We start from the raw sequence: 144,179 nt of genomic DNA, 5'->3' as shown, positions 1-144,179 counted from the left end.
ACGTGCATTCGTCGGTGTGGAGATTTCTGCAGGGACTGTGCAGGGTCCTGAGCGTTTTCTCTGGGGCCCGGGAGCTGCACATTTCCACGCATTGCTCGGAGGGGAATCCCAGCTCCTCATCAGCAGTGGCTCCCGGGGCCTTCGTAAGTGTACAGGTGGCACTTGGGTCATAGTTCTGTCCCACTAGCCCCACCTCCAATCCCCAGCCTTCCAGATGGAGCCGGAGGATCAAGCTTGGGGAGGGGACGTGCCCAGGGCAGGGACACGTGTGCCCACTCCCTCCATCAGGTCCATCTCCCCCTCGTCTGTCCTGTCTAGGCGTCACCCGACCTGTCCTAGGCCTGCACACTCCAACCTCAAGCTGTGCCACACTCGTGCTCCCATCACCCCCGACACCAGCCACCGAGCTCCATGACAGGATCTGGCCATGCCTGGTGGAATCGGCGCAGCCACCAGCCCCACGGAGTTCAGGGGTGCTCCTGCTCTGGGCAACCCCTTTTCCTGGCACCCTCTCTGACAGTGCTCCTCTCCTGGAGCCCCTTTCCCCTCTCACCTTCCTGTCTTGTGCCGTCCCAGCTTTTCCTCCCTTAGAGCGCTCATCATCCTGCATCTCACTTGAAGGTTGCAGTGTTCTTTAGACATCGCCAGGCTCTGTCTGCTTCTCCAGGAAATTCCCATCTCTACGGTGGCAGGCCTTGGATGTGTAACTCTCACCGGAGCCTTTCTCCACTTCCTAAAGCTGTCTGTTGGTGGCGTCACTCATCGGGGGCTGCTAAATGTCACACCGCCACTCTCCCCTAGATGTGTTGTCCCTGTGGGTCTCGGGTGTTAGAGCTGGGTCTCCGTTGTGATGGTGCTGACAGCTGGCTTTGCTAGGCGGTCTGGCCATGGAGGCGCCTGGCGCGTGCCAGGCCCTGGCTGCCGGGTGGAGACCCAGCGGAGGTGGCACGCCGGGCCAGGCCCCTGGAGCAGAGACCCGGTAATGAAGGCTTGGAAGACGAGAGCTTGGGGATCCGGGGCAGGCAGCTTTGGACGCGGGTGAGGTTTGCGGAATGCAGACCATGCTGGCTTTGATCTTGGCGCTATCTGGAGTCTGAAACGAGCGGGGTGGTTGTGGACTGTTTTGTACAGATGGGAAGTCGTTTCTAAGTCTTGAAAGCTGACGAAATGAACGGACACCAGCAGAATATTTGGTCCCCAGGAAAGAGACAGGGCCACAAAGAGCCATGGCTCAGCACTTGTGTCACCCCACGCCGCCGGCCCGGCCTGCCTCTCCGCGGTGCTCTCCCAGGAGAGCGGAGGCCTGGGCCCTGCCGCCCCAGGCACTGGCAAAGGCGGCTCAGGCTGCAGGCGCAGTGGGGTGGCACCGTGTCTCCTGACCACGCGATGGCCCAGCCAGGCCATGGGCACCTGCTGACAGCGCTTATCTTACGTTTCCTAGACTTAAACATTCTGATCGGCCACACAACGCAACTCTCCGCTTCTCTGGAACAAAACCAAACAAAATTAGTGGTGGAGTACTTGCCTAGCATGCTCTGGGTTCAAGATCCAATACTGCGAAAGAGAAGCAAAACTCTCATACAGCTTCCAAATGTTATATAGAAAACTATGTTCTCTTATAATTATGGTTTAAATATTGAAAAGTGTTTTTCTTCAGTTATTATTCACAATGAGTTTTAAAGAACCTTCGAACTATTACATCTTGATATATACTATTTGATATATGTATGTATTTTAAACATTTATATTGCTTTGCCTTTTTTTACCTTTGACCATCCTGGGGTTGAACTGAGGGTCTGAGCACTGTTTCTGAGCCTCTGTTGTACTCAAGCTAGGGCTGTACCTCTTCTGGATTTTTTCTCAGTAGTTTATTGAGGATAAAGTCTCACAGATTTTTCTTCTTGGGCTGATTTCAAACTACAATCCTCAGATCTCAGCCTTCAGACTACTGAGGATTACAGGCGTGAACCACCAGCACCCGTCTTCAAAAATCCATTTTTAATGCAACAAACAATGCTGTTTTTATTTATTGCTTTGCTAAGCCAGGAAATAGCATAGATTTTTATGGTATTTTCCATTTGGACAATGAGAAAGGTTGGTTACACGTAGCTGAGCATGAATGGTGTTTCATAATAAAAATCTCATGTAACAGTGTTTTAATTTGATGTATTCAGAAAAATGAAAATATTATTGATTTAAATCTGACTGGACTAGCACAGTATTTTGGACAAAGTGGTTTTTATCACTGTGCACACAGGTTTTATAAGGACTTGCAACTCTGGTTTCGTTTTATTCAATTTGAGAAAACAGTGCTGCTTTAGTTAAACCAGCTCCCTTGTCATTGACCAGTCAGCCAAATTGGACTTCTTCCTGTCAGGAAAAGTTTAGCTTCGCTCCTCAATTCCACCCACATGTTAATACATTTTCTGTGACAATCATCTCGCTTCCTCATTTGAAGCCACTAACGAACAGATCCTTGACGAGTCTGGCACCTTCGATATTTCCTACAGTTAATAATTCCTTCAAACCCTGAGTCTCAACGTCAGCTGGACGTGATTTGATAACAGTGGAGGGAAAGAGGCGGACATTAAATGAAAATGTGTAATTGGCTCTACAGCTCTGCAGTGTGGCTGCCACGGGGACTCCACCCCCACGCTTTGAGAAAGACGGGAAAGAAAAATGCTGTGATCAAACATGGTCTCTTCATTTAGACCTCAGTGTGTGTGTGTGTGTGTGTGTGTGTGTGTGTGTGTGTGTGTGAATCCTGCTCTGAGTCACCCTCCTGCTACCTGCCCCAAGTTAGCCTGGAACCGGCTGGTATCTCCGGCTGCCCCTGAGCTTCTGCCCCCCCATTTCTGGGATTACAAGCGTGCACTGCCACACCCAGGAATCTCAGAGGTAGGCAGTATTACACCCTCATTGCTTTTGTGGTTGTTTGGCTTCTTCAAAGGTCTTGCACTCTACCCTTGATGATGGGGTAGAACCCAGAGGCTGGCAGTCACAGAATGCTCTAGGAGAGCAGGGAATGATGCAGAACCTGAGGCTGGCAGATGCAGAATGTTCTAGAAGGGCAGGACCCTATCCAGACCCACCTTCCAGCTGGCCTCCCGTGCTGCTCTCCTCAGTGCCGGTGAAGGGGATGCAAACAGCAGCTGGTAGACTGGCACCTGGGGGTTTTCATTTTCCCGGTAAGGAAGCCAGGTCCCTGCATGGGGGGGGGGAGAGAGAGAGACAGAGAGAGAGAGAGAGAGAGAGAGAGAGAGAGAGAGAGAGAGAGAGAGAGAGAGAGAGAGAGAGAGAGGGTGCACGCTTAGAGGTCAGGGAAATAGTACCCGTAAGAACCCACAGATTGGTGGTGGTGGGAGCAAGGCAACATTCCGGACAGAGTCGCTGGCTGGTGGAAGCCAGGGCGACACTCAGAGGTTTCCTTGGCTGTATGTAGGTTATAGTTTCCTGGGCTGTGTGGGTCGGGGAAGATGGCAGAGAGGGCTGGAGGGCTGGGCTGGGCGTCTGGCTCGCAGGCAAGGTGGAGTATTGTAGCGTAAGCGTTTCTAGTCAGCGACCCAAGTCAGGCCTTGTGGAGAAATAGAGACTGCATATGAAATAATGCGCACCAGAATATTGTATTTTCCTCTGCATTTGCCCAAGTGACTGTCTACCTACCCCGTGATCTCCTTCCACTTCTCCTAGCCAGGAAGCGTGCCAGCAGTGCCAGGATGCCGACAGCAGGCGTGCTGGCTCTGCTCCTGTGTCTTTTGTCTTCCTTGAGCCCCGGCTGTAGCACACGTGACGACTGCCGATCGTACCTGATGGAAGGAGGGCCTGGCTCTGGCTGAGACTCCGGGTGGCGTCTTACCCTACCCCGTGTTAGTTCTCTGCCCTCCTGCGTTGTTTACTATCTTCCCTCCATGGGTTGGGATTCCTTTTCAGAATGCTTTGTACAATGTATGTGCACCTTGGTGTCCATTTCACCTTTGCCAGAACGTCATATTAGATAAACACCATCGAGTCCATAGAGCTGTGCTTCTCAGTGGCCGACTTAGTCCTCTTGGTGGTGCACTTTTATTTAGAAAACATAGACGACGCATTTCTCCTATATCAGAAATGTCTTACGTTCAAGGTTTTCCTGAAGGACACATTTGTGGTGGAGGAAGGCCAAACAGTTTGCACAGCGAAGTGCGTCTCCGGCAGGCCCATCCCTCGGTGTGTGGTGTCAGCCTGCACCACTCTTACAGTGCTGTTTCTATGGGAAAATGCATCCCGCGTATTCACCAACCTCTAAGTGTATGCTTGGCTTTCAGTCTGTTCAAATTGAAAACAGTTCCTCAATGACCCCTTTTAACATCCACAAGAAGAGCTCTGAAAGCTTATAAATCTAGGTTAGAAATCAGAACGGCAAAAAAGGTAATTTAATCCTTGCTTTAAATCATTTTTGACATTTCTCTTTCTTCCCAAATGATAAAGGAATAACAAATGGAAGTCTAGAAATTAATTATAGGCGGTTGTACCAAACAACTCCATCATTTTCCTAAATTTCCTATCAGAAGGTAACAAGGACGCGGCGTGGTCTCTGTGGAGCAGAGTCATGGTTTTCCCTTGTTGATGGCTACTTAGAGGCGAGCATAGTTCTCAGACACCAGTCATCGGCCTGGGACTGGAAGCGCCCACTGACCACTCCCCAGAGAACTCCTCAGGGCAGGGTCCCCGTGTGAGTTCAGCAGAGAAAATAACTCTGCCCTTGTAAATGGAGTCATTTCTCAACCCTGACTACAGCTTTAGACGGATAATTGGCCACGCCACTCTTGCGTGCAGAACTAACCATGCATTTTATTTAGTCCCTTAAACAAGTCTTTGATATGTTTTTTTAAAAAAAACTTTTACCATATTAAGAGTTGTGAGTCCTGCAAGGCTGGGGATATTTATGTTTTACTTTCAGTCTGTCTACTTCCATCCTCAAGCCAGAAGATGTAGCTGTGATCATTCTATTCCTAGTAGCAGAATGATTCCTGCTGTGAGCCTCTCCCTTTCCAACCTGGTGGGCCTCTTCTTCCACAGGGGTGCACACATGTGTGCACGCACACACACACACACACACACACACACACAAACACACAGGCCTGTCTTCCAAACAGGGGTACACACATGGGTGCGCACACACACACACACACACACACACACACACACACACACACACACACACCACACTTCCAACAATCATTGCTTGCTTCAGAACAGGCTAGAAGCTGGAAGTTGGATTTAAAATTGTGTTTTTTTTGTGTGTGTGTGTTTTAAACAGATACTTCTTTTTTTGGTGCCAGTCCTGGGCTTGAGCTCAGGGACTGAGCACTGTCCTTGGACTTTCTCAAGGCTACAGCTCTACCACTTGAGCCTCAGCACCACTTCTGGCTTTTTTCTATGTATGTGGTACTGAGGATTCAAACCCGGGTCTTCGTGCATGCTAGGCAAGCACTCTACCACTAGGCTAAACTCCCAGCCCCAAGAACTTTTTTTTTTTTTTAAAATGTAGCTGTTGGGGCCAGGAGTTTGGCCTAGTGGTTAAAGTGCTTGCCTAGCATGCACAAAGACCTGGGTTCAATTCCTCAGTACCACATACATAGAAAAAAACCAGAAGTGGTGCTGAGGCTCCAGTGGTAGAGCTCTAGCCTTGAGAAAGCTCAAGGACAGTGCTCAGGCCCTGAGTTCAAGCCCTACGACTGGCAAAAATAAGTAAATAAATAAATAAGATCCTCTTTCCCTTGATAATTTGTAAACAGTGCTCTGGTGTTTCCTCACTCTGAAGGCTGAGGCAGCTCTCAGCTCCTCCCCTGCATAGATGGCATTTTAAACATACTTTGAGCAGTAGAAGAACTCTTTTTTTTGAAGTTGTATGACTTGACCCATCTCCTCTTTCCTTTTCCACCACCGTAGGGTAAACTATCCAAATAAAGCAGGTGCCAGCACATTTGTGTCTCTCTGCAGCCAGTGGCACTTCTCCATGGACACATGGCTTCCTTTGCTCCCTGTTTGTTTGCCTGGACTCTTGATGTAAGGAACACAAATTGTGTTTGCACTGCTTCTTTCTTATCATCTGTACATCATTACAGCTCCCTTGTTTTAATATTGCAGCTTCTCTGTGCATTCAGGCTGATTGCCTCGAGCTTTTTCTACAACATTAATTTTATTACATTTTAGTCATGTCTGTTCTGATTCCTGCTACTCAGTTTATTTATTGTATCAAGAATTGTATGTTTTGTCCTCCATTTGTTTTACTATCTTTGGCTTTTCCCCTTGCTTTGTGTTTGGTTGTTAAATCATCTCAGCATTGAGCAATCATAGTCTTTATTGTGAAAAACTTAACTTTCCTTATTAAGATCTATCCTAAGTGAGAACCACTGACATTAATTCTTCGAGTGGGTTCAGTGTTCTGCATCCCACTACGATGACTTTCCTATAGCATCACAGTTCTTCCCCAGCTCCTCATCACTCCCTGTCATCTCCTGAGGAGGAGTCTCTGCAGGCCCACTGAGGTTTTGTGGCTTGAGATAAAGTGAGACGGTGCTCTCTGCTCTGCCTTCTTCTGGCCAGTGCAGAAAAGGTGTCATCTTCGGGTGACAGAGGCCCCGTCCTCTCTTATCTTATTGTGTTTGGAGTTACCAGGTCACAGAGATTTGGGATGGCACACTCCACAACCACTGGGCTAAGAGGGCTGAATTCACAAACAAATCATCTGTACTCATTCCTGACTGTGGTCCTTAGGTCAGGATGTGATCCTCAGGTCGGGATGTGATCCTCAGGTGGGGATGTGATCCTCAGGTCGGGATGTGACTTCAGGTCGGGATGTGATCCTCAGGTCGGGATGTGATCCTCAGGTGGGGATGTGATCCTCGGGTCGGGATGTGACTTCAGGTCGGGATGTGATCCTCAGGTCGGGATGTGATCCTCAGGTGGGGATGTGATCCTCAGGTGAGGATGTGATCCTCAAGACAGGATGTGATCCTCAGGTCGGGATGTGATCCTCAGGTCGGGATGTGATCCTCAGGTCGGGATATGATCCTCAGGTGAGGATGTGATCCTCAAGACAGGATGTGATCCTCAGGTCGGGATGTGATCCTCAGGTGAGGATGTGATCCTCAGGTCAGGATGTGATCCTCAGGTGGGAATGTGATCCTCAGGTCGGGATGTGATCCTCGGGTGGGGATGTGATCCTCAGGTCGGGATGTGATCCTCAGATGGGGATGTGATCCTCAGGTCGGGATATGATGCTTAGGTCGGGATGGGATCCTCAGGTCGGGATGGGATCCTCAGGTCGGGTTGTGATTCTCAGGTGGGGATGTGATCCTCAGGTCAGGATGTGATCCTCAGGTGAGGATGTGATCCTCAGGTCGGGATGTGATCCTCAGGTGGGGATGTGATCCTCAGGTGGGGATGTGATCCTCAGGTGGGGATGGGATCCTCAGGTCGGGATGGGATCCTCAGGTCAGGATGTGATCCTCAGGTGGGGATGTGATCCTCAGGTCGGGATGTGATCCTCAGGTGAGGATGTGATCCTCAGGTCGGAATGTGATCCTCAGGTCAGGATGGGATCCTCAGGTGGGGATGTGATCCTCAGGTTGGGATGTGATCCTCAGATGGGGATGTGATCCTCAGGTCGGGATATGATGCTTAGGTCGGGATGGGATCCTCAGGTCGGGGTGGGATCCTCAGGTCGGGATGTGATCCTCAGGTCGGGATGTGATCCTCAGGTGAGGATGTCATCCTCAGGTCGGGATGTGATCCTCAGGTGGGGATGTAATCCTCAGGTCAGGATGTGATCCTCAGGTCGGGATGGGATCCTCAGGTGAGGATGTGATCCTCAGGTGGAGATGTGATCCTCAGGTCAGGATGTGATCCTCAGGTGAGGATGTAATCCGCAGGTCAGGATGTGATCCTCAGATGAGGATGTGATCCTCAGGTCGGGATATGATGCTTAGGTCGGGGTGTGATCCTCAGGTCGGGATGTGATCCTCAGGTCGGGATGTGATCCTCATGTGGGGATGTGATCCTCAGGTCAGGATGTGATCCTCAGGTGAGGATGGGATCCTCAGGTCGGGATGTGATCCTCAGGTCGGGATGGGATCCTCAGATGGGGATGTGATCCTCAGGTCGGGATGTGATCCTCAGGTGGGGATGTGATCCTCAGGCCGGGATGTGATCCTCAGGTGAGGATGGGATCCTCAGGTGGGGATGTGATCCTCAGGTCGGGATGGGATTCTCAGGTGGGGATGTGATCCTCTGGTCGGGATGTAATCCTCAGGTCAGGATGTGATCCTCAGGTTGGGATGTGATCCTCACGTCAGGATGTGATCCTCAGGTCGGGATATGATTCTTAGGTCGGGATGGAATCCTCAGGTCGGGATGGGATCCTCAGGTCAGGATGTGATCCTCAGTTCAGAATGTGATCCTCAGGTGAGAATGTGATCCTTAGGTCGGGATGGGATCCTCAGGTCGGGATGTGATCCTCAGGTGGGGATGTGATCCTCAGGTGGGGATGTGATCCTCAGGTCGGGATGTGATCCTCAGGTGAGGATGTGATCCTCAGGTCGGGATGTGATCCTCAGGGCGGGATGGGATCCTCAGGTGGGGATGTGATCCTCAGGTCGGGATGTGATCCTCAGGTTGGGATGTGATCCTCAGGTTGGGATGTGATCCTCAGGTCAGGATGTGATCCTCAGGTCAGGATATGATGCTCAGGTCGGGATGGGATCCTCAGGTGGGGATGGGATCCTCAGGTGGGGATGGGATCCTCAGGTCGGGATGTGATCCTCAGGTTGGGATGTGATCCTCAGGTTGGGATGTGATCCTCATGTGGGGATGTGATCCTCAGGTGGGGATGTGATCCTCAGGTCGGGATGTGATCCTCATGTGGGGATGTGATCCTCAGGTCGGGATGTGATCCTCATGTGGGGATGTGATCCTCAGGTCGGGATGTGATCCTCAGGTGGGGATGTGATCCTCAGGTCGGGATGTGATCCTCAGGTGAGGATGTGATCCTCAGGTCAGGATGTGATCCTCAGGTCGGGATGTGATCCTCATGTGGGGATGTGATCCTCAGGTCGGGATGTGAGCCTCAGGTCGGGATGGGATCCTCAGATCGGGATGTGAGCCTCAGGTCAGGATGGGATCCTCAGGTCGGGATGTGATCCTCAGGTCGGGATGGGATCCTCAGGTCAGGATGGGATCCTCAGGTCGGGATGTGATCGTCAGGTCAGGATGGGATCCTCAGGTCAGTATGTGGAATTGGTGTGCCATAGATTAGGTTGTATATTTTACAAAGATAATATTTGTTCTAGAAACTGGTCTTGTTTGCAGAGTCCATCTTTAATGAGGAGTGTGGGAGGAAGAGAAATTAAGACAACGCGTATCAGTGCCACTAAGTCCCCTTGCAGTAGTCCATAGAGCTTACACCAGAAAAAAAAAAAACCCTGAAATTTCCCCAGCAAAACACTGACTGTGCCCAGAGTAACACATTCTGTGCTCAGGCAGGGCAGAGAGAAAGTTCCCCCAAGGATTGGGGTCATTCTTATGTAAATCAGCCTCAATTACAGTTTGCCTAAGTAACAAAAATAACACATTGGATAGTGAGAAATGATTACGCTATCTGTCCTTAAGTCAGGAAACAACAGGGTGATTTACCCTTGAGAGTTTACTAAGTCAAATGGCAAGGCAGGCCTCACTTAGCTATTTAAATGAAAAATCCTCCTCTGCTCTGTGCTGTCTCTGATGTTACAGTCCCTCAATTTGCAAAAGAACAGGTGGCCAGTTTGTTTTGATTACGAGCCACTTGCTAAGTATTGGCCGATACCAAGTAGCATAAGCTGCTGCTTGTGCCAGGCTGGCCCCACCCCAGGGAACGTGGACTCCTCTAGGTCAGGTTGAAAGTTCTACAAGAACCGTTTTGCAGCTCTTGAAAAATTCCCCAATCATGTCTCAATCTGTGGTGAAGATGTGGGAAATGCATTTAATTCCAGGTCTTTCTAGAGAAAATATTTGACCCAACTTCCAAAGATAACTTGCGAGTGGAAATGAACCCTGCTTACCAGCCACCCTGTCCCTTCTTTGCAGAAAGTGCAAAGGTGTGCCCACGGGACCAGGCAGCTTTCACCACCCCCTCAAAAACATAACCCAACAAAATACAATCCAGAGCATCTGAAAAGCTGGGGCCCTGGAACTTGTGGGCAGTGGCCAGTAGTGGCTTGCCTTGCTCAATTGCTCACATTCTTCAGACAGATGTTTTTCTGGCTGCATAAAAGGCACGGAGTACCTGTGATCCCGTGGTGCATTTTGGCAATAGATCAAAAAAGAAAACCACAACCACAACCACAACAACAGTAACTCAGTAGATGTCTTCCACAGCCCGATGAGCTACGCGGGCGCCATAGAGGTGATTCTGAGCGGTGGGGGAGTGTGGTCAAGTGCAACGCCCCTTCCAATTCTTTGCTGCCGTTTCAGTGCGAGCAGAACATATTTTAAGTCTCTTCCCTGACAGCACATATTGGCTGGCGTGGCGTGGGCTGCTGTGTTTGCCGGAGACAGATGGTGAGTACCCATTTTGGCGCCATTACCTTTTAGCTTTAAGTATCACAGTTACTGCTGAACTGGACTCTGCTCTCGTTTTTAATGTTTTTTTTTTCTGCTGTGAGTACTTCCATCTTCTAAAATCCTTCTACTAAGAAACATTAAGACACCACCTACATAATAATAACATTGAATGTAGTAAGCACAGACTTTTAAAGTAGGTTGAAAAACCTGACGGGTTCATTTCCTTGGGGTCGCATTTCTCTCCTGTCTCGGATTACGTTAGAAGGGCGTCCACCATTCGTGTAAATCGAGGCATCTCCTCAGTAGGTAGAACTGCTCTTGTGACTCTCACGTGAAATACATGCTCACTAAAACAGGCCAGACACCTGTGACTCACACCTGTTATCCAGGAGGCTGAGATCTGAGGATCATGGTTCAAAACCAGCCTGGGTAAGAAAGTCTGTGAAGCTTTTGTCTCCAAGTAACCACCAGAAAGCCAGAAGCAGAGCTGTGGCTCAAAGGGGTAGAGCTCTAGCCTCGAAGGAAAAGCTCCGGGACAGCGTCCAGGCCCTGGGTTTTCGTCCTATAACAGACCAAACAGAACCTCAACTTGTAAATTTAAAGTCAGAGCACTCTTCTGCAAAGTGAAACTATTACAAGTACAAGCCTACTAAACCCTCTAATACCTCACTGTTTCACTACTGGCGAAAATAGGAATTAAATTGTAGAAGTGAAATTTATCTTTTTGGGGAGTTATAGACCTTGACATGTGGCAAACCTATAAAAGTATCTAGAGTGAGGGGCCGGGAGTGTGGCCTAGTGGTAGAGTGCTTGCCTAGCATGCAGGAAGCCCTCGGCTTGATTCTTTGATACCATATTCGAAGAAGAGGCCGGAAGTGGTGCTGTGGCTCAAGTGGGTAGAGCTCAAGCCTTGAGAAATCTCAGGGACAGTGCTTGGGCCCTGAGTTCAAGCCCCAGTACTAGCAAAAAAAAATCACTTAGAGTGAGTAAAAGAGAAGTCATTTATTTTTTGAATATACTTAAAGAAAAACACATTTCCACTCTTTGTTGATTCCAGAAGGTTTTTAACATTTTAATAGTTGCGGATTCTGACGCCATCTGATGTTATTCTCCCTCTTCTGTTTGTAAAGAGAGGGAGGGAAGGGGGAAGGAGGTAAGCGAGCCTGGAGGCCATGAACATGGGCATCTGACAAGAGCCACTCACAACAGTCTGCCAGCCTTACCACACCTCTCACCTCCACACGCTTCTCCAAAGGCGTGGGCCCCGTGGCTCTGAGTCTCAGATTAACACCGCTTTGGTTATTAACCTTAGCAGCTGAGGACTGTGGCCTGGAGGCAGCCTGTGGAGTCACGTTAACAGCTCCTGCCTTCCTTCCCCGACGGCTCGCCTGCCTCCTTATGGAGCACACATTTCCCGCCGTCGCACGCTGTCCCGCTCCAAAGCTCTTCCTTAGAGAATGTGTCTTGCACGTGGTGGTTATTTATCTACTCTCAGAAGACACCCTGCCTTATAATTCGGGTGGCAAGCATTGCTGGGATCTAAGTCTGTGGGTATTAAGTGGAAATTTAAAAACTTCCTCGATATTTATGGGCGGGAGTAACAATTTATCAGCAAGCTATATTAATTTACCACCTCTTAGAAAGCCATACTGAATCGCTATTTGCTAGAGAAACAACAAACTCTCTGAAGAAAAAACTTCTGTTCCCTCCTGATTATCATGAAGAGACATCTAAACACACACTTGAAAAGAGGCGCCCCTTCCCCTTGCCTGTTGTCACGCCTTGGGGGTGGAGTACATGTGTGAAAATGCCCCCATTCCCGTCTAACTGGCAGAGCCAGGGAGCGGCGATGGCTGCGTGATGGCTCTTAGCTTTGTCACCACACCCGTGGTTCCCACACTGCCCTCCACACAGCTTCAGGGGTTCCCCCTTCACGTCCTGGAGATGCTGCAGACGGGATGGGGGATGATGGCGGCTCTGGGGGGGGCTTTCAGGCATGAACTAATAAAGACGGCGGAGGAGTGGAGCACGGGGTGTTGTCCTGTGATTGATGGGTCGGGGAGCAGACAGCGGAAAGTGCATATTCCAGCGGGCTCCGTGGGGGAGGCAGGACGGGTGTCAAATGCCTGCTTCTTGTCTGTCCTGGTGGAGTGTGGAAGCATATGGAGCACCCACAAATCCTCACAGGATCTTACCTGCGAATACTCTGTCAAATGAAGGCTACTACGCGTAACCCCGAGTTACAGTTCGTCAAAGCGGGATGAAGAAACTCAGGCGGGCAGGTGTCTGTCGTTTCTCTGCGCCTGGGGCAGTGTCGTGGGACAGGGGCAGAGGTGCGAGGCAGGACAGCCGGGCTGGGGAGAGGCAGGGCGCCAAGCCGAGCAGAGGGTTCCCACCACTTCTGCCTCTGTGAGGGGCAGGCAGGGGATGCCGGATCCCCGCCTCGGCCGCCCTCGGGCAGTGGTTGGTCAGCGGGTCGCCAGCGTCTGAAGCTTCCCGTCCTCTAGCCTGGGTAGCCTCACGCCTGGCGGATGCCCTGGAAGACATCCTGCCCCCTGTCCTTGTTCCAGTGGAAAATGCCCAGGAAGAACGGAGTCAAAGAACAGACAACCGAGACCACAGAAATCAGACCAGTCTATCGAAGGGCTGCTTACTCCTTTATGAAATGAATGGACAAAAGGCAAAGTGGGAAATACATCTTAATAAAAATCTAAGCTTAGATACAAACATCATCTCATGTTTTTCTGATGGATGCCGTATTTCCTTTGTGAAGCTTAAATCACACTCTAAGTAATGGTATGGGTAGACTATTTAAAAAGTAATGTTTTTTCTTTTTAGGACTTAATATAAGTGTTCAATCTGTTAGGTAATTGGATTTTAGTTTCCACCTCTGGGCATAGGGAAGAGGTTTTCCTGTTTTTTTTATTCAATTTCATTTTTTTTTCCTATAGTGCAGGTTCAGCTCCATGAAAAGTGATAGCAAAAATAATAATTCAGCGCTGGCCGAGAAGGAGCACTTTCTTTTTCAGAAATCGATGGGGAAGGAGAGTGATCCTACTTCTCACCCGAGGCGAATCTTCCATGAGGGGAGAGTAGAGAGCTGGTCTCGGGGGCAGTGGGCACAGTCCTCCAGCCTTGCCGCTCCAGGCAGGGAGCTGGGGAGGCTAATTAAATTAATTCTGAGGGAGAGTGACCAGACTGCCTCTGAGGCCACGGCTCCAGGCTGTCCCCCCTTCCTCCTCAGCCCTGCACGGCTCTTCTCTCAGGCAGCTCTGAGCGTGGTGGTCAGTCTGGTCCTGGGGTCTGCTGCCCTTCGCTGGAAGGCTGGCCTTGCGTTGTGATGGACGGGGCTGCAGGGACCAGGGGTAATCGCATTGACGATGAGGCAGGAAACAGCCATCCCCTTTGGAAGCTCAGCTTCTCATAGAGACACAAACAGGCCACGCAGGTGCAGACGGAAGACGGGTGGTGCATATCCAAGAGGGCATCTTTCTCTTTTATGTCCTGGTTTTCCTGCCATAAACGAGCATCTGTTGTTTGGTGCTTTCCACAGCAAAGGTTTTGCATGTAGTGATTAGATCACACCACGTTTTGTGTCACACTCAGACGTTCTTCTGGAAGGTCACCAGCCTGTGTGTGGCCCCGGGCAGTGCTGTGACAGGCAAAAAGGATTAGAAGCAGCGAAGGCCCAGGGAGCTGAGAGGAGGCCTGTCCTCTTGGACAGTACCCCGTCCTGTGGTGAAACCTGCCAGTAGCAGGTTTGAACTCAGCGCCTTGTGCGAGCTTCACTTGCTTGGTCGGCAATCTAGCACTTGAACCATGCCTCCAGACCAAGTTTGTAATTGTGAAGTCAGGTTTAGAGTTACGTAGACTTTTCTGGCCTGGGATGGCTTTGAGCCACTATCCTTTAGAGTTCAGCTTCCTGAGTGGCCAGGATTATAAGCGCAATCATTAGCACCTGGCTCTATTTGTTATTTCTTATGTTCAAATGTCTCTAGTTCAAAAGGCAGGGGCCGGGAGTTTGGCCTGGTGGTAGAGTGCTGGCCTAGCATGCATGAAGGCCCGGGTTCGATTCCTTGGTACCACATACATAGAAAAAAAGCTGAAAGTGGTGCTGAGGCTCAAGTGGTAGAGCTCTAACCTTGAGAAAGTCCAAGGACAGTGCTCAGGCCCTGAGCTCAAACCCAGGACTGGTAAAGAAAAAAAAAAAGGCAATACGCTGAACTGAGCCGTACGTCGGCCGGGCAGCCTGCTGGGTCTGAGGGTGTTTCAGCTCCTGTCCTGACATAAACAGGAATTTCTGAGGACTGTGTCTACTGAGTTGAAGGCCGCTCTCAGGAAGTTCTTCTAATGTCAAACCTTTTGTCTTGGTTGAAGAAGCACGTTGAAGGTCACCACCGAGAGGCTCACTGTGAGAACCACCTGGAGCCGCACGGCTGCTATGACGGACAGTGCACTATCTTGTGAGTTCTGACACTCGTAGCATTTTTGGGTGGTGTGTTTATGAGACACCACTGTGCCATGATATAGAATGAGAACTGATAGAGCTGCGTTTTCTTCCAGGTGTGTGCCCTCCCCCAGGGGTGGCAGACTCCTCCTACGTCACAAGCCATGTGTGTTGGGGAGAAGCCGACTTCCCAGACATTTTGAACAGCCTGTGACGGCGTGAATTCTCATGCAACATGTGATTGCCAATCTCCTAGGTGCTCATGTAAACACAGATTCCAGGGTCCCAGGTTCCCGAGCTTGGCTCTGTTAAAGCAAACCGAGCCCAAATCTCTTCCAGGAGTGTTGCTCGAGTGAATTGATGCTTGCCCGCTTTCTACAACAATATTTTTTCTGAAGTTTAAAAGATTGTAGAAGGGGGTAGGAATCGAATGTGGCCATCTAACTGTCCAATATTCCTGTCCACCCTTCCTCCATCCCAAAGGAGAAAGATAAAATGCTTCTGCTTTGCTGGAGGGAAAAATAGCAGACAGGAGGACAGGAAGCTCAGCGCACCATTTGCCATGGTCCCCGATTCCACTCTCCAGTGCTCCTGGTGCGTTTCTCGTGAAGGCAGAGCTCGGGAGTGGCGGCAGTGAGGGGAGGACAGCGCTGCGGAAGGCCCTGGCTTCTGGTTTCTTCTGCGTGGCAGGAGTTGTACTGGGCAATGTGAAAACAAGGCTGACTTGAGTTAGTGGGTTCTCACCACGGAAGGAAGCCTGTGAGGATGAACGCAGGCGAGGGCTGTGCTGGCCGGGCGGGGAGGGGGCTCGGGGTCCCACTCCTCACCCAGCATGCCGGCCTGGCGCTTCACAAAGACCAGACAGACAGACGGACGGTGCTGGCCCATTTTACTCAGTTTTATTTTAAGGCAAACGGGAGACAGTCAGCCCCCCGCCTCTCGTGGGGGACGCTTCCATCCCGGTTGAAGTTATTGCTCTAGTGTCTCACTGGCCGGATGCTTGTGTCTCAATTTGTTTTGCCTAAACACGTCTGGATTAATTGACTCCTTACAGGTAAAGTTGGTAATCAATAGCAGTAGGAAATATTTGTCTTTTCGAGTGCTACTGTTGCCTTCAACCGTTTTGAATTATTAAACTCAGTAATGAGCTCAGCGACATGGAGGGACAGTTTCGGAGACCATGTTCTCCTCACCGTGTGCCACGCGGTGCAGGGACCCAGGACGGGGATCCAGCTTTGCAGCTTCGGCAGCTTTAAAATTATTGTTCATTAACATTTTTGCTCCAAGTCCTATAAACCCCACTGCCGTGGATGAGTGGCTGGGTTGATGCCAATAAATCTTGAAGCTGTGTCATCAGCATAGTTCTTTAACCTAAATTGGATTCTCCATCAATCTAGGCAAATCACACTTTTAATGCCATAATATTGTGAATGTTAATCACAGCGATTTATATGTTTATATTGGCTTATGACTTAGCGTCAGTTGTGTTCATTTGAACCTTTCCACAGCGTACCCAAACAGGAGTCCCGTTGATGGGAACACGTACGGAGGGCGTGCTTCAGACGTGTCTATTTACCAGAGCTGGTGTGGGGCAGAGACGGAGCCGTGTGCGCTTGTAGGACTTGTGGGGTCAGAGCGGCGGGTCAGAGCCCGGCCTGGGCTGGGCTCCCCGGGCCGCCCCGTCCCTGCCTGTGCCAGGCAACCTGGAAGCCGCAGGAGCTAAGGGACCACAAAGGCCTGACATGGTGGAAAAGCTTTTACATCTGCAGGGTCTCTTTTTACCCTGCATTATTTTTATCTTTCTTTTGAATTTGAAATTGTTCAACGATATTTTATGCAGCTACGATGACTCCATATTGCTCCCAAGTTAATTAGGAGTTGTTTATAAATGTTTAGAAATATTTACAAATGATTTCATCTGTCTGGTTCTATCTTTACAACTAAGATGTGGAGAGTGATCTTTTAGATAAAAAGGTGTAAAGGGAAGATTCCAGATTAGATACGATGTTTTCTGGGGTAGACTCTACCAGAATCTAGGCAGTGATTATTGCACAGTGTATTCAACAAGCAGATAAATCTTTGGTGAAAGAATATGGTCATAAAATATGTATTATATCAAGATAAAGAATGATAATAAAATTCTACGAAATCTTTGTTGGCTATTTTCTGAAGAAAGGAAAGGATGAGGTAGAAAGGTGGATGCTTTTTATTTCTTGGTAGCTCTTTCCTGTGTTGGGAATGACTACATGACTGACCGTGGGTCAGGTGTGACCATTCCCGGTGTCCATGAAAGTTCTATGTCCACAGGCAGGGGCTAGTGCCACAGGAATAGAAGGAACATGTGTATTGGTGTTTACTGTGTGTATTTAAACGTATCTATGTGTATAGACTGGGTTTGTATATGTAGATGGATCTGTCTGTCTACCTTCCTGTCTGCCCATCCGTCCATCCATCCATCCATCCATCCATCCATTCATCCATCCTCTAAACCTCAGCACTGGGGATCAAGCACAGGGCCTCTCCACATCACTGAGCTCCTCCCTTGTCTGAGTTTCCCCACACTGCTTCCTGGCTGGAATCAGAGAAGTGTGCACTTATGTGACATGTGTTTTAGTGTACAAATAAAACAAAATGATTGCATATTTTATGTGCTTTTTTTATAGGCTGACATTTTCCACTGCTCAGAAATATTTTTAACCATTTTTTGTGCATTATGCTAAATAGCCTTCTCCACCATGATAGAATGGTGGAGCCATAGACTCTGCTAGCATGAATAAACCATAATTTTCTCAGACATTTGCGAGTTTTGAACACTGAGGCTGCAGCTAATTTTTGACATCATAAATAGATGAATTCATTTGATGCGTAATTATTGCCTGCAGATACATTTTTAGCAAAAGAATTTTAGGACCAGAGACTTGGAGTGGGATTTCTGGGAAGTGACTCGACGTGGGTGAAGACAGAATGGTGGTGAGCCTGGCCCCTCCTGATCTTGTCCGTAAGCAGGCGACGTGCTGGGCAGTCACATTCCGTGACAAAGATGTTTACTTGGTTTTCCAGGTCTGATTTAGGTCCCAATTAGTTGGCATTAATGAAACAAACCCAGAGATTCCTTAGAGCAGATCCGAGTCCAGTGAACCCTCTTAGAGGACCCGGCAGAGGCTGGGCTTACATGGCAGAAGGCTGGCTGGAAGGCACAGATGGTCTATTGCTTTCCAGTGAGGGTCAAGGAAGCAGAATGGTTTATCCACAGTTCTACAACTTGTAATGGCCAACTGAGTTTCTGTCCATGTCAGTCTGATTGAAGAGCCAGGGTCTTCACCTCCGAGGGTTCACAGGACAGGCAGTGAGTAAGAGAGGGGCTCAGCCTAGAGCGGGAGTCCTCAGAAAGGATCCGAGTTCCTGGGACAGAGCCCCAAGAAACATGTGTTCAGTGCGTTAAGAACCCGAAGTTTAATTGGCAGTCTGAAGAGACTCGTCTTCAGGTCAGGGGGGCACAGATCTTCCTGCACGGAAACAGGGGCCTGCGGATTTTACTTAAGTAGCTAAAAGGTATCTAAAGGCAGTGGTTGCAGGAAAGAATGGTCACAGCCCCGTCTGTGCTGTGTTGTCCTCAGGCAGGGCGTCTGGCCAGAAGGGTCTGGCTTTGTGGTCTCTGAAACAGGCTAACAGTCTGAATTTCCCAAAGAAAATTTCGAAATAAAGGGTGGTTGTTTTCAAGTACAAAGGATAAATATCCAGCTAGGAAAATTTCCCTGCACTTCAGGTCATTTCTGACAGGGAAATTGCTATAGTATAATGTTTCTGTCATCTTTGAGACTATTGTACATTAAGTATGTGCTGAGGCTGAGTGTGTTTAAATCTGATGAAATACCGTAACTTGTTTACATATTAACTAGAGCCATAAATATTTTCGAAGAAAATGCTCTTGCATATGCCAGCAGCCTGCTGAATCACCTCTTCTGAGTTTTTCTGAACACGAATTAGGTAACTTACAGGATAAGGGATGGAGCAAATTTTTCCACATTGTCTTAACTCAATTAACTGCTGTCATTACCATACGAAGGCATCCTAATTTGTCTCTGATATTAGTCCCAAGTGTGTGTTATTTATGAATACATTAAGAATCTTTATTCTTTTTTATCACACATTGGGAGAAAAGTGCTTAATCAATTAGTATCATAATTCTTACTCAAATAATTATCAGTGTATTATGAAAATGCATTGTTAGAGCAAGCTCTTATTCTACTTTCAAGGAGATAACTATTAGCTTAAATTGTAAACAGTACTAGAGTTGTAAGTATATTTCTAAATGATAGCTTTGATATAGAGATATATTTTGAGCTTTTATTTTTTAGAGAAAATGTTTTCTTTCACAGTGCTACTCACAGAAAACAGGCCACTGATGCTTCTTTCTGCCCTTTCCCTGGGTGTTGACTTTGCCAAAAATTAAAAATATCCATGCCTCTGCTTTGGGGATGGGTCAATGTGGACTTCATTTAGAAGCTGGTCCAACCAGAATAAAAAAATAGCCATTTAATCTAAACTCGTTAAATACAAGTACCATAAACTCAGTCTGGATATATATTATTAGATATTTATTGATTTTTTCAGTAATAATCAGGACAAGGTTATTTGTCTCTGCCTTTGCTGGGCGAGAATAGAGTCTCATTACTGTGAGTAGAACCTAGAGATTTGTTAGATTTTGATTCCTATTGGCGGTATTATCCGATAAAGTTTTATTTACTGATAGCCTGCCTATGTTCTTAGATGAACACAACCACTCAATTCCAGATATTAAAGCTCTTTGTGCTCTTTACCAGTCTGCTACCAAAATATGGCACTTTGGCTCCTAAGAGATCTGGATTGTTTTCACTCTCCCTTAGTAATCAAATGCTTACCATTTACTTTGGGTTTTCTGTGATGAACTTGAATTCTAATGTTTCTTGATTTTTGTCTGTTTCCTATTATTCTAGGATTTAGAATCACTTTTTTGTCAAGTAGATATGTAAACTCTTGTGAGTAGGAACATTTTGCAGTTTAGAACTGAAGAAATCTAAAGTTAAGTATTCCTTCATTACCTGATTCAGACTAAATTTTGTGAAGTTCCTATATCCTTATCAAATTCATTTAATTAACATACCACTGACTGGCAAAGGGGACTTAAAATACCAGATTCATTATTCCATAAATTATACAGCTGCCTTGTGAAAGATTGTTCTTTTGAATGTAATTGTAGAGAATTTGAAATGAAAGTTTATTTAGGATGGATTCCAGCCAAATACTCATAAAATGCTTTTTATTCTTGCATTCAAAATAGATCCCAACTGCTTACAATTCCTTAATGAAAATTCATAGCTATACAAAAATTTGTTTTATTCCTAGGCATTTTGGTAAATATATTGTGAATTGTTTAAAAACACACAGACTCTCAAAACAATGATAAGAATAGCAGCGAGGAGAAAAGTTGAACTGTGGCTGCATTTTCTCCTTGGGACTCGGCAGTGCTAGGTCTGCCCTGGGGTAGGTGGGTTTCACTCTTGCCTGGCCAGCCAGGGCTGTGGGCCTAAGTAGCCAATGCCCATACAACTGGATGCGATTGGGCAGCATTACTGTGCCTCGTAAAGCTGTCAAGTTAATCTGAGGCATAGATGCTTGACAGGCAAATAAAAATGAAAATTACTCTTCCAGAAATTGAGGATTATAGATTCGCCACAGAACTATCTGTGCACAATCTCATCGTGATAATCTTTCTATTTAGATGAGCTGTGTGATGGGCCTGGATGATATTTTTTTAATATCAAGGTCAGGATTTTATCTTCCACATCAAACTACAAAATACTTTGAAAATCACATTGTGGGCGGAACCCTGTACACACTGTAAAAGAAAAGGTAATAATCTAATATTTTTTCTTAGCGATATAAAAGCAGAATTAGAAGCCATGCATTTCTAGGCTAAAAATAAATCTCTTGAAGCTTATTTTCAACATTCTCTAATAGATTCAAACCACTCTGGCTCTCCTAGGGAATTCATCACTATGGTTATGGAGCGTCTCCACCTGGCCTCTCAAATCTCTGGGAAATGAAGGGACCATTTACAATGCTAAGGATATTTACCGAGGCATCTCAGGAAGTCCTGACCTGTCCTGCAGGCCTTGTGGTGCCTCCACTGTATCAAGAACAAGGAAATAAGAAGAAAAGCCAGGCACAGTTTAATCAAGGATGCTGCACCAGGATTTTAATCAGATGCTGATAATCTCTTTCATTTTTATATTTTGATGATAAAATTAAATAGCATTATACAAAATATAATTTGAATGATCCGGTATGGGTTCTTATTCCAGCAGGAATTGGAGATAGTTGAGCTTTTTGATTAAACATTTTAAATAATCTCTTTTTAGCTATCACACTCTGAAATTAAAGAAGGAATAATACAGTCTCTAAAAAAACATGGTTTTAATTAATCACTTTGTGATTTGCAAGTATAAATGTCACTGATAATAGTTTTTAAACTCAGTCCAGCTCAGTATAAAATTTATAATTTGTAGGACATGCAAATGAAAGATTGGGTCACTGTAGACATGTAAACAAAAGACTGGATCTTCAAATGTTGGTTCCTGTTTTTTTTTATATAATGTAGCTACAAATTTCCCACCAAAAATGTAAAACTAAATGTACAGCGTGCATACAGTTCAGAGAGAATGAAAAGATTGCCAAATGTGCTTTCCTGAAACTACTTCTTATAAATAATATATAGGTAATTCTCTTTACTATACCCTTCTTAGGACGTTGAAATCTGCCGATAAGGGTTCAGTCTCGCCTTAATCATTTTCTGGGATACACAGGTGTCCTCTGTTTTACCCGGGAGATCTGGCTCAGAGGTGGAGAGGAGGTAGAGCTGGATGTGATGCAGCTAGTGGTTGGTGAGAGTAAGATGCGATGCCTAGAAAAGCTCCTGGCCTGGCAGAGGCGTGGCGGCCTGGTGGACCTGGCTGTGGTGTCTGTGAAGGGGAGGAAGTTCAGGAATGTGCAGAAACTCACAGGGAGGAGGCCGGATGGCCCTCCCGAGTGGACGGGCTCCACGGGGGCTGGGGTGGTCCAGCGGAGGGCCCTGTGTCCAGCCAGCCAGGCTGGCACGCATGTGGCCAGCGGTCCAGCTCAGGGAACGGCAGCACCCCTGTCCACTCGTGTCTGCTCTCCCGGGTTCCTTTGGGCAGCTGCTGGCTTTCTGCACTTGTCGGTCCACCCTTTCCAGACCCCTGCCGTCTCCTGGCCCAGCCAAGCCACTGCAGAGGCTTCTGGCTGGTGGCGTTCTCTGAGCCAGCCTGCCCTGTGCCTGCTGGCCGCCTCTTGACATCAGCTGCACTCATTGAAGTGACCGCGGCCTCTGGAAGTGCTTTGGGGGAAGGGAGGAAGGTTTGGGGCGGTGGTGTTGCTAGGCCCGGCAGCAGCAGGCTCCTGCAGAAGCATCCCTGGGCTGCCTTGCTTCCTTCTCAGTGACCCTTCTGCAAAGGGCTCCACAGAGGAGGCGGCTGCACTGGGGGCTTGGATGGCGGCACGCCAGCTCGTTAGAAAAGCCCCCGCGCTCGGGCTGGGAGCGTGGACTAGTGGTAGACCCAGGTTCGATTCTTTGGTACCACATACACCAAGAAATGTGCCTGTGGTCATCTGTGACTGACGTGGACCAGACTGGGCTCTAACAAAATGATGTAAATGAAAACTACAGACCCAATAACTCCTCAGGGGAAGAATCAGAAACAAGAACTGACTTTTCATCTGAAGCGGTGAGGAGTCCGACTTTAGGAACTGTGGTTTCTATGTATGCTAGCCATTATTATGCCATTTATAGAGTTCTTTTGGAGAGGGGGAATTACCTTTTAAAAACTCTCCTCCATTTTCTATTAGTTTCTTATTGAGATATTTTCAAACCATTTGTGTATTCATCGACTGAAATATTCTCTTTAAAATGAATTCACGAATGATGTGTCTTTTCTTAGTACCTATTGGAAAACATTGATCTGATGTAGGGCTCTGGATATGATTTTGTTCTCAGCAGCACCATTCAGAATTCTGGTTCATTTGAACAGAGTGGTGTGGTTGCAGTGCTGTTTTGTAACTGTGCCACGGTGTGAGGAGACACAGCATTGCACCCCAGAAGTAGAAGGCCCCCGGGTTCACACACGCTGGCTTTGCAAAGAGCCACTGGGAGACGACTCACCTGAGACTCACAGCTCTTTTCTTTATTGACTTCTGATCTCATGCGGCCCTGGCTGGCATGCTTCATGCAGGGGTGCAGCTGTCTGTCTGTCTGTCTGCCATGCTGCCCTGCAGGCTACGAGCACCATGCATTAAGAGGAAGCTCTGTGTGATGGCAAGGTGGGTGCCTTCAGTCACGGTCGGCTGGACATGGGTGTAGAGAATGAGATGCTGGGGCTGGCAGCGCTCCATGGCCGAGGTCACAGCGCTGGCCTGAGGGTGAGAGGCAGGTAACTGTGCAGCCTGTGGCTGTCCTCTCCTCGTTGCTGTCCTGGGGTGAGCGGCCTGGGGTGGCCTGGGCTCTGAGCTGGCCACGCAGTCCAGGAGATTTCCTGCCTGCCAGGCTGACCCCCGACTACTGCTGGCACCACACGCGTCTTCATACAAGCAAGCTGCTTCACGACTTGACTTCTCAGATGGTTCATGATGTAGACCCTTCTTACATCCGTGGCACCTCGAGAAGCCTTCTGTTGAGAGATGGGTCTGCGGTCCGTTTCTCACCAGGGCGGCTTCCATGTGTGTTTTCCTGACTGGAATTTTGGAGTTATCTACATCTCAGCTACCACTCTCATATAATTGGTAAGCACCTTCTGTTCTCTATGCTGTGTCTTCATTAGGCAGAAACCTTTTGAATGTTGTGCACTTCAATGCGTATTTGTTTTGCTGTTGATTCCTGACTTTGGGAGTCTTGTCCAAACCATCTTTGCTCATTCCGATGTCCGAACATGTTTCCACCTCTGTTTCCTTGTATTAAGGTTACAACTGCAGGCCTTACATTTAGTGAGTCATCGGATGCGTTGCGAGGTTATTTTTGTAACTCTTGAGGGGTGGTGATTCATTCTGCAGATGGGTGCCCACGTCTCCTGGCACTGGTTTTGGGAAGACGATTGTTGTTTCAGAGCAGGTGTTATTTTATAGCAGGTGTTTCTAGCACCGTGATCAAGAATCCGCCGACTGTGGACGGCTTAATAGAGGAATGGCAGCGCTGTGGCATGTTTTGAAGTCAAGCACTGAGTTGCTTTCTGCTTTTTTCCTTTTCTTCAGCTTGTGGGTGGGGTGGGCCTTTACAGGTGTGGGACTGGCTTTCCCATTCTGTGAGGACCATCTCGGGTATGTGATAGAAATTGCCCTGACTCTACAGATGACCTTGGGTGTGGTGGAGTAGTCTAGTCTAGACAGAGGAAGGGTGTGGTGGGGTAGTCTAGACAGAGGAAGGGTGTGGTGGGGTAGTCTAGTCTAGACAGAGGAAGGATGTGGTGGGGTAGTCTAGATAGAGGAAGGATGTGGTGTGGTAGTCTAGTCTAGACAGAGGAAGGGTGTGGTGGGGTAGTCTAGTCTAGACAGAGGAAGGGTGTGGTGGGGTAGTCTAGTCTAGACAGAGGAAGGGTGTGGTGGGGTAGTTTAGTCTAGACAGAGGGAAGGTGAGGTGGGGTAGTCTAGTCTAGACAGAGGGAAGGTGTGGTGGGGTAGTCCAGTCTAGACAGAGGGAAGGTGTGGTGGGGTAGTCTAGTCTGGACAGAGGGAAGGTGTGGTGGGGTAGTCCAGTCTAGACAGAGGAAGGGTGTGGTGGGGGTAGACTAGACAGAGGAAGGGTGTGGTGGGGTAGTCTAGACAGAGGAAGGATGTGGTGGGGTAGTCTAGTCTAGACAGAGGAAGGGTGTGGTGGGGTAGTCTAGTCTAGACAGAGGAAGGGTGTGGTGGGGTAGTCTAGTCTAGACAAAGGGAAGGTGTGGTGGGGTAGTCTAGTCTAGACAGAGGAAGGGTGTGGTGGGGTAGTCTAGTCTAGACAGAGGGAAGGTGTGGTGAGGTAGTCTAGTCTAGACAGAGGAAGGGTGTGGTGGGGTAGTCTAGTCTAGACAGAGGGAAGGTGTGGTGGGGTAGTCTAGTCTAGACAGAGGGAAGGTGTGGTGGGGTAGTCTAGTCTAGACAGAGGAAGGGTGTGGTGGGTTAGTCTAGTCTAGACAGAGGAAGGGTGTGGTGGGGTAGTCTAGTCCAGACAGAGGAAGGGTGTGGTGGGGTAGTCTAGTCCAGACAGAGGAAGGGTGTGGTGGGGTAGTCTAGTCTAGACAGAGGAAGGGTGTGGTGGGGTAGTCTAGTCTAGACAGAGGAAGGGTGTGGTAGGGTAGTCTAGTCTAGACAGAGGAAGGGTGTGGTGGGGTAGTCTAGTCTAGACAGAGGAAGGGTGTGGTGGGGTAGTCTAGTCTAGACAGAGGGAAGGTGTGATGGGGTAGTCTAGTCTAGACAGAGGAAGGGTGTGGTGGGGTAGTCTAGTCTAGACAGAGGAAGGGTGTGGTGGGTTAGTCTAGTCTAGACAGAGGAAGGGTGTGGTGGGGTAGTCTAGTCCAGACAGAGGAAGGGTGTGGTGGGGTAGTCTAGTCCAGACAGAGGAAGGGTGTGGTGGGGTAGTCTAGTCTAGACAGAGGAAGGGTGTGGTGGGGTAGTCTAGTCTAGACAGAGGAAGGGTGTGGTAGGGTAGTCTAGTCTAGACAGAGGAAGGGTGTGGTGGGGTAGTCTAGTCTAGACAGAGGAAGGGTGTGGTGGGGTAGTCTAGTCTAGACAGAGGGAAGGTGTGATGGGGTAGTCTAGTCTAGACAGAGGAAGGGTGTGGTGGCGTAGTCTAGTCTAGACAGAGGAAGGGTGTGGTGGGGTAGTCTAGTCTAGACAGAGGAAGGATGTGGGGTCGTCTAGACAGAGGAAGGATGTGGGGTCGTCTAGACAGAGGAAGGGTGTGGTGGGGTAGTCTAGTCTAGACAGAGGAAGGATGTGGTGGGGTAGTCTAGTCTAGACAGAGGAAGGGTGTGGTGGTGTAGTCTAGTCTAGACAGAGGAAGGGTGTGGTGGGGTAGTCTAGACAGAGGAAGGGTGTGGTGGGGTAGTCTAGTCTAGACAGAGGGAGGGTGTGGTGGGGTAGTCTAGTCTAGACAGAGGAAGGGTGTGGTGGGTTAGTCTAGTCTAGACAGAGGAAGGGTGTGGTGGGGTAGTCTAGTCTAGACAGAGGAAGGGTGTGGTGGGGTAGTCTAGTCCAGACAGAGGAAGGGTGTGGTGGGGTAGTCTAGTCCAGACAGAGGAAGGGTGTGGTGGGGTAGTCTAGTCTAGACAGAGGAAGGGTGTGGTGGGGTAGTCTAGACAGAGGAAGGGTGTGGTGGGGTAGTCTAGACAGAGGAAGGGTGTTGTGGGGTAGTCTAGTCTAGACAGAGGGAGGGTGTGGTGGGGTAGTCTAGTCTAGACAGAGGAAGGGTGTGGTGGGGTAGTCTAGTCTAGACAGAGGAAGGGTGTGGTGGGGTAGTCTAGTCTAGACAGAGGAAGGGTGTGGTGGGGTAGTCTAGTCTACACAGAGGGAAGGTGTGGTGGGGTAGTCTAGTCTACACAGAGGAAGGATGTGTGGTAGTCTAGACACAGGAAGGGTGTGGTGGGGTAGTCTAGTCTAGACAGAGGAAGGGTGTGGTGGGGTAGTCTAGTCTAGACAGAGGGAGGGTGTGGTGGGGTAGTCTAGTCTAGACAGAGGAAGGGTGTGGTGGGGTAGTCTAGTCTAGACAGAGGGAAGGTGTGGTGGGGTAGTCTAGTCTAGACAGAGGAAGGGTGTGGTGGGGTAGTCTAGTCTACACAGAGGGAGGGTGTGGTGGGATAGACTAGTCTAGACAGAGGGAAGGTGTGGTGGGGTAGTCTAGTCTAGACAGAGGAAGGATGTGGTGGGGTAGTCTAGACAGAGGAAGGGTGTGGTGGGGTAGTCTAGTCTAGACAGAGGAAGGGTGTGGTGGGGTAGTCTAGACAGAGGAAGGGTGTGGTGGGGTCGTCTAGATAGAGGAAGGATGTGGTGGGGTCGTCTAGACAAAGGAAGGGTGTGGTGGGGTAGTCTAGTCTAGACAGAGTAAGGATGTGGTGGGGTAGTCTAGACAGAGGAAGGGTGTGGTGGGGTAGTCTAGTCTAGACAGAGGGAAGGTGTGGTGGGGTAGTCTAGTCTAGACAGAGGAAGGGTGTGGTGGGGTAGTCTAGTCTACACAGAGGGAGGGTGTGGTGGGATAGACTAGTCTAGACAGAGGAAGGGTGTGGTGGGATAGACTAGTCTAGACAGAGGAAGGGTGTGGTGGGGTAGTCTAGTCTAGACAGAGGAAGGGTGTGGTGGGGTTGTCTAGACAGAGGAAGGGTGTGGTGGGGTTGTCTAGACAGAGGAAGGGTGTGGTGGGGTAGTCTAGTCTAGACAGAGGAAGGGTGTGGTGGGGTTGTCTAGACAGAGGAAGGGTGTGGTGGGGTAGTCTAGTCTAGACAGAGGAAGGGTGTGGTGGGGAAGTCTAGACAGAGGAAGCGTGTGGTGGGGTAGTCTAGTCTAGACAGAGGAAGGGTGTGGTAGGGTAGTCTAGATAGAGGAAGGATGTGGTGGGGTAGTCTAGTCTAGACAGAGGAAGGGAGTGGTGGGGTAGTCTAGTCTAGACAGAGGAAGGATGTGGTGGGGTAGTCTAGTCTAGACAGTGGAAGGGTGTGGTAGGGTAGTCTAGACAGAGGAAGGGTGTGGTGGGGTCGTCTAGACAGAGGAAGGATGTGGTGGGGTAGTCTAGACAGAGGAAGGATGTGGTTGGGTAGTCTAGTCTAGACAGAGGAAGGATGTGGTGGGGTTGTCTAGTCTAGACAGAGGAAGGATGTGGTGGGGTTGTCTAGTCTAGACAGAGGAAGGGTGTGGTGGGGCAGTCTAGACAGAGACCCTCTGAGAACCAGATCATCTCAGTCCATTGACCCCACCCCTCCTGTGCCCTGGGCAGTCAGGCTCTTGTCCCTCCGTCCCCCTTGCCCTGTCACACTGAGATTCTTCTAGAAAGTGGGGTGGAGCTGGCTCCCTTTGCTTGTTCTGCTGTTTCTAGGATGCATTGTTCTACCTTTTAGTAAGATGCTTTGTGATGTCCTTGGTTCCTTATATGCTTCCAAAAACATAGTTTCCACTCCTGTTCCGTAGAAATGAGTGCTCTCATTATTCAAAAAAGCCAAAAAAGAAAAATAAAAACAAACAAGTTCAAGCTACTGAACTTCTGACATCGTTTTAAAGCTGGTTGTTTTTTTGTCCTATTTGAAAAGCTGACACTGACGTTTTAGCTACAGAAAAACATGTTGACAAATCTGTTACACTTGTCACCTTAGCAAAACCAAGGAAGGTTGGAAACAGAGCAGCTGGTAGATATTTCCAGTCTACACTGTCAGCGGGAGGAAGGAGGAGCAGGGGCCCAGTGATGTGGATGCCTTAGATGCGCCCTGGCCCCGACACCACTGACAGAGGAGGAAGGAGAAGCTTCTGCCCAAGGAGAAGCTTATTCCCTAAAGGACTGTGGTCCTTCCATCAGTACTGGAATTAACAGGAGAGAAACCATTCTCATCACATTTCCTATGCCAGAAAAATATTTGCCGTGATAGACTGCAAGATGGCGGAGGAGCAGAGGACCTCGCTGTGCGATGCTTGGCCCTGCTGCTGAGATGGGATTTCACAGAGCCTGACAAGCGTCACTTTGACCAGCTCCACGGGTGCTTTTAAAACAGAAGCACACAATCTTTACTTTTCGCATTAGTAGGCATTATGGGAAACAGTGAAAGTTTAATTTAATATTTATTCCTACAGATCAGAAGCATGAAAAAAATAGTTTCTCAGAGCTACAGGGTTGAAATTCTCCTCTATTTTATTTCTTCAGCATAGTTCACGTTGCAATCAAATGATATATGTTTTCTTTCCAGAATATTCCATTTTTTTATATTCACACTTAAATGCACCCTTAAAAATCTGTTCAAGCCCTGTAAAAAAGTCATTAACTCAATTAGTTGATTTATGTTGCTTTTGTTATTTGGGTTTTGTTTGTTTGTGCATAAAAGCACATGAACACGAGAAGCAATTTCACAGGTTAGCTACTTCCAAGTATTTTAGGGTATGATTTCCCCCATCATAAATTGCTTAATGTAATGCTGCTGCAGAGAGTATACAAAGCAATTTGAAAAATATGCAAATATGGTGAGGATTATTTTAACATTATAGGAATTCAGTGAATTCACCTGCATGGTGCATTATCTCTGAAGGAAAACACATCACAGATCATTGCAAAAACAGATAAGTCACAGTGCCACCAAAAATGCCCAGCGGAAAACTGGAAGGAAAAAACTATTTCCAGTCACTGGAGACTCTGATAACACAAGAGCGTCATCAACACAGCTCACAGCCTTTTTTTGGTCTTATTAAAATACATAAATGACCATGAGAAGTGATAAAGCATAGTAAATCCTATGCCAGCCTCTGGTGGTTCTGGCCTCCAGACATGAGAGTAGATCAAGTCTTATTGCCTAAGGGAGATTGCCAGTGAAGACGTGATTTTTTATCTTTTCTAGCCAGGGAATTTTTTGGGGGGCTTGGAAAGTTTACTTTGTAACTTCTATAGCCTTGTCTGACCCTAACAGTCCCAGATCTCCCTTCCCATCCCCTGCACGCAAGCAAGTCCACCCACACAGGCCTTCTGACTGTTCCCAGCCCTAACAAACCTATCACGAGCTGAGCCCAAAACTACAGGCGGGAGAGATCTCCTTCCTTCTCTAGTTGGTTTGTTAATGTGATCTTGAAGGAGACTTCCCTGGAACCGCCTTAGTGTCTGGACTACCCCACCACACCCTTCCTCTGTCTAGACTAGACTACCCCACCACACCCTTCCTCTGTCTAGACTACCCCACCACACCCTTCCTCTGTCTAGACTAGACTACCCCACCACACCCTTCCTCTGTCTAGACTAGACTACCCCACCACACCCTTCCTCTGTCTAGACTACCCCACCACACCCTTCTGTCTTCCTCCTAAGTCCATCCTCTGCCTGTGAGGCCCATAGGACAGGCTGGACACAGGGTCCAGCCTGGAGACAGGCTGGTGGACAGGTGCCTGTGACCTGCAGGGGTTGTCTACTTTGGGATGGGACTGTGTTGGAGTGAGGCTTGGCGTGTTGTAAGCAGGCTGTGTCGGAGTGAGGCTTGGCGTGTTGTTAGCAGGCTGTGTCGGAGTGAGGCTTGGCGTGTTGTTAGCAGGCTGTGTCGGAGTGAGGCTTGGCGTGTTGTTAGCAGGCTGTGTTGGAGTGAGGCTTGGCGTGTTGTAAGCAGGCTGTGTTGGAGTGAGGCTTGGCGTGTTGTAAGCAGGCTGTGTTGGAGTGAGGCTTGGCGTGTTATAAGCAGGCTGTATTGGAGTGAGGCTTGGCGTGTTGTTAGCAGGCTGTGTTGGAGTGAGGCTTGGCGTGTTGTAAGCAGGCTGTGTTGGAGTGAGGCTTGGCGTGTTGTTAGCAGGGTTTGCCCAGGTCCAGCTAGAGCACGAGTCCGAGTCTCTAAATCTTAAGTTTCTTTGTGTGCTGGATGGTGGGAGGAATGTCTTTCAGGCACCTTGAGAAAAATCTTCAGAAGGCTGAAGAAGCAGCAGGAGGTGATGAGAACTGTGACATGTAGGCACGCTGCTGTTCTCACACCCTGCCCGGGCAGAATGGCCGGACAAAGCGCGTGTGCACTCAGTGAGGCGGTGTGCAAGGATGGCGCTGAGGGGAACTATCTAAGAGTTTATGAAACCAATGGCCTGAATTAACATGACAGCAAAGAGAGTAAGCCGGGGGCAAGGCCTGGAGGTGGGCGTGGGCCTCCCGAGTCCTCAGCTCCACCAGCGCGTGATGCTTCCGTCTAGGGTACTGTCCTTGACGAGTGGCACAGAGTCCTCGCCAGGGTGTGAGTTCACGGCTTCTTGATCAAAGGCAACACTTTAGGCATTCTCCTCCATCCCTCCAACCCCAGCCAGTGCCTCCATTTACCTGGCACCATGTTCACACTTGAACACTGAGTATCATGACAGAGGATATTATCATCTTGACTATCGTGACTTGAATATCATGACATAGAATACTATTATCTTGACTATCGGGACATTGAATATCATAGAATATTATGATATTGAATATCATGACTGCGTTCATCCACTCTTCCTCCTACATATACTTTGTTAGCCCCATTTAGACGACACCCTTCTGACATAAAGATTGTTTAGCTAACGATAACTATACATCCATAGGTGTACGGGGAGCTGTGCCCTTTCTTTCAAGTGAGAATCTAGGAGCAAGGCCTGGAATGGATTGGGTGGATTTAATAGATTTGATTGAGAGATTTAATAGATCTGGTTGGGAGATATTTTTCTGTTTTGCCAGTCTTGGCTTGAACTCAGGTCCTGAGTCCTGTCCTTGGACTTTCTCAAGGCTGGAGCTCTACCCCAGCCTTTTCCATGTATGTGGTACTGAGGAATTGAACCCAGGTCTTCATGCATGCTAGGCAAGCACTCTACCATTAGGCCACACTCCAGGTCCCTGGGTAGGAGACTTATTAGATCTTGTTGGGATGTATTTAACAGATCTGGTTGGAGTGGACTTACTGGATCTAGTTGGGGGATTTAATGGATCTGGTTTTGTATGGGTTTAACGGATCTGGTTTTGTGTAGGTTTAATGGATCTTGTTTTGTATGGGTTTAATGGATCTGGTTTTGTGTGGGTTTAATGGATCTTGTTTTGTGTGGGTTTAATGGATCTGGTGGGGCTTCCCATCCCCACTGCATGAGCCTGATTCATCAGCCACCAAAGCTATGCTTTAATTCTGAGGGACTTAATAATGCAGAGGACCCGAATGGGATAGAATTTTACTGCCATTCTGCTCTAGAAGAATTTTTTTTTATTAACTAGCCCTAGCTGTGTGCCCTCATCTCTTATGGAGGTGTAATAACTATCTTCATTAGCAGGGAACTTGTTCCTCTCATGGGTGTCTGATGCCGTGGGTAAAATTCCACTTCCTTCTCCTTGCCTGGGCCATCGGTCCGAGGCTGCCTGCCTGCAGCTGGAGGCGCTCCCCAGCTCCTCCCTGCAGCACTCAGCCTGGCCCGTCAGCCAACACGATGGAGGAACGTGCCCTGTCTCATCTGTCATGTCTCCAAATGTCACTTTAGCATTTGTTGCTCCATGCTGCTTCCTAATTAAAGAAACCTCATTTCCGCTTTCTCTGACTGATATCTACCATTTCAGTAATGCCCTTTATGTTTGTTCCGGAGCATTCGTCACCATCTTGTTAATGTTGTTGTTTGCCAATGAAATGGCAACTAACTAAGACTTGCCTTGACTTCCCTACAGCCTGCGGTGATTTATTTCCACCTGCCACCCTCTTCTGTCTTCCGCCACGGTGCCTGTCTGGCTGCACGCGCAGAGCTTTCTGAAGCTGGATGGGTCCCTTGTCTCCCAAGCTCTTCACCACCCTTGATCCTTGCGCTTCTGCTGTGAGTCCACGCTCCCCGGTGTGCAGTCCTGGCTGGCCCTGCTTCCTCTCCTGGTTCTCTTCTTCTTTTCTTTTGTTCTCAACTTATTTCTTTTCTTTTGAAGTTTACAGGTTTCTCTGATGACACACATGGCCTCCACATCTGTTAGTATGCTTGAACGGGACCTCATAATCTTTTCAGATGACAGTTATTATCCAGCTGGCATTTATGGCTGAAGAGCTATATATTCAGAAATTCCCTCCGCAGCGCTTGGGGGGGCTCACCTCTCGAGCAGGGAGCAGGAGGGCCTCTCTTGCTTCCTTGGTTTCTCACGTGTTCTTAAGCTACAGGAAGTATCTAGTCTAGATTAGATGGAGTTATTTCTTAAAATCTCCACACAGGTATATGTATTTTGGGCATATGTTTTCTAAAATATCGATACCTTTTTGCATCTAAAAATTTAGGTATCTTAATCAATTCTTGTCTCAGATCAGCAGATCTGCAAAAAGATAGTCATCGATCCCTGGACTCTGGGCAACCCTGCTTAAAACATTCACTTACAGATGGCAGCAGTATAGGGAGAACTGAGTTTCACTCTCATGAAAAAGTTTCTTTAGACGGACGTTTTCACCACAGCTCTGTGGACACAGAGTTTCTTTAGTCTGATAGATTGCCTTGAATCATTTCAGTTTTTTGCCTTTGTGATTCTTGTATTTCCATATTTTTTTCAGAATTCATTTAGTTCCTACATTATCAGCTGGGGTCCACTTACTGCAGGGTGAAAATAACATTCCTTCTTCCAGATTTTAAAGGGTTCAGCTTCCCTGATGAAACAAAGTGGAGGCCTGCGTCAATTAGCCAAATGACTGGAGCAAAATGAAACTTTCTCCATCTTCTTTCCTCAGCATTACTGGAGTCTAACCAATGAATGGAAGTGTATGCATGCGAAGTGTGCAATTTGCTATGTGGATATATGTGTGCATTGTTAAGGGATCCCTGTAATCAAGGAATATGTCCATGCTCGGAGCTGGAGCGCCAACCGTGCTTTGAACCAGAGTGTGCTGTGTATGCTCTCTTATTGACTGACAAGAGTTGGGGGCATGTCCTGGAATCACCCTAAAGCAATACTGCCAGATTACAGAGTTAGCTTCGTGCATTCAGCTACTTTCAGGCCTTAGAAATAAACAAAAGGGTACATAATGAAATCATGAAACCTGAGCACTCACGTAAAACAAACAGTTGAGCCTAAGCTGTTCACAAGCTGGGCCGTGGCCAGGGGATCCAGTCAGTCTGCCGGCTTTCCTCGCCCGACTGTTCAACTCTGTTTCCTGGGCAGTGAGGCTGCTGCCCCGAGTGGCAGTGAGCTTCCGGCTCTGGGCTCCATCCCATCTGGACTTCCGTCGTCAGACTTGTCAGGGATTTCTCCTGTTGGAGGCTAAAGGTGTGCAGGGTGGCACCTTTGGCTAAAACATAGAAAGATGATAGGAAACAATTGTGGAAAGCAGCCCACCATCATTTCTTTCATGTCTGAGCAGTCAGGGTTTGGACAGAAACCTTAGTGTCCTTGAGAGTGTGTTTATCCATGTAAGTCGAACGATCCTTTGCCTATAAAAGACTTCATGGAAAATTGCAGCTTTAAAACACTGAGCCCTTGAGGGGGTTGTTCTAAAGTCACATTGGAAGTAGCCAGGGCGGTGAACGAGGGCCGGGCACAGGGGGGCTTTGGTGTCATCAGCCTGACACTCGTGAAGTGCTCGCTCAGTTCTAGCAGGTCATAACCACCACTCCCTTCAGCGGGAGTAAGCACTGGAAACAATAGCCAGCGCATTGCTTTTCAACCCATAGACACATCTCCCTGATTTCAAATCCGGAGCAGGCGTCGCACACTCAGTGAGTGGCAGAGAGGGGTTTTGTGATCATCTTCCCGGGGCTTAGGGAAAAAGTCAACAATTTATTACTTTTCACCCACCACCCTTACTGCTTCTCTCAACAATCTCAGAGAGATGTCAGTAAATCCCTTTCCTTCAGCTGCAGCGTGTGCTTCACGCTGTGCGCGGGCCTCTAACGCGCGTGCTCCTCAGGCTTCCCCGGGCCGTGTCTCTCGTGGCCAAGCACGGGGACACTTCCCATCCAGGGCAGAGAACACAGTCCCTCCCCTGCCCGGGAGGGACGGGTCCCTGCTGGAAAGGGAGAAAGTCTCCAGGCAGCAGCTGTGGGAGGGGGCTGGTTGTAGGGACCCTGGGACCCCTGGAGTGCCCCATCCCCGAGTGCAGTCCTGGGGGGGCAGAGCAGAATGTGACCTGCAACACCCACATGCGTGTGTACACATGTGCACACACTCACATGCTTTCCTACCTGAGACATGGTCTCAGCCCTTGGCATTTAGTTGCTTCTCAGGATTGGTCAGGTACTTCTGCGAAGCTGGCCTCAGACCCCAAACCTCTTCCCTCTGACTCCTGAGTAAGGTGGGGGTCAGGCAGGCGTCCTCCGGCCTGGGGGGGGTTGGAGATGGAGATTTCTTTTTTACATACTAATATCTCACCAGCTTTCACTGAAGCTTTGTGCCAACACATCCTAAAATAGACTTCCGTCACGTACAAAATGGCTGTTGATTCTAACCCTGTCCTCTGTATGTGCAGCTTTGTTCTTTCAGCGAAACTCTTCTACAGATTCCCCGCTGAAGACGTGGCGAGGTCCCTGGTGAGTGGACACACGGGCTCCTGCCCGCGTTTATGAGGTGTACATGCAGAGAGCATATCCAGGCAGGAGCGTGTCACGAGAGCCGTGTGCAGCCGTCCTCCTTGCGTGGGGCTCAGGGACATCTCCAACCCTGCAGCGGAATTCCTCACACAGGAGCGGTTGTGCACAGCCCTTGCGTGCCCTGAGGACTGACATGCCAAGGGTTTCATCCAAACCTGGCACAAAAAATGCTGAGGCTTTTGAAGGTCTTCCTCATGATTAAATTATCACCGCGCTTCCTGCCTCTATTCGAAGCAGATTCACTCGGTCATTATCTCTGGAAACCTCTGACTTTTTAAAACTACTTATTAGTTTTGAGTCTTAGGCCTTCATGTCACCACTCAGACATCACCTGGAAAATGCAAGCCGAGACAGGATTTAATCAGAGAAAATGTGTCTTCAAGGAACTGAAAGAGATATCAGCCACGTCTTCCTGAAAACTAATGTGAATTTGTCCTCAACAAATAAACTCAGTCATTTCCCCAGTCTTCATCCTGTCTGAAGCATGTCACTGGAATGAACCAGGGTCAGACCTCTCCTTATCATATGACCCGAGGGAGAAACACACCTATCTGTTTCCTTAACTGAAAAAAAACCGTAAGGAAATAAGAAAATGAGTGGATGATAGGCCTGGAAATTGCCCTTTCTGAAAACCTGTAAAGGTCTCAGGGATTAAAAGAAAAGTCCAGCCTACCTCAGTCCTCTCTGGTATGGCATTTTACAGCCAGTTCTTGCCCCGATATTAAATTAAACATTGAAATTCAGAGCATGTTAGAGATACAAAGGACTTATAAATATATATAGCTCCTACGAAACAGACAAGGAGAGTGGCATTTTAAAGTCAATCTTTATGTATGTGGGTGAGAAATGAAGGAATGTAAATACTCCACGTTCTAATTTGCATCCATTTGGAAATCAGCAATGGAACCTCATAAATTTCATATTAAATGATACATAAATATCACGGGTTGGAGGACGCGTTTTCAATGCAGTGCTATGCCCCAAAGTGAGATGCTCTGGAGCTGGTAAAACGGCGCAGTTAATGCCCCAGGTATTAAGTGGAGATACAATCTGCAGATAGTTAGAGTCGGAAAGCCCATGGTATTTTCTGCAGGATATGTAAAGTGGCTTCTGGATTTGGTGGTAATGTTCTCTTAATTGTCCTCCAAGTTTCACAGGGGGCTGGAGTTGATGCCCCGCCCTGTGCCGGGTGAGGGGCAGCGGCCTCCTGAGGCCAGGCCTCGGTTTCCCTCCCCCTGCCTCTGCTCTGGGACTGCAGTGAGGGACGCTCTGGCTGATCACAAGATTACTGGGTTCCCCGGCCTGCCGGGTGCCCTGAGGTGGGGCAGGGGACCGAATCGCTGTCCTCTCCCCCGCCTCCAGGTTGCTGGGTGAAATCCCTTCCCATGTCCCTGTGGGGCCCTCCTGGAAGGGGCTGGAGAGGCGTGGGGGGCCCAGGCCCCCCAGTCTGCTCATGGGGTATGCGTCAGCGCTCCATGGTGGGTAAGGGCACAGAGGTCTGCACACTGCGCCGCTCCTGGCCCCTTCTGCTGCCCCCTCAAGAACCCCTGCTCTTCCTCATATCTCCCCGTTCTCCTCATGTGTCTTCACGGCCTCTGGGTCCTCAAAATGCCTTCCCCAGACCCCAGGTAAGAGGAGGGACCCCTGACCCTGGGGGACTGGCTGGGCTGGAGGGGCAGTCCTCATGGCCCCTTGGGGACCAAGCGTCCTCTGACGCTGCAGCTGCACCCTGCCTTCTGGCTGCTCCGTTATCCAGGAGGCCCGGGGAGTCCACAGTGCCATCCCCAGAGTCCTTATCCTCTGTCTTGAGGGGCTGATATTTCATAAAGAAATTCACTCCATTCTCAAGTCATAAAACTGTCTTTAAATGGAGTTCCGACCTTTTCTATCTTTTTGAATTCAATTGCATCGTGAAGAAAGTTGCTTCTGTCTTTGCACAGAGTGGAGAGTTCATTTCACTGGAGAAATGTCCTCTCATGGGGCTTACGGCAGATGAATAACCAAGAGAGGAAAGGAGCCCTGCATCATTAAAACCTGACTGCAAGAGGAGATAATTCCACCTGGAGAGTGCTGACGGGAGAGTGACAGAGCAGAGAGGAGAGGCGGGTGGGCGGGGGAGGGACGCAAAGTGCAGGGGCAGCTGGAGCCTGTGTCCACGGAATTTGAGTATGTGGCGACTGCACACTCATTCCTGTGGATCTGTAAGGATTCTTCACGTGTCACTAAGATATTACACCAGAATTGCCTAGAAGACAGAGACTCAAACCTGTGAAGAATGGATTCTGTGGACTATGACTATATATATAAATGTTATCATATATTATCTTTGTCATTTTCCTTTGCACTGTCTCTTGTTATAGTCCGAACCTTAAGTGTCTCTAAGAGAACCACATGGCACATGCGTGGTCCCTAATCAGCGTGATATACACGTGGTCCCCATCTGTGTAGGACACACATGGATTCCCATCCACATGGTGACGTGTGGTCTCCCTGTCACAGGGGACACACAATCACATGGCACACAAGAGGTCTCCGTCTTCAGCATGGTTCCCGTCCAGGGGACACACAATCACGTGGCACACAAGAGGTCTCCGTCTTCAGCGTGGTTCCCGTCCAGGGGACACACAATCACGTGGCACACAAGAGGTCTCTGTCTTCAGCGTGGTTCCTGTCCAGGGGACACACAATCACGTGGCACACATGAGTCTCCGTCTTTAGTGTGGTCCCTGTCTGGCACTCATGGGGTGCAGCGGGGCCTGGTGGGGTTCTTGGCGACACTGTCTTGGAGAGGACCTGGATGCCGCTTCTCTCCCCTTCTCTCTTCTGCTTCCCGCGCATCTGGGATGGATCCTGCACCCAGCTTGCCCAAGATGGAGGACTGAAACCGCTGATCGTGTGGTGAAGCCTTCAGAACGGAGTCGAATGACCTTTGTCTCCTGGAATGTGTTGAGTTCTTTTAGTACAAAGCGTTTCTGCTTCCGGAATAAAGCTCAGCACGGGTCCACTTGGTACAGGCTCCGTTTGTCCACCTGCATTTTGCTGAAGAAACTTGCTTCCTTCACGTGGAATAGTAAATTGAAATCTCACCAGGGTTTCGTGACGACTTCACTCATTTGTACTTAGGACTTTTTTTTAATGTTCAAAACGTCTTCCAATACCATCTTTGGGTATTTCAAACCCGTGATCACACCCTCGCTCAGAAGACGGAGTTGCTGAAAACCCAAGTGTCCTGCTTGACCTGGAAGTCGCAGCTGCAGGCTGGCAGGTTTCCACACCACGGAGGACCTCGCTGGCGCCGTGCCGAGTGCCTTTGTCCTCGTGACAGCGAGTGTCTTCTTCCTGCTCACCCTGTCGGGATCCCACATTGTGAAACAACAAGGAGGGAAAGGAATGTGAGCGACTGGAAGATGACGTTCTCGTGTCCCTTCCTCCCGAGGCCCACAAGGCCCACAGTTGGAGTAGTCACCACGGTGAGGCTGGCCTGCAGCACTGTGCAGTGCTCAGCAGCAGAGGGAGCGGGGTCCTGCCTGGCCCTCCTGCCACCTGGGGACACAGTGACAGCATACGCTCATCAATAAACCAGAAGGAGGCCTGCATCAAATTGGGCTTCCCCCACCCCAACTATGGGATGGGGTTCTTCTGTGTCTACCATCTTCCCAGCCTACAGGTTTGTGTGTTTTTTTCTAAATGGACACCTAGGGAGTAATACATCTAGTCGGGTTTTCATTAAAACACAGAGCCCCTGCAAGGATTTCGCGCTGTCGTTTTCAAGCAGAACTTCAGAGGAGCGGAGCCACGCACACAGGCATTCCACACACAGGCATTCCACAGCCACATGAGCCTCTCACGATGAAGTGGACGGAGTTTGATTTCCTCTGACCGCGGTCTTTTCCTGTGCATGAGGAAGGCTGTGGCATTTGGCGATTCTGTCAGCTCAGAGCAGTGCATCTCTTACAGGACATGGCTGTGCTGGTCCTGGCTCCGGCTCCTTCCAGGACCAGAGAAAGAGAATGAGCCCGTGAACAGGGTGTGCTCTCAGCACACGTACAGGCCCTTGAACATTTATTTGCAGAAGGATTTTTCAACCCAAAGTAACAAGAACACAAAATTCACACAGCAAATGTGGTGGGTGTCTCCTTTTGTGACCCTCCAAACCTGCCTGGCCTCCTCCATGCCTTGTTTGTCCTGGCGTTGAGCTCGCTGCCTGTCCTGGGTCCTCGCGGCCGGCCTTCAGTGCCTCCGTCTGCCTTTTGCATCTGGCAGGTCATTTTGTATCCAGCTTCCTGATTTTTCCTGGCCTCTGACTTAGCACACATCCCTTGACCTGCCCCAATCAAACTCACTTTGAGAGATGCTTTCTATTCAAGCCACCGCACAAGGAACATTTTTCTAGGGCTTTGATTCTCCAGGAAGAATTCCCTGAAGGTCTGAGCATGATCTGTGAATTCATCGGAAGATCCGCAAGGGAGAAACATGTGGAAAATGCTAACGGTTTAATGACAAGGTTTTCACGAGATCAAGGGAAGAGTTGCTTCCCATCCCTGCACCTTCCTAAGCCGAAATCCATGGAGTGTGCTGACTGTGCGTGGAGACATTCGCTCCCCCAGGGCAGGCGGTGCTGTTCTCAACGGCCGTCCACTTCATAGTGTGCATTTCCCGTTCAGAACTCTGGACGTCCTATTCGGATTTCCAGAGACTCTTGTCACCGTCCCCTGTCCCAGAGTGACTGGGGCTCTCAGGTTTCCGAAGCGTTTCTGACCATGAAGTGAAGTCTCTGCTCCAGGCTCCCTTTGCCTCGATTAGGTCATTGGACACCCTGAATCTCGTCACCCCCAGCGGACAGCAGGGCTCTGCCTCCTGGCGCAGCTTCCTGAGATCCACTCACAACGTGATTCCCAGACCACAGGGCAGCTGTGAACTGAGTGCGGCCTGTGGGTTTCAAAGCTGAGGAAAAACAGAGCTCTCAAAACCATTTTGTTAATTCCATCTTATGTAGACAGTTTAGACCCCAAAGTGGACTTGTGCCTCCATTTCTTATTAGTGTCTGCAATCTACTGCTGTATATTCACAAGAAGATATTTCACAGTCACTATGAGAGTTGCGCAGATTTTCTCAGACATGCCCTGGAGAAGAGGTTTGCAGTCTATAAAATTACCTTCCTCAATGGCCTGGAAACTCCAGCTATTTTGGCTTCTAATCCTCCCATTTAATGTGGGTTGAAAGGCATTCAGAAAGTAAGGTATTTCAAAATATTTAGAAATTGTGACCGGTGAAAGTCACCATTTAAAGTCACCCACTAGGTATTACTGCAGCAAATCTTGAAGAATTCTCGTGTCTTCTCAAGTTCTACATCATTTTTGGAGGAAAAAGTCTATAACGATAAAACAAAAACCAAGTCTTTGCGTTTTCCTAATTTATATAAATAAATCACACATTTGTGTATTTATCAATAAATTTAGTGGGAAACCACAGAATTTTGAAATGGAACTTAGAATAGTGTGAAAGTTTAAGCAGTAGCATTCCTTCCAAAGCAGTCGTGAATACACAGTGTCTCGGCCCAGTGTAGATGTTTAGAAATGATGAGTGGAGCAAACCAGGCCAGGAGAAGGTCAGCTGGGGGCTAATGACCAACTGACCCCAGAAGGCCAGGCTATGGCCACACTGGGGTCTCAGGACAAGAACCCAGTTGGAGATAGAAAAGTTCCAAGAAAGTACGCAGAACAAGGCGGTGTTATTCAAATGCGCTAGCTGAAAGAAGGAGTGACTGATATCACCGAATTTAATCCGGAAGAGACAACTACTAAAACATGATATAGAACATTATGACTGGAAAAGAGGGGAGAACCAATGAGAAAGATAGTTACAAAGGAGCATGGTTCCAGGAAGGGTAGAGATGCGTTGGGCTGTGTGTTTCAGAAGAGGAGCCGTTGTGCGTCAGAAGAGGAGGCGACAGCCAATGTCTGCTGTCTCCTCACACTGGGTTTTCGGTTGAGGATTGCCTGCTGCTAGGTATTTCCAGTGAACTGCAGAAAAGACTGGCAGCACAAAATGGAGGAGGTTCAGAACAAAAGGGAGAGTTTGTGTCCATCCTCAGGCCCCTCGCACACGGCGTCCACAGAGATTACGGTGGAGGGGACTCGGCACTTTCCGTCTGAAGGATTTCTGCAGGGCCTGTCCTGGGTCTAGTGATCAAAAAATGAGAGTGGAAGAGTGATTTGCTTGTGCGCATGGCAAACTCCACCCAAATCACCATCAGTGGCTTTCTGAGCAAAGACCAAAGGAGCAGAGGGAAGAGGGCTGCCTGCTGAGGACACACGGAGGGTCAGAAGGGACAGGTCCACCCCAGCAGGAAGAAAGCAAGCCAGGAAACAAGGTCCAAGATGGCGCTGCTGGAGGAGCAAGTGCGTCCCAGATGCAGAGCTGGGCGAGCTGTTTTGCAAATGAAGCGAGGGGGTTAAAGGTTGAAGCATCTCACAAGGAAAATGCTCGAGGCCTGCTTTCCCGCCAGCCCGAGCTCATTACAGGAAGGTCACTGGAATCTTCCCTGAGAGTCAAGAGGCATGAAAATGCAGAGGGGCTCAGGGAAAACAAAGGCAGAATTAATGGAGGGGCACTCACCTTGAAGTTCAACGCATCTTTAATTCTGTTTGTCTGAGAAAAACTTACATATAAGGGAAGTAATTTATTGTTAAAGCCTCACAAAGCGCAGCGATTCTTATGTTAATAAGCCTGGATAAGTAAAATCTCCTGCTTTGTAAATGTCATAGATTAAAAATGGATTGTGCTAATAATAATTAGGGCAATGATGATTCTATGATTTTTAACCCAGATCCTTTCACTCCAGCATTAATTTTCTCTTTTAACAATTTTGTTTTAATTATGGGGAGTCATATGTAATTATTTTGAACTTCACAAAATAGTTCTCGTGTACTAGAACTGGAAGCCTCGCATTAGATACTGCAACAGTGAGGCTCTTTCCAGTCCCCCGTGAAGGTTTTCCGATGGAGTGGGCGCTGTAAACTTCACTCAGGGAAGCGTTGGGAGGCAATTTGCTCTAACAGTTGCTGCTTTAGGCCTCTCCTCTTGAAATGAGGGCCGTTCGTGCATAAGTGGCTCTTATGTTTCCAATCAATTATCTCTGGTATTTGCAATTAGTGTGCTGGTCACTTCATAGTTGCTTCAAATTTGAAATGTTCAGATTAGGTGGAAAAAAATTTAACTCATTTGTGACCTTTCACACGAAGAATGTGTCTTCCCTAGATTTTATTTTTATCGTAGAAAGTAATTCAATTTTACAAGTGAGCGGGTGGCAGAAAGTTAGGTCATGCAGTGTTTGGGAGAAGATGAATATTTTATAATTCATTAAAAGTCCTCCTAATTTTGCCACATAAATATTTCACTGTGCTCTCCCAGTCCTCACGCTCCCTTCCTGCAGGCTGCATCAACTGTCCACGCCCAGGAGCTGACCAGACCTCACCCTGGACCTGTCTCTGTCTCTCTGCACTCTGTCTGTCTGTCTGTCTGTCTGTCTGTCTGTCTGTCTCTGTCTCTCTCTGTCTCTGTCTGTCTGTCTGTCTGTCTGTCTCTCTCTGTCTGTCTGTCTGTCTCTCTGTCTCTGTCTGTCTGTCTCTCTGTCTGTCTCTCTCTCTCTGTCTGTCTGTCTCTCTCTCTGTCTCTGTCTGTCTGTCTGTCTGTCTCTCTCTCTCTGTGTCTCTGTCTGTCTGTCTCTCTCTCTGTCTCTGTCTGTCTGTCTGTCTGTCTCTCTCTCTCTCTGTGTCTCTGTCTGTCTGTCTGTCTGTCTGTCTGTCTCTCTGCCCAACTGTGCCTTTGACCTTTATTGTTCCAATAACCCCTTAGCCATTTCCTCTGGAGAGACCTCACCCTGTGCTCCACCTGTGACTTGCTGTCCTCTGACGGGAAGGGACGTGGTGTCTGGAGGAAATGATGATTTTACGAGACATGTGACAGTCAGTTCTGATGAGGAAGATGTTCTGTGGCTTAAAGAAAAGTCTGCTGAGGCGGAGGGAGGGAGGTTTGGGGAGAAGTCGAAGAAAGACGCGGAAGACGACATCACCGGCGGTGGCTCCTGTGTTTTGGGTGGGAACTGTTAAAGGAATTAGAGGACGCGGGGCTGAGGCGTTAACCCGGGGAGCTCCGGCCCTGGTCAGTCCCCACCTGGTGAATGGACATGGTCACCTGCCTTCCTTGAGTGACATTTGAGTCACTCAAATCACTGTCAGTGAGATGACTGGTGACAAGACGTGGGTTCTGGAACATTCCACGGTGGCCCACTCTCCGCTGTGAGTGGGATAAAACAGAGCCAGATAGCCGGGCGTGGTGGCTCACTCCTGCCATTCTAGCAACTGAGGAGGCTGAGATCTGAGGATCGAGATTCAAGGCCAGGCACTAAAGTCCATGAGACTCTTATCTCCAGTTAATCACCAGAAAATAGGAAGTGGCACTGTGGCTCAATGGGTGGTAGCCTTGAGCTGAAGAACTCAGGGACAGCACCTGGGCCCAGAGTTCAAGTCCCACAACTGACAAAAATAAAATAGAGCCAGATGTGAGGGGGTTTGGAAAAACCAAGTAAATGCAAAGACTGCCTGATACTTATAGGTGTGACTGGGAAAAAATTCAGTATATCCATTTCCTCTGCTGTTTAGAAATTAAAGCAACTTCAGTGGCTTAGAACAAGGCGCCTGCATTCGCTGTTTCTCCAGCCGGCGCTCAGGACGTGGCTGGCGTGGGTCCTCTGTGGGCTGAGTCTGTGGCTGGGCTGCACCCGGCCTCTGGGAAGAGGGAGGCAAGCAGGGCAGAGCAGGGAGAGCTGCTGGCTCGGAGGGTGGGCTGTCCAGCAGGGATCCGGGAAGGACTCTTCCTCCCCCGCTGGCCTGTGTATGATCCTCTTGGCAGCCACGCCAGCTGAGAGCCACGCAGGCAGCGTGAGGGGAAACTTTCAGGGCTGGGTCTGAGGGAGGCTTGGAAATGGCAGTTTCTAATTCTCCTTCCTCCTGCACATCCTCAGGTTAAGCTCCTTTCCAACCATTACCCAACTACCGTGGGTCCACAGGGAAAGAAAACCAGAGTGAACGTACAGAGTGAGGCGGAATCTCACCTTTCGCTTGGCTTATAAGTGCTCTGTGTTTCTGCAAAATGAAATAATATTTATTAAGCTTGGGCACCAGTTCTATTTTAGAAACTCTAAAAGGCAATAAGAAAGGTCAGCTCACTGTCTCATTTGATGCTAAGACCCACCTCTGCTGTTAGCATCTCCAGGACTTAGAAGAAGCAACCCGAGAGAACAATAATTAAGTCGCTCATTGTCAGGTTCTGGATTGTCCCCAGCAGGTCATTCCTGAAGCTCAGGAGTTGAGCCAGTGAGCAGCCATGGTCTCAAGGCACAGAGATGCTGGCTTGGGGCTGCTCCTAGCCAGGACAAACAAGGGACAATGGGTGTAAATATTAAGACATCATTTATTTTTCCTCTGGATGTTAACTAAAACTCTTTAGTGGCTTGACCTATTAGATGCCTGGGTTATTGGGGATGCATTTCCGTGACCTTGAGCTCTGTGTTGGATGGCTTGCTTGTTTCTGGAAGAGCTGGTCCTCTTTTTGTGCTTCTCGGGTCACCTTGCTGATATCTGGTCATGGTGGTTTTTTTTAATCCGGTCTGGTCTTTCTGTTCCCACAATTAACACCTATAGATTAAGTGGGACTAATGCTTCCAAACTAACGTTGGAAGGGAAAATCCTCCAAAGAAAGTGTTCACAGTAGTTTAGATCAAGCATCATTTTGGGCAGTGTTTTTTCACTTGAAAATTCGTTTGGTGACCTCTGGAGGGTATTGATGAAATGCGCTCCTCTTTTGTAAATAGCTCACCGTATGAAATGTGATAGGTGTTTTGGAATTGTCCAAAAAGCAATCTTGAAACTTCAACTGTGGTTAAAATGTGTCCACAGTGTGTGTGTGTGTGTGTGTGTGTGTGTGTGTGTGTGTGTGTGTGTGTTGCCTCCCCGAGCTGTGAGGGGGGGGCGTTGAGGGTCTCCAGACAGTTCTACCGTCCAGAAAATTGGCAGTGTGAGCTGAGGCATCTTACCAGCGGAATGCAGACGTGTAAGGACATGGGGTCGGGAGGTGGGAGGTTATACGTGGACAGACGCTGACTTCAGGCCGTCAGCTTTCAGTATTTTCTGTTTGTTTTCAAATCCTTAACAGTCTTGAGTTGTTTTCTCAGCAAATATAGGTACGTTTTAAGTATTTATCCCTTTACTGCAGGACAGCGAAGTAGCCCTCATGCTTTTAAATATGAAACCAATTTGGTCAAGAGAGGAACTCGTGCAGATGTGTGCGCTGAGCCAAGGTCACGGGCACGGGATCCCATGCAGTGAGACTTTTCACTGATGGGTGTTTATCCTCCAAAAGTACGGTGGTGGACTCAAGTTCGTGGGAGGTGACAGGAACACCGTTGAGTGCACTTTCCTAAATTCTCAATTTTCTAAAATCAGGTTGTTTCTCTGTGAGTCTATTATGTAATTGGCGGTATGTACTTGCCTAGCTCAAAGCCCTTTCAACACAGGTTTGAATACAGAAGCCTCCTGGCTCTAATATGAGAAAACTGTCTTTCCCAGGACAGGATCGGTAATTTTTCCTTGGGTGTCAAAAATGAAGACATTATTTGAAGCAAACCAAGGACTGAATAATGTCAGCTGATGAAAGGGTTTGCTTGCCGGTTACCAGCCTGCTTCTACTGAAGGACACCTGAAAGCAGGAGCAGTTTGTGAGTCAGTGCAAAGCAAATTCTCTCCATAGGTGAGGAGCCGCGGTATATGAAAGCCCCAGATTTCAGCCTCTAGGGTAGGTAGCATTAGGAGCAGGAGCCCCAGCTCCTGGCTGAGACTTATGCTGTATCTGAGTGATCCTGTAGGTGCATTGATTGCTATGGGAAATTCAGTTTGGGTTTACATCAGTAATAGACACATTTAAGCATTCTGATCTGTAAGTAGACAGAATTATTCTGAGTGCATTGATAGCAACTTTTGTCTCATCAGAAAAGGTGCATCTGTTCAGCCTCTAATTTTACCTTTCTAAGTTTTGCTCTTTTAAACAGATTTAGTGTCAAGAGCTTCAGCGTGTGTTTTTGTGTAACTGCGTGTGTGAATTTGTGCATATGCTTTATCATATATCAGCTGAAGATTTCCTAGTGTTTATTTCTTTAAACCATCACTTATGTTTTAACTTCTCTTTGTGAGATTGTACTGCATCTATAATTATGATTTTCATAGTTAAATGAATGTTTTCCTTTGTCCCTTTGCTCACGGCGTGGCTGGTTATATTGCATTGCAGTTTTCTATTGTTCCTTTGCTGACCTAAGATACAAAATCAGATGGTCTTATGCTTCCTCCCCCTACGGGCAGTCCTCTTGGAGGAGTCAGTGTGTGCCCCTCCAGCTCCAAGCCTGGCCTCGGGCCTCCCCCGACCCCACGCCCCTGCAGGTCCTGTGCAGGTTTCCTGTGCACACCCCGCTGAGCAGGGGCTGAGAACTTGGAGAAAAGCGGCCATGGTGATTCCCCTCACCCCGGCGGAGAGCATGAGTTTAAATTCCTGCTTCTGCTTCCAGTGACATTCTCCCTTTCCCACCTTCACGTCCTCCATTCCTTGACCTTCAGTCCCGCTCCTTTCCTTCTGTGGGGCGTCTGTTAGTGAGTTTATCACACACATCCCAGGGGTGCACTGCAGTCAGGGACGAGCTTTTCCCGTGAACCCCGACGTAGTCAGTCCTGGTGTGGAGGGAGGTGTCTTTGGGTGACCATGTAGGGCAGCCCAGACGCGGGAGGTGAGGCCCTGCGGGTTAATGACACAGCAGTGTCCAGGGAGTCGGAGGAGAGAAAGAACGCTGGGAGCAAAGCGGTGTATTGGGATGCCGGGGTGCTTCCGCCTCCAGTTTCACCAATCCTGGACTAGCTTCTCGTGCTTATTGCTTCTTCAACCCGACTGGCAACCCCATCCTCTTTTTATGACCTTTGTGACCACCTCGGGATTATTGTATGCCCAGGAAAGGTTGTGTATCTCCTGTGCAGAATGGCTGTGATGGTCTGAGGTTCTTTTCTGAAGTGTAGCTCTTAGTAACGATCCATTCTCCAGCAAGGACTTGACAATTTCCTATGAATATGAAAATTGGGGGCTTTTTATTCATGTATATTTCATGCATTTGAAATCTGAGATTGACTTATTTTCACAGAATTCAATTATATCCATAATTATTATGAAGTCTTTTAATAATGGACTACAAGCTCTGTGTTGGACTGATGGTATAGGCTAACGGGGACTAATTTGTCTTGACAAAGGTATTTTCATATAAATTGTGCTTGACTAATTAAATTTGTTAAATTTACATCCTTATTGTTACTAAGATGTTGCTTTATGGCATCACAAATTCACTGAAGAGAATCAATGACTAAAACTCACCAATGAAGGATGAAGGTGTAATAAACCTCGGCCATAAGTACACAGAATGGACAGAGTCATAAAAACAGGTAATGATCTGCACTTGAGTTAAAGAACTATGAATTTGTTTACTCTCAAGGTAAACTTTTAAGCACAGAATAATTTAGTATAGCCACGAGTGAAAAATAGCAGAAGGGAATTTCACATAGGACCTGATGTGATATTTGTCAATTTACATGGGTTAGTTTGCTCTGAAAGTCAGGCTCAAGAGCGTTTTGTGCTAATTCAAAGCAATGATTTTTTAAATATTTAAATAACGACTGCTGGTTAGAAATGATAACTAGAAAGGGAGAGGAGAGCAAAACTCATCTATGATAGTATCCTAAGTTTCAGTGTTGTGAGTAATATTATTTTAATGAGTTTATAAAGGGATTTCTTTTTGATGTTTCCATACATGCATAAAACATACTTGGATCAAATCCACTCAATCTATTCATCCTTCTTTCCTTTCTTCCTCTCCCTTTTATTTTTTTTACAGTTTTAATTGTAACAAAGTACACAATTAGAATTATAAGATGATGAAATTCTAAGATACGTAGTATAATCATTCCTAAATATGTCCAAAGACAGGTATGGGAATGAAAAGTCAAGCAATATAATGTACTAGAAATAACCAGAACATAGCAAAGAGTAAAATAAAGACAGAGATATGTAGTAAAACTTTAAAATTCATAGAAAAAAATTAAATAAGAGATGAGCTGCATGTGAAAGCATAGATGCAAGAGCACATTGAATTACTCAGAAGAGTCACAGAATATCAAATAAAATTGCATGAGAGCAGTTCTAGTGATCTTGAAAAACAAACAGGATAGATGGACAAACTGCTACTTGGCAAGACAGTGTGAAGGAAGACAGGAAGTTTCAAAAAGATTACATGAAAGGCACAATTTCTGCAGATTTTCTGAAGTTGAAGAACATCTTGATTTCTTCTGTGTTTGAATCTTGAGCCAATCCGGAAGAGAATGAAAAGGAATAAATCCGCATCTAGACAGGCTTTAGTGGGGCACAGAGCATTCAAGAGAAGAAGTGTGGTGTAAAAGCAAAATTATTGACAAAAGATGGAATTTAGTAAGTGTACCAGCACAATTCATGGAAACAGAAGACAATGAAAGAGAATTAAAACACTGGAAGAGCATAAATAACAACTTGATAATTGTGTACTAAATTGTTGGCTACATTTTATGTCCAGATCAATATTTACTAAGGAACTGTAGTGAAACTAAGTACACCCCAGGAACACGCACACAATGGGTCGGGAATGCAAACAAGCCCTTCCCCAAATGTATACAAAAGGTTCTGGTGCCATGGGAAGAAAGAAAATGAGTGTCTGCAGAGCAGGGACTAGAGGCAAAGAGCTCGGAAAGTGTCTGAGCCCGTGGACATGCTCGATGCTTTGAAGGGAGAGCCAGAAGGAGAGAGCAGGGAGGGCTGAGGGCAGGGGAGGCCAGGATCAGGGAAGCGGAAGCTGAAGAATAGAGAGGCTGTGGAGATGGGGCAGTGGCTGTGGTGACTGGGAGAGGCTGGCCGGCTCACGCTGGCTGTGGCTGTGACACTAGCCATGCGCTGGCCCCGTCTAGAGCTGGCAGCCAGCCCTGAGGACCCGCAGCCCTGGCACGGAGGTTTGGACCGCTCGAGAGGGCACCTCAACACCTCAGATCCCTAAGCCGCGATTGGGAGCCAGCCAGTAGGCCTCTGGCACTCAGCTTCTCACCCAGGGTCCACCAGAGCTGCATGAGCAACAGAGCAGCCCTGGCTTCCACAGCTTTCTACAGGGGCCTTGTTGACGCTAGAAACGAGTCTGAGAGACACTGGCAGCCATTGGAGAGGCGTCTTCCAGGCAGCGCCCAGAAGACAACCTCACTGCTCATCCACTCATGCTCTTCTCCACTCCTGTGTTTAAATGTCTGTCATCCACTTGTGTTCTTCTCCACTGCTGTGTTTAAATGTCTGTCATCCACTCGTGCTCTTCTCCACTCCTGTGTTTAAATGTCTGTCATCCACTCGTGTTCTTCTCCACTCCAGTGTTTAAATGTCTGTCATCCACTCGTGCTCTTCTCCACTCCTGTGTTTAAATGTCTGTCATCCACTCGTGCTCTTCTCCACTGCTGTGTTTAAATGTCTGTCATCCACTCGTGCTCTTCTCCACTCCTGTGTTTAAATGTCTGTCATCCACTTGTGTTCTTCTCCACTGCTGTGTTTAAATGTCTGTCATCCACTCGTGCTCTTCTCCACTCCAGTGTTTAAATGTCTGTCATCCACTCGTGTTCTTCTCCACTCCAGTGTTTAAATGTCTGTCATCCACTCGTGTTTTCTCCACTCCAGTGTTTAAATGTCTGTCATCCACTCGTGCTCTTCTCCAATCCAGTGTTTAAATGTCTGTCATCCACTCGTGTTCTTCTCCACTCCAGTGTTTAAATGTCTGTCATCCACTCGTGCTCTTCTCCACTGCTGTGTTTAAATGTCTGTCATCCACTCGTGCTCTTCTCCACTCCAGTGTTTAAATGTCTGTCATCCACTCGTGCTCTTCTCCACTCCAGTGTTTAAATGTCTGTCATCCACTCGTGCTCTTCTCCACTCCTGTGTTTAAATGTCTGTCATCCACTTGTGTTCTTCTCCACTGCTGTGTTTAAATGTCTGTCATCCACTCGTGTTCTTCTCCACTCCAGTGTTTAAATGTCTGTCATCCACTCGTGCTCTTCTCCACTCCAGTGTTTAAATGTCTGTCATCCACTCGTGCTCTTCTCCACTCCAGTGTTTAAATGTCTGTCATCCACTCGTGCTCTTCTCCACTCCAGTGTTTAAATGTCTGTCATCCACTCGTGCTCTTCTCCACTGCTGTGTTTAAATGTCTGTCATCCACTCGTGTTCTTCTCCACTCCAGTGTTTAAATGTCTGTCATCCACTCGTGTTCTTCTCCACTGCTGTGTTTAAATGTCTGTCATCCACTCGTGTTGTTCTCCACTCCAGTGTTTAAATGTCTGTCATCCACTCGTGCTCTTCTCCACTCCAGTGTTTAAATGTCTGTCATCCACTCGTGCTCTTCTCCACTCCAGTGTTTAAATGTCTGTCATCCACTCGTGCTCTTCTCCACTGCTGTGTTTAAATGTCTGTCATCCACTCGTGCTCTTCTCCACTCCAGTGTTTAAATGTCTGTCATCCACTCGTGCTCTTCTCCACTGCTGTGTTTAAATGTCTGTCATCCACTCGTGCTCTTCTCCACTCCAGTGTTTAAATGTCTGTCATCCACTCGTGTTCTTCTCCACTGCTCTGTTTAAATGTCTGTCATCCACTCGTGCTCTTCTCCACTCCAGTTTTTAAATGTCTGTCATCCACTCGTGTTCTTCTCCACTGCTGTGTTTAAATGTCTGTCATCCACTCGTGCTCTTCTCCACTGCTCTGTTTAAATGTCTGTCATCCACTCGTGCTCTTCTCCAATCCAGTTTTTAAATGTCTGTCATCCACTCGTGTTCTTCTCCACTGCTGTGTTTAAATGTCTGTCATCCACTCGTGTTCTTCTCCACTGCTCTGTTTAAATGTCTGTCATCCACTCGTGCTCTTCTCCACTCCAGTTTTTAAATGTCTGTCATCCACTCGTGTTCTTCTCCACTGCTGTGTTTAAATGTCTGTCATCCACTCGTGTTCTTCTCCACTCCAGTGTTTAAATGTCTGTCATCCACTCGTGTTCTTCTCCATTCCAGTGTTTAAATGTCTGTCATCCACTCGTGCTCTTCTCCACTCCAGTGTTTAAATGTCTGTCATCCACTCGTGCTCTTCTCCACTGCTGTGTTTAAATGTCTGTCATCCACTCGTGTTCTTCTCCACTCCAGTGTTTAAATGTCTGTCATCCACTCGTGTTCTTCTCCATTCCAGTGTTTAAATGTCTGTCATCCACTCGTGCTCTTCTCCACTCCAGTGTTTAAATGTCTGTCATCCACTCGTGCTCTTCTCCACTGCTGTGTTTAAATGTCTGTCATCCACTCGTGCTCTTCTCCACTCCAGTGTTTAAATGCCTGTCATCCACTCGTGCTCTTCTCCACTCCAGTGTTTCAATGTCTGTCATCCACTCGTGCTCTTCTCCACTCCAGTGTTTAGATGTCTGTCATCCACTCGTGTTCTTTTCCACTCCAGTGTTTAAATGTCTGTCATCCACTCGTGTTCTTCTCCACTCCAGTGTTTAAATGTCTGTCATCCACTCGTGCTCTTCTCCACTGCTGTGTTTAAATGTCTGTCATCCACTCGTGCTCTTCTCCACTCCAGTGTTTAAATGCCTGTCATCCACTCGTGCTCTTCTCCACTCCAGTGTTTCAATGTCTGTCATCCACTCGTGCTCTTCTCCACTCCAGTGTTTAGATGTCTGTCATCCACTCGTGTTCTTTTCCACTCCAGTGTTTAAATGTCTGTCATCCACTCGTGCTCTTCTCCACTCCAGTGTTTAAATGTCTGTCATCCACTCGTGTTCTTCTCCACTCCAGTGTTTAAATGTCTGTCATCCACTCGTGCTCTTCTCCACTGCTGTGTTTAAATGTCTGTCATCCACTCGTGCTCTTCTCCACTCCAGTGTTTAAATGTCTGTCATCCACTCGTGCTCTTCTCCACTGCTGTGTTTAAATGTCTGTCATCCACTCGTGCTCTTCTCCACTCCAGTGTTTAAATGTCTGTCATCCACTCGTGTTCTTCTCCACTCCAGTGTTTAAATGTCTGTCATCCACTCGTGCTCTTCTCCACTGCTGTGTTTAAATGTCTGTCATCCACTCGTGCTCTTCTCCACTCCAGTGTTTAAATGTCTGTCATCCACTCGTGCTCTTCTCCACTCCAGTGTTTAAATGTCTGTCATCCACTCGTGCTCTTCTCCACTCCAGTGTTTAAATGTCTGTCATCCACTCGTGCTCTTCTCCAATCCAGTGTTTAAATGTCTGTCATCCACTCGTGTTCTTCTCCACTGCTCTGTTTAAATGTCTGTCATCCACTCGTGCTCTTCTCCACTGCTGTGTTTAAATGTCTGTCATCCACTCGTGCTCTTCTCCACTCCAGTGTTTAAATGTCTGTCATCCACTCGTGCTCTTCTCCACTCCAGTGTTTAAATGTCTGTCATCCACTCGTGTTCTTCTCCACTCCAGTGTTTAAATGTCTGTCATCCACTCGTGTTCTTCTCCACTGCTGTGTTTAAATGTCTGTCATCCACTCGTGTTCTTCTCCACTGCTCTGTTTAAATGTCTGTCATCTACTCGTGCTCTTCTCCACTCTTGTGTTTAAATGGATTTGCACTATGGGGCTCATTTTTTTTTCACAAAGAAAAAAGTAGAGCTGCAACTATTATTTCTCTCTGTGAGAAGTTGGACTCTTTCCTTGCTTGCAAATGGACAAATGTGAACGTTCTCCCCATTAACGGCTGGTAGATGAGTGTCTAGCATGAGCGACATCTCGAGCCTCATGCCGTCACAAATGGATGGTTTTCGTGAAGCACTTGATATTTTCAAAATATGAGCGCAGCAAAGCAGAATCTCTCTTACGGAAACGCCGTTCGTGGGTCCATCGTTAGAGGTGACGCCCCCTCAGAGTTCAACTTTTAAATAACGTGTATTCTTCACAGCGCTGTAGGGAGCAGAGCACAGATAGCGACAGCCCTTTCCACGCCCGTGCTCATAGTGGCTGCATTCCGAGTGGATTCAGCTCAGTGGAGACATTTCCTTCCTTCCTTCCCTCCTTCCTTCCTTCCTATCTTCCTTCCTTCCTTCCTTCCTTCCTTCCTTCCTTCCTTCCTTCCTTCCTTCCTCCTTCCTTTCTTCCTTCTTTCCTTCCTTCCCAACAAGGGAGCCTGCATTTAATCAGTGCTTTGTAAATTGTGTACTTAATGAAACATGCGGCTTCTGATTGCCACTGGTGTTCATGGGTGGAGGAATGACAGGGGGGAGGTTCTATGAGAGCAGCCTGCTCACAGACTGCCCGACACCCTTTCCAGTGGACAGACATGGGACTTCCGCGGGGCTGGCTCGCAGTCCGTGGAGACCGTGGGACATCGCATTAACTAATGATGACCCGAGATCAAAGACAAGAGCCCCATGGAGCGCCAGCTTTCAAGGCAGCATAGTAAGTCTGAAATGTCAAGTGAAATCTTCTGAAATGAAGTTTAAATGACAATAATGGTCCATCCAACCTGTCAAGCCAGCTCTTTGAGTGATACATATATATATAAGATTAATGATTTCAAACGCTCCAGGAAAGTGAAGTGGTTGTAGGAAAATGGCCTAAAGCAAGTTCTTAAGTCCAACTACAAAAATGGAAAGTTAGCGGGGTGTCACAGACAGCAGCTGCCCGCTGCCGGGCCCGGGGGAGCTGACCTCAGCAGAAGCTGTGGACGACGCGGCAGCCCTCCTCGCAGTCTGGCCGGACACCACGGTCCCCTCTTCCCATTCTGCGAAGTCTGTGGGCTCTGGAACCAGGCGCTTGGTTGGCATGGATGGTGGCGTCTGGAAACACGGGTCCACGCTGGCCTGAGTCTTGTTTGTTTGTATTTTTGCAGAAGGCCAAGGAGCCGGCTCTGAAAGCAAGGCCGAGCCATGGTTGTTTACTGGCGAGTCCCCACCCCTGAGCCTTTGGATGCTTGTTTGCCTGAGGCTGCATTCTTCTCTCTCATGACCACATCTTGCAGCTCACATAGATGGTGCTTTCATGTGTTTTCTTAATCTGTCTGATCAGGGCAGACAGACCTAGCCTTGAAGTGTACTTATGAGTTAGCACAGTTTGTGTCCCACCTGAGGCAGGAAAGGCCAATAGCCTGGCTTACACCTGTCTGGCTTTTGGTTTGTGTTTTTTAAATAAAACAGGAAAAGAGGAATAGTCAATAATTGGAATATTTATTGGCAGATAGCTCACATATTCCTATTGCTTTCACAAGTGATCTTTGCTGCCCACTCTCGGCTCTCCGGACCCTGCAGACAAGGGCTCCCGGGAGAGTGCTCAGCCAGGAGGCTGCAGACTTACAATCAACAAGACTATCTTTGTTGCGTTGACTCTTTGCTTAATTCTGGGCATTATTATTTTATTATTTGGTGTGAATGACAAAAATATGGGTTGGGAGCATGGCATTGGTACATTTTATACTAAAGCATATTAGTCTCCCCCCCATATCATGTTTATAAATACATTAATTTTTACAATGTACATTTATCCCTGAAAATAATTAAAATTACTATTGATATTTTAGAAAGTATTTGAGCACACAAAGACCATAGGAACAATCCACAAAGCAAGTAAACTGGAAACCAGTTAAGAATCCAACATTCAGCTAGCTGTAAAAAGGTGCACATGCTTTATCAACACACAAATCTACAATATGCAGTATTTTGCAGAAATTTGTTAATAAGGGATGATACATCATTTCAGGAGAAAATGTCCCAGTGTCATTATAAGGAGTATGTGGTATTCATAAATGACGTACTGTAATTTATCTAACCATACCCTGGCACTGTGAAACTGGCTAGTTTCCACTTTTGTTGTAATAAACAATGCTGCATTGAACATTATACACATAAATTATATTCACAAATATCTATACACATCCTCAATCATTTCTTTAGGATAAATTACCAGCAACAAAATTGCTGTGTCAAAGCATATGCATATTTATTTACTTATGGTTTTTAATCATAAAGTAATAAAATACTTTATAAACAATGGGTGCTTACGTATGGAAAAGGAATAGAGATGTGTGTTTCCACTCGACCGCACACTTCAGAGACCATCCCTGTTAACAGCCCCACAGATCTCTGGTGGTATTTAAACACATTTAACATACCAAAAACACGAGGGGGGGAATCAGTGTGAACAGACACCACCACACACTCACTCGGTACTGTGTGGAACACGAAATATACCGCTTGTGGCTGAGTGTGGAAGAGAGTGGAGGAGGGACACGTGGCTTTGAGAGAATTGTACTCATTGAGCTATGCAGGTAAGATGGTCTGGGGTCCTGTTAACTCAGGCCTATTAAGAAAGAATGGCGTGGGCGCAGTGGCTCACCCCTGTACCTAGATACTCAGGAGGCTGAGATCTGAGGATCAAGGTTCAAAGCCAGCCCAGGCACAAGAGGTCCTGAGACTCTAATCTCCAATTAACCTCTAGAAAATGGGAAGTGGGGCTTGGCTCAAGGCTAGGGAGGTAGCCTGGAGCTGAAGAGCTCAGGGACAAGCCCTGTCACCCACAAAAAGGTAAATACATAAATAAATAAGAATGAGAAAAACAGTGTTCACACTTTTGGAGGGAGAGGACATTTGGTAAAAGGTTAGCCATGGTGCGATATTAACAGTTGCGTGGGCCTCAGTGAATGTCATTTTGCAAATACCTAATACTTAGAACTGTCCTAAATAGTACAATCAAAGCATGTTCAAGGTTCTCTTCAATGATCCAGCCCTCTGGCTCCTCCCGCTGGCTGCAGGGTGTGTCCATTCCCTCACCACCAGCTGGAGTGATCAGAATCTCACTCGGACTGGCTCTCACTCTGGCCTCCCCTCTGGCTCTCCACATTCACAGAGCCCTCAGGAGATAATGCTGCTCAAATCAACTCTAGCGAGGCCTGCACACCCTCGCTGTGCTCTAAACTGCTCTACCTTTAGCTCAACACCCTCTCTTTCTCACTTAATCGCGAAAAACCACTCAAGCAACTTTCCTTTATTGTTCTCAGCGTCTCACAGGGCTAGTCAACGCTGAGGTAATGGCAGGTCTTACCTTCTATTATAATTCTGAATATTGACATAACCGGTACTGTGATTTCTGCACTACGGTTAGAGGAAGAAGAAAAGCAAACCCGTGAAATCTTGAAGATGATTGGCGCGCGTCGGCAGCTTTACGGGTAGAAGGGGTTATTTAGTTGTTCATCATTCTGTGTAGACATTTCGTGGCAAGTTCACGAGCTGGTTTCAGAGGGAGGAGAAGCTCCAGGACTGGCCGCCGGCTCTGCTGGCTCTGGGCAGGACCCATGGCCAGTACCCACAGTCCTCACATGTGGCTCACATCGAGGTCCCTGGCCGGTGTGTGTCGTGCAGACTTTGGGGCCCCTTTGGTTTACTCCAGGGACATCCTGCACAGACCCTCCAGGAAATGCCAAGGAATCCATCCACAGGAGAGGAGACCAAATCTCTTGTCTAATTGCCATGTTGTATTTCAGAGTTGTGATCACAAGATGGATCTCCAAGGCCTTCAAAGAAAGAGAAAAAAATGTCAATAATATAATTCCATGGATTATCAGAATTTTAATTTTGGAGAATTTAAATGGATTGGTCATGGAATTTTTAAGTTACTTTATCACTTACATGTATCCAGGCTGACATCAGCTGGAAAGTGGATTAAAGTTTAAAGTTGAATCAGTGATCCTTCTCAGGGATGGATCTCTTTGTTTGCTCAGTACCCTCTGTTGCCAAGAGTTTTGATAGGCCTTTGCTTCTATGATCTTGTTGAGTTAACACACAAAAAGGAGCCTGCTTCCCCCAGATGCAGGGTGTTAGAACAGTCATGGATACTTGCGTCTCGTCCTGTGAGCGGTGGGCTGAGCAGGGCCCCTCCCCGGGGACGTCCAGGCAGTGGCCGGGAGCGTGGGCTGGAGCCCTGCCGGGAGGTGACTGACAGCCCAGCCACTGCCCACTGCCCCAGCTGTGCTCCTGGAGGAGCTGAGGGTAACGCAGCTTCCCCATGCACTCTGCTCACAAGGATTCGCCAAGAAGCTACCGGACGGACCACGTCAGCGTTGGGTCAGCCTGGCTCTTTTGCTAGCTGACAGGAATGGCCACCTTTGAGGAGCTCTGAGCTCTCCATGCAGCTCCCACACGTGAGCTCTCTGAAGCCCACTGGGCCCTCCATGCCACTCCTGCCCTCTGGTCACAGCTCGTCCCCTCCTCCTGCAGACAGCCAGGGCCCAGGGAAGAGAGCATTCACCTAGCAAACCTGGTCTCCCAAGCTCAGAGGGTCCCCAAGGGGCATGTCCGCCACTTGCCGAAGGTCTACTGGTCTACCCCAATCTGGGAAGGTGCCCACTTCACGTCTCCACGTGGAGCCACAGCGCAGAGGGGCCAGGAGGAAGCTGAAGCTGAGAGAGGCGACGCCCCCCCTCCAAAAAACAGGCCTGGTGTGGAATCTCACCAGAGGGTGTCCAAAGGGAGACTCAGTCGTGTCTGTCTCAGAGTGGGCATTTGAATGCTGGCTCATTAGTGCGAACCATTCTTTCTCAGAGGCGCCCTTTTTTAAGGCAGTGTCATTTAAGTGATACCAATGGGACAAGCCCCAGCTCACGTGGGCACCAAGCACGCTTGTGTTGAACTTGCACTGTGGCACACTGTGGAAAGAGCAGATTACCGATTCTCCTTGCCAGTGTGGACATACATCAGGTGCTTTTGTGCTGTACGCAGAATAAGCTGTGGCTGAAGATGCTGCTCGAGAAGAGAAAGACTCGGGCACCTGGGCGGGGTCGGATAAATCCCCACACCTAGCCGTCTCTCCACTCTGGTGATTCTGGTCTGAGAGAAGTGGCACTGCTGGCGGGTTCAGTGAGTGCCTGCAGCTGCCTGAGCCTGCATGGCAGGAAAGAGCTCCAGAAACGCTTTGCAGGCCAGGCCAAAGGTTTTCGCCAGAGAAACCACTGCAGCGTTTTAATTCAAATTCCCTGGGACTACGTCTGCATTTTAAAAAGATCATTCTGGCTATAGCAAGAAGAGTGAAGTCCTGAGCATAGCAGTGGTTTGATTTAATAGGTGGTGGGGGGTGGGGATTTTCCTTATTTAGCTATTACTATTAGAGCTAACTAAATTTCTTTCCATTTGAGGAAAAGTAATCATTTGTTTTTAGCCACAAATGAAGAGCATTTATTTTCCTTTTCTTTTTCTCCCTATCAGAAAACAACTGCTTTGGCTAAAGAGAATATTAAATTTTAAAATTTATTGTCAACAAATCCTTTAGGTTTCTGAATAATTAGTTTCCAGGTCTGTCAGACAATCTCTGTGAACATACCTTCCTTTCTTTATGTCTGCCTTCTTATGGAAGCTAAAAAGTAGATGTCTTAATCAAGTGGGTTAACCACAAAAATCCTTGTATGTCTTTTGTGTTACTTGAGGTCCTTTCATCTCTAAAAAAGTGTAATATCATCTTTAAATATAATACCTCATTGGTAGAAAATATGCATTGTATTATGGAAATAATTAGACATACCTTTTTTTCCCCTCTGGTAAACACTTTCCATATTCACATTTCCTGCTAGTAGAGTGCTAACTATTCATTTATATAAAATTCTGTAAGGAAATATCGTATTAAAATGCCTTGTTGAAGGTAAAGAGGGAGTATATGTGGAAGTTTAAAAATAGGTGCTCAAATCCTAACTATATTTAATAGAGATTTATCATGATCTGTGCTCTGTCAGCAGTGTGTATGGCTTTACAAGCTGAAAAAGGTACTCAATGCAAAACCCAAGAATCTCAGTCTAAGTGAGGCTTTGCTCCTTATGCGTTGTCTCCTGATCAGGACTTGGATACTGTTTATTTAGAATGTTGACTATCTTTACGAAATCACATTAAATAACACAAGCTTCAGTTCCTTTGGGGAAAAATGCCTTGTGTGTCGTGTTGCTCAGATGGTGTGTTTAGGAATATGTTTTCAAGGTTCCATGTGATCGAGCATGACATGCAAGGTCCCCTCCAGGCACACGTAAGGCAGGTCCCTCCCCCTTCGCTGGTGTGCGCTGCTAGCGTTTATCTGCGTCTCCCTGTCCCAAGACTTGAGAATGAGGTATTTCCATTGCAGCCAAATACAAACAGGTGTCTCTCTCTCTGGCAAGCAGAGCGCCATGAGAACATTTCCCGGGGCCCCTCTCCCCGCGCCTTTGTCATGAAGCTGAGGGCTGGGAGGGGTGTGTGGAGCATTTCAGAGGTGCTGTTCTCTGGGGTCTGCTGAGCCCCGGGTCCTCTTGACGATGGTGGTCATGGCAGATGTCATAAGGACACCGTGATAATTTTGAGCATTGTGAATAAAATCTAATGGACCTCTAATAGGGTTACTGCAGGGAAACACCTTAAAAACTTGAAGAGGCTGTTTAAGATAAGGATGTCATTTGAATGGTAGGAAATGGACCAAATTCAGTCCATGAAGTTTTGAGAACCTCGGCATGTGTATATAATAAACATGCTGCCGTGCTACGTGTATCATCAAGGTGATCTAAAACATCACTATAACTAAATATTTCCTTCTAAAGTACAGGAATCTGCATGTGGAGCCCACGCGTCACGTGTCACAGTCTTCAGTCTTATGCTGTCTTATGGTGTTGATTTCCTCAGGGAGATTCTGTCCACTCTAATTCCCACCACACTTTTAGCGTTGCACATTTGCAATGCCAGCATTGGGACAGGTGAAGGAATGAGGATTGCACATTCACAGTCTGAGATACATGGGGAAGTCCTGTCTCATAAAAATAAATGAAAGAACAAGTATATACTTAAATAGAAATGATCTACCTGAGCTATGTTTCTCAAGAAAACCAAACAAATAAATAAACAGCAAATAGGAAAATAAGACTGTACAGAGGAAATGAGTCTCTTAACAAATCGTAACTGCTAAAATAGATGCAAGGTCTAAATAATAAAAATAACTTTCCCTAGAAGGTAAAGCTTTCCAGGCCCGTGTTGAGGATGTCACACTAGTGGGCATTATCTGAATGTCATCTTTTCCTTGGTACGTTGGTACAGCTACTTGAACTCAGGGCTCGAGTCTCCCTTGGCTGTTTTGCTTACAGCCGAGTACTCTGCTATTTAAGCTGCACCCACCCTGCTGGCTTTTTCCTGGTTATTTGGAAATGGGAGTCTCTTGGATTTGTGTGCATGGGCTGGAGTCACTTAAGATTTTTGTCTTTCCATTTCTTTGCAAACAAGGCAATATCATTCTTTCTAGTGGATGAGTGAAATTCCATTGTGTGTGTATACATATACATATATATACACACATATGTGTATATAAATACACACACACACACCCCACATTTTCTGTCCATTGAGGCAGGCTCTGTACCATGGCTGTGGCGAATGGTGTTGAGTGAACATGGCTGTGCAGGTGGCTTCACTGTCTCCTGCTCTGTAATCTTGGAACGCCAGGAATGGCATTGCTGGGTCAAAGGTGCAGTGCTCATGGTGGGACACACACACACACACACACACACTCTTGGGCCATGGTGCTTCCTTTGTGACTTACACATGAGTCTAGTCAGTGTTCACTGCTATTACTTCACGATTAGCAGAAGATAACATTAGACAATGCCTTGATAATATGCATTTGAAACAGGCTTAAGGAAAGCCATGTAGAATAAACCCTTTTTCTCCCCCAACTGAACATGTGGAAGGCTTCTTTATACCTCCTGTCAGAAGGACCTGTGCCTCTGCAGGCGTGAAGGCCGCTCTGGACTCCCCTGCGGTTTCAGGAGGCTCTATTTTTCCTGCGCAGTTTGAATCTGCACCCCCACTGGGCAGGCCCTGGCATCCATTTCCTGATTTCCCCACTTGTGTGCGTCTGCACAAATAGGGATGCTAAAGTTCTTTACAGTGAATAGCGAATGAAGTGCAGAGTTTGAAAGTAACTTAGAATTGGAGCGTTGCTATTTCAAAACTGAGTTGAGACGTGTGACAAAGTCTTATAAAGAGATACTTACGTGTAGCAACTTCGTTAGAAAAATGTATTTTTAGTCTTTCTTCCACTGAGCATGTAAAAATGTCCACATGGTCCTCTTTTTCAATTCTGAACACAGTCCCTGCAGAAACTGAGAGGGATACGTTAACAATGTTCTGGTTTATTTCACTAGCTGAGGTAACACAAAATTGCATTTTGTGGAAAAAAATTCAGTCCAAGTCTTCCTTATCCAGACGATGATCTGCAGGGTGAGTTTGCTGCCATAAAATGTCACTAGTCATTTTATCTGTGAGGTGTATCTGGAGGATTGGCAGGGGAAGGGGGCTAACATCCATATTAATTTCTCTTCTCGTGAGCTTAATACATATTCAAATCAGAGAAAATGATCAGATTATGCCCCAGATAAAGCTGTGTGGAGTCTGTTTGGCATGGGCTGTGGTAAGGAGGCCCCACGCCTCCCTGAGCTCCTCAGCCTGGCAGTGTCGGACCGCGGAAGGTGAGCAGCGTTGGGTGGAACCTGGGAGAGAGAGGGAAGTAGAAACATGGTCATTCTCCAAAGGCAGGGTGAGAGATCTAGACGCTTCCATCTGCCTCTGACAGCTGGCTTCCCCACGACTCTGAACGTGGTGGGTTTAACAGCAAGCTCTCTTCCCAGGTCCATTTTCTCCTGGACACAGGAGGCTCAGGTTGGATTAGAGCAAAAGCAGAATGGTGCTCGTGTGGAAGGTGGGATCTATCTGAGCGAATTAATTCAAGAGGGAAAAGTGCAAATATAAATTCTGAAAGAGGGGAGAGTGTGAGAGAGATAAAAGCCAATTAATTAATGAGCCCTTCTGTCCACTTCCACACTCTGCAGAAGTGCCAGCTCAAAGAAAATGGTGCCATTAAAGTCTCCCACTCTGTTGGCTCTATTCAGACTCCTTTTCCAGTGAGGGGTGTGACCTCACGCCCGTCACCCCAGCCACTCAGGGGAGGACTGGTGGCAAGTTCAAGCGCTGGGTCTGCCCGCGGTCCCAGGCCAGGAGGTGCAGGTGCTGGGGTCGGATGTGCTCCCAGAGGAGATTCAAGAGCCTCGCTTGTACATCTTCCCGTGCGTTTGGGATATGCCTGACAAACATGTCTGATCACTTGGCATTAGTGAAGCAAAGCTGTCTGTTTTGTCTTATTGGCCGTGGGTGTGATTTTCAAGCCGGTGGAATTTAATCCTCGGAGCAGCGCTCTGTGTGGACGTGGGCCTTCTCCAGACAGGAGCGCGGCCCCCCCGCCCCCTGCAGTGAACGGGTAGACTAAGGATTGCCAAAGCATTTCTGGGGATGGCATTGGTCGTGAGTAAGCCTCCTTCCTCCTCATCCCAGCATCCTGCTGGGAGTCCTGGTAGATGGCGGATGGGGTGGGGAGGGATGGGAGGCGGGGGTGTGGGTGTGGGTGGGGTGGGGCGTGGGGTGGGAGGTGGGGGTGGGATGGAAGCAGTGTGAGAAGTGGGATGGGGATGGTACTGTGGGGCGTTCAGCAGCGATTCCTCTTGGACTGGGAATCTTGATTGTCCCTCCGGCCTTCCCTTGGGGCTCCCTTGGAGAACGTATAAACAGCTCAAGGACTGGGAGTGTGGCCTCGTGGTAGCGTGCTTCCCTAGCATGCACGAAGACCCGGATTCGATTCCCCAAGCTGGAAGTGGTGCTGTGGCGGCAGAGCTCTAGCCTTGAGCCAAAAGTGTCCAAGGACAGTGCCCAGGCCCTGAGTTCAAGCCCCAGGACTGGCACAAAAAAATGAAGGACAAGCCTAGAAGCCATATAAAATACAATCTCCCTTTGCCCTAACCCAGCTCAACGGCTGCAGCTCAGGCTCTCTCAGGACCGGGTCCTGGTGGAAGGTGCCTTCTCTGTCCTGATGGCCCAGCAGCCTCTTTCTGCGTGGGACGAGTGACTCGACTTCCATCACCCAGAACGCGTTCCCCCCTGGGGGACTGGCAATGCTTTGGAGAAATACCATTCCTCTAAAGAATGTGTCCAGTTACCTTTACGGCAGAACCTCTTTGACTGGGTTAGGAAGAGGCAGGCCATCCTGCTCCTGCAGTTTATCCATTTTGCTCACATTCCTTGAGCAGGGCTGTCGGTTTAACTGGCTGCTGTAAATATTGTAGCAGCGTTTCTGAGGATGGCAACCCACCTTGCAAATGAGAGAGTATCTCTCAAGAGCCTCCTCTCATCAAACATGGTTCACATGTAAATAAAATAAATAAAATGGAATCAATCCACAGGGCTCTTCTAATGGCTTTTCCTTCCTGACACAGAGCTAATGGGAACCTCAGCTAAATGGGCGATATTCGTAAATTGCAGAAACTGAAGAATTTCTGCTTCTGCCACTCGGCCTCACATTTTTAAAGTTCTGTAGTCAGTGGGCAGTGCCAGTGGCTGTGAAGTACATGTTAAAGGAGGATTTATGAATTATGGATGAGCTGGGACCGTTATTGGTATTTAAAAGCATCATACTTCATGTGGAATATTAATAGAAACGAGAGACTGGGGAACGTACTTACCAAAAGATTAATATTTCAAAATAGGCTAACTTCCTAAAGCCATGGGATATAAAATATTGTGAAAATAAATTAAAGCTAACTCATTTAGTAGAAATGTCTACAACAATAAAAAACGTCCGCCTCAAAGCTCCCATTTTGATATTCGATTTAGGCAAGTCCAATCTGGACAGCAAATAAAAAGAGGGTCAAATGGAACTTCTCCTAGTCTACCATGATGTCTGTTGTCTCATTGTTTGATTTTTATATGATTGTTAAAAGCAAGATGAGTGGACTATAAGGACTATCATAAAACGTACTTTGGAACTGTATTCTGAGGGCTGAAGTCACTCAAAAGAGAGCAAGGGAAGCTCTCCACTCCGCCCTAGCTCCTCTGTGTCAGTGCTGGCTGTTTTGAATATTGTAACGTTGCCGTTCAATATAATGATCAATTACATATTGAGCACAGGATATGTGTGTGTAAGAAATAGACACAAAATGGACCTATGGTATACAGAGAGGGAGCAGAAGAAGAACTGCCAGGAAGAGGATGTCATGCAAACAGAGGGACAGGGGCCTGGCCAGGAAGCCTTCTTAGCACCTGGAGCTGTTGGACGGCTTTGAGGGTCAGCATTGGCTCAGGTGTGGGCGTGGGGCTCAGGTGTGGGCTTGGGGCTCAGGTGTGGTGTATGGCTCAGGTGTGGTGCATGGCTCAGGTGTGGTGCATGGCTCAGGTGTGGTGTGGGGCTCAGGTGTGGTCCGGGGCTCAGGTGTGGTGCATGGCTCAGGTGTGGTGTGGGGCTCAGGTGTGGTGTATGGCTCAGGTGTGGTGCATGGCTCAGGTGTGGTGTATGGCTCAGGTGTGGTGCATGGCTCAGGTGTGGTGTATGGATCAGGTGTGGTGCATGGATCAGGTGTGGTGTATGGCTCAGGTGTGGTGTGGGGCTCAGGTGTGGTGTATGGATCAGGTGTGGTGTATGGATCAGGTGTGGTGTGGGGCTCAGGTGTGGTGTATGGATCAGGTGTGGTGTATGGCTCAGGTGTGGTGTATGGCTCAGGTGTGGTGCATGGATCAGGTGTGGTGTATGGATCAGGTGTGGTGCATGGCTCAGGTGTGGTGTATGGCTCAGGTGTGGTGCATGGATCAGGTGTGGTGTATGGCTCAGGTGTGGTGTATGGATCAGGTGTGGTGCATGGCTCAGGTGTGGTGTATGGATCAGGTGTGGTGTATGGCTCAGGTGTGGTGTATGGATCAGGTGTGGTGCATGGCTCAGGTGTGGTGTATGGCTCAGGTGTGGTGCATGGCTCAGGTGTGGTGTATGGCTCAGGTGTGGTGCATGGCTCAGGTGTGGTGTATGGCTCAGGTGTGGTGCATGGCTCAGGTGTGGTGTGGGGCTCAGGTATGGGTTTTTGATCCTGCGTTCAAGCCAGGACTGGCAACATTACAATAAAAATTGGCTGCAAGGGCTTGTATTCCAAATGGCGTCTAGTTCAGCCTCAGGGAAAAGCCTTTTTGCGTCTGACGCTTCCTTCTGGAAGTCATTGTGGAATGTTCATGGAAGTGAAACAACACCTGGGCTCTAGCTGGCTCCCCTCCTCCAGCTGCCCTGGTGAGTGCTGTGAGTCTGTATGGCCGTCAGCAAATCTTCTGTTTGAAACCACTTGGTTAATTTTCACTGAGATCTCAGGCCTGGAAGAAAAATCACCTGCCACAGGTGTCTGTCAGAGCCCCAGCCAACTCTGAAGTGAGAGTCTGTCTCTGCAGAAGCCAGAAGCCCCTCTTCCCGTCTGCCCACCGGCCGCCTGCTCTGGATCGAGGCTGGCCTATGGAGCTGGAAGGCTTCCTTGCTGCTTAGGGGCCGCCACTTGGCCACCCACACCCCAGCAGCCAGAAACCAGACACCCAGTACCTGTGTTTTAAAACACTGAGTCCTGGAACCTTGGTCTTAGCATTGGAAAAATACCTAAAAATGCCTTCAACAATAGATATTACTGTGAGCTATACAAATCTTAGCACCATCGCCAGTGGAGTTTTCCAGCTCCAAAACTTTGTAGCTTTTAATAATAATATTATTTCTATTAAGAGAAAGTCAAGCTATAAATAGCTACAATCTATCAATTTAATGAAGAAGTGTTGAAAATTTCATGTTTTCCCTTCTGTCAAATCACGAATCTGACAACTGTTTCAAACAAACCTGCTATCAACAATGTCTAAGAAATCAATGAGAAAGTTTTGGGGATTCTGAGTGATTTAGCAGGAACGCGGCACCATCGCTGAGCATGGTGGCAGGATCTGATTATGTAGTTTAACTCTATTTAGGGAAGGTAATGGTATGTAGTTTTCCGTGTGCATTTGACAGTATTTGATCATCCAATTTCATTCTATGTAGAAAGGTAAGATTATATGATTTCAAGGGTGTTCACTTGTCAATAAATCTATATTACAATTCTGGTTGTAAATATTTTGACTATTGTTCTGGAATTCAAATAGAAATGGCGGACACCGCCTACCTGGGTGAGTTCTGTCATTCAGGAGGATTCCAGAAGACAGGTACAGGAGAATACAAATTAAATGAGATGTGACTGAAGATTGTGAGGGACAGCAGTCCCTCGTGTGGACGGAGGCACCCTACCTCAGCCCGCAACACCTGACGCCGCTTCTGTCTGACGGCAAATTGGGGGCAGTGCTGGAGAACCTGTCTGGTCTCATTCCTTCTTTTTTTTCCTGTTTGTCTGTCTAGACTGGATAAAGGTTTTGCAAAGCCCGAAAGCTTTTCACCATTGTAGATTCTTCTTAAGAGAAAGAACAGGAACCATTGGGACGGAATGGAGTTTGGAAGTGAACGTCTGTCTAAAATGAGGGAAGGAATGATTTGTGGCCATGTTGCAGCTTCTGGTGCACGGTCACATCAGAGAGCCGGCCAGGCGTGCTCCCGGCTCCTCCCTTGCTGAACGCTCTCTGTTTTATTTTTGTGAGTAGTTGTGAGTAGTGGTGTGCAGGGTTTACAGTCCAGTGTCTCAGTTTACCTGTACAGTGCGTGGCGTCGGTGCCCCCTCCTGCCCCGCTCCCTCATCTGCCACAGGGCCTTGTACTCCACTCTCTGCAGTCCAGGGGCTGCTTAGCTGTGAGGGCTGCCATGGATGTGGAAGGCCGGCTCATGACAAGGAGCTCTGTCCGTCCTTCCTGTGGGTGTCACCTCTCCGGCTCGTCCCCTCCGGGTCAGGTCTCTCCTGGCGTTTCGGCCAGCCCTTAGAGCCCTGGCACCCGTCCCTGGGAAGCGTCGGTGCCCCTCGCTGGTTCCATTGCGGCAGTGCCAACAGCGTGTGAGGCATGCAGATGTTGTGTTCCCATGAATAGAGTTTGTGGGTGTCTCTGGCTCAGCCCCAGTGCGGGGCCATCACCTCCCCCCCCGGCCTGCAGACGCCGGTGTGTGGCGGAGAGGCCCACGCCAGGGCCGCTCCGTCTCTGTGGGTCTCCATGCTGACTCAATGGAAGACAGTGGTGCTGGCTGGGAGCTGCGGCTGAGCTCCTGCTCTACAATCCTGAGATGATGCACAATCACCCCCAAAGCTCTCGCCAGGAATCCCCGGCCCACCCTCCCTGTGTCCACTTCTGGACAAGAAGCCCGGGAAGGCGGTGGAGGACGCAACCCCTTCCTGCAATCCAGAGTGCCTTCAAAATGAAGCCCTGCTCATTCCTCTCTCATTTCAGAGAGAGAAAGACAATTCAGAAAGAACCAATGCCTTCGGGGTCAGGATTCCCAAACGAAGCTCGAGAGGGAGCCGGAGCTGCGAGGAAAGCACGCTGGAGGAGCAGGCCGCATCTGACATGGAGGGGCTTCCGTTCCAGACGCAGTGGGACCCGTGGCGCTGGGCTGCAGAGTAAAACAAGGGTGTCCCCAACTGGGTTCCCTTTGCATTTCATTTAAAAAGGCACGCATGGAAGCGTGGATGTGCCTGGTGGTCGTCGCAGGCTCCTCAGGGCCACCTCCCCAGTGTGTCTGGTTCTGAGGGCCTCTTACTTGCTCTCTGGTCTGCAGCCCTGAGCCCCAAGTCACTGCTGAGCCTTGGTTTTCTCGGTGAGGGAATCACTTCTGCTTGAGCATGCCACGCCCAGACGAGGAGCCCAACCTCTGCAAGAAAGGGAAACTTGCAAATGCACTTAATTGGCTGTGACCCCTTCACCATATTGCCTGGAAGGACGCGGGGTAAGAATGCATGAGAGGCTGCCCCGTGCGGATGTTGCAGTGTGAAATCCTTTAAGTGCAAGCAACTCTTGTCACTCCATCAACCAGCTATTCAGACTGTCAGAGATGTACCCGTCAAGCCTAAGCCCCCTCAGTGTGCGCTCTGGGGCCGGCCTGCTGTTCCATACCCAGCATTTAACAAGAAATAGCATGCAGACGTGGTGTGTGGCTTAAAACATTGTGTTAAGCATCATTAAAACCCAGTCTCCTAAGAGCCTTATTAAAAGACTCCTTTCCTCTCCATAATGAAACATTTCTCTGCGACTGTTTCCATCTCACTGCTAACAATACAAACAAAATGCCTCTTAATTTAGCGTCCCACTAGAGGGTCATCCTGCCTGCAGAGCTGCAAAGGCAAGAGCAAGAAGCAGCTCCTGCCTCCCCTCAAATCCCACCTCTCTGGTGAAGGGCAAGCAGGGGGAGCCTTTGATTTGGAGATTTATTTTCACAGTTTTTGTTGCTTCTTCTTCTACACCCTGTGTGTGGCTATTATCTGGGGCTGGGCCTTTGTTCAGGTCTGTGAGGGGAAAGGCCTTCATCTTGAGCAGAATTCTGAATCCTGCAGCGGTTGGAGGCATTGACTCGAGGCCCAAGATAGAGCGTTCAGGAAACTTCCAGAGGGTTTCTTGGGTGCAGTGATGAAACTAACATTCACGGGAAGAGAAAATGAAATTTGTTTACCCTGACATAGGGCCTGAAGCCCTCCCGCCCTGCCACTATAAGAGGAAACACAGCACAATGATGTCCCTTAACAGAGATGATCTCTCAAATCTTCTGTAACAAATGCGGAACTGCGGAATTCTGTTCCAGAACTTACTCCTTTGAAAATGTGTTTGCCAGAAAGGACCATGGGCTAGGAATCTGTTAATGCCTGGAAGGTATTGTGAGGATAGCGTTTGTAGTAGCTGCTTTCATACCAGTTCACTTGAACGCCACAGTCCACTCATTCTTAAATGGGAAAATTAAAACATGCAGATTAGTAGATTAATCACAGATCCTGTAAATTCATTTATTTGAAATCTTCTGAGTGTAAGCTGTACTTTGGCTATTCCAAGCGTACTTTCCAGATGGAGCTAAAGGCCAGAGTGCGTAGTCTTTATAGGTCTTTGATTTTATCTTTGCCTCGTGGTGCAGGAAGCCTACCATGTTTACCGTCTGTCTTCTGCAGAGCAGGTTGGATGACCCCTGCCTCGAGGAATCACTGTGCACTGCCCCATCCCAAGCGCACAGGGTGAAATGGTGCCGGCTGACAGCTGAATGTTTTGCCTTCTGGCCTGAGCCCTCATCTTCCCGGCTCCAGTGTGACCTGCAGGGACAGCGCAGGCCTGCCTGTGCCCGCCGGAGCCCGCGGGATGGGAAGGCGGCCCAGGGCGTCTGCTCCTGCTGCGCCGCTCCCGGTTCCCCTTGCTCCTCCTCTGCAGCACACACACCAATTGTGCTCCGTGCATTCACTCACCTTGCTCCTGCCAACTTTTCCCAGCTGTTCTCGGTGTTATTGAGAAGGAAGGTGGACCAGATCCAAAATCCCAGCTCAGGTATGTGCAGCCAAGGCTGGCCTGCCTCCCGGGGCCCGGCCCAGGCTCAGGCTGGCAGCTCAGCACTGAGCAAACTCCCAGGGCACGGGAGCCCATACACCCGCTAAGCAGCGCTCAGCTCAGCCCTCCTGCACCGGAGCCCAGGCAGAAATGAACTTGAGGGCCCGGAGGTCAACAGCAGAGGACATTCAGTGTCCATGGCTCAAACCACGGCTCCTTACTGATGCCAGTGGCCGCGATCTCGGCCCTGAACCAGCCACGGGAAGGGATGAATGCACAAAGCCGCCCCTCTGTTCTCCTCACACGCCCTCCAGTGAGTTTCAGGAGACCCCTGGCGAGGAAGCAGGGGAGGAGGTAGCGTGGCTACCTGGGAATCCTCCCTCAAGGTTCTGTCCACAGAGCGGCACCTGTGTCACCACCTGCCGCTGGCTGAGCTGGGGCTTCTCCTGGTCAGCGAGGTCCTGGGCAGTCCGGGTCATCGGAGGGGCTGGGTGGGCAGTGCCAGCGGGGAGGCAGCTCCAAGGGTGAGCACACAGGAGTCAGAGAGGGAGTGCCATTCTCCTTTGTCCTCACCTCTACAACAGATGGCTGGATTAAAAGCCCCCACAAATGCGGAATACTGATTTTTATAACGGAATGTTATCAGAAGAGCTCATTTAGAGTTTGTAATTAAATTTCATCTTTGATTATAAGCATAAATATCTCCTCAGAAAATTACAATTTAATAGCTTAATTTTGATTCCATAGCCATTTCAAGACTTTAGAACTTGGGGTTGCAAAAGTTTTGTCTCATACAGTCATCTGTGAATAACATCCAAGCAAACAAGTTACAACTTGTTTGCTCTCACAATATTTCTGGGAAGATGCCACTGGAGAAAAGCTCCTTCAGAAAGTTAATTACCTTGTGGCCTCACACAAGATAAATTAGGTATCACCAACTTTTGGAATGGATGGAAGTGGATATCATGAATGTCTCACGCCTCAATGCTATCAGGAGAAATTCCATACTAATGTAACTGTAGTCTTAGCAGCTTTTAAGACTTTCCTCAGACAGGCGAAGTAAACAGCAGTAACAGCAACGTCTTCTGTTTGTGTTGGGGTATGTTCTAGAGTCTCAGCAAAAGCACCGGGGGGGGGAGGGGTTAAACCAGTCCAGTTTTCCATTGGTCCTGAAGTTGCTTATCTACACTGGGAATCCGTTAGTGCAATAGCCATTGACCTTGCTCTAATGACCTTGTGGGGTATTCAGCGGATATAACACAATGGGGCATCATCTTATGTTACATAGTTTGTAATGAGATCAAACAGGATGCGAATATCTGGGCACGCCCAACTAGATTATCCACAAGTTTTCTCCACTAACTTATCAGAAACTGAATTTCTCTCTCAAATGCATCTTTTGAAGGCTCTCAAGTTTAGGTGTCTGTCTTTACCGCGTTAGTGCCGTTTTGTGTTTAGTTGTGCGTCTTTTCTTCTCTCTCACTTACTCGTATTCCACTATTGGGGTGTATTAAGCAGTCTCTGTGATAAAACCATTGTTTTGATGACCATTCTGTAATGACAGGGCAGGTGGGGTATCAGCAGAGCAGGCTGGCAGTGGTTGAGCAACAGCATTCGTTCTGAGTGTCTTCAGCTGCAGGGCCCGGGGCGAGGGGCCCGGCCAGTGAGGAAAAGAATGGTGAAATCTGTCACAAACTCAGTGCTCCTTCTGCACAGTGAGGAAGGGTGGGGAGGGGTTGGGGGACTGGGTGAGGAGGGTGTCATGGATCAAGAGGCATTGTGTCTGTAAACTGCTTTCTTACATGGCGACTCCTTTGTATACCTATGCCAAGCCACTGAAAACTCAGCAAAGGTTTTATTTTGCGCATTTACAAAGAGCTGAGTCTGTGTGGGGCTGGTGAGGGTGAAGAGGGAGCCCCAGGGGCTCCGGCCAGGCCTCCTGGCAGGCCCCCCGCCCGCAGTGCCCGTGCCTAGTGGATGCTGTGGGGCTGGTGGGAGGCCTGGGCCCATGGCAGGGGCCGAGGCTCCATCACTGTGGTGACAAGGTGTCCCGGGGCTCCCTCACTGCCTCTCCAGACCCATCCAGATCATTCTCCAGTGCTGTGTGGTCAGGGGACTGGCGCTGACTGCCAGGAGTAGCAGAGGCCCAGCCAGCCGAGAAGGTGGCACAGCTGGAGAAAGAGGCCTGCCCGGCAGCCAGCCCAAGTCAGAGCCGAGCCCTGGGTGGGGCCGCAGCTGCTGCCACAAGAATCGGGAGGTCTTTCCTCAAGACTTCAGCCACAGCCCCACGCCCGCCCACCGCTTGTCTTCAAGGCATTCGGGATTGAACCCAGGCTCTGGTCCCGTGAGCTACTCATCCATCTACTTTGCTTCCTTCTGTGTGTGACTAGGGTCTCACAATCCCTTCTCCTGGGCTGGCCTTGGCCCAGCTCTTCTGACATCCAGCGTCTAAGTTTCTGGGTCACAGGCGTGTACCTCGAGCCCCATCCTACTCCTGGTGAGGCCAGTGTCCCCCTGCACGCCCCTGAGACTGGCCCCGTATGGCTCTCTCCTCTGTCACGACATGGGACAGAGCAGTGACTGCTCTCCTGTGCACTTTTGCATGTCTGTGAGTGTGCACGCTGTGGTGAACGCTTCCTCCTGGCAAGTGGCCGTCAAGGAGAACATGGTGGATTAATTCCTTGTGAGTTTTTAATCATATTCGTTCATAATGTGAATTATTTGTTTAATTAACACCTCTTCTGCCTTACCAAGGGCTGTCAGCATATGGAGGTGCCTCCTGATGTGAGCTCTGGGTTTCGGGAGTTTAAACATTTGCACAGACTCACACGCACCGCACAGCCCGTGATGAGCAGAGCTCTCCCTGGAATGAATAACGAATGGGGCCGGGGATGAGAGAGTCAGAGCCGCTGTGGGCACAGACACCACTCGGTGGATTTGCTGGTGCCCACGTCAGGTTCAGTCCACCACCGCCAGCTCCACCCATCTCCACCATGGTGGCATTTGTTAGATAGCCAATTGACCAGGAAAGCCTGGCGTGGATTCGAGCAAACTTTATAATGTGACTTGATGCAACCAGGGACAAGATTAAGTGAAGTGCGAGAAGCATCCTTTGCATCTGAGCAGACATGCAGAATTGTGATGGTTGAGGAGTTCACGTCCCGGGAAGGGAGAGGACACAGAGAACAGACACTTAGAACATTGCACTGAGGGAGGCTGTGCTCAAATGGACTTAACGTCCTTGGGGAAGAGTTTGCCAAAGTTTGAGAGGTGTTTTTGGCAATAGTATTGAATGACATTTACTGTGTGTGATTGTACTGTGTGTGTGTGTGTCTGTGTGTGTGTGTGTGTGTGTGTGTGTGGTTCATTGTGCTCTGTGGTGTGGTGCTCAGGTTCTGCAAGGAACACCAGGCCTGCAGGCTGGGGCGGGGCGGGGTGCTATCAGCAAGGGGCAGGAACAGCCACATTGTGTGGGTCCCTGTAAGACTCCTTGGCTGGGAACAAGGCAGCTGCTCACCCCTGGCATGCAGACCCCCAGGGAGCACTGCTCAGGAATCCAGGCAGAAGCTCTCCCACACAAGGCCACTAACTTTCCTATAGAGTTTCAAAATCCAACTTGACAGAGGTGAGAAGCTTCCGCATTTCACTCCTCTTGTGGCACATAAACAGAGCAGATAAAATCTCCAGCTTTTAAAACGAAAGCAAACCAAGACACTCAAGAGCCCTGGGCTAGGGCAGACCCCATGCCATGAGGAAAGAGATGCTCATCTCCAGAGGAGGGCAGCAGGCCTGCAGGACCACAAGTTCCCTGGAGAAAGCACTTGAGCACACACTGAGGGAGCTGTAAAACCCATCAACAAGGACGCTAAGGAGAGCCTCGGCACACTGGTGGACATCCTCCTCCACATCCTCCCTGCATACCCCTCTCCATCCTCCTCCACATCCTCCATGCACACTCCTCTCCATCCTCCTCCACATCCTCCCTGCACACCCCTCTCCATCCTCCGCCACATCCTCTGCACACTCCTCTTCATCGTCCTCCACATCCTCCATGCACACTCCTCTCCATCCTCCACCACATCCTCTGCACACCCCTCTCCATCCTCCGCCACATCCTCTGCACACTCCTCTTCATCCTCCTCCACATCCTCCATGCACACCCCTCTCCATCCTCCTCCACATCCTCCATGCACACCCCTCTCGATCCACCTCCACATCCTCTGCACACCCCTCACCATCCTCCTCCACATCCTCCCTGCACACTCCTCTCCATCCTCCTCCACATCCTCTCTACACACCCCTCTCCATCCTCCTCCACATCCTCTCTGCACACTCCTCTCCATCCTCCTCCACATCCTCCCTGCACACTCCTCTCCATCCTCCACCACATCCTCCATGCACACCCCTCTCCATCCTCCTCCACATCCTCTGCACACTCCTCTTCATCCTTTTCCACATCATCCCTGCACACTCCTCTCCATCCTCCTCCACATCCTCTCTACACACCCATCTCCATCCTCCTCCACATCCTCTCTGCACACTCCTCTCCATCCTCCACCACATCCTCTGCACACCCCTCTCCATCCTCCTCCACATCCTCTGCACACTCCTCTTCATCCTCCTCCACATCCTCCATGCACACCCCTCTCCATCCTCCTCCATATCCTCTCTGCACACTCCTCTCCATCCTCCTCCACATCCTCCATGCACACCCCTCTCCATCCACCTCCACATCCTCTGCACACACCTCTCCATCCTACTCCACATCCCCCCTGCACCATCCTCTCCATCCTCCTCCACATCCTCTCTACATACCCCTCTCCATCCTCCTCCACATCCTCTCTACACACCCCTCTCCATCCTCCTCCACATCCTCTCTGCACAGCCCTCTCCATCCTCCTCCACATCCTCTGCACACCTCTCTCCATCCTCCTCCACATCCTCACTGCACACCGCTCTCCATCCTCCTCCACATCCTCTCTGCACACCCCTCTCCATCCTCCTCCACATCCTCTCGGCACACTCCTCTCCATCCTCCTCCACATCCTCTCTGCACACCCCTCCCCATCCTCCTCCCCATCCTCTCTGCACACCCCTCTCCATCCTCCTCCACATCCTCTGCACACCCCTCTCCATCCTCCTCCACATCCTCCCTGCACACTCCTCTCCATCCTCTTCCACATCCTCTCTGCACACTCATCCTCATCCTCCTCCACATCCTCTCTGCACACCCCTCTCCATCCTCCTCCACATCCTCTCTGCACACACCTCTCCATCCTCCTCCACATCCACTCTGCACACCCCTCTCCATCCTCCTCCACATCCTCTCTGCACACCCCACTCCATCCTCGTCCACATCCTCTCTGCACACTCCTCTCCATCCTCGTAAACATCCTCTCTACACACTGCTCTCCATCCTCCTCCAAATCCTTTCTGCACACTCGTCTCCATCCTCCTCCACATCCTCTCTGCACACCCCTCTCCATCCTCCTCCACATCCTCCATGCACACCCCTCTCCATCCACCTCCACATCCTCTGCATACCCCTCTCCATCCTCCTCCACATCCTCCCTGCACACTCCTCTCCATCCTCCTCCACATCCTCTCTGCACACCCCTCTCCATCCTCCTCCACATCCTCTCTACACACCCCTCTCCATCCTCCTCCACATCCTCTCTGCACAACCCTCTCCATCCTCCTCCACATCCTCTGCACACCCCTCTCCATCCTCCTCCACATCCTCTCTGCACACCCCTCTCCATCCTCCTCCACATCCTCTCTGCACACCCCTCTCCATCCTCCTCCACATCCTCCCTGCACACCTCTCTCCATCCTCCTCCACATCCTCTCTACACACCCCTCTCCATCCTCCTCCAAATCCTTTCTGCACACTCCTCTCCATCCTCCTCCACATCCTCTCTGCACACTCCTCTCCATCCTCCTCCACATCCTCACTGCACACCCCTCTCCAACCTCCTCCACATCCTCTCTGCACACCCCTCTCCATCCTCCTCCACATCCTCTCTACACACCCCTCTCCATCCTCCCCCACATCCTCTCTGCACACTCCTCTCCATCCTCCGCCACATCCTCTCTGCACACCCCTCTCCATCCTCCTCCACATCCTCTCTACACACCCCTCTCCATCCTCCTCCAAATCCTTTCTGCACACTCCTCTCCATCCTCCTCCACATCCTCCCTGCACACTCCTCTCCATCCTCCTCCACATCCTCTCTGCACACCCCTCTCCATCCTCCTCCACATCCTCTCTGCACACCCCTCGCCATCCTCCTCTCCATCCTCTCTGCACACCCCTCTCCATCGTCCTCCACATCCTCTGCACACGCCTCTCCATCCTCCTCCACATCCTATGCACACTCCTCTCCATACTCCTCCACATCCTCTGCAAAAGCCTCTCCATCCTCCTCCACATCCTCTGCACACCCCTCTCCATCCTCCTCCACATCCTCTCTGCACACCCCTCTCCATCCTCCTCTCCATCCTCTCTGCACACCCCTCTCCATCGTCGTCCACATCCTCTGCACACGCCTCTCCATCCTCCTCCACATCCTCTGTACACCCCTCTCCATCCTCCTCCACATCCTCTCTGCACATCCCTCTCCATCCTCCTCCACATCCTCTGCACACCCCTCTCCATCCTCCTCCACATCCTCTCTGCACACCCCTCTCCATCCTCCTCCACATCCTCTCTGCACACCCCTCCATCCTCCTCCACATCCTCCCTGCACACTCCTCTCCATCCTCCTCCACATCCTCTCTGCACACTCCTCCCCATCCTCCTCCACATCCTCTCTGCACACTCCTCTCCATCCTCCTCCAAATCCTTTCTGCACACTCCTCTCCATCCTCCTCCACATCCTCCCTGCACACCCCTCTTCATCCTCCTCCACATCCTCTCGGCACACCCCTCTCCATCCTCCTCCACATCCTCTCTGCACACCCCTCTCCATCCTCCTCTCCATCCTCTCTGCACCCTCCTCTCCATCGTCCTCCACATCCTCTGCACACGCATCTCCATCCTCCTCCACATCCTCTGCACACTCCTCTCCATACTCCTCCACATCCTCTGCAAAAGACTCTCCATCCTCCTCCACATCCTCTGCACACCCCTCTCCATCCTCCTCCACATCCTCTGCACACCCCTCTCCATCCTCCTCCACATCCTCTCTGCACATCCCTCTCCATCCTCCTCCACATCCTCTCTACACACCCCTCTCCATCCTCCTCCACATCCTCTCTGCACACCCCTCTCCATCCTTCTCCACATCCTCTCTGCACACTCCTCTCCATCCTCCTCCACATCCTCCCTGCACACTCCTCTCCATCCTCCTCCACATCCTCTCTGCACACTCCTCCCCACCCTCCTCCACATCCTCTCTGCACACCCCTCTTCATCCTTCTCCACATCCTCTCTGCACACCCCTCTCCATCCTCCTCCATATCCTCCCTGCACACTCCTCTCCATCCTCTTCCACATCCTCTCGGCACACTCCTCCCCATCCTCCTCCACATCCTCTCTGCACACCCCTCTCCATCCTCCTCCACATCCTCTCTGCACACCCCTCTCCATCCTCCTCCACATCCTCCCTGCACACTCCTCTCCATCCTCTTCCACATCCTCTCTGCACACTCCTCCCCATCCTCCTCCACATCCTCTCTGCACACCCCTCTTCATCCTCCTCCACATCCTCCATGCACACCCCTCTCCATCCTCCTCCACATCCTCTCTGCACACCCCTCTACATCCACCTCCACATCCTCTGCACACACCTCTCCATCCTACTCCACATCCTCCCTGCACACTCCTCTCCATCCTCCTCCACATCCTCTCTACACACCCCTCTCCATCCTCCTCCACATCCTCTCTACACACCCCTCTCCATCCTCCTCCACATCCTCTCTGCACATCCCTCTCCATCCTCCTCCACATCCTCTGCACACCTCTCTCCATCCTCCTCCACATCCTCTCTGCACACCCCTCTCCATCATCCTCCACATCCTCTCTGCACACCCCTCTCCATCCTCCTCCACATCCTCCCTGCACACTCCTCTCCATCCTCTTCCACATCCTCTCTGCACACTCCTCCCCATCCTCCTCCACATCCTCTCTGCACACCCCTCTCCACCCTCCTCCACATCCTCTCTGCACACCCCTCTCCATCCTCCTCCACATCCTCTCTGCACACCCCTCTCCATCCTCCTCCACATCCTCTCTGCACACCCCTCTCCATCCTCCTCCACATCCTGTCTGCACACTCCTCTCCATCCTCCTACACATCCTCTCTGCACACTCTTCTCCGTCCTCCTCCAAATCCTTTCTGTACACTCGTCTCCATCCTCCTCCACATCCTCTCTGCACACCCCTCTCCATCCTGCTCCACATCCTCCATGCACACCCCTCTCCATCCTCCTCCACATCCTCTCTACACACCCCTCTCCATCCTCCTCCACATCCTCCCTGCACACTCCTCTCCATCCTCTTCCACATCCTCTCTGCACACTCCTCCCCATCCTCCTCCACATCCTCTCTGCACACCCCTCTCCATCCTCCTCCACATCCTCTCTGCACACTCCTCTCTATCCTCCTCCACATCCTCTCTGCACACCCCTCTCCATCCTCCTCCACATCCTCTCTGTACACCCCTCTCCATCCTCCTCCACATCCTCCCTGCACACTCCTCTCCATCCTCCTCCACATCCTCCCTGCACACTCCTCCCCATCCTCCTCCACATCCTCTCTGCACACCCCTCCCCATCCTCCTCCACATCCTCTCTGCACACTCCTCCCCATCCTCCTCCACATCCTCTCTGCACACCCCTCTCCATCCTCCTCCACATCCTCTCTGCACACCCCTCTCCATCCTCCTCCACATCCTCCATGCACACCCCTCTCCATCCACCTCCACATCCTCTGCACACCCCTCTCCATCCTCCTCCACATCCTCCCTGCACACTCCTCTCCATCCTCCTCCACATCCTCTCTGCACACCCCTCTCCATCCTCCTCCACATCCTCTCTACACACCCCTCTCCATCCTCCTCCACATCCTCTCTGCACAACCCTCTCCATCCTCCTCCACATCCTCTGCACACCCCTCTCCATCCTCCTCCACATCGTCTCTGCACACCCCTCTCCATCCTCCTCCACATCGTCTCTGCACACCCCTCTCCATCCTCCTCCACATCCTCTCTGCACACCCCTCTCCATCCTCCTCCACATCCTCTCTACACACCCCTCTCCATCCTCCTCCACATCCTCTCTACACACCCCTCTCCATCCTCCTCCACATCCTCTCTGCACAACCCTCTCCATCCTCCTCCACATCCTCTGCACACCCCTCTCCATCCTCCTCCACATCGTCTCTGCACACCCCTCTCCATCCTCCTCCACATCGTCTCTGCACACCCCTCTCCATCCTCCTCCACATCCTCTCTGCACACCCCTCTCCATCCTCCTCCACATCCTCCCTGCACACTCCTCTCCATCCTCCTCCACATCCTCCCTGCACACCCCTCTCCATCCTCCTCCACATCCTCCCTGCACACTCCTTCCCATCCTCCTCCACATCCTCAGTGCACACCCCTCTCCATCCTCCTCCACATCCTCTCTGCACACCCCTCTCCATCCTCCTCCACATCCTCTCTACACACCCCTCTCCATCCTCCTCCACATCCTCTCTGCACACTCCTCTCCATCCTCCGCCACATCCTCTCTGCACACCCCTCTCCATCCTCCTCCACATCCTCTCTACACACCCCTCTCCATCCTCCTCCAAATCCTTTCTGCACACTCCTCTCCATCCTCCTCCACATCCTCCCTGCACACCCCTCTCCATCCTCCTCCACATCCTCTCTGCACACCCCTCTCCATCCTCCTCCACATCCTCTCTGCACACCCCTCTCCATCCTCCTCCACATCATCCCTGCACACTCCTCTCCATCCTCTTCCACATCCTCTCTGCACACTCCTCCCCATCCTCCTCCACATCCTCTCTGCACAACCCTCTTCATCCTCCTCCACATCCTCCATGCACACCCCTCTCCATCCTCCTCCACATCCTCTCTGCACACCCCTCTACATCCACCTCCACATCCTCTGCACACACCTCTCCATCCTACTCCACATCCTCCCTGCACACTCCTCTCGATCCTCCTCCACATCCTCTCTACACACCCCTCTCCATCCTCCTCCACATCCTCTCTACACACCCCTCTCCATCCTCCTCCACATCCTCTCTGCACATCCCTCTCCATCCTCCTCCAATCCTCTGCACACCTCTCTCCATCCTCCTCCACATCCTCTCTGCACACCCCTCTCCATCATCCTCCACATCCTCTCTGCACACCCCTCTCCATCCTCCTCCACATCCTCCCTGCACACTCCTCTCCATCCTCTTCCACATCCTCTCTGCACACTCCTCCCCATCCTCCTCCACATCCTCTCTGCACACCCCTCTCCACCCTCCTCCACATCCTCTCTGCACACCCCTCTCCATCCTCCTCCACATCCTCTCTGCACACCCCTCTCCATCCTCCTCCACATCCTCTCTGCACACCCCTCTCCATCCTCCTCCACATCCTGTCTGCACACTCCTCTCCATCCTCCTACACATCCTCTCTGCACACTCTTCTCCGTCCTCCTCCAAATCCTTTCTGTACACTCGTCTCCATCCTCCTCCACATCCTCTCTGCACACCCCTCTCCATCCTGCTCCACATCCTCCATGCACACCCCTCTCCATCCTCCTCCACATCCTCTCTACACACCCCTCTCCATCCTCCTCCACATCCTCCCTGCACATTCCTCTCCATCCTCTTCCACATCCTCTCTGCACACCCCTCTCCATCCTCCCCCACATCCTCTCTGCACACCCCCCTCCATCCTCCCCCACATCCTCTCTGCACACCCCTCTCCATCCTCCTCCACATCCTCCCTGCACACTCCTCCCCATCCTCCTGCACATCCTCTCTGCACACCCCTCCCCATCCTCCTCCACATCCTCTCTGCACACCCCTCTCCATCCTCCTCCACATCCTCCCTGCACACTCCTCTCCATCCTCTTCCACATCCTCTCTGCACACTACTCCCCATCCTCCTCCACATCCTCTCTGCACACCCCTCTCCATCCTCCTCCACGTCCTCTCTGCACACTCCTCTCTATCCTCCTCCACATCCTCTCTGCACACCCCTCTCCATCCTCTCTGTACACCCCTCTCCATCCTCCTCCATATCCTCCCTGCACACTCCTCTCCATCCTCCTCCACATCCTCCCTGCACACTCCTCCCCATCCTCCTCCACATCCTCTCTGCACACCCCTCCCCATCCTCCTCCACATCCTCTCTGCACACCCCTCTCCATCCTCCTCCACATCCTCCCTGCACACTCCTCTCCATCCTCCTCCACATCCTCTCTGCACACTCCTCCCCATCCTCCTCCACATCCTCTCTGCACACCCCTCTCCATCCTCCTCCACATCCTCTCTGCACACCCCTCTCCATCCTCCTCCACATCCTCCATGCTACCCCACTCCATCCACCTCCACATCCTCTGCACACCCCTCTCCATCCTCCTCCACATCCTCCCTGCACACTCCTCTCCATCCTCCTCCACATCCTCTCTGCACACCCCTCTCCATCCTCCTCCACATCCTCTCTACACACCCCTCTCCATCCTCCTCCACATCCTCTCTGCACAACCCTCTCCATCCTCCTCCACATCCTCTGCACACCCCTCTCCATCCTCCTCCACATCCTCTCTGCACACCCCTCTCCATCCTCCTCCACATCCTCTCTGCACACCCCTCTCCATCCTCCTCCACATCCTCTCTGCACACTCCTCTCCATCCTCCTCCACATCCTCTCTACACACTCCTCTCCATCCTCTTCCACATCCTCTGCACACCCCTCTCCATCCTCCTCCACATCCTCTCTGCACACCCCTCTCCATCCTCCACATCCTCCCTGCACACTCCTCTCCATCCTCCTCCACATCCTCCCTGCACACTCCTTCCCATCCTCCTCCACATCCTCACTGCACACCCCTCTCCAACCTCCTCCACATCCTCTCTGCACACCCCTCTCCATCCTCCTCCACATCCTCTCTACACACCCCTCTCCATCCTCCTCCACATCCTCTCTGCACACTCCTCTCCATCCTCCGCCACATCCTCTCTGCACACCCCTCTCCATCCTCCTCCACATCCTCTCTACACACCCCTCTCCATCCTCCTCCAAATCCTTTCTGCACACTCCTCTCCATCCTCCTCCACATCCTCCCTGCACACCCCTCTCCATCCTCCTCCACATCCTCTCAGCACACCCCTCTCCATCCTCCTCTCCATCCTCTCTGCACACCCCTCTCCATCGTCCTCCACATCCTCTGCACACGCCTCTCCATCCTCCTCCACATCCTCTGCACACTCCTCTCCATACTCCTCCACATCCTCTGCAAAAGCCTCTCCATCCTCCTCCACATCCTCTGCACACCCCTCTCCATCCTCCTCCACATCCTCTGCACACCCCTCTCCATCCTCCTCCACATCCTCTCTGCACACCCCACTCCATCCTCCTCATCCTCTCTGCACACCCCTCTCCATCGTCCTCCACATCCTATGCACACGCCTCTCCATCCTCCTCCACATCCTCTGCACACTCCTCTCCATCGTCCTCCACATCCTGTGCACACGCCTCTCCATCCTCCTCCACATCCTCTGCACACCCCTCTCCATCCTCCTCCACATCCTCTCTGCACATCCCTCTCCATCCTCCTCCACATCCTCTGCACACCCCTCTCCATCCTCCTCCACATCCTCTCTGCACACCCCTCTCCATCCTCCTCCACATCCTCTCTGCACACCCCTCCATCCTCCTCCACATCCTCCCTGCACACTCCTCTCCATCCTATTCCACATCCTCTCTGCACACTCCTCCCCATCCTCCTCCACATCCTCTCTGCACACCCCTCTCCATCCTCCTCCACATCCTCCCTGCACTCTCCTCTCCATCCTCCTCCACATCCTCTCTGCACACTCCTCCCCATCCTCCTCCACATCCTCTCTGCACACCCCTCTCCATCCTCCTCCACATCCTCTCTGCACACCCCTCTCTATCTTCCTCCACATCCTCCCTGCACACCCCTCTCCATCCTCCTCCACATCCTCTCTACACACCCCTCTCCATCCTCCTCCACATCCTCTCTGTACACCCCTCTCCATCCTCCTCCACATCCTCTCTGCACACTCCTCTCCATCCTCCTCCACATCCTCTCTGCACACTCCTCTCCATCCTCCTCCAAATCCTTTCTGCACACTCGTCTCCATCCTCCTCCACATCCTCTCTGCAAACCCCTCTCCATTCTCCTCCACATCCTCTATGCACACCCCTCTCCATCCTCCTCCACATCCTCTCTGCACACCCCTCTCCATCCTCCTCCACATCCTCTCTGCACACTCCTCTCCATCCTCCTCCAAATCCTTTCTGCACACTCCTCTCCATCCTCCTCCACATCCTCCCTGCACACCCCTCTTCATCCTCCTCCACATCCTCTCTGCACACCCCTCTCCATCCTCCTCCACATCCTCTCTGCACACCCTCTCCATCCTCCTCTCCATCCTCTCTGCACCCTCCTCTCCATCGTCCTCCACATCCTCTGCACACGCCTCTCCATCCTCCTCCACATCCTCTGCACACTCCTCTCCATACTCCTCCACATCCTCTGCAAAAGCCTCTCCATCCTCCTCCACATCCTCTGCACACCCCTCTCCATCCTCCTCCACATCCTCTGCACACCCCTCTCCATCCTCCTCCACATCCTCTCTGCACATCCCTCTCCATCCTCCTCCACATCCTCTCTACACACCCCTCTCCATCCTCCTCCACATCCTCTCTGCACATCCCTCTCCATCCTCCTCCACATCCTCTCTACACACCCCTCTCCATCCTCCTCCACATCCTCTCTGCACACTCCTCTCCATCCTCCGCCACATCCTCTCTGCACACCCTCTCCATCCTCCTCCACATCCTCTCTACACACCCCTCTCCATCCTCCTCCAAATCCTTTCTGCACACTCCTCTCCATCCTCCTCCACATCCTCCCTGCACACCCCTCTCCATCCTCCTCCACATCCTCTCTGCACACCCCTCTCATCCTCCTCTCCATCCTCTCTGCACACCCCTCTCCATCGTCCTCCACATCCTCTGCACACGCCTCTCCATCCTCCTCCACATCCTCTGCACACTCCTCTCCATACTCCTCCACATCCTCTGCAAAAGCCTCTCCATCCTCCTCCACATCCTCTGCACACCCTCTCCATCCTCCTCCACATCCTCTGCACACCCCTCTCCATCCTCCTCCACATCCTCTCTGCACACCCCTCTCCATCCTCCTCTCCATCCTCTCTGCACACCCCTCTCCATCGTCCTCCACATCCTCTGCACACGCCTCTCCATCCTCCTCCACATCCTCTGCACACTCCTCTCCATCGTCCTCCACATCCTGTGCACACGCCTCTCCATCCTCCTCCACATCCTCTGCACACCCCTCTCCATCCTCCTCCACATCCTCTCTGCACATCCCTCTCCATCCTCCTCCACATCCTCTGCACACCCCTCTCCATCCTCCTCCACATCCTCTCTGCACACCCCTCTCCATCCTCCTCCACATCCTCTCTGCACACCCCTCCATCCTCCTCCACATCCTCCCTGCACACTCCTCTCCATCCTATTCCACATCCTCTCTGCACACTCCTCCCCATCCTCCTCCACATCCTCTCTGCACACCCCTCTCCATCCTCCTCCACATCCTCCCTGCACTCTCCTCTCCATCCTCCTCCACATCCTCTCTGCACACTCCTCCCCATCCTCCTCCACATCCTCTCTGCACACCCCTCTCCATCCTCCTCCACATCCTCTCTGCACACCCCTCTCTATCTTCCTCCACATCCTCCCTGCACACCCCTCTCCATCCTCCTCCACATCCTCTCTACACACCCCTCTCCATCCTCCTCCACATCCTCTCTGCACACCCCTCTCCATCCTCCTCCACATCCTCTCTGCACACCCCTCTCCATCCTCCTCTCCATCCTCTCTGCACACCCTCTCCATCGTCCTCCACATCCTCTGCACACGCCTCTCCATCCTCCTCCACATCCTCTGCACACTCCTCTCCATCGTCCTCCACATCCTGTGCACACGCCTCTCCATCCTCCTCCACATCCTCTGCACACCCCTCTCCATCCTCCTCCACATCCTCTCTGCACATCCCTCTCCATCCTCCTCCACATCCTCTGCACACCCCTCTCCATCCTCCTCCACATCCTCTCTGCACACCCCTCTCCATCCTCCTCCACATCCTCTCTGCACACCCCTCCATCCTCCTCCACATCCTCCCTGCACACTCCTCTCCATCCTATTCCACATCCTCTCTGCACACTCCTCCACATCCTCCTCCACATCCTCTCTGCACACCCCTCTCCATCCTCCTCCACATCCTCCCTGCACTCTCCTCTCCATCCTCCTCACATCCTCTCTGCACACTCCTCCCCATCCTCCTCCACATCCTCTCTGCACACCCCTCTCCATCCTCCTCCACATCCTCTCTGCACACCCCTCTCTATCTTCCTCCACATCCTCCCTGCACACCCCTCTCCATCCTCCTCCACATCCTCTCTACACACCCCTCTCCATCCTCCTCCACATCCTCTCTGTACACCCCTCTCCATCCTCCTCCACATCCTCTCTGCACACTCCTCTCCATCCTCCTCCACATCCTCTCTGCACACTCCTCTCCATCCTCCTCCAAATCCTTTCTGCACACTCGTCTCCATCCTCCTCCACATCCTCTCTGCAAACCCCTCTCCATCCTCCTCCACATCCTCTATGCACACCCCTCTCCATCCTCCTCCACATCCTCTCTGCACACCCCTCTCCATCCTCCTCCACATCCTCTCTGCACACTCCTCTCCATCCTCCTCCAAATCCTTTCTGCACACTCCTCTCCATCCTCCTCCACATCCTCCCTGCACACCCCTCTTCATCCTCCTCCACATCCTCTCTGCACACCCCTCTCCATCCTCCTCCACATCCTCTCTGCACACCCCTCTCCATCCTCCTCTCCATCCTCTCTGCACCCTCCTCTCCATCGTCCTCCACATCCTCTGCACACGCCTCTCCATCCTCCTCCACATCCTCTGCACACTCCTCTCCATACTCCTCCACATCCTCTGCAAAAGCCTCTCCATCCTCCTCCACATCCTCTGCACACCCTCTCCATCCTCCTCCACATCCTCTGCACACCCCTCTCCATCCTCCTCCACATCCTCTCTGCACATCCCTCTCCATCCTCCTCCACATCCTCTGCACACCCCTCTCCATCCTCCTCCACATCCTCTCTGCACACCCCTCTCCATCCTTCTCCACATCCTCTCTGCACACTCCTCTCCATCCTCCTCCACATCCTCCCTGCACACTCCTCTCCATCCTCCTCCACATCCTCTCTGCACACTCGTCCCACCCTCCTCCACATCCTCTCTGCACACCCCTCTTCATCCTTCTCCACATCCTCTCTGCACACCCCTCTCCATCCTCCTCCATATCCTCCCTGCACACTCCTCTCCATCCTCTTCCACATCCTCTCTGCACACTCCTCCCCATCCTCCTCCACATCCTCTCTGCACACCCCTCTCCATCCTCCTCCACATCCTCTCTGCACACCCCTCTCCATCCTCCTCCACATCCTCCCTGCACACTCCTCTCCATCCTCTTCCACATCCTCTCTGCACACTCCTCCCCATCCTCCTCCACATCCTCTCTGCACACCCCTCTTCATCCTCCTCCACATCCTCCATGCACACCCCTCTCCATCCTCCTCCACATCCTCTCTGCACACCCCTCTACATCCACCTCCACATCCTCTGCACACACCTCTCCATCCTACTCCACATCCTCCCTGCACACTCCTCTCCATCCTCCTCCACATCCTCTCTACACACCCCTCTCCATCCTCCTCCACATCCTCTCTACACACCACTCTCCATCCTCCTCCACATCCTCTCTGCACATCCCTCTCCATCCTCCTCCACATCCTCTGCACACCTCTCTCCATCCTCCTCCACATCCTCTTTGCACACCCCTCTCCATCATCCTCCACATCCTCTCTGCACACCCCTCTCCATCCTCCTCCACATCCTCACTGCACACTCCTCTCCATCCTCTTCCACATCCTCTCTGCACACTCCTCCCCATCCTCCTCCACATCCTCTCTGCACACCCCTCTCCACCCTCCTCCCCATCCTCTCTGCACACCCCTCTCCTTCCTCCTCCACATCCTCTCTGCACACCCCTCTCCATCCTCCTCCACATCCTCTCTGCACACCCCTCTCCATCCTTCTCCACATCCTCTCTGCACACTCCTCTCGGTCCTCCTCCAAATCCTTTCTGTACACTCGTCTCCATCCTCCTCCACATCCTCTCTGCACACCCCTCTCCATCCTGCTCCACATCCTCCATGCACACCCCTCTCCATCCTCCTCCACATCCTCTCTACACACCCCTCTCCATCCTCCTCCACATCCTCCCTGCACACTCCTCTCCATCCTCTTCCACATCCTCTCTGCACACCCCTCTCCATCCTCCCCCACATCCTCTCTGCACACCCCCCTCCAACCTCCCCCACATCCTCTCTGCACACCCCTCTCCATCCTCCTCCACATCCTCCCTGCACACTCCTCCCCATCCTCCTCCACATCCTCTCTGCACACCCCTCCCCATCCTCCTCCACATCCTCTCTGCACACCCCTCTCCATCCTCCTCCACATCCTCCCTGCACACTCCTCTCCATCCTCTTCCACATCCTCTCTGCACACTCCTCCCCATCCTCCTCCACATCCTCTCTGCACACCCCTCTCCATCCTCCTCCACATCTTCTCTGCACACTCCTCTCTATCCTCCTCCACATCCTCTCTGCACACCCCTCTCCATCCTCCTCCACATCCTCTCTGTACACCCCTCTCCATCCTCCTCCACATCCTCCCTGCACACTCCTCTCCATCCTCCTCCACATCCTCCCTGCACACTCCTCCCCATCCTCCTGCACATCCTCTCTGCACACCCCTCCCCATCCTCCTCCACATCCTCTCTGCACACCCCTCTCCATCCTCCTCCACATCCTCCCTGCACACTCCTCTCCATCCTCCTCCACATCCTCTCTGCACACTCCTCCCCATCCTCCTCCACATCCTCTCTGCACACCCCTCTCCATCCTCCTCCACATCCTCTCTGCACACCCCTCTCCATCCTCCTCCACATCCTCTCTGCACACTCCTCTCCATCCTCCTCCAAATCCTTTCTGCACACTCGTCTCCATCCTCCTCCACATCCTCTCTGCACACCCCTCTCCATCCTCCTCTCCATCCTCTCTGCACACCCCTCTCAATCGTCCTCCACATCCTCTGCACACGCCTCTCCATCCTCCTCCACATTCTCTGCACACTCCTCTCCATACTCCTCCACATCCTCTGCAAAAGCCTCTCCATCCTCCTCCACATCCTCTGCACACCCCTCTCCATCCTCCTCCACATCCTCTGCACACCCCTCTCCATCCTCCTCCACATCCTCTCTGCACATCCCTCTCCATCCTCCTCCACATCCTCTGCACACCCCTCTCCATCCTCCTCCACATCCTCTCTGCACACCCCTCTCCATCCTCCTCCACATCCTCTCTGCACACCCCTCCATCCTCCTCCACATCCTCCCTGCACACTCCTCTCCATCCTATTCCACATCCTCTCTGCACACTCCTCCACATCCTCCTCCACATCCTCTCTGCACACCCCTCTCCATCCTCCTCCACATCCTCCCTGCACTCTCCTCTCCATCCTCCTCCACATCCTCTCTGCACACTCCTCCCCATCCTCCTCCACATCCTCTCTGCACACCCCTCTCCATCCTCCTCCACATCCTCTCTGCACACCCCTCTCTATCTTCCTCCACATCCTCCCTGCACACCCCTCTCCATCCTCCTCCACATCCTCTCTACACACCCCTCTCCATCCTCCTCCACATCCTCTCTGTACACCCCTCTCCATCCTCCTCCACATCCTCTCTGCACACTCCTCTCCATCCTCCTCCACATCCTCTCTGCACACTCCTCTCCATCCTCCTCCAAATCCTTTCTGCACACTCGTCTCCATCCTCCTCCACATCCTCTCTGCAAACCCCTCTCCATCCTCCTCCACATCCTCTATGCACACCCCTCTCCATCCTCCTCCACATCCTCTCTGCACACCCCTCTCCATCCTCCTCCACATCCTCTCTGCACACTCCTCTCCATCCTCCTCCAAATCCTTTCTGCACACTCCTCTCCATCCTCCTCCACATCCTCCCTGCACACCCCTCTTCATCCTCCTCCACATCCTCTCTGCACACCCCTCTCCATCCTCCTCCACATCCTCTCTGCACACCCCTCTCCATCCTCCTCTCCATCCTCTCTGCACCCTCCTCTCCATCGTCCTCCACATCCTCTGCACACGCCTCTCCATCCTCCTCCACATCCTCTGCACACTCCTCTCCATACTCCTCCACATCCTCTGCAAAAGCCTCTCCATCCTCCTCCACATCCTCTGCACACCCCTCTCCATCCTCCTCCACATCCTCTGCACACCCCTCTCCATCCTCCTCCACATCCTCTCTGCACATCCCTCTCCATCCTCCTCCACATCCTCTGCACACCCCTCTCCATCCTCCTCCACATCCTCTCTGCACACCCCTCTCCATCCTTCTCCACATCCTCTCTGCACACTCCTCTCCATCCTCCTCCACATCCTCCCTGCACACTCCTCTCCATCCTCCTCCACATCCTCTCTGCACACTCGTCCCCACCCTCCTCCACATCCTCTCTGCACACCCCTCTTCATCCTTCTCCACATCCTCTCTGCACACCCCTCTCCATCCTCCTCCATATCCTCCCTGCACACTCCTCTCCATCCTCTTCCACATCCTCTCTGCACACTCCTCCCCATCCTCCTCCACATCCTCTCTGCACACCCCTCTCCATCCTCCTCCACATCCTCTCTGCACACCCCTCTCCATCCTCCTCCACATCCTCCCTGCACACTCCTCTCCATCCTCTTCCACATCCTCTCTGCACACTCCTCCCCATCCTCCTCCACATCCTCTCTGCACACCCCTCTTCATCCTCCTCCACATCCTCCATGCACACCCCTCTCCATCCTCCTCCACATCCTCTCTGCACACCCCTCTACATCCACCTCCACATCCTCTGCACACACCTCTCCATCCTACTCCACATCCTCCCTGCACACTCCTCTCCATCCTCCTCCACATCCTCTCTACACACCCCTCTCCATCCTCCTCCACATCCTCTCTACACACCACTCTCCATCCTCCTCCACATCCTCTCTGCACATCCCTCTCCATCCTCCTCCACATCCTCTGCACACCTCTCTCCATCCTCCTCCACATCCTCTTTGCACACCCCTCTCCATCATCCTCCACATCCTCTCTGCACACCCCTCTCCATCCTCCTCCACATCCTCACTGCACACTCCTCTCCATCCTCTTCCACATCCTCTCTGCACACTCCTCCCCATCCTCCTCCACATCCTCTCTGCACACCCCTCTCCACCCTCCTCCCCATCCTCTCTGCACACCCCTCTCCTTCCTCCTCCACATCCTCTCTGCACACCCCTCTCCATCCTCCTCCACATCCTCTCTGCACACCCCTCTCCATCCTTCTCCACATCCTCTCTGCACACTCCTCTCGGTCCTCCTCCAAATCCTTTCTGTACACTCGTCTCCATCCTCCTCCACATCCTCTCTGCACACCCCTCTCCATCCTGCTCCACATCCTCCATGCACACCCCTCTCCATCCTCCTCCACATCCTCTCTACACACCCCTCTCCATCCTCCTCCACATCCTCCCTGCACACTCCTCTCCATCCTCTTCCACATCCTCTCTGCACACCCCTCTCCATCCTCCCCCACATCCTCTCTGCACACCCCCCTCCATCCTCCCCCACATCCTCTCTGCACACCCCTCTCCATCCTCCTCCACATCCTCCCTGCACACTCCTCCCCATCCTCCTCCACATCCTCTCTGCACACCCCTCCCCATCCTCCTCCACATCCTCTCTGCACACCCCTCTCCATCCTCCTCCACATCCTCCCTGCACACTCCTCTCCATCCTCTTCCACATCCTCTCTGCACACTCCTCCCCATCCTCCTCCACATCCTCTCTGCACACCCCTCTCCATCCTCCTCCACATCTTCTCTGCACACTCCTCTCTATCCTCCTCCACATCCTCTCTGCACACCCCTCTCCATCCTCCTCCACATCCTCTCTGTACACCCCTCTCCATCCTCCTCCACATCCTCCCTGCACACTCCTCTCCATCCTCCTCCACATCCTCCCTGCACACTCCTCCCCATCCTCCTGCACATCCTCTCTGCACACCCCTCCCCATCCTCCTCCACATCCTCTCTGCACACCCCTCTCCATCCTCCTCCACATCCTCCCTGCACACTCCTCTCCATCCTCCTCCACATCCTCTCTGCACACTCCTCCCCATCCTCCTCCACATCCTCTCTGCACACCCCTCTCCATCCTCCTCCACATCCTCTCTGCACACCCCTCTCCATCCTCCTCCACATCCTCTCTGCACACTCCTCTCCATCCTCCTCCAAATCCTTTCTGCACACTCGTCTCCATCCTCCTCCACATCCTCTCTGCACACCCCTCTCCATCCTCCTCTCCATCCTCTCTGCACACCCCTCTCAATCGTCCTCCACATCCTCTGCACACGCCTCTCCATCCTCCTCCACATTCTCTGCACACTCCTCTCCATACTCCTCCACATCCTCTGCAAAAGCCTCTCCATCCTCCTCCACATCCTCTGCACACCCCTCTCCATCCTCCTCCACATCCTCTGCACACCCCTCTCCATCCTCCTCCACATCCTCTCTGCACATCCCTCTCCATCCTCCTCCACATCCTCTGCACACTCCTCTCCATCCTCCTCCACATCCTCTCTGCACACCCCTCTCCATCCTTCTCCACATCCTCTCTGCACACCCCTCTCCATCCTCCTCCACATCCTCCCTGCACACTACTCTCCATCCTCCTCCACATCCTCTCTGCACACCCCTCTTCATCCTCCTCCACATCCTCTCTGCACACCCCTCTCCATCCTCCTCCACATCCTCCCTGCACACCCCTCTCCATCCTCCTGCACATCCTCTTTGCACACCCCTGTCCATCCTCCTCCACATCCTCTCTGCACACCTCTCTCCATCCTCCTCCACATCCTCTCTGCACCCTCCTCTCCATCCTCCTCCACATCGTCTCTGCACCCTCCTCTCCATCCTCCTCCACATCCTCTCTGCACACCCCTCTGTATCCTCCTCCACTTCCTCCCTGCACACTCGTTCCCATCCTCCTCCACATTCCCTGCACACTCCTCTCCATCCTACTCCACTTCCTCTGCACACCCCTCTCCATCCTCCTCCACATCCTCTCTGCACACCCCTCTCCATCCTCCTCCACATCCTCCCTGCACACTCCTCTCCATCCTCCTGCACATCCTCTATGCACACTCCTCCCCATCCTCCTCCACATCCTCTCTGCACACCCCTCTACATCCTCCTCCAAATCCTCTCTGCACACCCCTCTCCATCCTCCTCCAAATCCTTTCTGCACACTCCTCTCCATCCTCCTCCACATCCTCTCTGCACACCCCTCTTTATCGTCCTCCACATCCTCTGTGCACACCACTCTCCATCCTCCTCTCCATACTCTCTGCACACCCCTCTCCATCCTCCTCCACATCCTCTGCACACGCCTCTCCATCCTCCTCCACATCCTCTGCACACTCCTCTCCATACTCCTCCACATCCTCTGCACACCCCTCTCCATCCTCCTCCACATCCTCTGCACACCCCTCTCCATCCTCCTCCACAACCTCTCTGCACACCCCTCTCTATCCTCCTCCACATCCTCTCTGCACACCCCTCTCCATCCTCCTTCACATCCTCCCTGCACACCCCTCTCCATCCTCCTCCACATCCTCTCTGCCCACCCCTCTCCATCCTCCTCCACATCCTCTCTGCACACTCCTCTCCATCCTCCTCCACATGCTCTCTGCCCACCCCTCTCCATCCTCCTCCACATCCTCCCTGCACACTCCTCTCCATCCTCCTCCACATCCTCTGCACACCCCTCTCCATCCTCCTCCACATCCTCTCTGCACACCCCTCTCCATCCTCCTCCACATCCTCTCTGCACACCCCTCTCCATCCTCCTCCACATCCTCTCCGCACAGCCCTCTCCATCCTCCTTCATATCGTCTCTGCACACTCCTCTCCATCCTCCTCCACATCCTCTCTGCACCCTCCTCTCAATCCTCCTCCACATCATCTGCACACCCCTCTCCATCCTCCTCCACATCCTCTCTGCACACCCCTCTCCATCCTCCTCCATATCCTCTCTGCACACCTCTCTCCATCCTCCTCCACATCCTCCCTGCACACTCCTCTCCATCCTCCTCCATATCGTCTCTGCACACTCCTCTCCATCCTCCTCCACGTCCTCTCTGCACACCCCTCTCCATCCTCTTCTACATCCTCTCTGCACCCTCCTCTCCATCCTCCTCCACATCCTCTCTGCACACCCCTCTCCATCCTCCTCCATATCCTCTCTGCACACCTCTCTCCATCCTCCTCCACATCCTCCCTGCACACTCCTCTCCATCCTTCTCCATATCGTCTCTGCACACTCCTCCCCATCCTCCTCCACATCCTCTCTGTACACCCCTCTCCATCCTCTTCTACATCCTCTCTGCACCCTCCTCTCCATCCTCCACATCCTCTCTGCACCCTTCTCTCCATCCTCCTCCACATCCTCTCTGCACACCCCTCTCCATCCTCCTCCACATCCTCCCTGCACACTCCTCTCCATCCTTCTCCATATCGTCTCTGCACACTCCTCCCCATCCTCCTCCACATCCTCTCTGTACACCCCTCTCCATCCTCTTCTACATCCTCTCTGCACCCTCCTCTCCATCCTCCACATCCTCTCTGCACCCTTCTCTCCATCCTCCTCCACATCCTCTCTGCACACTCCTCTCCATCCTCCTCCACATCCTCTCTGCACACCCCTCTCCATCCTCCTCCACATCCTCCCTGCACACCCCTCTCCATCCTCCTCCACATCCTCTCTGCACACCCCTCTCCATCCTCGTCCACATCCTCTCTGCACACGCCTCTCCATCCTCGTCCACATCCTCTCTACACACCCCTCTCCATCCTTCTCCACATCCTCTCTACACACCCCTCTTCATCATCCTCCACCTCCTCTCTGCATACCCCTCTCCATCCTCCTCCACATCTTCTGGACACCCCTCTCCATTCTCTACCACATCTTCTCTGCACACTCCTCTCCCTCCTCCTCCACATCCTCTCTACACACCTCATTCCATCCTCCTCCACATCCTCTGCACACTCCTCTCCATCATCCTCCACATCCCCTCTGCACACTCCTGTCCATCCTCTTCCACATCCTCTCTGCACACCCCTCTCCATTCTCCTCCACATCCTCTATGCACACCCCTCTCCATCCTCCTCCACATCCTCTCTGCACACCCCTCTCCATCCTCCTCCACATCCTCTCTGCACACTCCTCTCCATCCTCCTCCAAATCCTTTCTGCACACTCCTCTCCATCCTCCTCCACATCCTCCCTGCACACCCCTCTTCATCCTCCTCCACATCCTCTCTGCACACCCCTCTCCATCCTCCTCCACATCCTCTCTGCACACCCCTCTCCATCCTCCTCTCCATCCTCTCTGCACCCTCCTCTCCATCGTCCTCCACATCCTCTGCACACGCCTCTCCATCCTCCTCCACATCCTCTGCACACTCCTCTCCATACTCCTCCACATCCTCTGCAAAAGCCTCTCCATCCTCCTCCACATCCTCTGCACACCCCTCTCCATCCTCCTCCACATCCTCTGCACACCCCTCTCCATCCTCCTCCACATCCTCTCTGCACATCCCTCTCTCCATCCTCCTCCACATCCTCTCTACACACCCCTCTCCATCCTCCTCCACATCCTCTCTGCACATCCCTCTCCATCCTCCTCCACATCCTCTCTACACACCCCTCTCCATCCTCCTCCACATCCTCTCTGCACACTCCTCTCCATCCTCCGCCACATCCTCTCTGCACACCCCTCTCCATCCTCCTCCACATCCTCTCTACACACCCCTCTCCATCCTCCTCCAAATCCTTTCTGCACACTCCTCTCCATCCTCCTCCACATCCTCCCTGCACACCCCTCTCCATCCTCCTCCACATCCTCTCTGCACACCCCTCTCCATCCTCCTCTCCATCCTCTCTGCACACCCCTCTCCATCGTCCTCCACATCCTCTGCACACGCCTCTCCATCCTCCTCCACATCCTCTGCACACTCCTCTCCATACTCCTCCACATCCTCTGCAAAAGCCTCTCCATCCTCCTCCACATCCTCTGCACACCCCTCTCCATCCTCCTCCACATCCTCTGCACACCCCTCTCCATCCTCCTCCACATCCTCTCTGCACACCCCTCTCCATCCTCCTCTCCATCCTCTCTGCACACCCCTCTCCATCGTCCTCCACATCCTCTGCACACGCCTCTCCATCCTCCTCCACATCCTCTGCACACTCCTCTCCATCGTCCTCCACATCCTGTGCACACGCCTCTCCATCCTCCTCCACATCCTCTGCACACCCCTCTCCATCCTCCTCCACATCCTCTCTGCACATCCCTCTCCATCCTCCTCCACATCCTCTGCACACCCCTCTCCATCCTCCTCCACATCCTCTCTGCACACCCCTCTCCATCCTCCTCCACATCCTCTCTGCACACCCCTCCATCCTCCTCCACATCCTCCCTGCACACTCCTCTCCATCCTATTCCACATCCTCTCTGCACACTCCTCCCCATCCTCCTCCACATCCTCTCTGCACACCCCTCTCCATCCTCCTCCACATCCTCCCTGCACTCTCCTCTCCATCCTCCTCCACATCCTCTCTGCACACTCCTCCCCATCCTCCTCCACATCCTCTCTGCACACCCCTCTCCATCCTCCTCCACATCCTCTCTGCACACCCCTCTCTATCTTCCTCCACATCCTCCCTGCACACCCCTCTCCATCCTCCTCCACATCCTCTCTACACACCCCTCTCCATCCTCCTCCACATCCTCTCTGCACACCCCTCTCCATCCTCCTCCACATCCTCTCTGCACACCCCTCTCCATCCTCCTCTCCATCCTCTCTGCACACCCCTCTCCATCGTCCTCCACATCCTCTGCACACGCCTCTCCATCCTCCTCCACATCCTCTGCACACTCCTCTCCATCGTCCTCCACATCCTGTGCACACGCCTCTCCATCCTCCTCCACATCCTCTGCACACCCCTCTCCATCCTCCTCCACATCCTCTCTGCACATCCCTCTCCATCCTCCTCCACATCCTCTGCACACCCCTCTCCATCCTCCTCCACATCCTCTCTGCACACCCCTCTCCATCCTCCTCCACATCCTCTCTGCACACCCCTCCATCCTCCTCCACATCCTCCCTGCACACTCCTCTCCATCCTATTCCACATCCTCTCTGCACACTCCTCCCCATCCTCCTCCACATCCTCTCTGCACACCCCTCTCCATCCTCCTCCACATCCTCCCTGCACTCTCCTCTCCATCCTCCTCCACATCCTCTCTGCACACTCCTCCCCATCCTCCTCCACATCCTCTCTGCACACCCCTCTCCATCCTCCTCCACATCCTCTCTGCACACCCCTCTCTATCTTCCTCCACATCCTCCCTGCACACCCCTCTCCATCCTCCTCCACATCCTCTCTACACACCCCTCTCCATCCTCCTCCACATCCTCTCTGTACACCCCTCTCCATCCTCCTCCACATCCTCTCTGCACACTCCTCTCCATCCTCCTCCACATCCTCTCTGCACACTCCTCTCCATCCTCCTCCAAATCCTTTCTGCACACTCGTCTCCATCCTCCTCCACATCCTCTCTGCAAACCCCTCTCCATCCTCCTCCACATCCTCTATGCACACCCCTCTCCATCCTCCTCCACATCCTCTCTGCACACCCCTCTCCATCCTCCTCCACATCCTCTCTGCACACTCCTCTCCATCCTCCTCCAAATCCTTTCTGCACACTCCTCTCCATCCTCCTCCACATCCTCCCTGCACACCCCTCTTCATCCTCCTCCACATCCTCTCTGCACACCCCTCTCCATCCTCCTCCACATCCTCTCTGCACACCCCTCTCCATCCTCCTCTCCATCCTCTCTGCACCCTCCTCTCCATCGTCCTCCACATCCTCTGCACACGCCTCTCCATCCTCCTCCACATCCTCTGCACACTCCTCTCCATACTCCTCCACATCCTCTGCAAAAGCCTCTCCATCCTCCTCCACATCCTCTGCACACCCCTCTCCATCCTCCTCCACATCCTCTGCACACCCCTCTCCATCCTCCTCCACATCCTCTCTGCACATCCCTCTCCATCCTCCTCCACATCCTCTGCACACCCCTCTCCATCCTCCTCCACATCCTCTCTGCACACCCCTCTCCATCCTTCTCCACATCCTCTCTGCACACTCCTCTCCATCCTCCTCCACATCCTCCCTGCACACTCCTCTCCATCCTCCTCCACATCCTCTCTGCACACTCGTCCCCACCCTCCTCCACATCCTCTCTGCACACCCCTCTTCATCCTTCTCCACATCCTCTCTGCACACCCCTCTCCATCCTCCTCCATATCCTCCCTGCACACTCCTCTCCATCCTCTTCCACATCCTCTCTGCACACTCCTCCCCATCCTCCTCCACATCCTCTCTGCACACCCCTCTCCATCCTCCTCCACATCCTCTCTGCACACCCCTCTCCATCCTCCTCCACATCCTCTCTGCACACCCCTCTCCATCCTCCTCCACATCCTCCCTGCACACTCCTCTCCATCCTCTTCCACATCCTCTCTGCACACTCCTCCCCATCCTCCTCCACATCCTCTCTGCACACCCCTCTTCATCCTCCTCCACATCCTCCATGCACACCCCTCTCCATCCTCCTCCACATCCTCTCTGCACACCCCTCTACATCCACCTCCACATCCTCTGCACACACCTCTCCATCCTACTCCACATCCTCCCTGCACACTCCTCTCCATCCTCCTCCACATCCTCTCTACACACCCCTCTCCATCCTCCTCCACATCCTCTCTACACACCACTCTCCATCCTCCTCCACATCCTCTCTGCACATCCCTCTCCATCCTCCTCCACATCCTCTGCACACCTCTCTCCATCCTCCTCCACATCCTCTTTGCACACCCCTCTCCATCATCCTCCACATCCTCTCTGCACACCCCTCTCCATCCTCCTCCACATCCTCACTGCACACTCCTCTCCATCCTCTTCCACATCCTCTCTGCACACTCCTCCCCATCCTCCTCCACATCCTCTCTGCACACCCCTCTCCACCCTCCTCCCCATCCTCTCTGCACACCCCTCTCCTTCCTCCTCCACATCCTCTCTGCACACCCCTCTCCATCCTCCTCCACATCCTCTCTGCACACCCCTCTCCATCCTCCTCCACATCCTCCCTGCACACCCCTCTTCATCCTCCTCCACATCCTCTCTGCACACCCCTCTCCATCCTCCTCCACATCCTCTCTGCACACCCCTCTCCATCCTCCTCTCCATCCTCTCTGCACCCTCCTCTCCATCGTCCTCCACATCCTCTGCACACGCCTCTCCATCCTCCTCCACATCCTCTGCACACTCCTCTCCATACTCCTCCACATCCTCTGCAAAAGCCTCTCCATCCTCCTCCACATCCTCTGCACACCCCTCTCCATCCTCCTCCACATCCTCTGCACACCCCTCTCCATCCTCCTCCACATCCTCTCTGCACATCCCTCTCCATCCTCCTCCACATCCTCTGCACACCCCTCTCCATCCTCCTCCACATCCTCTCTGCACACCCCTCTCCATCCTTCTCCACATCCTCTCTGCACACTCCTCTCCATCCTCCTCCACATCCTCCCTGCACACTCCTCTCCATCCTCCTCCACATCCTCTCTGCACACTCGTCCCCACCCTCCTCCACATCCTCTCTGCACACCCCTCTTCATCCTTCTCCACATCCTCTCTGCACACCCCTCTCCATCCTCCTCCATATCCTCCCTGCACACTCCTCTCCATCCTCTTCCACATCCTCTCTGCACACTCCTCCCCATCCTCCTCCACATCCTCTCTGCACACCCCTCTCCATCCTCCTCCACATCCTCTCTGCACACCCCTCTCCATCCTCCTCCACATCCTCTCTGCACACCCCTCTCCATCCTCCTCCACATCCTCCCTGCACACTCCTCTCCATCCTCTTCCACATCCTCTCTGCACACTCCTCCCCATCCTCCTCCACATCCTCTCTGCACACCCCTCTTCATCCTCCTCCACATCCTCCATGCACACCCCTCTCCATCCTCCTCCACATCCTCTCTGCACACCCCTCTACATCCACCTCCACATCCTCTGCACACACCTCTCCATCCTACTCCACATCCTCCCTGCACACTCCTCTCCATCCTCCTCCACATCCTCTCTACACACCCCTCTCCATCCTCCTCCACATCCTCTCTACACACCACTCTCCATCCTCCTCCACATCCTCTCTGCACATCCCTCTCCATCCTCCTCCACATCCTCTGCACACCTCTCTCCATCCTCCTCCACATCCTCTTTGCACACCCCTCTCCATCATCCTCCACATCCTCTCTGCACACCCCTCTCCATCCTCCTCCACATCCTCACTGCACACTCCTCTCCATCCTCTTCCACATCCTCTCTGCACACTCCTCCCCATCCTCCTCCACATCCTCTCTGCACACCCCTCTCCACCCTCCTCCCCATCCTCTCTGCACACCCCTCTCCTTCCTCCTCCACATCCTCTCTGCACACCCCTCTCCATCCTCCTCCACATCCTCTCTGCACACCCCTCTCCATCCTCCTCCACATCCTCTCTGCACACTCCTCTCGGTCCTCCTCCAAATCCTTTCTGTACACTCGTCTCCATCCTCCTCCACATCCTCTCTGCACACCCCTCTCCATCCTGCTCCACATCCTCCATGCACACCCCTCTCCATCCTCCTCCACATCCTCTCTACACACCCCTCTCCATCCTCCTCCACATCCTCCCTGCACACTCCTCTCCATCCTCTTCCACATCCTCTCTGCACACCCCTCTCCATCCTCCCCCACATCCTCTCTGCACACCCCCCTCCATCCTCCCCCACATCCTCTCTGCACACCCCTCTCCATCCTCCTCCACATCCTCCCTGCACACTCCTCCCCATCCTCCTCCACATCCTCTCTGCACACCCCTCCCCATCCTCCTCCACATCCTCTCTGCACACCCCTCTCCATCCTCCTCCACATCCTCCCTGCACACTCCTCTCCATCCTCTTCCACATCCTCTCTGCACACTCCTCCCCATCCTCCTCCACATCCTCTCTGCACACCCCTCTCCATCCTCCTCCACATCTTCTCTGCACACTCCTCTCTATCCTCCTCCACATCCTCTCTGCACACCCCTCTCCATCCTCCTCCACATCCTCTCTGTACACCCCTCTCCATCCTCCTCCACATCCTCCCTGCACACTCCTCTCCATCCTCCTCCACATCCTCCCTGCACACTCCTCCCCATCCTCCTGCACATCCTCTCTGCACACCCCTCCCCATCCTCCTCCACATCCTCTCTGCACACCCCTCTCCATCCTCCTCCACATCCTCCCTGCACACTCCTCTCCATCCTCCTCCACATCCTCTCTGCACACTCCTCCCCATCCTCCTCCACATCCTCTCTGCACACCCCTCTCCATCCTCCTCCACATCCTCTCTGCACACCCCTCTCCATCCTCCTCCACATCCTCTCTGCACACTCCTCTCCATCCTCCTCCAAATCCTTTCTGCACACTCGTCTCCATCCTCCTCCACATCCTCTCTGCACACCCCTCTCCATCCTCCTCTCCATCCTCTCTGCACACCCCTCTCAATCGTCCTCCACATCCTCTGCACACGCCTCTCCATCCTCCTCCACATTCTCTGCACACTCCTCTCCATACTCCTCCACATCCTCTGCAAAAGCCTCTCCATCCTCCTCCACATCCTCTGCACACCCCTCTCCATCCTCCTCCACATCCTCTGCACACCCCTCTCCATCCTCCTCCACATCCTCTCTGCACATCCCTCTCCATCCTCCTCCACATCCTCTGCACACCCCTCTCCATCCTCCTCCACATCCTCTCTGCACACCCCTCTCCATCCTTCTCCACATCCTCTCTGCACACCCCTCTCCATCCTCCTCCACATCCTCCCTGCACACTACTCTCCATCCTCCTCCACATCCTCTCTGCACACTCCTCCCCACCCTCCTCCACATCCTCTCTGCACACCCCTCTGTATCCTCCTCCACTTCCTCCCTGCACACTCGTTCCCATCCTCCTCCACATTCCCTGCACACTCCTCTCCATCCTACTCCACTTCCTCTGCACACCCCTCTCCATCCTCCTCCACATCCTCTCTGCACACCCCTCTCCATCCTCCTCCACATCCTCCCTGCACACTCCTCTCCATCCTCCTGCACATCCTCTATGCACACTCCTCCCCATCCTCCTCCACATCCTCTCTGCACACCCCTCTACATCCTCCTCCAAATCCTCTCTGCACACCCCTCTCCATCCTCCTCCAAATCCTTTCTGCACACTCCTCTCCATCCTCCTCCACATCCTCTCTGCACACCCCTCTTTATCGTCCTCCACATCCTCTGTGCACACCACTCTCCATCCTCCTCTCCATACTCTCTGCACACCCCTCTCCATCCTCCTCCACATCCTCTGCACACGCCTCTCCATCCTCCTCCACATCCTCTGCACACTCCTCTCCATACTCCTCCACATCCTCTGCACACCCCTCTCCATCCTCCTCCACATCCTCTGCACACCCCTCTCCATCCTCCTCCACAACCTCTCTGCACACCCCTCTCTATCCTCCTCCACATCCTCTCTGCACACCCCTCTCCATCCTCCTTCACATCCTCCCTGCACACCCCTCTCCATCCTCCTCCACATCCTCTCTGCCCACCCCTCTCCATCCTCCTCCACATCCTCTCTGCACACTCCTCTCCATCCTCCTCCACATGCTCTCTGCCCACCCCTCTCCATCCTCCTCCACATCCTCCCTGCACACTCCTCTCCATCCTCCTCCACATCCTCTGCACACCCCTCTCCATCCTCCTCCACATCCTCTCTGCACACCCCTCTCCATCCTCCTCCACATCCTCTCTGCACACCCCTCTCCATCCTCCTCCACATCCTCTCCGCACAGCCCTCTCCATCCTCCTTCATATCGTCTCTGCACACTCCTCTCCATCCTCCTCCACATCCTCTCTGCACCCTCCTCTCAATCCTCCTCCACATCATCTGCACACCCCTCTCCATCCTCCTCCACATCCTCTCTGCACACCCCTCTCCATCCTCCTCCATATCCTCTCTGCACACCTCTCTCCATCCTCCTCCACATCCTCCCTGCACACTCCTCTCCATCCTCCTCCATATCGTCTCTGCACACTCCTCTCCATCCTCCTCCACGTCCTCTCTGCACACCCCTCTCCATCCTCTTCTACATCCTCTCTGCACCCTCCTCTCCATCCTCCTCCACATCCTCTCTGCACACCCCTCTCCATCCTCCTCCATATCCTCTCTGCACACCTCTCTCCATCCTCCTCCACATCCTCCCTGCACACTCCTCTCCATCCTTCTCCATATCGTCTCTGCACACTCCTCCCCATCCTCCTCCACATCCTCTCTGTACACCCCTCTCCATCCTCTTCTACATCCTCTCTGCACCCTCCTCTCCATCCTCCACATCCTCTCTGCACCCTTCTCTCCATCCTCCTCCACATCCTCTCTGCACACCCCTCTCCATCCTCCTGCACATCCTCTCGGCACACTCCTCTCCATCCTCCTCCACGTCCTCTCTGCACACTCCTCTCCATCCTCCTCCACATCCTCTCTGCACACCCCTCTCCATCCTCCTCCACATCCTCCCTGCACACCCCTCTCCATCCTCCTCCACATCCTCTCTGCACACCCCTCTCCATCCTCGTCCACATCCTCTCTGCACACGCCTCTCCATCCTCGTCCACATCCTCTCTACACACCCCTCTCCATCCTTCTCCACATCCTCTCTACACACCCCTCTTCATCATCCTCCACCTCCTCTCTGCATACCCCTCTCCATCCTCCTCCACATCTTCTGGACACCCCTCTCCATTCTCTACCACATCTTCTCTGCACACTCCTCTCCCTCCTCCTCCACATCCTCTCTACACACCTCATTCCATCCTCCTCCACATCCTCTGCACACTCCTCTCCATCATCCTCCACATCCCCTCTGCACACTCCTGTCCATCCTCTTCCACATCCTCTCTGCACACCCCTCTCCATCTTCCTCCACATTCTCTCTGCATAGTCCTCTCCATCCTCCTCCACATCCTCTCTGCACCCTCCTCTCCATCCTCCTCCAATCCTCTCTGCACACCCCTCTCCATCCTCCTCCCATCCTCTCTGCACACCCCTCTGCATCCTCCTCCACATCTTCTGCACACCCCTCTCCATCCTCCTCCACATCCTCTCTGCACACTCCTGTCCATCCTCCTCCCATCCTCTCTGCACACCCCTCTCCATCCTCCTCCCATCCTCTCTGCACACCCCTCTGCATCCTCCTCCACATCTTCTGCACACCCCTCTCCATCCTCCTCCACATCCTCTCTGCACACTCCTGTCCATCCTCCTCTCATCCTCTCTGCACACCCCTCTCCATCCTCCTCCACATCGTCTCTGCACACCCCTCTCCATCCTCCTCCCATCCTCTCTGCACACCCCTCTCCATCGTCCTCCCATCCTCTCTGCACACCCCTCTCCATCCTCCTCCACATCCTCTCTGCACACCCCTCTCCATCCTCCTCCACATCCTGTCTACACACCCCTCTCCATCCTCCTCCACATCCTCTCTGCACCCTCCTCTCCATCTTCCTCCACCTCCTTTCTGCATACCCCTCTCCATCCTCCTCCACATCTTCTCGACCCCCCTCTCCATCCTCTACCACATCCTCTCTGCACACCCCTCTCCATCCTTCTCCACATCCTCTCTGCACCCTCCTCTCCATCCTTCTCCCATCCTCTCTGCACACTCCTCTCTGTCCTCCTCCGCATCCTCTCTGCACACCCCTCTCCATCCTCCTCCACATCCTCTCTTCACACCCTTCTCTATCCTCCTCCATATCCTGTCTGCACACTCCTGTCCATCCTCTTCCCATCCCTCCAGTCCTCTCTCTTGTCTTAGGCTCTGCGGGGCATGGTGCTTGCCTCTCCCTTGAACCCTTCATTTTTTTTTTCCTCACAGAGTGGGAGGGTGTTGATTGGCAGTAGTGGGTGCTGATGGGAACCCCCCCCCCAGGACGTCGATGTAGTGGGGAGGACGGTCTCAGATGTTGGTCACTAGGCAGGTACTCGGCCATTTGTTCCACCCTAGCCCGCGGGAGTGGGTGCTTTGCAAGATGCACTGGACAGCGTGTGTCCCATTGCAGCCCTGAGCCTTCCGGGAGTCCCTAGTCCCTGTTCCGGTGCTGGAGGAGTGTTTCTTTCCCATGTCTCTTTCTATGGGAGTGGAGCGGCTGCCTTGAAAAACACCTCCATCCACAGCGGGTCCCTTCTAGCTCACAAGCAGCCCTGTTTCTCCAACTACTCTGAGTCATTTCGGGTATTTGCCCTGCTCACTTTACAATCACTTTATTTCCTTCACATGCATCTTTATCTAGATGTAAGTGTTGCTGGCATGACAACTCTGGCCCTTTTTAAGAAAAGTTGATGCTCCTGGGATTGGAATTCTAAGATGCAATGGAAGCCAGGGAAACGTAAATTATATTTTTGTGAGCCATCTGACTTTGCAATTGTCAAATGATTTACATTCATGTTCGCGGTAGATTTCCTCAGAAATTCTTACCACATTTTTACCGTATGATTAGAACGTTAATGGTGTTTGGAGAGCGCTCCTAAGTGGACTCATGAAACAGAAACAGAGGTAGAAACCTAACGACATAACAAATGCAGTTAACCCTTCTGTGTAACTCCCAGGACTGTTAGGCTGATGTAATTATGGAAGGGTAGTGCTCGTTTCTAATAACTTTAAGTCTTGAGTTCAGACTCTGTTCCTTAGGTTTGTGAGGTTCATCGGGGTCACAGGTCACGCCCCAGGATTTCCTGTGGTCCATCTCACCCCCTGGTTTCCGGTCGTCCATCTCACCCCCTGGTTTCCGTTCGTCCATCTCACCCCCTGGTTTCTAGTCCATCTCACCCCATGGTTTCTGGTCGTCCATCTCACCCCCTGGATTCTGGTCGTCCATCTCACCCCCTGGTTTCTGGTCATCCATCTCACCCCATGGTTTCCTGTTGTCCATCTCACCCCCTGGTTTTCGGTCGTCCATCTCATCCCATGGTTTGTGGTCGTCCATCTCACCCCATGGTTTCCGGTCGTCCATCTCACCCCCTGGTTTCCGGTCGTCCATCTCACCCCGTGGTTTGTGGTCGTCCATCTCACCCCCTGGTTGCTGGTCGTCCATCTCACCCCCTGGTTTCCGGTCGTCCATCTCACCCCATGGTTTCCTGTTGTCCATCTCACCCCCTGGTTTTCGGTCGTCCATCTCACCCCATGGTTTGTGGTCGTCCATCTCACCCCATGGTTTCCGGTCGTCCATCTCACCCCCTGGTTTCCGGTCGTCCATCTCACCCCATGGTTTGTGGTCGTCCATCTCACCCCCTGGTTGCTGGTCGTCCATCTCACCCCATGGTTTCTGGTCATCCATCTCACCCCATGGTTTCTGGTCGTCCATCTCACCCCCTGGTTGCTGGTCGTCCATCTCACCCCATGGTTTCCTGTTGTCCATCTCACCCCCTGGTTTTCGGTCGTCCATCTCACCCCATGGTTTGTGGTCGTCCATCTCACCCCATGGTTTCCGGTCGTCCATCTCACCCCCTGGTTTCCGGTCGTCCATCTCACCCCGTGGTTTGTGGTCGTCCATCTCACCCCCTGGTTGCTGGTCGTCCATCTCACCCCCTGGTTTCCGGTCGTCCATCTCACCCCATGGTTTCCTGTTGTCCATCTCACCCCCTGGTTTTCGGTCGTCCATCTCACCCCATGGTTTGTGGTCGTCCATCTCACCCCATGGTTTCCGGTCGTCCATCTCACCCCCTGGTTTCCGGTCGTCCATCTCACCCCATGGTTTGTGGTCGTCCATCTCACCCCCTGGTTGCTGGTCGTCCATCTCACCCCCTGGTTTCCGGTCGTCCATCTCACCCCATGGTTTCCTGTTGTCCATCTCACCCCCTGGTTTCCGGTCGTCCATCTCACCCCATGGTTTGTGGTCGTCCATCTCACCCCATGGTTTGTGGTCGTCCATCTCACCCCATGGTTTCCGGTCGTCCATCTCACCCCCTGGTTTCCGGTCGTCCATCTCACCCCGTGGTTTGTGGTCGTCCATCTCACCCCGTGGTTTCCGGTCGTCCATCTCACCCCATGGTTTCCTGTTGTCCATCTCACCCCATGGTTTGTGGTCGTCCATCTCACCCCGTGGTTTCCTCTTGTCCATCTCACCCCCTGGTTTCCGGTCCTCCATCTCACCCCCTGGTTTCTGGTCGTCCATCTCACCCCCTGGTTTCCGGTCGTCCATCTCACCTCATGGTTTCCGGTCATCAACCTAACCCCATGGTTTCCGGTCGTCCACCTCACCCCATGGTTTCTGGTCGTCCACCTCACCCCATGGTTTGTGGTCGTCCATCTCACCCCGTGGTTTGTGGTCGTCCATCTCACCCCGTGGTTTCGGTCGTCCATCTGACCCCCTGGTTTCTAGTCATCCATCTCACCCCATGGTTTCCTGTTGTCCATCTCACCCCATGGTTTCCTGTTGTCCATCTCACCCCATGGTTTGTGGTCGTCCATCTCACCCCGTGGTTTCCTCTTGTCCATCTCACCCCCTGGTTTCCGGTCCTCCATCTCACCCCCTGGTTTCCGGTCGTCCATCTCACCCCATGGTTTGTGGTCGTCCATCTCACCCCCTGGTTGCTGGTCGTCCATCTCACCCCCTGGTTTCCGGTCGTCCATCTCACCCCATGGTTTCCTGTTGTCCATCTCACCCCCTGGTTTCCGGTCGTCCATCTCACCCCATGGTTTGTGGTCGTCCATCTCACCCCATGGTTTGTGGTCGTCCATCTCACCCCATGGTTTCCGGTCGTCCATCTCACCCCCTGGTTTCCGGTCGTCCATCTCACCCCGTGGTTTGTGGTCGTCCATCTCACCCCGTGGTTTCCGGTCGTCCATCTCACCCCATGGTTTCCTTTTGTCCATCTCACCCCATGGTTTGTGGTCGTCCATCTCACCCCGTGGTTTCCTCTTGTCCATCTCACCCCCTGGTTTCCGGTCCTCCATCTCACCCCCTGGTTTCTGGTCGTCCATCTCACCCCCTGGTTTCCGGTCGTCCATCTCACCTCATGGTTTCCGGTCATCAACCTAACCCCATGGTTTCCGGTCGTCCACCTCACCCCATGGTTTCTGGTCGTCCACCTCACCCCATGGTTTGTGGTCGTCCATCTCACCCCGTGGTTTGTGGTCGTCCATCTCACCCCGTGGTTTCGGTCGTCCATCTGACCCCCTGGTTTCTAGTCATCCATCTCACCCCATGGTTTCCTGTTGTCCATCTCACCCCATGGTTTCCTGTTGTCCATCTCACCCCATGGTTTGTGGTCGTCCATCTCACCCCGTGGTTTCCTCTTGTCCATCTCACCCCCTGGTTTCCGGTCCTCCATCTCACCCCCTGGTTTCTGGTCGTCCATCTCACCCCCTGGTTTCCGGTCCTCCATCTCACCCCCTGGTTTCTGGTCGTCCATCTCACCCCCTGGTTTCTGGTCGTCCATCTCACCCCCTGGTATCCGGTCGTCCATCTCACCTCATGGTTTCCGGTCGTCCATCTCACCTCATGGTTTCTGGTCGTCCACCTCACCCCATGGTTTCCGGTCGTCCACCTCACCCCATGGTTTCTGGTCGTCCGCCTCACCCCATGGTTTGTGGTCGTCCATCTCACCCCCTGGTTTCCGGTCATCCATCTCACCTCATGGTTTCTGGTCGTCCCTCTCATCCCCTGGTTTCCGGTCGTCCATCTCACCCCATGGTTTCTAGTCCATCTCACCCCATGGTTTCCGGTTTTCCATCTCACCCCATGGTTTCTGGTCATCCATCTCACCCCATGGTTTCTGGTTGTCCATCTCACCCCATGGTTTCCGGTCGTCCATCTCACCCCCTGGTTTCTGGTCGTCCATCTCACCCCCTGGTTTCTGGTCGTCCATCTCACCCCCTGGTTTCTGGTCGTCCATCTCACCCCCTGGTTTCCGGTTGTCCATCTCACCCCATGGTTTCCGGTCGTCCATCTCACCCCCTGGTTTCCGGTCATCCATCTCACCTCATGGTTTCTGGTCGTCCACCTCACCCCATGGTTTCCGGTCGTCCACCTCACCCCATGGTTTCTGGTCGTCTGCCTCACCCCATGGTTTGTGGTCGTCCATCTCACCCCCTGGTTTCTGGTCGTCCATCTCACCCCATGGTTTCTGGTCGTCCATCTCACCCCCTGGATTCTGGTCGTCCATCTCACCCCCTGGTTTCTGGTCATCCATCTCACCCCATGGTTTCTGGTCGTCCATCTCACCCCCTGGTTGCTGGTCGTCCATCTCACCCCATGGTTTCCTGTTGTCCATCTCACCCCCTGGTTTTCGGTCGTCCATCTCACCCCATGGTTTGTGGTTGTCCATCTCACCCCATGGTTTCCGGTCGTCCATCTCACCCCCTGATTTCCGGTCGTCCATCTCACCCCATGGTTTGTGGTCGTCCATCTCACCCCCTGGTTGCTGGTCGTCCATCTCACCCCCTGGTTTCCGGTCGTCCATCTCACCCCATGGTTTCCTGTTGTCCATCTCACCCCCTGGTTTCCGGTCGTCCATCTCACCCCATGGTTTGTGGTCGTCCATCTCACCCCATGGTTTGTGGTCGTCCATCTCACCCCATGGTTTCCGGTCGTCCATCTCACCCCCTGGTTTCCGGTCGTCCATCTCACCCCGTGGTTTGTGGTCGTCCATCTCACCCCGTGGTTTCCGGTCGTCCATCTCACCCCATGGTTTCCTGTTGTCCATCTCACCCCATGGTTTGTGGTCGTCCATCTCACCCCGTGGTTTCCTCTTGTCCATCTCACCCCCTGGTTTCCGGTCCTCCATCTCACCCCCTGGTTTCTGGTCGTCCATCTCACCCCCTGGTTTCCGGTCGTCCATCTCACCTCATGGTTTCCGGTCATCAACCTAACCCCATGGTTTCCGGTCGTCCACCTCACCCCATGGTTTCTGGTCGTCCACCTCACCCCATGGTTTGTGGTTGTCCATCTCACCCCGTGGTTTGTGGTCGTCCATCTCACCTCGTGGTTTCGGTCGTCCATCTGACCCCCTGGTTTCTAGTCATCCATCTCACCCCATGGTTTCCTGTTGTCCATCTCACCCCATGGTTTCCGGTCGTCCATCTCACCCCATGGTTTGTGGTCGTCCATCTCACCCCGTGGTTTCCTCTTGTCCATCTCACCCCCTGGTTTCCGGTCCTCCATCTCACCCCCTGGTTTCTGGTCGTCCATCTCACCCCCTGGTTTCCGGTCGTCCATCTCACCTCATGGTTTCCGGTCGTCCATCTCACCTCATGGTTTCTGGTCGTCCACCTCACCCCATGGTTTCCGGTCGTCCACCTCACCCCATGGTTTCTGGTCGTCCGCCTCACCCCATGGTTTGTGGTCGTCCATCTCACCCCCTGGTTTCCGGTCATCCATCTCACCTCATGGTTTCTGGTCGTCCCTCTCATCCCCTGGTTTCCGGTCGTCCATCTCACCCCATGGTTTCTAGTCCATCTCACCCCGTGGTTTCCGGTTTTCCATCTCACCCCATGGTTTCTGGTCATCCATCTCACCCCATGGTTTCTGGTTGTCCATCTCACCCCATGGTTTCCGGTCGTCCATCTCACCCCCTGGTTTCTGGTCGTCCATCTCACCCCCTGGTTTCTGGTCGTCCATCTCACCCCCTGGTTTCTGGTCGTCCATCTCACCCCCTGGTTTCCGGTTGTCCATCTCACCCCATGGTTTCCGGTCGTCCATCTCACCCCCTGGTTTCCGGTCATCCATCTCACCTCATGGTTTCTGGTCGTCCATCTCACCTCATGGTTTCTGGTCGTCCACCTCACCCCATGGTTTCCGGTCGTCCACCTCACCCCATGGTTTCTGGTCGTCTGCCTCACCCCATGGTTTGTGGTCGTCCATCTCACCCCCTGGTTTCTGGTCGTCCATCTCACCTCATGGTTTCTGGTCGTCCCTCTCATCCCCTGGTTTCCGGTCGTCCATCTCACCCCATGGTTTCTAGTCCATCTCACCCCCTGGTTTCCGGTTTTCCATCTCACCCCATGGTTTCTGGTCATCCATCTCACCCCATGGTTTCTGGTCGTCCATCTCACCCCATGGTTTCCGGTCGTCCATCTCACCCCCTGGTTTCTGGTCGTCCATCTCACCCCCTGGTTTCTGGTCGTCCATCTCACCCCCTGGTTTCCGGTTGTCCATCTCACCCCATGGTTTCCGGTCGTCCATCTCACCCCCTGGTTTCCGGTCATCCATCTCACCCCGTGGTTTCCGGTTGTCCATCTCACCACCTCATTTCTTGTTGTCCATCTTACCGACCTGATCCTTGAGTCCACTCACAGCTGACTTTTCTCTGTGATGTGGGTTTTGTGAACTTTTCTCAGCCACACAGTGAAATGCTCCGGCCAGTGGAGACTGTGGGGAATGGGAGGAATTCCTGCCTCCGAGGCCAGGCCCCGGGCCAGGACGGCCGCAGCCCTGTCATCTTCACAGCCTTGCACCCTGTGGGAAGCTGCCATCCCCAGTTCCCCACTGGCCCAGCCAGGCTGCCCTCCTCCACATCCAGATCCAGCCACGTGGAATTGGACAGGAGCTGGTGAGGTCCTTGGCCAGGCCAGGGCTCCTGTGCCAGGGAGAACCAGGCCTGAGAGTGCCAGGAAGGAAAGAACCCAGTGGCCAGTCAGAGGCAGACCCAGTCCTCAGGTCCAGCTCCTCACCCTCCTCAGAAAAGTCATCGCCTTGCTCAGCACAGGGGAAAACTGACTCTGACACACAGGGGCCCCTGGGCTCTCGCACGCGTGTAAGTGAACCCAGCCAACACAAAGGTGAATGTGGGATCACAAGCACATCCTGCACTCACATGCACACTATTGTGCTTCAAAACGTTTACTCATAGCTTTCAGAGATGCCTATCTAGAAAAATATTTCATTTTCTCTCTCAATAATCAAGCCACAAGCCACATGCTATTCCTCTCTGGCCAGTCATCCTGGGCTTAGAAGATGCAAGCAGTTCAGAGAAAACCGCCCCTTCCATATCAAGTACATGGCTGGGGAGTAATGGAGGGCCTACTGTGTGTGTGTGTGTGCGTGTGTGTGTGTGTGTGTGCGTATGTGTGTGCATGTGCGCGTGCCTGTGTGTGTGCCCTTTCTTTTGAAGATGTTGATTATTCTCCACAAAAGCAAGTTTTATTATCAAAGTTACTAATGGAACCTTTGCAGGTCCGTCACTCTGAGTGAAGACTTTCCATGTACCCCCGGGGAAGGAAGTGAGGGGACTCGGAAGGAATACCAGTGCCTTCTCTGTTTCTGGAAACACTCCATGCTCATCTTGAGGCACTCTGCTTTGTCTTGGTCAATGCCATTGACTCTGGAAAATATTTGAAAATGGAGGCTGCAGCTTTACTTCAATCGTCCCGCAAAGTCCTCCTTCTTTATTTCATTAAAACCAATTAGGTATATTGCCCTGGCAAAGATTAATACTGCTAAATGTCAATGATGTGTCTAGTTTGAAAACAACTATTGAGCTGAAGAGTAAATAGCAATACAATAAAAATGCCCTCACATCTTATTTGCAGGAAGCCAGAGCCCCTATGAGATGGCAGGAAGAGTAAAGAGAGAGATAATAATGGCAGATTACTACATTGACCTCCGTAGTTTACTTTCCCAGAAAATCGGCTGACTGTACAGACAGGGCCCACGGGAGCCCAGAGGAGAGCGTGGGGAGTCATGGCTGGAGGTTGGTCTTCCCCCCATGTTCTCGTGAGACCGTGGCCTTTGTGCTTCCGTGGCGTCATGTGTCACTAATCAGGGACATCCTTGGAAAGCCTGGTGTGGACTGCCTTCTCTAAACTCTGGCTCTGTAGAGGAATCTCCTCTACAGACCAGGGGCTCCTCCCTAGTCAGGTTCTAGGCTCAGGGCAGGTGTTGGCACCAGGATGTTAGTCCGTGGATCAGGGACAGAGAATAACTAGCCCATCTCACCTGGAGACCATTTCTATCGATGCCAAGTTAGTACATTTTTGTCTTTTCTTCTACATCTCTAACATTCTTTGCTAATGACATGCCATGCTGAAATGCTATGCATGGACAGAAAAGGGCACCGAGGGTAAGGAGGGACTTCTCTCCCTCCCCCCCTCCCTCCCTCTCTCTCCTCTCTTTCTCTGCTAATGTGTGTACACATCGTGAGCATGTGACCACCGCTGGATTACATCAGTGTTCATTGCACCCCCAAACAGAGCTCACTCGCTGCCTGGCTCCTATCAGAAGCTCGGGAAGTATTTAATGTTTTATTAACTTTCGTGGTTCACTAAAGTAACTTAGGTGAAAGATGGAACAGAAGTTGTTGTTTTCTCTCTGCAGATCACATGGGCCCTGTAGGCAGCCTCCAGGCGAAGGCCCGGTGTTGCTTCTCCGCAGAGCTGGGACACGAGTCTAGGTTTCCGTACACTCGGGAAAGGACAAAGTTGCCACACAGCATTCCTGGTGACTTGAGAAAAATGAACTGGGATGCAAACAAGCGGAGTATTAACCTTCGCAACAGTACGTGCAGTGTGCAAACTTAAAAAGATGTATCGTTGGAATAAACATACCCTGAGATCAGCAGAGAAGCGATTCCAGAACAACAGAGGGGCTCTGGGTAGAGCGCTGCACCTAAGCAGATTTTTAACGCAGATAAATTTAGTTTGTTTTCGAAGCAGATGCATTTAGAAGACTTACACAGCTCAAAAATGCTTACTTAATTCTATTTTTACTTCTTTTTTCACCAAACCCTATTTTGTGTCACAGATTTTATAAACAACAGTTCTGTCATAACTTTTACCAATTGTGCAAACCCTCTAGTTGGGTGAAATTGCATGCTTATGATATGCCTGTAATAAAAGTGTCCTCATTTGTAAAGATTAGCCCTGATTAGTTTGAGGACAGAGTTATCAAAATCACCATTGCTGCAGATAAACATTTAGCATGAATGTAGCTCGCCACTGTAACCACTTCCCACTCAGAATTAACTTTCTTTCTTGCTTGCTTTCTTTCTTTTCTTTTTTTTGCCAGTTGTGGGGCTTAATCTCAGGGCCTGAGCACTGTCCTTGGACTTTCTCAAGGCTAGAGCTTCACTCTTGAGCCACAGCACCACTTTCAGCTTTTTTCTATGTATGTGGTACCAAGGAATCGAACCTGGGTTTTTGTGCGTGCTAGGCAAGCACTTTAACCACTAGGCCAAACTCCCGGCCCAGAATTTTCTTTTTTTAGAAGAGAGGTTTCCCTGTCGTTGTGACAGTGATGTACAGAGGGCTATAGTTACGTAAGGGAGATGAAGAGTACATTTCTTTCTGGACCATGTCACCTCTGCCCTCACCGTCTCTCCCATCTCACCCACAAGTTGTACTGTGCATGTTGTACCCACAAAAACCTGTGGGTACTGTCCGCATGGGCCAGTGCCCCATGGTCAGTTCAGTCAGTCAGTATGAAATCTCAGTCAGAACCCACAATACAATACAGTGGCTCTGATCACCTCCCATTCCCGTCGCTTCCACTCAGCGCCATGAAAGACCGATGTGGCCTTCAGTGGTTTTCTCTTCTCCTGGTGACCTTTCGTGTTGGTCGGTCCTGGTCAAATGGTCTCTGTCACTGCAGACCAAAACTGAGCGGCAGGTGCGTCTCGGTGGCTCCTCTCTGGGTGTTCTGCAGTCCATTCCCGACTAGTTCTGTAAAGCAGGAGGTACGTGGCTTTGGGGAATCCAGTACAGACAGATTTTAGCATAGAAGAGCCAGCTCCTCCGCTCCACACGTGGGTAGCTCTTCTCTAACACCCTCCGTAGGACAGAGATCAGCTTCTGCTAATTAAAGCTCAGCACTGAGCATGAAAAACATCACAGCTACAGCTGTTTGTGGGACTAATGGAACAACTTCAAAATGCAAAAATTAGACTAAAAACACAGACACCTGCGTCCAGGGTACAACATGTCCACAATCCTTGTTCACTGTTCAGAGAGCAACTCTGTAGCAGGGTCCTGGCACACGATAAAGACCAACGGAGGATGAGGTGCGGTGGCTCTCGCCTGTCATCCTAGCTACTCAGGAGGCTGAGATCTGAGGATCAAGGTTCAAAGCCAGCTGGGGTACTAAAGACCTTGAGACTCTTATCTCCAATGAACCTCTAGAAAATGGAAAGTGGGGCTTTAGTTCCAGGGGTAGGGTGGTAGACTTGAGCTGAAGAGCTCAGGGACAATGCCCAGGCCCAGAGTTCAAGTCCCACCACACACACACACACACACACTAAAAAAATAGACCAACAGGTTGGTAGACAAGGGTCAGAAGTCAATACACCTGGTGGACTGATCACTGACTGACTGTCAAAACGTTCTGGGGGTAACTAGGTCTTTCTGCAGCCAGTGGCGCTGGGGGTGACATGGTGGGGACATGGAGTGATGTGATGATGTGCCCAGCATCACCCAGCCCTTATCCTTCATCTTGTCCTCCACCCTGCCCTCCATCCCCTCCACCCTGCCCTCCATCTCCTCCACCCTGCCCTCCTTCTTCATCCTGATCAGGCCTCTTCAGGCAATTTTACGTCATATTCATGAGCACTTACCACGCTCCTTGTTCTTCGTCTTACAAACCTGCCTTCACATCATATTATTTCTTTTCCGGAGTAGCAGCAGGTCTCAGCGCGTGTAGAAATGTCCTCATGTGGTATCCCCTTGTGTGTGTATTTTTGGGTTTACCCTTTACTAAGTTTACAGATGGTTTTCTTTCAAATGTCCATTTGGTTCACGATGTTAAAATGCTAAGCTAATATTATGATGTTAGTTGTTTTTGAGCTGGGATTTAATTGAGGAGTCGTACGAGTAAATCAAGAGTTTTTCTATGGCAAAAGAAGACAGAGACTGCAGAGAAGAGGGCGCAGTGCTGTCTGAGTGACACAGTACTTCTGTGTACTGACTTGTTTTCAGCCAGATTTGTTTTCAAAAGAACACATCGACAGTGCTTCTGCCTTTGCTCTCTAGGCTTTATTTGTATTTCACTTATGAGTGTGTAAATTTGCCTCTGAGATGCTGCAACGTGTGATGGTGTCTCAGTGTCAGCGCCTTCGCTCCAGAGACAATCAAACTCAGAGCAAATAATTGCAAAATCTCGAATGTCTTTGAGCTTCCTTTGTAGATATTAAATAGTGGCTTAATGAGTCCTTTAAAAGGGAAGTATGTATCTCTGAAAATAGTGAGTCCTCAACAGGCTTTGTGATGTTCTCGTGAGATCAGAGGAGGTGAGATACATACAGGGAGATCGCTCTCTCTGTCTGTGTCTCTCTAACACTGGCCTCTTCCTTCTTTCCCTGCAGTCAGCCCATGGATAGGTGACATTGCAGGATGTGGGGAGAAGATGGATAACATCTGATTACCTCTGAGTTAATCGTTAGCGACATGGCTGCACTGGTGACATTGTGTGTCCTGTTCAATTAAATGCCCATTTAATGACCCGCCCCACTTCTCCTGCCATGCTGAGCCTTCTGCGTGGCCCCGGACAGAGGTCTAGCCAGCTGTCCACCTGACTGACCCTCCACGTGCCGTCTGTCCTGCTTCAAGGAGACAGGTAATTGCTTGTCCTGAAGGAAGCCTGACGAGTGACGTCTGGCTGTATTGTTTAGCTGATGCCTTTCCTCATAGAAAACAAATTGCATACTTCACAGTGCTCCAATAGCAAACGGGGCTGGGTGTTAATGAGGTAGGAATTTTGTTTCCAGAAGTCTTGGCTGAATTTTGCAATCTCCATTTGCAGCTTTTTATTATACCTTGCATTTTGAGTGGAGTGATTCCGCTCCTCCAGCCACAAAGCTGCCCGATTATCTCTGCTTCCAAACCAATTCACGGACGCTTTTGAAAATAGTCCAGAGACCTGGAAAGTATTCCCATTTCAAGAGTGAGGAGAGGAGCTGACCAGGAGCTAATACCCAGTGAGGGCAAGACTGCGAGGCCTGATAATTGCCATCTGAAGAAACCAATTTGAACCAAAGTGCTGCCACTGAAATGTGCCTTTTACTAATAGACTTCTATAAGTATGCGGTGTTTGGTTCCTGCAAATATCCACAAGTGAAGGGGAAGAGAGCGAAGGCCTTTTTGAACACCTCAGACTCACTGCCTGGGTGCTTGAATATGTTCTAGAGGTGGTCATGAATGGAAATGTGTTTTGAAGATGTAAATCACATCTTCTTCAGTCAGCAAAGACGGTAGATAAGAGCCCTGTGAGCCCAGCGTGTTGTTTTCTGTGATAAGGGGGTTTGTGGTGGGATACACGTGGAGTCACTTCTGTGCCTGGGGACATGGCTCCGCAGTCACCGCAGATGCCTCCTGCCCATTGAGCTCTGGTAAACATCGCAAGAGAAATGGGTTGAATTCCCAATCTGCTACCCTGGGCTCATATAACTCTACCCCCAGCTTCTGCCATATACATTTTCAATGTGCCATGTATCACCAACCAAAAGTCTTTAGCGGTGGGTAACAAAAAAATACCATCAACTCAGTTCCTCAGAGAATCTAAAATCTTATTTAATCCCCCGCAGGGCACACTCCAAGCTCTGGAATACAGCACTGGTAAACATGGATGTTCATACAGGTCCAGGGGAGGCATGGCGAGCCGGAGACAGAGACAGACGAGGAGGAGAGGGCCGAGGCCGGCGCACCGGAGGCCGGCTCTCCGGGCAAGCGTCCCGTGCAGTCTCAGCACTGAAGACCTTGCTGGGGGCCCGACTGTGTGGTGAGTCAGGAGCCTGGCCCTTCTGCTCTGAGTACGGCACGTGGAGAGGCCAGCCGTAGTACACACCTCTGTTCCCTGTGTGTCCTGGCTCTCCCACCGGGAACGTAAGGAAATGTGCTTCCTTAGATAAATCATCCACGTGGTGAGAGCCGCCACACCTGCGGCCTGGAGGGGCCCCAGTGACGGGCGCATGGCGAATGTGGGTGAGGTTGGTTCTCACCGTGTCTGACCTGCGATGGTTGGTTCTTGGGCATAGAGCACATTGACCAGTTATCTGAATCAGTGATGCTTCCTCATCTGGGGACTGTCCTCGGTCCTGTAGGCAACTACGTTCCCGCTGTGCTCCCTGCCCTGTTTGTCGACCTCCCTGCCCACGGGCAGGTATGTGTAAATTTGTGCTCATTATCCACAAGAGCTTGCAGCACTGCAGAAACAGAGGGCAAGAAATTCTGAGGCCTTGGAAAAGACATTTGAGGTCATCCTAGCAGATCAGCTGTGCACATGGGCCTGGGGTGGTCACCTCGGCCTGGGGAGCTCCCTGCAGCCTGCGGAGATCACCTCGGCCTGTGGAGGTCACGGCCTTGCTTCTGGCATTTATCCAGGAGCATGTGCAAGGGTCCAGAGGCCCTGGAAAGTCTGCATGGCTGGAGTGAGGACAGAGCCTGGAGCCGGGGTGTGCTGGCCTTTCTACGAGGTGATCGGTGGCCTTGCAGCTCCAGTCTCCTCCGTCGCCGTGCTAGCGCCGTTTGTTGACGAGGCTGTCTTGTCATCAGCGTGGGTTTGGGGCTCCTTGGTCAAAATTAGATAGTTGTACTTGTGTGGTTTGGCTTCTGTGGGTATTCGTGTCCTTTTCTGGGTGTGTGCCAATGTCACCATGCTGGCTTTGTTTTTATAACGATAGCTTCCTAGGGGACCTTGAATCAGGGTCTTGGGACACCTCCTGCTCTTTCTCTCTCTCTACATCTATAACTATATATGTTTTCTTTTTCATTTCAAAATGTGGATAATGTATGAGTCCAGTGTACGCTGCTTGGTGTCGTCCCTGGCATCACTCCTCTGTCCCCAGGTTTCCTGGCTCCCCCCTCGTCACCTGCGGCACTGTAAGAGCACTGCATGCTGGGAAACCCTTCCCTCCCTGTGATCCTGTCTTCACAGCTCTTGCTCGAGCTTCAGGCTTTCCCAGAGCCAGCATGGACTACTAACCTGGCCTTACAGGTTATTTCTCCCATGAACAACTGAAGAGCATTGCAATCGGGGAAAACGAAAAGCAATTCTTCTGATGGTGAGCTGCGCCTCCTGCCACATGGTCTGGGGCCTGCCGTGGTGGGGGGCTGTGCCTTCAGAGCAGCCTGCCATCAGCCGGAAAGCCGGGTATGGCTGAAGCATGTGATGATGAGTGTGGCACCCCAGGGCCTCAGGTGAGGGGGTGAGGGGCCTGGGCCAGCTTCCCTAATCTTGGACAGGAGACAGGGACAGTTTTCAGGTGACCAGAGCAGGGGAGGCCACCCCTGAATGCCGTGCACCGTTCCTATTCACCCCCAGCCGTGGGGTCAGAGGACTTGATGAGGCGGACAGCGCTCGGGGCAGGGAGGAGGGGGCCAGGCCTGGAGTGTCTGATTTCTAAGCGCTAATTTGGATCGATCCTGAAGACGGTGCATTTCTGATAAGATTGATCAAGGCACTCTAGTTTGTCTTCTGATTCAGGAAAACCTCAGTTAGCAAACAAACCAACAAAGTCCAGAAGGATATATAATTTTTGTGTGCTCAATATTTATTGAGCCCCACGTCTTCTCTGCTTGTGTTCATCTTAAATGTCCCTTTATGTCTCAGTCTGAACCACTTGCACTGCCCAGAGCTGGAGGGGGCCTGGCCTTGCATGCATGTCTGCCTTAAAATAACAAGAGACCAGGCTCCTCACAGGGAGCTCACAGTTTCTAGGCTGAGTTTTGGATTGCGTGATTCTGCTAGCACTGACACACTCCTGTGTGTCTCAACTGACATTAAACAAAGCATGAGGGTATGTGGAAATGAGCAATCAAGCAGTTAGAGAAACAGATAACATAGTTGCCTTAACACAGCTTCCCTTATCTGAAACCTGCTAGCGGCAAGCATAAAATAGTTTAGCATGAGCGTTCCATATGCAATGTGAGTTTAATTTTCTCCTGGTGAAGAGGAACTTGTTCACAGCTTACCAAGGATGGCTTGGCTCATTCGTTATTTAATTCTCTTTATGGGGAAGAAGGGGAATCAGAGACACAGTTTCCCCGCTGCAGTCTCTCCCAGTAAGCCCAAACTTACAAACTGGCCTAGAACTCCCTATATAGCTCGGGCTCATGCAATGCTTCATTCTCTTTCTGCTGCCTCCTGAGTGCAGTCCCATGCCTAGAAACATCTTGTGATAAAGGGAGGAGGAGGAGGAGGAGGAAGAGGAGGAGGAGGAGGAGGAGGAGGAGGAGGAGGAGGAGGAGGAGGCAGCATGTTTTCAGGGTGTGAGGTAATTTTCCTTGGCCCACTTAGTCAACAAGAACAAGTACATTTGACTGTGTGTTCTCCCCACAGCCCAGACAGAGCAGAGGAGAAAGCTGTACTCCCGAATGGGGCAGATTTTGAGTTTCTGTCCACGGCAGAGACCACCGGGTGTGGAGAACTCGGTACCTCAAGGAAATGTGAAGTCTGTGCTGTCTGATGAGTTTGCTGGCTTTGGGAGCAGCTCGAGTCCCAGCTAGATCACTAGCCATGTTCTGGACATGCTTGGAGCGAAGAAGCTCCAAGGTCCAGCAGAATTCCACAGCCTGGTCTGCAAGGGAGCACCCCTTTATTTCTCAGCACTGGGGGGACAGCAGGGTGGGGCAAGGGGACAGGGTGTGGCTGAGAGGTGCCAGGAGCCGTGGAGCTTCTCTGCTGTCTCCAGGCCCTGAACCAGGGCAACCCTTGTTTATGAGTCCAGAGAACCATCACGTTTGTGGGGAAAAGTGCATTACAATGATCCTTCTCCTTGCTAAATGGTTAAATCTGGAAAATACAAGTCTAAAGTGCTGGACTCTAAAACCCAGGTTACCTCCCGGCTCTGTCTCCAGTTCCATCCCTTTAGAGCCGGCAGTGGTCATTATATCCTTTAATTCTGCCTCTGCATCTCTTGGTTCTCTCATTTGCATTTTCAAAATCAGATGTTCTTTTCATGTAACACAGTATCCTAATTAAAATATTAAAAGATGGGGTTTGAATGAAGAGAATTTGTATTGCCATAGAAATGCTGAGAGTGAAGCAGGGTGTTTTCTTTTTATATTTCAGTGACACTTTCTCTCCAAATTATCTCCACATATTCACTGAGCACTCTCAGCTTTTTAGGTAAACTTGAAAATATGGAAGTGGAGCAGGAAGTCAAAAGAATGATCATTAAAAGGATATTCAGATTACAAACGTACCCTCTCTTTCCCACCCATACTTCTTTATTACTTTTTCTTTTAAACCAAATGGTTGCCTTTCAGCTCACAACTGCTCTTACTCAAAGGCAATCCACCCTTGATATTTTTTCTCTACCCTCTTTTCTAGGTTGTAAGATGGTTGCACTCCTCCAGTTAATGCTGAGACTTTTACAGCACATTCTTAAATATGTGTGTGGACCTCAAATACCGGTGTGTGTTGAAGCAGAGGAAGTAAGGCTACATTCTGGTTCCTATGAGCCTCACACATTCTGAATTTGAGACCAGGCTATTTTGGCAAGTATTCCTCTGCTGGCTGCTTGCGATGGATTCAGTGTTTGTGCTCACTGTCGCTTTGGGCTGCACATTGAGTCTCTTCAGTGTCTTCCACCATGGCCAAGACCCTGCTCAGGATCTGCACACTCCTCACTGCTCAGTGCCCAAACCCTGGGCAGCTGGGTTTATCGGGTGGCAAAGGAGGGGAGCTGGGCTGTCCTCAAGTCTGGCTGGTGGTGGACTCAGGAGTTCATGGTTTTATAGGTGGGAAAACAGATGATCACAGAGCCTGATTGACACAGAGGCACCTGCGCCCTCTGCAACCCACCAGGCAGTGGTGTGGCTTCCCCTGGGGTAACCCAAGTCCATAGGCTGAGGCCACCCCCCCATCCCACTGCCCACTGTACCACAAGTAAAAAGAGAAAAAGCAATTCCAGAAGAGTTAAAACACGGATAGGCTGGGAAGGAGGTCTGAGGTGAACTTTGGAATTAGAAGAAGAAGAATTTAAACAACCCAATTGATTTTGCAAATAGAAGTAGTTAAGAGTCATACAATATGGTATCATTATATAATATGATATTTAATACAATATAATATCATATTATATGACTCTTACTATTTCTCCCACGTGCTCCTGCTAGCATCTGACCTCACACAGAAGCCACTCATGTGAGGGTGCAATTCTCTGTGAAGGAGGGTGTGTGGCACCAGTTCCAACCATTTACACAAAGCACTGGTGTGTGTGTTCCTGCTCCCTCCTGGGTACGTTAAATCTTCTCTAGGTGGGTTTAGTTACAAGAACAAGAAACACTAAGGCCCCGGCTTTGATCTCAGCACTGGGAAAACAAACTGAGCCTTGTGTAGTTGTGTGGTCAGGAATGTGAAGAGGCTGGTCTGGGCTGCCGGGGGCGGCAGTGGTCAGCCATACCCCAGACCTCCACGGGGTACTGGACTTTCCTCCCGCTGCCCGGCTACTGCCAACAGGGAGAGCAGCCAAAAGCAGGAGTGTGGGCTCAAGCCCGGGCTGTGAATGTGAGTTCAAACCCAGTAGAGTCCCGTGGGAGTGACCTGGCGAGGTGCCCCCTTCACAGAGTGGGATGGACTCACCCGCGTCCCTGAGCCCCCGACGCTCAGCCGGCCTCCTCGTGAAGACACTGAAGGGGTGACATTCACTCACCGGCTCTGAGCTGCAGCAGGAGGAAGAGGTTTTTGAGAGGCACTGATTGTTTTGATCCCTTGCTCTGCCACTTTGATCTGGCCTTACTTTGAAGATGAGGCTATGAGGAAATTTCAGACACATTCAGGTGCACAGTAGTCATACACAGACCCAGAGCCCCACGAGGAAGCCGTGTCCTGCCTGAGGCTCCCGGCTCTCCTCAGAAGTGAGGAGCCGCTGTGTAAAGTGACCGAATCCCACAGCCCAAGCTCTCCAGGGTTACTTCAACATCATGTTCCCTCAGAAAGGAAATGACGAGTTTCTTAAAATTCAGCACATGTAGTAGCAATTGTCATATTTAATAATTATTTTGTTTATTTATTTATTTTTTGCCAGTCCAGTGCTCAGGGCCTGAGCACTGTCCTTGGATTTTTCTCAAGGCCAGAACTCTACCACTTGAGCCTCAGCAATACTTCCAGGTTTTTCTAAGTATGTGGGACCAAGGAATTGAACCTGGTCTTTGTGCATGCTAGGCAAGCACTGTACCACTAGGTCATACTCCTGGTCCCTAGTAATTATTTTAATAATAACTACTGACTTGAGTAAGTTGAAATATTTTTGTCCAAGCCAAAATGAGAGAGAGGGAGAGAGACAGGGCGGGGGGGGGGGGGAGGAAGGAAGAAAGGAGGGAAAAAGGGAAGAAAAGGAAAGGAAAAGAAACAGGAAAGACGGTGAGACTTTTAGGAATACCTGGGCATGTGTGTGGTTGGAGAGGCTTTTGGGGCCTTCGACGGAGGCTCGGAACAGACCTGGAGTCAGCTGCCTGCCCCCAGGGGCTGCCGGAGGCCCTGGGCTCTGCAGATGCCAATATCCATCCGTGCCGGAATACAGGTAGAGGTAATTACAAATTAATCAAAATGATTTACCTCCGCAGCCTTCAGCCTATGAATCACTCTAAAAGATGCCAATGGTTGGCCCTCAGGGGCTATTTTAGGGAAGCTTTTATTTGAAGTTAAAACTACACTGGAAGTGAAAACCCTGGCACTCACTGTTCTAAGTGAAGTGAAAACCCAGGCATTCGCGGTTGTCTAGGTCTGTGGTGGGGCGAGGGTCATCTCCACCGGCGCTGCCGCCTCTGAAAGGGTGAGAAGAACCCAGAGACTCTGCAGCAGGAAGTTTGGTTTTGACCCTGGCCCCGCTGGCAGGCCAGTCACTGTGCAAGCTGCATTGCAGCCCTCTCTGCTCCAGCTGTCTTTCAGAGTCTCAGCGTTTTGCAAGGGGCTGGCTGCTGGCCTCATGCAGCTGCCCAGGCCTTTGAAGTAGCTGGGGCCCTAGGAGAGCCCTAGGACTCTTCATGGAAGACCTGAACGCCAGCAGGCTTCAAACTCACTCGGGGGACAGGAATGAACTCAAATCCACAGAGCTCAAAGCAGCGCTATCGGAGAACAGAATGGACTTGTGTACCCCGATTATGGACTACAAAGCAGTGACATCCCACCAGGACCAAGCCCCCATGTGAGTTCTGTGAATAACAGGTTGAGGAACTAAGAACCGCTTCGTATCAAAGCATGATGTTTGATTGCAGTGCGATCCACACGCAGCTGGCCGCTCCTGAGACATTCTCAGCGTCCAGCGACCGCACACCTCTGCTGCCTGTCACCGGTTGGGCATGGAGCCAGCATTCTCGGCTCAGCAGAGACTCCCTGATCAAAAGCCAGGCCCTCGGCCCTTTGCCGCTGGCCCTGCTGCACACCCCTGCAGCTCTGGACGTCGGCTCTGATCGGTTCTCCTCATCCAGGTCTTATGCTTGTGTGGGTGGCAGGGGGCAGATAAGCCCCAAGCTCAAGACCAGCTCAAGCCTCTCCTCTGGGACATCTGCCCACAGCGAGCCCAGCCACACAGCGCACACGGCCGCTCGCAGCCTGGAAGGGCAGCGCAGAGTGCCCAGCCACCTTCCTGGCCACCTTCCCGGCCACAGGGAGGACAGAACTGGCTATAACCACTCTCACCAGCCACCATCGCACACAACAGAGGAAGACAGTGACGGGCCAAACACCCCAAGCTCAGAGGGCATACAAACTTCTGGAAAAAGTATTATTGTAATCTCCTCTGTAAGCCTTTTCCCAGCACCAAGTCAAATCTGCTGAGCAGGCTGGTGTGGAAGTATAGCCAAAGGAAAATCGCCAATTCCACTAATTGCTTTCTATTAAGGAACGACAATTGCCAAGTTCTCATTTTGGTCCTGCTTTCAGAACCAAGTATGTGTAGTTTGTATTAAAAAAACACAAAGTGTTATAAAAGACATTATTAATATAAAATAAAATGTATCTTTATGATTTGCCAAGTATCAATGATGTTATTAAAATATTTGTTAATGTTCTGGGATTTTTTTCCCCCTTGAGATCCATACATGACAAAACATAAGACACCCACACACATTTGAATAAGAGCTGATATGAAGCCTGGCAGCATTATATTAAATAGAAGTAATAAATTATATTAAATATGAGTAGTAAAGGGGAGAGTGAACTGGCTGGGAGATTTGCCTTCAAAATTAAAGACGATTTCAATGTCTGGATATTTTTTGAATTTGTTATTATCCTGAATTATTTTACCACAGCTATTAAATACATCATAAGCTGTTGCAGATTTTCTTATGGTGTAGATCAGATAATAGCCTAGGGCTGGAAGTTTGGCCTAGTGGTAGAGCTTGCCGAGCATGCTCGAAGACCAGGGTTTGATTCTTTGGTACCACATGCATAGAAAAAAGCTGGAACTGGTGCTGTGGCTCAAGTGGTAGAGCTCTAGCCTTGAGAAAGTCCAAGGACAGTGCTCAGGCCCTGAGCTCAAGCCTAGGACTGGCCAACCCCCCCCCCCCCGCCCCTGCCCGCCAAAAAATAGTAGTCTAAGTTCTTACATTTTCTAGTTATCATTTTATATTAAATTTTGTATAAAATTACTGATGTGACATTTTTCATCCCCTGTCATCTATGCAAGGAAAATTCCATGAGTGCAGTGGGTAGAGTGTAGAAAATAAATATGCAAAATCAAAGGAGGATTCATGTACTCAGTTGTTTTTAAAGTGTGATGCTTATAGATTAGGCTGATTATTTATTCTCTTTCTGTTTCCCAGTCACAATAAATGTTCTTAAAGTAGAGGGTTTTTTTTTTTTTGATTGTCACATGAGATTGTGTTTCAGTACTGATAATCTCACGTGGTTCAAACACATGAAAGCAGCGCAGACAGGGTCTGTACCAGAACACGCCAATATGTGTGTACATTTCTCGAAAAATTCCATGCTCTCCCTTGTATTAGAGGATATTATGTAAATCTCCAAATTGGTTGGGAATCATTTTCCTCCTGATCACGAGGCTCAATACAGCTGGATTGTAGGATCGGATTTTCTGCTTGGCTAATCTCTGTGATTCTTGTTACTAATGATAACGTGGCCTGGGTTTTTCTCTGAAAGACAATTTGTTTGCTGCAGTGAAAACCTGTGCGGCACTAAATGGTTTTGCTGGATTACCACTGAATCCCCTTTGCCTCCCCTCTCAGAATTAATCCAACTCTTTGGAGGGTTTGCGAAGCGAGGCAGGGGTGTGGGGTTGGGATGAGACTGTGCTGGGTGCAGATTTTCAGACACCAGCTGGTCGCACGCGAGTGCCATCCAGGGTAGCCGGGCCTGAGCTCGGTCAGGGACTTGACCCAGTGGGCAGCCGGCAGACAGAGGAGGAAGAGCACCAGACATCTGAGAAAATGCCAGACATGAATCTCAACAAAAGGGGGAAACGATCAACACACATAGAGTATACCCACTGACAGAAAATTTGAAGAACAGTATCTTTTTATAAAGATACAGTTGGTAAAAATAATTTCCAAAAAGTTAAAAGAGTAGGACTCGGATAAACATTAAAGTATCTGTCAAAGAATATCAATATTTAAGAGAAATGGAAGAAGAATAAAAATAGAAGAACGGAAATGAAAACTATGGGCTTTTGTTTTGCTTTGTTTTGCTTGAATTTTTTATTATCCTGAGTGGTTCTACAAAGGAGCTGCCATTCAACAAGGCAGTTTATGAATATAGTGGGTCTTGATCAGTGTGACCCCTTTCAGCGTTCTCACCCACCCCTTCCCTCACTCTGCTTAATTTTTAGATTATATACTGAATATATGTTGAATGGTCTATTGAAATGAAGTATGTGAGCTATTTGCTGGGACTTAGCTAAGCATGTTATGTACATAGTTAAAAATAACAACAGCATTGGCTGCCAATTTCATGATTACATAATTCAGCTGGAGGACAGTGTGTGTGTGTGTGCTTGTTTGTGTGTGTGTATGTGAGCACAAGCAAGCAGCATGTACATGCATGTTCTTAGTGTGTGCATGCATGTGCTTCTATGGGTGTGTTTAAGATGAGGAAACTCCCTCTCCTGTTACACTTTGGGATAAATGTAGACACTGCCCGTGAATTACTAATCAAGGCAATAAAGGAGCTCACCTGTGGTTTAGACAATGCAGAAGCAAAGGAAGAAACAATTTTAAATGTTGGGCATGGTCACTGCGAGTTGGCAATTTGGGGGCTGGGGAGGTGACAAGCGATTGTGCTGAAACAAGGTACTTGGCCCTGCTGCACTCTCAAGAGAAGCACTGTAATGTTGATAAATGAAGATGCAAGCCAAAATCGATAGCAAAGTATATATTTGAAAACCAATGACATGCTTTTATGTGAAATTCTCCAAATGGGATGAACAATCAGGAAGGCAGTTTTTCATTTGTCAGTTTTCCGACATAAAAAGATGTGCTGTGTACATTGGAGAATGGATAACTAATCTAAAAAAGAAAAAGAAAGTTATCAAGAAAGTCAAAGATACGTAATTTTAATAAAATGGTTCCTCCATAGCTAGCTAAGAGAGTTAAAACATACATATGCAATACCTGGAAGAAAATGATAGGAGATGAAGTTCTTTTATGTAAATGGTATTTGATTATGACCATGCAGTGTAATGTAGAAAATTATTTCTCAAGTTAACTTCAAAAACTTGTGCTGAATGGCAACTATCTTTAATTTTCTGTCCAGCGGAATGAAAGGATGCTAAGGCTGCATGACTACTTCCTATAAATCCATTTCCACGCACTCACAGCTGTATGTTTTGTGCAGTAAGAACCCCCCTGTAGAACAGCTACGCGGAGCCTGGCCCCAGCCCGGAGCAGGCAGGGCAGGCGTGTGGGGAGGACTCTCCTGCAGGCCCTGCCTCCACCGTCCTCCCTTCTGCCCTAGCTTACTTTATTGAGCAGATGAGGCGTAAGCAGAGAAGCACAGCAGCTTCCAGACACCCTAAGATTACAGATGGGATCAGCACGGAACTAAAACGCTGTGTTTTTCATGCTCAGAAGCCGTTAGGTGCTAGCAAACGTTGAAATAAGTCTGTAATTCTCACATTAGGATGCAGGGACTTTTCAGAGCACTCAGAAGCAGGCAGGAGGAAACCCGGGGCTGGGGTGGGTTACGCGTTAGTTCCTTGCACAAGGCAGGCCCCTCTCACTGCCATGGCTGCCTCAGAGGCCAGGCCCGGCCCGGCTGAGAGGTGAGGGGCTGTGTTCAGCAGGAAGAGAGCAAAGGAGAGGACACGAGGTGAGGTCTTGCGGGGAATGTGAGAGGGGGAGCAGGGGTCCCCAGGCAGCCAGCGCTGCTCTGCTGAGGAATGGACAGCCAGGCCGGGCGGGGGTGCGGTGGCTCTGCCTGGCAGACACCCCGTGCCCGGGCCAGGCTGCCACGGGAGTGGAAAGCAATGGCCTCCGTGTCCAGTCGCTTCCGCTCCTCCTGAGGGCTGCGTGGGGGACACTGCGATTTTTCCTGAGCCCATTTAGATGGAGCATTGCCCCGTGTTTCCCGCTGGGTCCTGTGCAGATTTCTGATTGCTGAATTGTAGCACGAATCATCGTAATTATCTGTGTAATGCGTTCACAATACGAATTGTTACAGATGGCCACACGGCCTGCCACGGAGCAATCAAGCCTATTTGTACAATCTGCTTGCTCCGAGATAAAACAAAAGGCAACACGGACACTTCTGTTTTTCATCATACGCTGCAAGTGGCGATTCAGGGCCAGCACAGCAGAGGAGGTGAAGGCCGGGGAAGAGAGAACGCTAAAGAACTCTTCAGTAAAAGCACATTTGGATTTTGCTATTAGCTTATCAGATAGTATCATTATAAAGCCGATTAAATACCGAAGATGCATTGTTTCTCACAGCAGGCGATTTCCACTTCCTATCCGAAATCTGAAACTCATTCTGACGAGGGAGAACACATGATTTACAGAACAGCGCAAAAAGCCCAGGGACAGAGGCTCACGCCTGTCCTCCCAGCTACCAAGACGGCTGAGATCCGTGGACCACAGCTCAAAACCAGCCTGGGCAGGAAAGTCCGAGCTACTCTGATCTCCAATTGACTACTCAGAAAAGGTCATAAGAGGCGCTGTGGCCCAGGTGGTAGAGTGCCAGCCTTTGCGCACAGAGAGGCTCAGGGACAGAGCCTAGGCCGTGAGTTCAAGCCCCACAATCATCCCCCACTTCAAAAAGCACAAATACACAACTGAGAGAGAGTGTGACATGCATATATCACCTTCCTGGAACGTGCTGGGGCCAGCTGCAGGCGGCAGCAGCCGCCCCCCTTCGAGGCCACTGCCAGCCTGCGTGGGTCTCTGAGCCCCAGCGCTCTGATGGGGTCAGGAGAGTTGGTCACACACGAACCTTTATCTCATCGCTGGCTCTGAAACTTGGCCCAAGTTTTCTCACCACTTTCCTCTAGGGGTGCCTGAATTTCCCTACAGCAAGGAGAAAATTACTTCTCTATTATTTAGTATTTCATCTAAATCAAGCAAACTTTTGCTGTTCAAAGGTAAATGCATAGAAAAAAAATATACTTGAGAAGACTAGCCACGAAAATGGATTTTCCTTTGTTACCTAGGTTTTTGTGTCCATTTGTGACCAAATTACATACAGAATGATCTAGCCTCTGTGGCTGTGGATAGACACACCTCAGCTATATATGTAGGTTCTGCCTGTCTGTCTGTCTGTCTGTCTTGGTATATGTACATCTATGCCTCTGTAATAGAACAATGTTCTGTGTGTCTGCATTTAATGATGGAGATCAAACCCGGGGCTCTAGTCGGCTGCTGTCTGTGGCAGCGAGCCCTTGGCACCTGAGCTGTGGTCTGACGCTTGTCTGCTCCTTGAGTCCTGACTTCATGACTGCACTGGCATACACATCAAAGCTTGCACTCGACCACGATACAGTAAAGCAGCCTCCTGGGTGTTGTAGAGTGTGCCTTTGCATTAGTTTTGAGTATAACAATTAGAGTGGGTAACATCATTTTTTAACAATGTTTTATCTTTGCAGAGTTTTATGTTTTGGGTGTTGGACACACTAATTTGATTCAGAAAGATACACTTACTTTTGTTTCCATCTCTGTATTCAAATGTCTCCCTGACAGAAGTAGAGATTTTCCCCCCATTTTAGCTGTGTTTTAACTCGGATATCAGTGTTACCTCGTTATGTTGCCTAGGAAGTGGCTAACACAAGTCCTCAGGAAGGTGTAGCTGGGATGTGCATTTCTGTACACGTTCTTTTCATCGTTTTTTCACTGATATGCATGTGGCACAATTTTAGTTCTTTATTTTTTAGCTCTGATTATGATTTGCTTGTGTTTCTTGATTTCCTCCTTTTTTCAAACTTCTCTCTGTCACTATAAGATTTTCTAGCATCATATTTCCAGCTTCTAGGTTTGTTTTTTTGTTATTTTTTTAAATTTTGTTTTGGTACTCTTTACTTCATGACTTTAAAAAGTCACACAAAATTGGAGTATTCTTTAGTTTGAGACATACAAGTTTATGATACAAAGCAAGCAATACAAAGGGGAAAGAACATTTATAATTACATCACAAATATCTTATTATCAAGGTTTTCTAAGGTGAACAGCAGTTCTGTCAGGTGACCTGTGCTAGATTCTCTGTTCATTCTGTGTAGACTTTTCAGCGAGTTCCATGAAGAAAAAGGAAAAGGCAAATATCTCTGTGTCTGGACAGTTTTGAAGCAGTGGCTATGCCTGAATTGTGATTTTAAAATGCTCTATTTTGTGATGTATGTCAAGAATCTTGAACAGTGCATTGGACCTAGTTAAAAGATAGCGGGGTCCGCTCCTTTCCCCAGCCCCTTGGCTGACTGCACACTGCGCTGGAGGTAAGGACTCTCCACCTAGGGAGAGTCGAGCAGAGCAATGCTGGCGGACTCTCCCTTTGCAATATTTCAGTGACCAAGCAATTTTGGCCAGAACGATGCCCCTGCCTTCTTTTGAAGCTCATGAGGGAGTGGCTTGTTGGTCATGACAACACAGTTCCTGTCTTGGGTTTTGAGGAACGAGCTATTTTACAAGCTATTTGACACTGGCCTAAAAGCGGGCTGCTTCTTCCCCTTCCAGTTTTCAGGCTTTCAAGTATTCATAGCACAAGACCCAGAAGCTTGCAACCAGCCTGGGAGGCCCCGGGGCCCCGGGGCAGGGTGGCACAGCCGGTCCTCGCCCTGCCCTGAGTCAGTGACTGTCAGCCGGAGCTCAGCTGCTGTCTGGCCGCCAGGCTAAGGAGGAAATGTGGCTCCTCTATGAGAAGCTGACAGTAGGTGGCAATGTGACTATTTTACAAGCCATTTTTATTCCACGTGGAGCGAAAAACTGGAGATCTTTCACATTCGCTACCTGAATTACTGTAATTCTGCCCCCCCCAAAAAAACCCCAGAGCCCAGCAGCCCTCTTAAACCATTCTTTAAATAATTGATACTTACAAATGAAAAGCCATCCTGAAATTTCAAAGGCCATCAATGTTGCTTTAATATTCCAAGGGCCAGGGTGGAATACAAACAACATTACACATGGAGCCATTGGTCACCGGGGATCTGCAGAGCCTCCACTGCAAGCTGGACCCCTAGGGGCCAACCCAGGGGGACCCGACCCTCTGCCTGGCGGAGCTGCCCCCAGCCTCTGCTGCCCACCCCAGCCGGGGCAGGAGATCTGCGGGGGATCCACACGGTGAGTCCTCCCCCTGCCCTCCCCCTTCCTCAGCCATCCCTCTGGCCCTTTGGTGACACTTCTGCGGTGTGCATCCTGTGTCACTTCCACAGCTACGTCGTTGGCACAGGACGAGCATAGACTGTGAGAGACCAGGGCTTCCAAACTCACTTTACACATCTAGAGATATAGACACACGTGTTCCTAAAAAGACAGGAAACAACCACACATTCTGAGGTGAAACGCTGGCCTTGGAGGTCAGGATATTCTTTCTTTTCTTTCTTTCTTTCTTTCTTTCTTTCTTTCTTTCTTTCTTTCTTTCTTTCTTTCTTTCTTTCTTTCTTTCTTTCCTTCTTTCGGCTTGAGCTCAGGGCCTGAGCACTGTCCTTGGACTTTCTCAAGGCTAGAGCTCTACCACTTGAGCCTCAGCACCACTTTCGGCTTTTTTCTATGTATGTGGTACCAAGGAATCGAACCTGGATCTTCGTGCATCCCGGCCCCAGAATTTGTGGACTCTTAAGAGTAAGAAAGATAAGGTAGAATGCTCTGAGAGGCCTCCTGGATCAGGCGCTTAGCGGCTGTCAGGAGGCCGGGAAGGCAGCTCTCACCTGCAGGCTGGTGGCTGCCCAAAGCTGTGTGTGTAGTCCCTGTGCCTTTCTGCTGTGTAAAAGGTGGGATTTATGTTGGCGTCTGCAGGCTCCTAGAAGATCTCCTTTGATGCGTCTTAGATTCTGTTACCCATGTGCAGAGGATGTGAGAGCTGGGGGTGTTTTTACTTATTTATTTGTATTTTTTTTGTATCCCCAAGAGTGTTTAAGCAGAGCTGAGACTTGGTCCCCTGCCTTGAGTACCCTTCCTCTCACATGACTTTAACCTAAGCAGATCATTGTCGATACCAGTTTCTCTTGAGGCTGCTTGCAATTTATCTTCCCGTTCTTGAATACTTCAGTAAAGGTAATTATACCCTCCTAGAACACGATCAAGAGACCAGGCTGTAAGAACTGAGGAAATGGCAATATTTTATAAAATTAGAAAAGCACATTAGGTGAATTCACATTAAATTCCTTGAAGTTTTTTCAGGAAATGTTCTGGCCAATGAAAGTAGTATGGACAACATATGATGCCAGGTTTTCAGGATTATTGTGAAATGGATTGTAAAGAAAATGTCCTTCACCATGAAAAGGCTTTATGCATATTTCTTTGTTAAATTGGTTTTATAAGGAAAAAACAGGCCTTGTGGAATTCCTTTGATGTAGATGTCAAAATCATTGAGAGTTAAATATTCCAAAGCATCTTCCATTCATGCAGCCCTGTAGTTGTTTTCTAATCCATAGTCAATAGTTTTACTGACATTCACTCATACATTAATCATTGTTTTTAACTCAAGCCTCTGATAGGCTCATAATCTCCATGTTGTCATGGTTTTCTTAAAGAACAATTTAAACACATGTATATTCTGTTTATGAATGGCACTATTTCCATCTTTTAAAAAAGATGGTTTAGAGTAGCAATACAAAATTCAAAAGGATAGTTCAAGTTCTATGAATCTTGCTATTCTTTTGTTATAAAACTCTAGGTCATAAACTAAGCTATCATTAGCGTTTAAGTAGAGTTTGACAAACATTTTTTTCCCAAGTATAATTTAAAATCTCGAGAAGAGGGACTTTGAAATCTGGATTTTCTCAGTGTCTGAAGTCCTCCTCCGTGATTAGTTGTTGAAGGGTAGAGTGAAGGTCATTCAAAATAAAATTTTCTTTGAGCTGATAATAAAATCATATTCAAGCTAAGACCCAAAAGTCATATGATGTTATTAATCTCCGTTCAGGAGAGAGATTATTTTAGAAAGAGCCTGCAAGTCAGAGGAGGAGGCAACTTCAATCAAACATCATTTACCTTTCTTGTATCTGAGCCCTGGTGTACAATAACAAATTTTCTATGCAGTTATTTCTTCTGCAATATTTTATAATGAATCAATTGAAAAACTTATTACTTTCAAGAGATTGGCATTCGTACACTGATACAGACCTCTTGCATTCTCTGTGAGCAATCAAACACTGTGGTTATAATATTCCAAGTATTAGAGCAGGTCATATTGGTAGGCTAATCGAAGGCTCTTGACTTCCTGATATTCCTACTACGGTTTATTTGCACAGGTTTGTTTGTTTGTTTATCTAGGTGTGCTATTGAGGCAGCTGGAGCCTCCAGCTTGCTTGCATGTTTTAATTACTTCTCTACAGGTGTGTATAAAAATAAATTTATTCTATCATAGTTTAATGCTTTAAATGATATGCAATAGGAGAGGAAATATTGGTAATTTTATTTGCTCTTTAACATGTGTGGGTGAGGCCTACACATCCGTTTTGTGCTGTTTGCAGTTTAATTTTCTTCCGGGCTGCCTCTTGATCTGGCAGGCAGCATGTGAAGAGCTCTGGACTGGGTGGGGGGGGGCTTAGGTTGAATATTCTAGAACCCACGTTCTCGGGTGATCCTGTACTCCCCCAATTGAAGGCATTTTGTTCAAGGAGCCTGAAGCATCATCATGGGTGTCCTGTGAAGGAGAAGGAAGCATTTCCCTTGTGAGTACTGTGGCAGTCGAAAGGGCCAGAATCTTCTAGAGCTTTCCTTCCCTGTAGACTAATGGGAGGGAAAGCAGTGTGTCCAGGTTTTATCCACGCATTCCGTGTGGTGGCACAGGCCACAACATAGACAAGTCCAGTTTTACTTTGCATTTCTAGCCCTGTCTTAAAATCCCAGTGACCAAGTTAAAAAGAAAGGAGCCTTGCTTAGATTAACATGAACCCACACTGTGTTACTGGCCTTGCTAGTAAACTCCAACAATTCTCTAGCCATCATACATCATGCTAGAATTAAATGAAAGAATTTCTAAATCTGAAGAGCTTCAATCAATTGTTTTCATGAGAAAAGACTCAGATGGTGACAAATGCACAAAAAGTAAGATTCAGGAGGGAAAACTAGGCTACCTGCCTGAAAAAATACCTCACTTGGCATATTGTGTAAGAATCTACTAGGGCTGGACATTTATGTACATTATAGGGATTTTCATTCTCCACTTTCTGACTTGTGCAGAGCCAGAGAGATTTTCCATTAATATGGGAGGAAGTCTGTATTATCCTAACAAACTTTCATGAAGGAAATGTAAGGGGAAAATGTTTCTTATCCTTCAAAGTCAACCTGGCCAGTGTAATTCAACTTTTGGGGTTTTTTTCACTATCCAGCAACTAAGGAAAGAAGGAAACGAAGTGTGTGTGTGTGTGTGTGTGTGTGTGTGTGTGTGTGTGTGTGTGTGTGGTATCGAGGGTCCCACCCCGGGCGTGGAGCATGGTGGGAAAGAGTTCAACTCTGAGTCAACATCCCCAGCCATTCTTCACTTTGTTTTCAGACAGAATTTCTCTACATTGGCCTCAAACTCCCGCTCCTCCTGTGTGGGCCTGGATGGTCTGAGCCTCGACACCCAGCAGGGATTTTCTTTTCAACTGATCTTTCCTCTGTTCCCTGGCTTTGTGATGCTGTCACCGTAAGGAGGAATCTGGCAGAAAAGTAGGATGTGTTTCCACTTTCCCTGTGAAGGAATCTCTTCAAATACCTGGTTTAGAACAGGTGCTCACTGCTCCACAAGAGAATGAACGACACTTTCAAAATAAGCTAGGGATTAAATTCTACCACTTAAAAAGTCAGAAAAAAACCTGTAAGAAAATACTTTCTTCAACGGAGTAACCAAATCAAGGAAGACGTAACTCAATCAATCAATAAATGCCTACGTTAGACCCTACCTCTCTTTCTGGTATTGTAACCAGATACCCTTAATAATATTTTGTGACAAAATTACAACAAAAATACTACTGTCCTAAGAGGACATTGTATGAGGGAGATTGAGAAAAGACACAAACATGCCTGTCTTCCTAGATTTAGAACTTTGATTAATAAGTTGAGTGCCTTTGAATAACTTTTGGAAATTAAAATTCTAGGTATTTTAAAAATTCAATCAACAACAATCAATTCTGAGTTTTTGGTCTTTAATTAGAAGGAAGCTCTGACATCTCAAATCCAGTGCTCTCATTAAATGCTAGCAGTAAATGCATTAATGTCAATCAGCTAGAAAGTATAGGCATATGACAAATTCTAATTATCATGTAAACATGTTCAATTTCATGGCGAGGACGTTTAAGTTGTTTGAAAGAATTTATGTTCATGTAAATAAATATAGAAACTGCATTAAAAGTTAAATTAACAAAAATATTTTTGCCCAGTTTTGTAATTATTTATTTATAACATAAAAGACTGAAGGATTGCCCAATATTCATGTATAAAATATGTGAGTGAATTTTATTTGAAAATCATTTAAACTTATTTTTCATTACATTTTTGCTATCTGCAAGTAGTGGTACAATAGTGGTATCATTCAACAAATCAGTTTATGAATATAGTGTATCTTGATCAATGTCACTCCAATGTCAGCTGAAACAGCCTTGACAACCAAGTTACTTCCTTTACATGTAAACTGAAAGATTCTGTTGCTAGTTTTCCACCATATTTATTACTGTTCATAGAAAGAAATTAATTATTGCCTGTCACTTTAATATGTTAAATTAATTTTTGGATAGTTTTCTTTCCTAAAAGTTTATGGGTAGTGATTTATAAAAGAAAAAAAGGAAAATGGTTAAAAATAGGATATGAAGCTTAGTAAATTTTCTGCTCCTTTGTAACAGTGTCTGAGAATGAAGTATTTCCTATAAAATCAGCAACCTTCCCCCATGTATTAGATTACTATATTTTTCGGCACCATAATCCTATCTTGAAACCTATTCTATTATGTGTGTGTGGGGGGGGGGGTGAAATTTATGGACTAAAATTTTGCTATTGCCTAGTTCAATATATTCAGGACTTGTGAGATGATCTACCTATATGAACAGAAAATTATTGAGGTAAGCTGGGAACGTGGCCTAGTGGTAAAGTGCTTGCCTAGCATGCACGTAGTCCTGGGTTCAATTCCTCAGTACCACACACATAGAAAAAGCTGGAGGTGTTGCTGTGGCTCAAGTGGTAGAGCTCTAGTTTCGAACAAAATATGTCTGAGAACAGTGCCCAGGCCCCGAGTTTAAGCCCCAGGACTGGCAAAATAAATATATATATAGAGAGAGGCAATTATTATGATTATTATGTTACTAAAGTTCTAGTTATTAATCTTTCAGATTTGTGTTCCCTAAACTGGGGGCTGGGAGCCAGATATCAAACAGACAGGACCACCTGGACAGAGAGTGACGCCATCAGAGTGAGATGGTCTCCACCAATAGACAGAAGGTAGCCAGAATGAGAGCATAGATTACAGAGAGTTGATAGACAGGTCATGGGTAGATACTGAATGACTGATAGACAATAAACCAATGAATAGTAGCTCGATAGTAGGTAGATAAATAGATTCATAGGTAGTAGATAGATGGTAGAAGAGGTCCTGGGTGTTTAGACAGAAGGTAGAGAATAGAGGCTAGAGATTGATAGCTGATAGGTCATAGATACTTAGACAGATGATAGACAGATGGATGGATTAACATGAAAAGTGGAGAAGACTGGAGAACACATTGTTCTGTGACTGCTGTTCCTTTCTGTGTTTTCTTCTCTGGATGTGACAGTGCTAAACCCTTACTGTCTTGTAGCATCGCTCTGTTTTCAGACAGGAAAGCAGATGAGAGCTAATACCTGGATGATTTACATTGACTCTGTCTGGAAGCTATTGCTTCTAAATCACCTAGACACTATGGGATATCATTTTAACTTCATTTCAAGGCCATATTTTTTTAAAGAAGTGTCCTTTTCCACTTCATATTTGGATTGCAATATATAGAGTAAAATTTTAATAGAGAATAGAATCAGATTTTATTTCCTTTTGTAACAAAGGCATATATTGCATTTTAGCCTCGAAATCTGGATACTTTTAGGTTTTGAAAACAGCGAATGTGAGGCCTGCATTTCAGTGCCCCGTCTTGTATAGAAGACACTTTGAACTATACATTATTCTGTTCCTAGAAAGTTTATTATCTTTATTTTATTTATTTATTTTGTCACTGTTGGACTTTGAACTCAGGACCTCACACTTGCCAGGCAGATGCTTTACCACCTGAGCCGTACTCCAGCCCATTGTTTGTCTTTAATTATGTCTCAGGTAGGGTCTGTGTGCACCACAGTCCTCCCTCTCCGCCTCCCACATATCTGGGGAGGCAGGCAGGTTCACCACATCCAGCAGACCTGGTTGAGATGCGGGTCGCAAGGCTGTTTTTCCTGAGAAATGAGGAAAATACATGGATACATTTCTAGGTGGCTTTTGGTGCTGGTGACAGTATATTTTAAAAACCACTAACTTGTGGGATCAGCTACTTACCATATCATATTCAAACAAGTAAAAACCAGCAAAGATGGAGAGAAAGCCAAACAAATATGCACTGCGAAACTTCTCACATCAACACAAAAGGCTGTTGTCTTAGCCTCGTGAAATCAGGATGCCATTTATCGTCCAAAAATGAAGTCCTCAGTTGACAGAGAAACAAAATTTCCGGTGGCCTCAGATCTCGTAGCACAGCTCTGCGCTGCCGTGACCTACAGCGCACGTTTCCTTGTCCATTTTCCCACGGCCTTTATACTTGCTGTCAGTCTCTCCTGAATTGGCAATTAAGATCGGCAAAGCAAAACAATTGGTGCAGACATCTTGTCAGGAATTCCTGTGAGTGGCCTTGACCGTTTCTGAGACGAGGCCCTGGGGTGCTCCCTCTCAAACGCATCTTTCCCTTAGATTCCTTTGCTTGAGAAAGAACTACTGGTTTCAGGAAACTACGGGAAAGGACGCCTGCTTGCTGTTTAGGAATAAGTAAAACAGAAGTCGCCCTCAGCTCCTGCAATGAGAATTAGGGTCCAGTATTAATTAGTTCCTTTGTTCTCTGTTAATTAAAATGTACATTTTCATTGTAACAGTAGCATAAAGGACTGCTAATTGAGTTATTTTTCATTAACTTTGACATGTTTATAGGAAGGAAAGCCACAATAAACAAAGAAAAGACTTAATATTTCATTTTCATGCAAATAAATAGCTGTATATGTAACTCCATGTTTTGATAATTTAGAATAAGTATGTAATACTAGCTTTTATATAATAAAACGGTTTAGTACTATCACAGAGTAGTGTTGACAGTTTAATTCAAATACTTTTATTGTGTTAATTTTAATAAGGCATAGAAACAGAATTTAAAAAAACATATTGCTTAGGAAACTCTTTAAAGACTTTAAAATTGTAATGAGATTTCTAGTAGGCCCCTCACCAACAAATCGTTCTCTAAACACATCTTAAGGGAGAAACATACATCTCCATATCTAACATTTTCCAGTTAAAAACCTTTTGCAATCTTTTAGTCATTTTATTACTATGTAAATGGTGGTTGTGTAGAAACCAGGTGTACAGCGTCTAGTTTGCAGGGTCATTTTCAATTGTCTACGAAGACAGCATTTGTCCACATGCCCAGTGAGAGATGGGGTCCTGGAGCTCAGGGGAGGGGTGCAGTCTCACGGGAGGGGTACAGTCTCAGGGGAGGGGTGAGTCTCACGGGAGGGGTGCAGTCTCAGGGGAGGGGTGCAGTCTCACGGGAGGGGTGCAGTCTCAGGGGAGGGGTGAGTCTCACGGGAGGGGTGCAGTCTCAGGGGAGGGGTGCAGTCTCAGGGGAGGGGTGCAGTCTCACGGGGAGGGGTGTAGTCTCAGGGGAGGGGTGCAGTCTCAGGGGAGGGGTGCAGTCTCACGGGAGGGGTGCAGTCTCAGGGGAGGGGTGCAGTCTCACGGGAGGGGTGCAGTCTCAGGGGAGGGGTGAGTCTCACGGGAGGGGTGCAGTCTCAGGGGAGGGGTGCAGTCTCAGGGGAGGGGTGCAGTCTCACGGGGAGGGGTGTAGTCTCAGGGGAGGGGTGCAGTCTCAGGGGAGGGGTGAGTCTCACGGGAGGGGTGCAGTCTCAGGGGAGGGGTGCAGTCTCAGGGGAGGGGTGAGTCTCACGGGAGGGGTACAGTCTCACGGGAGGGGTGCAGTCTCAGGGGAGGGGTGCAGTCTCAGGGGAGGGGTACAGTCTCACGGGAGGGGTGCAGTCTCAGGGGAGGGGTGCAGTCTCACGGGAGGGGTGCAGTCTCAGGGGAGGGGTGCAGTCTCACGGGAGGGGTGCAGTCTCAGGGGAGGGGTGCAGTCTCACGGGAGGGGTGCAGTCTCAGGGGATCCCTGTGATGGCACTGCAGGCCGCTGGTCTCCTCCGGTTGCAGTGTCTGTGGCCGGCCTTCGGGGGTTGTGAGCCCTGGTAGAAGGATGCCGCAGGTCCTGCAGCCAGCTCCGCCCTGGCTCTGCACGAGGCTGCTCTAGGAGCAAACGGAGATGGCCTCCTGTTAGGAGGACAGTTTAAGGCCCTCGCTGGGGCAGGAGGTGGCGGTCAGGCTGCTGCCCTGGGGTCAGCAGGCCGGGGCTGAGGCCTGGAGGAGCACAGTGAGCCGTGGACGGCCGTGGACGGCTCCGGCTGGCGGAAGATGCAGGCTTCCCAGGAGCAGGCTGCAGGCCTGCAGGCCTGCGGGTTCTCCTGGAGACAGCTCTGCAGGTCCCAGGTCAGCCCGGCCGGTCCCGCCAGGCCTCTTCCTTCTCCCGAGCCGCTCAGCACCTCTGGGCTCCCTGTCGCCCTCCCGCGCACCACGCAGGCTGCTTGGAGCCATTCTCCTTTGAGTCATTCTCCATTGTCTTGCTCTGTTTTCTTCGATGCTGCACTCCGGGGTCTCGGATGTTGCCAAGCAGACAGGCCGCCCCTGGGCACTGCTTGAGGCGTGTCCACAGCTCTGCCGTCTCTTCCTGTTCTCATAGAGTCCCGTCTTGCTCAGAGTGCTTATGCTCGGGGCATAGAGGACACGAGGGCATGAGGACAACCCGCCCAAGTTCTCTAGAAATGCATCTGCCCAAAGGGAGTAGAGACCGAGGAACATGTGAACTAAGAAAAGCCGACAACCTGCTTCCAGCTCACTGAAAAGAAGGAAGAAAATAGAAAAAAAAAAAAACGAGAGAGGGAGAGAGGAAGGAACGAACGTTTTTAAAAGAAAGAAAGAAAACAATGATCAGGTTTGCAGGATCACCACAACTTGTTCTGAGGACAGTGTCTTCTGCTTGGTAGTTTTTGAATTCCCCAATTGGAAAAGCACAAGCTTTACACACACACACACACACACACACACACACACACACACACACATAAATATATATATGTAATGCCTCGAGTTTACAGATGAAAATGCTTGCTTTAGCATTTATTCTCTGAAGTAAACAAATAAATAAAACAAGATTTGACCACCTTTTGTGAAGGGAATGAAAAGAGCTGGGAGAAAGTTGAATAGTCATTTGCTTTTTTGGACTGCACGCTGAAGATTATAGATCAGACTGTGATTGCCGCTCTACTGCTGGTCCAGACATGGTTTAGGTAAGGGCTGGTCAGGTAACTCCCTCCACCCCACGGCAAGAGATCTGGATGCAGCCCCAAGCTGAAGAGCCATATTTCATAAGATTTTATAATAACAAAGCGAGTGCTGGGACCGAGGACCTGCTATCAACACACCCCCAAGTTCTTACCTGTTTTCACAGCTCATGTGTTTTGTGGTTAGGGCACGAACATGTTACTTCTATTTTTAAAAAATCTCTACTTAATCTTGTGGACATCAGAAATTCTCATTTTCCAAAGGAAGCAGTGAAAATAGAGCCTCGAGCCTGGAGAGCCGGGGTGCAGCGCCCAACTGTCCAAGGGGCAGACGTCGGAAAGCGGGGTGGCGTGAACAGGAAATTGAACACAAAGGGTGTCACATTTCCATTACTTTCTTCTTCCTCGCGAGTCGGCAAGGGATGGTTCAAGGGGTCCGGTGTGAGAATGTGCAGGAAGTAATTTCTATTGTTCACATCTTCTATTTAATGACGCCTTCCAGGAGCGATGGCTAATTTCACTGCTCCCATCTTCCACAGACGCCTGCCAGCCTCTGCGCGCTCTCTGAAGGACACAGCCCCGTGGAGTGCACTTAGATGTCCACGCTGGAGCCACTGCAGCACTTGCGAGTAAACTCTGCCTTCGGGGACAGTCCCCGAGTGGGGAACCGAGGCGGACGGGAAAGCCCTCAAAACAGAGGCTGCTTAGGAAATCCCCGGCCAGGAGAAGGACGTCTGGGTTGTGGGTGGATTCCCTGCCTTTTCCTGTCTTCCAGCTTGCTGGTAACAGGGGATTTCCAGTTCGGTGGTCCACGCGAGGCTGTACCAGGGTGTTCACATTTCGGGGTCTGTGCTCAGGGCAGCGTGCTCAGGCTTGGCTGGTCCCCACACTACTTTGTCCTCGCGCTTCCTCCCTTGGGGCTCAGAACAGGCCTGGAGCATGTCCCTTCCTGCTCTCTTGGGCAGCCACCGTGGCTCAGGGGAGAGGCCCCGTCCTTCCCTCGCCCGCGGGCATGAACAAATTCAGTCATTTGCTAGGAAGGAGCAGGGCATGGCGGAGGCCTCTGCCAGCCTGGGGCAGAGCTGGTTCTTCTCTCTCCACCGCTTCTCTTCTTCCGGCTGGGGGCGAGAGGTCAGCCAGCGCCCGGCAGGCGGGCAGCGGGCACCACCTCGGGCGGGGGTGGCAAAAAGGGAATGTGGAATGTCGGAAGTACAAGGGGAAGATGCCAGGGCAGTTCCGTGCCTTCCCTGGGAGTGTTTGATTTGCAGAGCAGCGTGAGGAAGATGGAAACACCACGGTGGGTGTTCACAGGTAAGTGTGGGGATATGGAAACGCAAGCACGTGTGCACCTTCCAGCGCCGGGCACGTGGGTGGAGCTGCAGGCAGGGACGGGGGGCATGCTCCCGTCCACCTCCACCTGCAGCCAAACTTGAGGCAGAAGCACGGAGCTGCCCGGTGTGTGACGCCTGCTGTGAGCGTGCACAGGACTGTGCAAGCCCAGTTTTCCACCCATTTTAGGAGTTCTCTGTCACATGTCAGTGGCTCTCGTGGTAAGGACATTTCCACTGGGTGGGCTCTCTCCTCAGCGTCACACGCTGGCCAGGCTGTCCTGTGCTCAGTTCTGTGGCTTGTCACTGAGTTGAGGGTCTGTGGGAACGGGGGGAGGCATCCCCAGATCCTCCTGTGTCCAAGGAGGAGTTAGTCCTTAAGGACCCACTGAGCTGCCCTGTGTTTCCACTGTCAAAGGCGGTGCTGAATTCTGGCTTCTCAGCGGCCCAGGAGAGCCGGGGTTGAAATCTGGCTTGCAAGTTAGAGTCCTATGACCGGATGGACCGGTTGTATTGAGATACTTCCCACAGGAGGGGCTGTGCGTCCAAACGCAGGAGTGGTGGATCAGATGAGGGGCTGACTGCTTGCTTTACCTGTCTCTGCCCGAAGTTCTTTGTCTTAGCTTGTCTCTGCACGGCCGCTGTGACACAAAGGTCAGGACAGGCCTGTGAAGCAGCTGCCTTGTCAGGGCCTCCACAGCAGGTGGCCATGGGCTCTCCTCACCCCACCCCACAGGCTGACCCACCGCTGGTGAGTCCCGCTGAATTCCCTCCCTGCAGCTTGGCGCTTGTCACGTCAAGGCTTGGCTTCAGCCAATCTTCCTTGAAATGTAAGAATGCAAATTACTCACTCCTTGAAATCCCAGCACTCAATTCACACTTCTATTGAGATAATGGACATTCTTAACAAGCAGGAGTTTTCATTTATTTATTTTCATCCATCCAGATGAAATTGGAAAGCAGTACTGAGAGAGGATTGCTATGAAACAGACCTCAGAGCTGGCATCTAAGAAAGCGTTCTCAAGGGACAAGATTATTTTTTATTTTCTGCTCTTATTTTTTCTGTAATAAATTTCTCATGTTTAATTGCATTATATTTCAGCACACATATAATAAAGGCCCTCCCTGAGAACCTATAGAATTTTGCTTTTCCCTCCTCCAAAGCTTTAGAACATGATATTATCAAGAATGAGGACAATGATATAAATAATGAGGATGATGATGGTACAAAGACAAAATTTCACAGAACTGAGGCACAATGGAGGATTTCTAGAGCCCACACTTTCTTCTTCCCTTTGGAGGAAATAGAAGAGAGTGAATTATTATCTCTTCGTTCTTGTATTTGTGCCAAGAATGGAGCTTAGTCGTTGAGCATGTGTCTAGAGGTAAGTGGACCTAGGTTCAACCCTCAGCACCTCAGGAAAATTATATTTTATACACACACACACACACACACACACACACACACACACACACACACACACACACACAGATACACACTCTGTCTCTCTCTCTCTCTCTCTCTCTCTCTCTCTCTCTCTCTCTCTCTCTCTCTCTCTCTCACTCTCTCTCTCTCTTCCTGTAAGTGTAAACCTATTTTCCTCGGAAGACAGTCTTGAAAGAAGAGAACGACTTGGGCTGTGTGGACTGTCCCATCATTTGTTGGTCACCTTATGTGGCATCCCTGTTGAATGGTGACAGCCCTGGGGACCGACCATGGGAGGAGGGGCGACTCCTCATGCATGTGCAAGATCCACGGCCGGCGAGAGGGAGGAGAGATCCAGAAAAGATGGGCTGCTGCACAATTAAGCCAAGTAATACTCCTGCTACTAGCAAGACGGACAGGCTGGTGGAAAGCCGTCCATGGGTAAACCTCCACTACTTCACAATTCCGTACGACCTAAAGGACCCTCTCCTTTTATCTTCCTTCATGGTAACTTCCTTGTGAAGTGTGAGGGCCTGTCCCCTCCCTGGGTGGCAGCACCAGGAGAGGAGCGGTTGGTGACAGGGGACAGAAGGCCTTCGGTTGTTCTTCAGCCGCCCCAGTTATGTGTGCAGCACGTCCCTTCCGCTCTGTTCCCTTGCCCACACGGGTGCTCACGTGTGAGACCCGGGGCCCCGCTTTCCTGCCAGGCGGAGCTGGGTGGGGCGTGGAGAGAGGGACTCGTGAGCTTCTCCCGTCTGGATTTAGGGCATCCCATGGCCAGACGCCCTGATTTAACACTCAGCCGACAGGAGCACACGGTGTATTGTCCCTCCTCTCCTCTGTGGGACTAAATCACCTATCGCTCACCCCAGCTAA

The sequence above is a fragment of the Megascapheus bottae genome, chromosome 23 (genome assembly GCF_031878675.1).
Source record: "Megascapheus bottae isolate mThoBot1 chromosome 23, mThoBot2.hap1, whole genome shotgun sequence".
Taxonomy (NCBI): domain Eukaryota; kingdom Metazoa; phylum Chordata; class Mammalia; order Rodentia; family Geomyidae; genus Megascapheus; species Megascapheus bottae.
The sequence above is the reverse complement of the archived record's forward strand: the minus strand, read 5'-3'. Positions refer to the sequence as shown.